The sequence below is a fragment of the Ambystoma mexicanum genome, chromosome 7q (assembly GCF_040938575.1).
Source record: "Ambystoma mexicanum isolate Mex_15411 chromosome 7q, UKY_AmexF1_1, whole genome shotgun sequence".
Taxonomy (NCBI): Eukaryota; Metazoa; Chordata; class Amphibia; order Caudata; family Ambystomatidae; genus Ambystoma; species Ambystoma mexicanum.
In genome coordinates this window covers 185,475,030-185,619,208 of record NC_090941.1, presented here as the reverse complement: position 1 = coordinate 185,619,208, position 144,179 = coordinate 185,475,030, and positions in this window count along the sequence as shown.

Sequence of the window (144,179 nt, the reverse complement as noted above, 5' to 3'; positions counted from 1 at the left end):
GCGGGCATCTTTGGCTGTGTTATTCCCATCCCGGCACGCCACTTCCTAAGGAAAAGGGAAAAGAACAGAAAAAAGGCATTAGTAAGCATTCTGCAAATCTTCGCTTATTTTTTAAATACTGTACAAGCTTCAAACGCTTACCTGAATCCCAGCCGCTCTGGGTAAACTCTGTCTCCAGAACTTCTCATCCATCTGCAAGAGGGAAAAGACACTCCAGGTTAGCGTGGAAACATCTAGAGGTGTCGCCTACCGCGTTTACCCACCGCATTTGTTCTTCATAACCGGCATCCACGCTGAAAACGTTGCGGCACCTAAAAGACACAAAAAAAGAACTCAGTTCAATGCAAATACGAAAGTGGTGCATCAGGCTCTCACTCACCTTCAGCGCTACCCATCTCAGCAGCACGCCGCCATCCCTGGACGCCGGCCATCATCTAAGGAAGGAAAGGAACGAAGTTAGAGAACTGTTCAAAAGACTCATTATACTTACCTGTCGGACTCTTGCCAGTGAAGTAACTAGGCAGCAACGAGCCTGCATCAATCAACGCACCCCTTTGCTGAAAGCAGGACAGAGAGCACACTATACCTCGAATCTAGGCGCCACACCGTATATAGTAATATTCCAGTGCTGCATTTGGCCAAACACCCAGCTGCATGCTGGCTAGTATTTGTTCGATGCAGGAAACTCCAAGCCCCAGATTGACTAGTAAACACATTATGTACCCTTACATGCCCAACCCAGCCAACCGATCATTTCTAACCATTCTGATAGTCATACTTAGTACTACTGTACACCATGCCTACAACCCTGCCCCTAGAGGGCCCAGATGCCTATACACAACCTATTTCCAAATCCCACTGCAATCTTGCACAGAGAAACCACAGACTCCGGGCACGTCTACCCAAAATATTTGAACCTCTCAATAAATATAACATTAATCTGGGTCACCTTCGACCTAAACTAATCCCACCTTTAGAAACTACTGCTCCTCCGAGCTACAAACCTTATCCTAAAAGAAATAAGCCCTCCGCCAACCCGCCTCCCACGGTACAGCCAGAGCCTGACGTAAAAGCGGCCTTAATTAATGCCAGATCACTAGTCGCTCATGCTATAGACATAGCAGATGTGATCCTAGAAAATGACCTGGACTTCATCGCCATTACTGAACCATGACTCCACGAAGCAGCAGGTCCTGCACTGACCTTAGCAGTCCCTTTCAACTATACTATTTTTAGAGCCGACAGACCTGACGCACAAGGTGGAGGAATAGCGATTATCGTCAAAACTAATCTCTCCATGAGAATCATCTCCACACCCAACCTTAACTCCTGCGAGTCCCTCTCGATCAAACTACCTACTGCTAATTCTCAAACCCTAAATATGCACCTCCTTTACAGACCCCCAGGCCCCATCAGTACCTTCAAAGAAGATATTACCACTATTATCTTCGAGAAATTAAAAAACTCTTCACAAACCCTTGTGCTAGGAGATTTTAACCTAGGGTACAATGATATCAATGACCCTCAAGCCACTACTGTAGCCAACACCTTAAAAGAACTAAGCTTCACGCAGAAGGTGATTGAATCCACCCATACCAAAGGGAGAACTTTGGACTGGATTGCCAGCCACAATTGCAATCTATCCATCACAACTATTGCCCCCAAATCTGGACAGACCACTACCTTATCTCCTTCACAATTAATACCAAAAGATCTATAGCTCTAACTACCTTCGCCACAGCCACATTAACTAGAAATAAGAAAAATATCACGGTGGATAAAATTCTGCCACATATCTTACCCAAACTTAACCATCTACCTAACTATGCTGATCCAGGCCTACTAGTGGAGGAATTCAATAATGCTATGACCTTTGCTCTCGACAGCATTGCCCCGTTCAAACCTAGGAATAGTAAACCAAAAAAGCACCTGAACTCCTGGTTCACACCCCACCTAAAAAACCTAAGACTTCAAAAAAGAAAATACGAAACAGCATGGAATTACATCCTACTGCGGAAAACAAAACCAACCTAATAAATATCTCTACGCTATACAAAAAAGATATCATCCTGGCCAAACAAGAAACTTATAATAACAGGATCACCCAAGCCAACTCCAGTATGAAGCAGCTCTTCTCCATCCTAAAAGAACTGGAAACTCCTATCGTAGCACATGATGACTCGATCAAAGATAAAACTTGGTTCACAGACATACAATTGGTATTAACCAACAAAGTGTCCAACCTCCAAACTAAAATTGCTCTAAAGAAAGCTTCACTATCAGCCCAAAACTTGAACAAAAATACCACACCCATACCTAAAGAGACTACCCTATTCAATTTCTCTAAGGTTTCAGTGATTGAGGTAGAGAAAACTATTCTGAGCCTTAAACCGTCCAATTGCAAAGGTGACCAATTCCCAGCACAACGGATCAAGGACGCTGCCAGAGATCTAGCTCCCTTCATCACAAAACTCATCAATGCCTGCTTTACTACGGGTACTATTCCATGTAACTTAAAGGAATACTGGGTACTCCCCCTTCTGAAAAAACAAACATTGGACCCCAACATTCCTACAAACTACAGGCCCATTACCACGCTGCCTTTCTTAATAAAAATACTAGACAAGGTCGCCTATACCCAAATTCAGAACTTCCTTGAGGCGAACCAACTCCTTGGCGTCCGCCAATATGGTTTCCGACCTCAACATGGTACAGAGACTGCCCTTATCGACTTAAAGGCCCAAATTGACGCACTCAGAAACGAGGGCAAATTGGCCCTACTCCTCCTACTAGACCTCTCAGCCGCCTTTGACCTGGTGGACCATAGAGTACTGTGCAACCACTTGGACTCTGCGGCTCACTTCTCTGGGGAGGCCATAGCCTGGATACAGTCATTCCTTAGTGACAGGACTATGAGGGTGTTCTCCCCCTCAGCGGCAGCAGATCCTATACCCATCACCTGTGGAGTGCCCCAAGGAACCTGTGTCTTGCCAACACTCTACAATATTTTCACAAAGCTACTCTTTGACGATCTTGACAATCTGGGTGTCACCTACACTAACTATGTAGACGATACCCAGATTCTCCTACCACTTATTGGGGATTACGGAGAAGATCTGGCTTTGGTGAATAGAATCTACAGCATCGTGCAGGCATGGATGGCCAACCACGGCCTATGTTTAAACGATGACAAAACAGAGCTCATCATCATGGGTACGGCAGGTTGCATTTCTAAACTTAACCAAAATTATTCAGCATTCATCATTGATGGGAAAACCATTAGGGTTCCAAAGAAGTAAAAACCCTAGGTTTCTACCTCGACTCGACCCTCTCCCTTACTAAACAGATGAATTCACTGGCCTCATCCACGGCCTATACATGTAAATTAATACGAGCCGGGAAACCATTCCTATCAGTTGACAGCTGTCTTATTCTTGCCAGAGCCCTCATTTTATCAAAGTTAGATTACTGTAATTCCCTTTACATAGGGTCTACCAAACAAATAATCAACATAATACAAGTGCTCCAAAATAATGCACTTAGAGCGGACCTAAGCATTCCCAGAAGAGCACATATTTCCGAAATAAGACAGAAATAGAAATGGCTATCTACCCAAGAAAACATTTACCTCAAAACTGCATCCCTCATCCATAAATGCCTAAATAACAAAGCTCCCCGCTACATAACAGAACGATTCAATAGAAAAAATCCTACTAGACCCACTAGAACAGTTAGCCCCAATAGCCTACTAGTGCCCAAATTATAACTTACCACCATTGGAGGCTCAAGCTTCCCAGTTAAGGCAGCACAATTGTGGAATTCACTGCCCCAGGCACTTAGGTCTGATCAAACGTTCAACAAATTCAGACATGACACAATAAAATGGCTCACTGAGAATACTATGTAACATGCACTTGCCCAGGCACCCACTACATGTCAGTACCTGATGGTGTCTGACTGGCTCCTTGCTGCTACTTTGTAAAGCTAGCCTTGTGATGATTGTTTGGCCACACATCGTATGTACGTGTTATTATCTCACCCTGTGGTGCCTTGCTCGGCAAATGTATAACCTCTGTAAATTTGTAAATTCGTAAATGTGGCACCTTGCTCTGTAAATGTATAACATCTGTAAATTTGTAAATTCTGTAACTAAGCTGTAAACCTACTTGTCTCATGCACCCTGCTACCTCAGGGTCTGGTGCGCACAACAAATAAACAAACAAACAAACAAACAAACAAACAAACAAACTATTCAAGAAAACAAGGTGAGCTGTGGATCAAAGGGAAGGGTTGGACCCCTGGGAAGAAGGGGTTCAAGCACACAGAGACAATAGAGAGTTAAACTCTACCAATCCTGTGTTTCAGGCCCAGTCTCCAGTCGAATAGCCTCCAGGGAAGGGTTTGAGGTCGTAAGAGGTCAGAACAGGCTGAGGACGTCCCCGTGGATACCAGGTGAGCGTTACAATTAGGTAATCCTAGGACGGGTCTCCTGAGCTTCCCTTCAAGTTGATCTAATTTACTCAAATATTTACTCTCCACTGTTTCCAAGGCATACATAATACCGGGTATAATACAACTGTTATACCTCAAGAAAGCCTTCAATAGAGTGGCCTCCTTTACTGGCCATATATTTCCTTATGACATTCCACTTTTTAAATATTTTTATGTCTACCGCCTCTTGAAAGAAATGTATACTGGGGTTACTCAGAATGGGCATCCGCAGGTAAGGATAAGCATCGACAACTTCAAATTTAATGGAATGCATATGCCATCTAGAGGCTAATTTTTTCCTCTCTTGCTTTGCTACTCCAAATACCATAATCTTGGTCATATTGATATTTAAGGTTGTTTGCCTCTGAATAAGAATACAAGCCATTCAACATTCTTTGCAGTCCTACTGGAGTTTTATCCATAAGGATAGTATCATCTGCGTACATAAAACCAAATATTGCTTTACCCCCCACAATCGCTGGGAAGCTATTTATACCAGTAAAACTATCCCACATATCTGAAACGTACAAATTGTACAGTATTGGTGATGTAACACATCCCTGCTTAGGACCGGTATTAGTGCTAATCTCGGGAGATAACATCCCTCCTTTACCCAGACAGATGGACATCGTGGTTTCCCTATACATTTCTTCCAAAAAGTGAAGAATATTGATCAGATCTTTTTACCCCGCAGTTTTTCCCACAAGTCCCTATTGACACAGTCAAAAGCTTTCGAATAGTCTATGAAACACACATATCATTTTTACCCTTTGTCCTTAGAGCCAGCTTTTAATATGTTTCAGCATAGTCAGATTATCCAGGGTGCTGTATCCTTTTCCGAAACCTGTTTGTTGGGCGGAAAGGAGACCCTTCTCCTTTATCCAGTTGTTCAAGCTGTCTACTAGCAGGGAACAAAAAATCTTACAGCTGCTGTCAGATATTGCCAGTAGTCTGTAATTATCAGGCAGTTTTCTATCCCCTTTTTTAAAAATAGGAATAACTATAGCTTTCCTCCAGCTATCTGGAATAATACCTGTTTCCCATATACCAGTAAAAAGGTGGAGGAAGAGCACTGCCCATTTTATAGGGTTTTGTTTGATAACAATGTTAGCCAGCCCGTTCGGGCCAGGGGCTCGCGAAGATTTCATTTTTTAAATGACTTTAAGGATATCCAAAATACCAAAGGGGAACTTATGAGTACCATATGCATTTTTATTCATTGTTTTCCCTATTATCCTCAACCATCAAAAATTGGAGATATAAATACCAGAATTTTTTTGAATCGTGGGTTTTACATATCTTATATATGCACCTCCAATTTGCATTGTTGGTATTATATTTATAATCCCTTAACCAATTTTTATAGTGTGTTTTAATATTGCTAAATCTCTTACTTCTCTGTTCGTCATCTAAGTCACATAACTGCTTAAGTTCCGGAATGTCTCGCTTCATTTCTTTTTTCCTATCCTGTATCAATTGGTCAAATTTGTGTGTACGGTTTTTACCATTTTTGTTTTTCAAGATAATATTGCTGTTTGTTCTCCGTATTAAGCCCAATAAATGTGTGATCGTATTGAGGCCGTTGAGGGCAATGTCCTGACAATCAATGATAAGGCGGTCAAACAAACCATTGAATGAGGCTAAATTTTTGTCAGACCAAGTGATCCTGTTTCCACCTGCTGTAAATTGTATATTCATCACCTTTCCTACTTCCCAACTCTGTGTTTTAGGGCCATTAATAAATTTTCCCCTGAGGGGTGTATGGTCACTCAGAGGGGTGACCATATGTTCGAACAAAATAATAGATTGACTTAGATTTTTGTTCACAAACATGTAGTCAAGTCGATACCCAACCTTCCCATTTGTCCAGGTTACCCCAGTACCTGACCCTATGTTAGGTTCCAAATAATTTAGCCCCCAACTAGACAACAATTTCATCCATTGGTTTCCCTGTAAGGTTTGAGGATTATTCCCCCGAACCAGGCAGTAATCCTGTTTTTCCATTGGTGCCATAATGAGCGTTTCATCCCACAATTTTATACATCTATCCATCTCCCTTTTGTCAATGTCGCAGTAGGCATTAAAATCCCCTACTATACAAATTTCAGAGTCAGAGGATTCCAATAGCCATACTTCAAGGGTTAGTTTTAGAATCTCTCCTATCTCCAACATGTCCCCCCCCCAGATGGGAGTAAATGTTAATAAAAAGGAGATTCACAAATAGGCTTCCCCTATCAATAGCTGCACACATAACATGAGGAGAATTCCCCCATTTCTCATAATGTTTATAAGAAATGTGGTTGTTCACCCCAATACATAAGCCTCCAATCGGTCAACCCCCTATCACCTTTAGTGGCTACTTTATTCCATATATTATAACCATCCAGTAACATTTCCCCAGTGACCCAAGTTTCTTGGAGGGCAAATATATCACTATCCAACAGCAGTTGGATACTGTCCATATGAAGTAGGGAATTAAAGCCCCTACTATTCTAACATAGTAGGGTAAATTCTTTATTACATGCCTCATCTCAGTCTATTGTAGGTATATTACCCGCCAAAGATCGTGCTTCAATTAAGTTACGTCCTGATTCAATATTAGTAGAAGAAATCACTCCCGACTCCATATTTTTATCATTCAGATCTTGGTGAATTGAGGAATGGCATATCACAATCTCATAATTGTTACCCCATACTCCTTTAGAGTTTTCCCGTATGAGGTCAACAAAAACAGCAGATCTAAATTGGACAATTACCCAATTTTCCCAACTTCCACTTTCCAGCAAAATGATGGAATCAATCTCCCCCGTGTTAATGTTTTGTAGCTGTGGAATGTGTGACAATTTATTCAATATCCAAGCCCGATTTAAAAAGGGGCTTTCATCAGTGGTGGATTTTTCAATGATCTTAATACTTTTCCCCACTATAAATTGAGTTTCCGACAGAATTACTCATTCTAGCTTTAGAATTACTATACATGGCCAGTCGTTCCATCTCCTTGATATATATCTCCCTCTCCTTTATGGTAAGAGACACGGCATTGTTGTTGGTAGGGATTGTAACATATTTAAAACTATTTCCCATAAGCGCTTCATCCTCTGGTTCTATTTCATCGGTCATATGTTCATTTCCCCTTAACCAATTATCTAGACCCTTCTTTTTGGTTACCACTGATTTCATAGTGGTTCCCCACTTCTATGCATTCGGAGTCTAAAGGGGCTGTGGTGGCTAAAGCCAAGGGATTCTTTTTAACATTCTTGTTGGATTTAACCTTGGCCATTGCCACCCTATTTCGAGTAGGTCTCTTATTTTTTATTTTTCGTCTAGTACGTCTCTTCAAACCCTGGGAAACAATTATTTCACCATTGATATCACTTGAATTTATTACTTCAGCCAAATTTCCCTTAGAGACAGATGCCTCACTAAGGTGTATTTTTAACTGAGAGTCACCTTTCTCATTTTCTTTTTGGGCAGCCAAAACCAATTCACTCAGATCTCCTAAAGCGACATTTGCTTCGTTGGAGTCATTTTTATTTCCCCTTATACAATTAATTTCCCCAATATTCTTCTACCATAATCCCAAGGGATCTGTTATTATCGTTAGTCTGTTGTACCGATGACTTGATATCAATCTGTTCCTTTAACAACTTGGTGCAAATGGTCAGAAGAACATCCCTCATGGTAGTCAGAGCATTGAATTTCTCTCCAACTGTGAGTGAGTTTTCACTTACACCACTCCTTGCTCTATTAGGTGTGTTTTTAAAGGAGTTACCAGTTGCATTCCAGGACACATCACCCTCATTAGGTTCAACTTCTATTTGTGCAAATGTATCCAAATCTGGAGTAGCGGACAGATTTATTCCAATAACATTATTCATATCTGTTTCATCTACTGCAGAAATATCCAATTCTATGCCCGTTCCCATAGATTGCCGCCTGAAATTTGGAACTAATTTCAGCAGAGAATTGTTGTCAATCATCGAACTATTGGAAGGGGGAGGTTGTAATTGTACTGTGTCAGGTACATTCACTTTTTCCTTTACAGTTAAAAAGCTAAGTATCTTAGGTTGCTCTAATACACGTTTAATCGCGCTAGTATGCTCATTATTTCCTCCTTTCTTTGTATTTTTTCCTTTAGCCAACTTCAGGGTACCCGATTTTAAAGTAAGTATGGGTATACTTTTTTTTCCCTTCTTTGACCTGAGGTTGTGTGAGTATGGACTCGGGCCCATGGTACTAGAGAAAGGAAGATAAACCAGTCGCTTATAAATAAGCAAGGAGGATACAAAAACTCTATGAACCCCTGAGGAGAGGAACCACCTCGCAGACTACAGGGGTTAAGAATAAACAATACACCGTTCATAAAACCAAAAGTTACCACCCACCTAGCAAAAGGGGGACAAAAGCTAAAGTGCAGAAGTGATTTGTGCAAATAAATACTTATAACCAACAAAAAATAACATTCATAAAAAACACACCATTACTTAAGAATTATCAGGGAGAAGGAATTGTCGCAACCCCAAAATGAAATAAAATAAAGTCAAGGGATCTTCTAACAGTTTCACCATAAAAGGAGCTATCTATAAAAGGAGGGGCACTAATTATAAGACGATAAAAACTATTCCTATCGAAACTTTAAAAAAGCAGCAAAGTCACTATTTCATAAATCACACTAGTAACAATATTCAATTGAGTCTGTAATTAAATACATTAATGTCCTAGAGCTGAAATAATCAGTTTGTTAATTAGAAATGGCACCGATAATGTTGAAAGATGCAATTCTGAGTGACCACCTGAGTTGGGTACGCCCGACAGCTTAAGGAGCGGTCTTAGTCCGACTCTCCCCCCAACCAGGAAGGCCTTAATATGAAAATTAGAGAAGTTGCTTACTTCTGGGCCATTCCGCTTGCACAGAATTTCACCAGTCGCAAATTACTGGGCACAATGGCAGGCACTTAAAGATTTCAGGATGCCACAACACGCCCAACAGGCTAACAGCACTGGGCCCTTGTCTCCACTGCGGATTTACGCTACAAGGGTGCCGGCAATAGTTTTTATGTCCTGCAATTCCGGTGTGGGCGTGGCCTGGCGGCAAGGTCCGCAAACAAGAATTTCAGGCACAGTTTAGGGGAAAGGAAGCAGCGTTTCTGGTTAGCGCCTTGTCTTTTTTAATCATACCTCTAGCTTTACCATAAACTTGTCTTGTTTTTACTATTTAGATGTCGTAAACTGTATGTGGTTTTACCCCAATATCATTGTGTACTGTACTTCCAACCTTTGCCTTTGATATTACCCCCACATATATTTGAACCATATTATTTAGGTCCCAATTTGCATTAGAGAGAGCACTTTCAATTCAATACTTTTCATGATGAATGGCCTCTTCAAGAACCATGATCCTGTTAGCTGTCCAGCTCCTACAATTTCCCCTTATGTTAGGACCCACATTGATGGCCATGTGATTGTATGCAGATATTGATGGAGTACTAAGATTCCATTTGAGGACAGTGTGGTTGTTCAGATCATTAAATACGATCACCACATCGCTGGGCATAGCTCTAAACTCTGGGTCCACCGTGACGTAGTCGATATGGGACCAAGCTTTACCATTTAACAATGTATAGGTCTTCCCACTATCTCGAGTCTCAGAAAATGACAGTATACACATCTCATGTCTACTCAAAAAGGTCCTCCAATTGTTTTAACTGTTAGTCTTGCTAGCAGTGGCCAGATGCAGGTCCTTGGTGTTAAGGTCACCTGCAATAATCACTGGTCCTCTGCCCGTATGGCTAACTCACCTCGGCATAATGTCCTCGACAGCAGCTGTGATAGTTTTAGTGTGGAACCCTCCAGGAGGGTTGTACACGTTCATTATCAGCATTGGTGCAACAGGATCCCCAAAACGGCGCGAAACAGCAGACAGAACAAAAGGCGACAGCTCTTCACTAGTAAAGATTTGCGAAGAATGTAACAATTTCGTGCGAATTACCAATCCGCCTCGAGGGTGTCACTGCTCAGAGGCAGTAGCAAGGTTATGTACCATCTGGTAATCGTCCATAAAAAACACAGCAGTGCTCCAAGTTTCCTGTAACATAAAAACTTCACTAGTAGCTATAAGAGCCACACCCTCGGGTGGGAAAGAAAAGACCTCTATCCTCGAGTATTCCATGACATCCACAACCCCAGTTTCTTTTGTGCACTGCTTCAGAGCGCTGTGTTTGAAATCCTCGTGGGAAGCCAGCATTCTTTATCTCAACTTTTTCCCATTTCTGCTTTGTTGCGAGTTTGGAATGCTCGTAGTATCTCTCTCTGTGGTATGGTGCACTATCCCAGCCAATGGATATATTTCAGTTAATGAAAGGGAAGTGCAGGGGGTGCTTTCCTCCTTTTTCTATAGAGGATAAGGAAGAGGCCAAATGGAGTCAGATTCTCTGCATGTGACTTGAGCAAAGCAATCGCCAACACAGAGGAAAATCCTATAGGTTCCCAATTGGAGGGATTACCAAACCTCAGCAGTTCAAAACTCTTGATATCAGCAGTTCCAATGAGAATGAATTGAGGTATTTCCTGAAATATAGAGAGCAGTTCAGTTTGATTTAAGAAAGGACTGCTTGCAGTTGGGTTTGTTTCCGCTATGACTGCCCGGGTCCCCAGGTCTCTGCAGTGTTTTCCTTCCAATATAGAAGTCAAAGGTGGACAGGTTTCATCACCCCTAACTTGCTGTGTCCCGCCACTGCATTGATATTTTTGGAAGCACCACTTCGATGCTCATGCCTATTATACAATAGGTCATTTTCATTTATAAATTTAAAATTCAATAAACAACTACAAACATCAGAACTATTGGCATTGTCAGTGCTCGTTTAAGGTAATTCTTGTTAACCCGTTGTTAGTGTCCCCAGGAACCTTACTAGTCTGTACACGGGACTTTCGTTCAAGTTATTTCCTATTTACCCTTTCTCTTCTCCAGTGGCCCATCTTCTGTTGACCTCCATAGGCCTTGTTAGTTGTTTTCTTTATTTGCAAAAGTGAGATAAAACGTGATTGTTCAAAGAAAAATTGTCTAGCATTTCTGCACTGGGTTATCCATGTGGGAGGGGCCACACTGATATTAAAATGGATATTTCTCCTCCGTGAAAGGAGAAGTGAGATAAAACATGGTCGTAGACCCTCCTGAATAGAAACTATCCCAGCGAACAGGCTATTTTATCCTGTTCATTCTCAGCAGAGGGGCTCACACAATTTTTTAAATTGGGAATGGTTGGGCTTTCATGATAAGTTAGAAGAGTAATCTAGAGGAAGGCCCCTGCCTGCTGTACTGTAGAGAGACACAGCTTCACCTCACTGATGATGTCCAATAGGGCAGACACAAACGCTGGAGGCTGCTTTTGGTACTTGTTTTCAAAGGACAATTCCCTAGCATTTCTCTGCTGCAGTGTACTTGTGGCCAGAACAAGCCTGATATGCAGAGCGATAATTCCTTCTCTCTGAAATGTCTAGCAAGCTATAATGTGGTTTTAGACTATCCTGGGTGTGAATCATCCCTGAAAACAGTATTGTCTAGAAGGGCTCCCACAATTCTGAAAATGTTTTATTTACATGAAAATCATTGTGTGTACTTATTCTTAACAACCAGGAACACACTGATATCTATGTTTCATTTTAAAAGGGTCTCTCTCTCTCTTGTCCTTTAAGAACCAGAGAGTACGACACTCAATTTCATGTTTATGGAGAAGACAACAAGTTCCTTCCTTTACTAAATTAACCTGTCTTGTGAGTGATTGTTTGCTCTATGCACAGGTGATCTTTAGCTTGGGTCCATAGAGGCCCTGTTTTTATGTTGACATTTTAAATATCTTTGCTGATTAATGGGGAATTCCAAGTGTGCTTTTATAGCAATTGCCTTATAACACAAACAAATATGCCAACGCATCTGGTTCCAAGATGAAAAATGAGTTATCCTAAAACAGATATTATTACCAATCAATTAGGATTTAGCAGGGCCCCAACGACAGACGGTTTATCAAGTTGTTTGGCTAGAAAGGCATTCCCAAAGGTGAGCAAAGGCGTTAGCAGCCCTATTTATTTCAATCATCACAATTCATTCTAGAGGCAATTGTTACTGCTTTTAAATGGGACAACAAAGACAACCCAACTCTGTATAAGTTAATCTGTTTGCTGGATTTAATAGGTAAAGAGTTTGTCAAATGGCTACTACGTTCATTAACAACACAGAGAGGCCCAGTACTGCATCTCAGTCAATCACAAAGGCTTCATGAGAGGTGTAGGGACCATATATTATCTTTTTACAATGGCTTTCCTGGCAAACTAAAGGCATGCTTTCCATTTATTTATGTATTTTCCCTTGTATAAAGTGCCTAAACCAAGGGCATCAAGGCGCTTTTACATATCCAGCTAAGCACAGTACAAAACCACAAAACGAGTTCATGTACTTAGGGAGTCCCAAGCAGCTATATGTTCTTTGACTTTGGGTCAGAGTTTGGAGGAGATGATTTTCCATTAATTTGGTTTCATAATAATCAATTAGGTATGGCACCTTAGATGTTCCACCTATATGGACTCCATTCCTCGGGACCAGGCAATCTGGTTTCCGAAAAGGACACAGCACTGAAACTGCCCTGGTGGATTTAAAGAATCAGATCACCCAAATCATGGACAAAGGCAAGCCAGCCCTTTTGTTACTCCTAGACCTCTCGGCTGCCTTCGATTTGGTGGCCCACACGACCCTCACATCTCACCTTACACACTCAGCTAACTTCTCTAAAGAAGCAGCTCTCTGGGTCACCTCCTTCCTTGAAGGCAGAGCAATGAAGGTATTCTCAAACATAGCAAACGCTACCTCCACCACCATCCACTGCAAAGTCCCACTAGGATCATGCACAGCACCCACACTATACAAATTGTTCACAAAGCCTCTCTTCGACAAGCTCGGCTCACTTGGTTTCGCGTACACAAATTACGCTGATGATAGGCAGGTACTCTTACCTCCCTCTAGCTCAGACCTCAAAAACGCTGAGGCACCTCACTCAATTTATTCCACTTTCTCGGCCTGGATGGCTGTCAATGGCCTCTGCCTCAATGGGGACAAGACAGAAATAATTATAATAGGTCAAAAGAATACTCTAGCCAAACTTGATAAACTGTACGCCAACTTTGCCATTGATAACCCTATCATCCCTGTGTCCACAGCTGTCAAGACCTTGGGGTCTACTTAGACTCCACTTTATACATGACTAGACAGGTTAGCACTATTGCATCCTCTTCCGCACACACCACCAAGCTCATAAACGTCATAAAACCTTACCTATCCAAACCTAATTGTCTATCAATAGCTAGAGCAACTATTGGTGCCAAACTTGACTATTGCAATGCTCTACTAGCAGGCACATCCGAAAAAAACTTAAACAGATTACAAGTCACGCAGAACAATGCACTTTGTTCACCCTTAAGCATCCCAAAAAGGGAGCAAATTGCTCAGGCCAGACAATCAGCTCAATGGCTCCTGGTCAAAAAGCGAATCACTTTTAAGATCCTCACCCTCAAACATAAATGCCCCACTCTCTCTGCATCATCATATCTATCAGAGACAATCTCCAAATCCTCCTCTACACGAACCACTAGGACACACTACACCAACCAACTTCACGCCCCACGAATCAATAATGCCAAAGCTGGTAGCCTAGGCTTCCCATACATTGCAGCCAAATCCTGAAACGCACTACCCACGGACATCAGAGCAGAAAACTCGCCCCTTTCCTTCTGAAGAAAACTCAAAACCTCATTTTCTGTTCTGTAAATTGCAACTGTTTTTTATGTTAACTGTCAACTGTTTAAAAAAAAATGTTATGCTAACTGTCACTTTATTCTGTCTGTAACAGCAACCATGCTGTAAATTGCCTTTTTGTTTTTTATGTTAACTGTCAAATGACCTGTTATGCTGTCACTTTAATATGTCTGTAACAACAGCAACCATACTGTAAATTGCAAATGTCCAGTTATCTGTAATTAAGATTTGTCTGTAACAAGCGCCACAATGCCCCTGGGCTGTTGCGTGCTCTACAAATCCGAATAAATAATTAAATAAATAAATAAATAAATAAATAAATAAATAGAGCTTCTATACAAATAATTGGGTCTGGGACTCTTTGGTCAATATGGAGGTGATAATCGAAAGAATTCCTGTTTAAAATACGCTAAATTATGGATGTGTTGTAGCACCCATGATATTCAATCTGTGTTGGTGTCTTTACCAGTTGCTCTGCTTAACCTGCAATGTTTTCCCCCAAGATCAGACATCATTAATACCTTGTGCCGTGTGTAGACTGACGACAACATCATATTTGATCCAACCCAAATTGGCTGCAACCCCAAACTGATATACTAGGTGTATGCTGTAAAGAAGATGTGCTGTTGACAACCACAGAAAGAAACAAGAAAAAGGTTGTTTGCTTAAATTTCCTCTGTCTGTCCATCACAAATTAACTCAGCCTTCCCCGACGTGGTTCTAACATCCCCAGACTTCTACCAATCACATTACAAGGGCCTGCATGTAACCATACACTTTGTACGAGAACAATGGGATCTTCAGTTATGCGAGAAACTGTTACCCTTCTAGTTTCCTACTGTGCATATTTTCTCTTCTACATAGAAGAACACTAAAACCGAATGAATGAAAACTCTTGCTGAGTATTTTAAAAATGAACATCCATTTTACTGGCTGCATCTGAGAAAAGCTGCCATTTGCACCCATTACGAAATGGCTACTTTTAAACACTGCCAATAAAACACCCATTTTGCTTTCCTTAGAATCTGTATACATATGCTGTTATTTGCATGAATTAGCACCCAAATATCCTTATATAAACCCCCCCCTTTTTCGGACAAATATGACTGCTAGCAAAGCCATCATTGGAGGAAACACATATCAATATTTAAAATGTTCACGATAAATAACTGTTTAACTGTAAAACAGAAATGAAGCAGAACCCAAATTGGGCATATCAGTCCTCACATGCATATGCATGTGTGATGGAATAACATACGTGCATACTGAAGCGCACATCTCCATGTGTCAATACCTGTTCACCCTCCATAATATTTTTGAATTATAGTCTTTGTCTATGTATTTTATGTAGTAAATATTTCTCATCAATGCGCATGCACAACAATAACATAATAAAATAATTAAATAAAATAACAAAATGAATTAAAATTAAAATAAACAATTTCCACTGCCCCAAGTTCAAGTTTTCGTCAGTAAATCACAACACAGTACTATGCTCCACAGCAATATCTGTGAAATTAAAATTAATTGAACAGTGTTCCATTGCCAGCATCCACAATCATCAGGACCACACCTCTGAGAGGTCCTGGTCAGCAGACTTCCATCACAGCATCCTTCCCAGCGGAATCCCTCCGGCCTGGCGCTCATGGACTTTTCTCCACAGAAGTCATTTCTTTTGGCATCCCGGCCTGTTTATCTTCACCTCCATATTTCGGTCCGGAGGCTTTCCTGTGGTCCCTCCCGTGGACTCCAATCCTGTGGACTCCGATCCATCGTCTTCGGGACTCGGCCCTGCCAGGACAATAGGTTAATGAATAGAAAAGAAACAGATTAAGTATGTAGCATAGAACAATTGTCTATCCCTTTTCCCTACTTGGTTAAAAAATAAATTGCAGTCCAAACATCGTATCTTCCAGAACTTGCCACTTTTTGACACCTGCAATTAAACATATATCATAGAGAAACAAACAACATTTTATACCCTGCATTATCATACATCATATTAATTCTCCATGCAAAAGAATTTTACCAGGTTGTACTAGAACAGGTTCATCTGATTCAGCGCCTTCTATGAATGCATTACCCCACATTTTTGTCACAGGCTATATCTGGCCTTTTCTGATTGCTTTCACTTACTCACCAAACCATGTTTCTGATTATTCATAGAGTGAAATATACGCCACCTTGTACTTGCCCTTATTCATTATGAAATAGCCAACAGTTCTTCAATACATCCACCGACATATAAACATACTATACTTCTATTATTATTTTTGCTGTCAGTTTTCTTTTGCATGCACTCAGTACATTTAACCTGACTCCACCTGCTCCAGTCTCTTGATCTCATGTTTTGGGTGGCAGGACTTAATTTGGCTGACATGGACACATTTCTCTGTCACCATCTCACCATCTGTCCTCAATATTTTATACACCACAGGAGATATTTTATCTACAATCTCAAATGGCCCTTGCCATGCTGCGATACATTTTGAAGTTTTATGTCTACCCTTTCCAAAATTATATTTATACACCTGATCACCTATTTTGTACTCTTTCCCAGATGTCTTTTTATCCTAATAGGTCTTTGCGCTTTCAGCAGCTCTTTCCAGATTCCGCTGTGCAAACGCAAATGATGTTGTAAGTGCTTCCTCAATTCTTCCACATATTCGTGAACTGTGAATGCACTCACAAGTGTCTATTCATTTGTCATGTAGAATAAATGTTGTGGCAGCACCATTTTTCTTCCTGTCAATACTTCATGAGGACTAATACCTGTTGCTTTAGCAGGAGTCGATCTCATGGCCATTAACACTAAAGGTAGCTGTAGATCCCAACTAGAACCTGCCTCTGCTGCAAACTTCTTTAGTATCTCCACAATAGACCTATTGCTTCGTTCAACATTTCCAGAAGAGGCAGGTCCGTAGTAAATGTGCAATTTCCTTTTTACCCCCCAATACTTGCCATGCCTTGCTCATCAAAGCGCTTGTGAAATGACTTCCTCCATCTGATTCTATCCTTTGGCGTAACCCGAATTTTGAAAATATATGATTTACCAACAATGTGGCTGCTGTTTGAGCCCTACAGTCTGGCGCAAGAATGCCCTCCACCCATTTCGACATTAAACATACTACTGTCAATAAATATCTATTTCCTCCGGCTGATCTTTTTACAGGCCCAACATAGTCGATTTTGCAAATATGACCATGAAGAGTTAAAACTCTTTTCATTAATGGAGCCCTATGTATTGGTGAAGCAGGTTTAAATTGTGCACATACCAGACATCCCCTAGTGTATAATTCCACATCCTGGGACATATGTGGCCAGTAAGCATAGTCCTTCAGCATTTCCAACATTTTTTGTGAACCCCTGTGTCCTGCAGTTATTGCATCATGCGCATGGTGTAACATTAGTCCTCAGAATGAAAGAGGCACTACCCACTATATCTTCCCTCTTACAGACTCCCTAACCATCAAACCTTCCTGTATTTTGATCCTCTTTTTGTTCTTTAACAATACTCTCACCTCTTCCTTTCCTGCATAACAATTTTCAGTTAAGGAATTCTGTTCGCGTCTATTAAGTGATTATAAAAAACACCCAATACTGGGTCCTCTTTTTGTGCCTTAACCAGATCCTGATCTGGCATATGGGCAGCAGGTGCAAGTGGATCTAGGTCACCTGGCCTAAGCCCCGCCCACCTGGTGCCTTCCTGCCTACTGCTCTTTTTCACCACTTAGCAAGCCACACCCATCTGGTGCCTTCCTGCTTGCCATTCTGTTTCCCTACTTAAGGAGCCCTCCAGCTTCTTTTCCTTTGCAGATGGGGAGCAGGTGCAAGTGAATCTAGGTCACCTGGCCTAAGCCCCTCCCCACTTGGTGCCTTCCTGCCTGCCGCTCTTTTTCACCACTTAGCAAGCCCGCCCACCTGGTGCCTTCCTGCTTCCCGCTCTTTTTCACCACTTAGCAAGCCCCGCCTACCTGGTGCCTTCCTGCTTGCCTCTCTGTTTCCCTACTTAAGGAGCGCTCCAGCTTCTTTTCCTTTGCAGATGGGGAGCAGGTGCAAGTGGATCTAGGTCACCTGGCCTAAGTCCCGCCCACCTGGTACCTTCCTGCCTGCTGCTCTTTTTCACCACTTAGCAAGCCCCGCCCACCTGGTGCCTTCCTTCACCATCACCGTCTTGTGGCCAATGCTGGATTTGACTTTTATGGACTTCATTCATTCACGGTGTGTCACTCTTTCTCAACTCTCATGCTGGACTTCCTTTGCATCTTGTACTCATGGTGGCCCTGAATCATGCTGTTCCTATCTTCATCTTGTATCCTGGCTTGCAACATTATGGGTTACTACTGACTTCTGCAATTGTATTCGCTCTCCACTCTTGCTTCTCTACTCTTTTTGACTGCTTACTCTCTTTTCTCTCCTCCTTTCCCTTCTCCCTTTTCCTATCTCCTCCCTTTACTTTCTTCTATGCACTTACTCTATCAGAATTGTCCCTGGACCTGGGGCGCTGTTGCGCACGACTAAGATGGCCGCCTAGTCCAGGAGCTCCGGCTCGCATGAATCCTTTTTTACTTATATCCTCCATCAGGGCCGCCCATGGTGAAAGGAAAATGCAGCGTTGAGTAGCACCAGATAGCGGGCACAGACTGTGTGACTCTGAGGCCGTGGCGTCATACTATCCCGGAGCAAAGCCGTCCAGAGGATCCTGCGGGCTGAGGCCGGGAAGCGAGCCACCCACGAGCTCGGGAGGATTCTCTTCTGAGTCGCAGGGGGAGGAGCCACGACACGGTGTGTGCCGCGCTTCGGCTGACTCCTGCGGAGGGAATTGGACGCTCCCGCCCTCGAGTCGCTGGCACGCTTGAGCCCCAGAAGACCTGAGTGAGTGGCGGAGCCACGGGACAGGCCGTCTCGTTCGTGGAAACACTTTGCAGGTGCAGCGCACCTGCGATGGCCCCGTCGGCGGCGGAGTGGAGTCAAGGCAGGCCTCTCACCCGCCAGCGGCAGTCAGACACACACTGACCGCTGGCCCTGCTGTGCATCTTGGGCCGCTGGCTGCTGCAGGAATACAAGTAAGGACATGAGGGGCAACGCGCACGGTGTGGGAGATTTATAACCAATGCTGCCGGCGGAAAGGAGGTCTTCGGCTGTGTGTCAGATCTAACTACAGCAAGTGGGGGTGGCGCCTGGGGGCACTGTGCGGGGGTGGTGACCCCATACCACATCCTTCAGAGACACATCTGTGGCGCGGGCGGATACCCCGCATAGTCGACACAACGGGCGGATTCTGTGTCCCTTGGCCATTTTGATGCGACCAGTGTTGCACTCTGCTGGTGACTGCACACGGCAACGTATTCCTTAACACGAAGGTGGGGACGCCCCCCCGGACAGTCGGCAGAGGACCCCTGACTGCTGCACTGATCCACGTGGGCGTCCTGCAACGCGAGCTGAAGCGCCTCTCGCGGCACGCCATTGAAATCCGACACCAGACACCCTTTGCTGGGGAGGCCACTGAAATACCGCTGAAATTGTGTACCTGCACAACCTCTGTTCCCTCATCATGCTTTGTATACCCTTGTCCCTCGTGCTGTGCCACAGGGACGCTTTCTGATGGGACCCATCCACAATATAAACCCTATATAAGGGAATCCTAAAGATTGCTACAGGTGTGTTGGGATACATGGGAGGACATAGGCCCCTCGACTTGCCATATGGGCCGCCACTAGCAGAAGGGAGTACGCTAAAAAAAAATGGGCCCAATGGACTCCTACGCCAGTACCCAGCCTAGCGGATCTGCAACGCCTCCGCTGAAGCTGCCCGATAGTCAATCGGAGCTCCCGATGGATGAGAGAGTGGACCGACTGATGTCAATGGTTCAAAATGGCTTCCTGGCAGTAGACACCAAACTAGATGATATTGGGGCAACCATCAGCTCCCTGAAGGCGAGGGTGGACAAAGAAAGCACACATATCACTGAAGCCGAAAATAGGATTGGCCTTAATGAAGATTCGATAATGCAGCATGGTCGCAACATTGCTCAGCTGAAGGATGACCTCCGGAAAACCCTTGATGAGTGCGAGGACCTTGAATCTCGTTCCAGGAGCAACAACATCCGTCTGGTTGGGGTGGCTGAGACATTTGGTAAAGGGTCCACGGAAAACCCTTGATAAGTGCGAGGACCTTGAATCTCGTTCCAGGAGCAACAACATCCGTCTGGTTGGGGTGGCTGAGACATTTGGTAAAGGGTCCATCGAACGCCAAGTGGAAGCCCTCCTGAAAGACCTACTTGGCTCAGACTCCTTCTCGGACCACTTCCTTGTGGAGCATGCTCACCGCACGTCGGCACCTCTGCCTAAACCTGGAGCACCACCTCGCACGATAATAGCCCGCCTCCTCAACTATAGGGACAGAGACGCTATCCTGCGGATCTCCAGGTAAAAGGGCACTTTGCTTTACGATAATAATAGGATACACATATATCCGCACCTTTCTACTAATGTACAGACACTGAGAAGATCCTATGAACCTGTTAAAAAACAACTGAGACTCCGTCAGGTCCCTTATTCCCTCGTCTTCCCGGCGAAAATGAGGATACAACATGGAGGTCGGGCCCACTTCTTTGAGACTCCCACTGAGGCCATGTCGTATGTTGAGGCCTCTATTCCTCTACTGGCCCGAAATCGGGCCATGAACCGGAACCTACCGCCTGAGGGCACAGGAGAACCGGATGATCCCGCTGGTTGACCATTTTTTGCTCTGGCTGTGCTGATATTATGTTTTAAACAGAATTGACCCTGGACCAAATATGATAGCAACCTCCCCACTACCCCTCCAGCACTATCTCAAATGTCGTCAGGCCTAGTATGATAGTCGCTTTTTTTGTTCCCCCCCTCCCTTTCTGCACCCCTCTCCCTCACCTTTAGTTTTTTTCCGGCTCTACCAGAAATGTCGTGAAGCCTAGCACGGTAGTCGCCTGTCTGTTTCCATTTCCTTCCCACTCTCCTCCTCCCTTCCTTATCTATGTCTTAGCTCTTGCACTATCTGAAATGTCCTATATCAACAGATAACCACACACTTGTGGATTTCTCCCGTCCCCTGCACACCCAAAAGATATTGTAAACACAATCAATTAGTGAATGATTCCTATATGTTCAATTCTGTAATTCAAAAATAACACTTTGCTAATAACTCTTGTCTTATAAAAAATTCTTTACTCAAAGAAATGTATATATACACACGCTTATTCGTTTATGTTAGACCATACATAATACCAAACTGTTGAATTTCAAATTTTACTTTGTTGATCATTTCACAATTCGAAATAGACAATATACAGTATGACGTTTGATTATTCAATAATAACCCCTCTGGGCAATGTTTTCTAGAATAACAATACGTTAACTTGTGTCTCTACGCATTTCAGGGTTTGAATCTCCCCTTCTTCAGGAGTTGTCTATTCCCTTCAAAGTTCTTGTAGTTCCATCTATAATAAACAATTTAGATTGATAAGTTTTAAATTCCATTATTCTTTTGTTTTTTCACTGTCACTGTCACTTTAATTATGATCTCATAATTAACTAAGTGATTTTGACTAATTCAGTATGGTTTCTCACTCATTATCAGATTTGCCTGTTCAACTTAATGCCAACAATACCAGATAAATAAGAATAGTTCAATCCTTTTACACTAATCCAGTTAAAAATATATACCCTGATGGGTGTCTAGATTTTAGCATGTTAACTTCTTTAGTTAGATCCATTAAAATATTCACCTGTGTAATACTTCCAATGGTGTCTCCCACTTCTGTTTGGAATCTCACCACTGCTTGTGCAGTAAGCGGCCCTTGGTGATGCAATTAGGTCCCTCCTAGTGCCAATGATGCCCTTTTGATTATCTCAATGTGTGGACCGTTCTGTGAATAAAAGTTCACAATTTGTGGTAAACTGTCTCCCCAATTAATACAAAGATTGTAGAGACTGCATTGCTTACCTATCTACCTGGTTGTTGATGGATTAATGTTGGCTGAATATTGCACTTCGTGATCACTATTCGGAATTTGGTTAATCTGAAAACTCTCCTTTAGTTCTAAGGGAAAAAAATTCAGGAGAGATACTTTGGACTGTTTACAGGACATTGTATATACCTGGCAGGAACACTACGCTCAAAGAAGACCCATACCAGAGAAGAGACAACCACCCAACCCGAGGAATACTGAAGACAACACTAGTGATCTGAGTAGTGAAGCACCCAATAGTGGAGAAGACCGTACCAACGCAGAGAACATCCCGAGACAAGCTCCGAATCTACACACATCACAAGAAGCGACAACTTCAAACACCAAACCTTCTTCTTCTTTTTTAGAAAGAAGACAGCAAGAAGAGGCAAAAAGAAATCTAAGACCCAAAAAGAAACCGAACAACTAGTGATTAATATTTCTAGCAAACCATTAACCAAAGAACAACTGGACATTCTCAATCTAGGATTGTCCTTTATACCTACACAGAATTCCAATTTATTAGAAGACAAGGTCACTTTACACAGATTAACTAGAAAAATGAGATTGAAAGTATTTTTCGATACTAACACGACCACGGGGGAACCAACTGCACCACATGAATACCTAGAAATAAAACCGAAGAGTACCTTCGACCCACAGGTGAATAGCATTGGAATAAGAATGTTCGAGGAACAAATGCAAAAGGACCTCAAGAGCGTCAGCTTCAATAAAATTAGGAATTACAACATCAGAAGACACCAAAGCCAACTAATTAAAGAATTAGCAGATGACGCGAGTCTGACTCTGAAACCAGCTGACAAGGGAGGGGCAATAGTCATAATGGATACAACATATTATGATAATGGAATTAAAGAATTACTAAATGACGAAGGAACCTATATTAAGGTTACACAAGACCCCACTAAACAAATAAAGGACATTATCGAAACAACATTGGAGAGAGCTACAGAGCAGGGATGGATCTCTGAGAAGACCAAGACATTTCTCACCAAAGTATTTCCAATAACACCGGTATTCTACGGATTGCCTAAAATACACAAGAACCAACAAACACCACCACTACGTCCAATAGTAGCAGGAACTGACAGTATCTTTAACCCCTTGGCAGTCTATGTAGATAAGGCCTTACAACCATTAGTCCAGACCACTACGACATATTTGAAAGATACCACGGATTTTCTAAACATACTGAAGAACTTACCAGAAATCAGGGAAGATGATACACTATTATCATTTGATGTACAAAGTCTATACACCTCGATTCCCCACCAAGATGGACTGGGGGCCTTAGAATGGATGCTAGTTAACACCAACGAATGCACAGCGAATAAACTCTTCCTATTGGAATTAAGTAAGATCATACTTGTCAACAATTACTTCAGATATGGTAATCAATTTTACATACAAGCAGCAGGCACCTCCATGGGGTCATCAATGGCGGCCGCATATGCGAACTTATTCATGTACGTCTTGGAGAGCATGCGAATATTAACCGAACAACGATGGATGTCCAACCTGGTAATTTGGAAGAGATTTATAGACGACATTTTTGTGGTCTGGAGAGGAACAAGGACAGATGTCGACTTATTTTTAGACTTCCTGAACTCAATTCACGATAGAATAAAATTTACCATGGAAGTGGGTACACCCAAATTACATTTTTTGGACGTTGAATTGGAGATAGGACCACAAGGCATAACAACAAACATATACCATAAGAAAACAGATGTAAACAATTCATTACATTATCTGAGTCACCACCCAGAACACCTACGAGACAATCTACCATACAGCCAATTTCTACGTTTGAAGCGTATAATCTCGACACCTACAACATTGGAAGAAGCAAATCTCACCATGACTGAGAAATACAGAAAACGGGGATACCCAAACAATATCATAGAGAGAGTCAGAGAGAAAACAGAGAGATTAACAAGAGAAGAATTACTCATTCCAAGACTGAAATCAAGTGAAACACCATTCATATATGCCCTAAGATATTCGGGACAAAGCCATCATGTCGCCAGGATGATCAAGAAGAATTGGAGAATTATTGAAATGGACCAACAGTTGAATAAATTGTTCCCTAAACTACCAATCATAGCATACAAAAGAGGCCGGAATTTTAAAGATCAGCTAGTACATGCTGAAAGACCACCAAAAGAGAAACAGATGTCTCTACAATCAAGAAAAACAGGAACCTTCGCGTGTTTAAACTGTGGACATTGCAACAACATAATCAAAGGCACCCATGTACGACATCCATACAATGGTATGAGGATCAAACTTAGGGATTATGCCACATGCGACACGAAATTTGTCCATGTGGAATATTTTACATTGGTCAAACGAACAGAAAAGCTAAGGAACGTTGGCATGAACATAAGAGCAACATTAGAACTAAGAATATAAGATCACCAGTTGCACGCCACTTTAATGAGAACAAACACAACATTTCACAACTAAAGGTTATCATTTTGGAAGTAGTAAAAAGATCTCCACGTGGGGGAAATCATACTAAAAAATTAAATCAGAGAGAGATATATTGGATTGAGAAACTGGACTCCATGTCACCTAGGGGTATGAATGAAGAATACAACCTTGGGGTATTTCCGTGAACATAAGGAAAGTGAATCTACATGTAGAATACGTGCAATATAGATTACCATAAAACCCAATAGATCTGGAATATGGGTGGATCATAGATAGAAAGCATTATAAACAACTCAGATTACAGTACAAATTGATAAATATATGGTCTGTAAAGTAACTGGTGAGTCCAAGAAAGTATCAAGTACTAAAATGTATATCTATTCTTACTGCATATAATATCTATGGTGGTAAAATATAGTTCAAATGAAAAAATGGACACAAATTATATTGAAATGTGGTAACATCATGTAGAGGAACGGGAATACATTATATATACAATTCAGAATGTACAGAAGAGAACGAACAATACATTGTAACTAATGCCAATGGTTGGATGTACTTTCATCTTCATTACCAAGTAATGGTAAAACAATTTGTGAGCACGTTCAGAATTAACTTGGGACACCCTTGGTGAAAAAACACAGGATTACCGATTGTATAGAAATTTGCCTAATGACATCACAAGGGCTTTTTTATTAAACCATCATGGCCCTGTCTTTAAAGGACAAAGCCACAATTAATAGCAGCGGCATGTGATGATTTCATCCATGCAGGTTGACAAACCATGAGAGATTAACATAAACAACAAACACATCGAACTAATACAGAACGGTGGTGCGTATGACGTCATCGCGTTATCACATGATGACATCACACATAGAACGTAAATAAATAAAACGGCAGCCATTTTGCGGCCGTTCGCACGCGAGGCTGCAGAATTTGGCGCTTGGGAGTTAGAGATACAGAGACTTCTGTCTGACAAGGTAAATGCTGGAGATAGAAAATAGAGTTTTACATGTATGAGGACATTGAATTTAAGTTCAACCCCCCCATTTTTAAGAGGATAATATAGTGATAAAGGATTTTTTTCCCTTAGAACTAAAGGAGAGTTTGCAGATGAACCAAATTCCGAATAGTGATCACGAAGGGCAATACTCAGCCAACATTAATCCATCAACAACCAAGTAGATAGGTAAGCAATGAAGTCTCTACAATCTTTGTATTACAATAATTGGGGAGACAGTTTACCACAAATTGTGAACTTTTATTCACAGAACGGTCCACACATTGAGATAATCAAAAGGGCATCATTGGCACTAGGAGGGACCTAATTGCATCACCAAGGGCCGCTTACTGCACAAGCAGTGGTGAGATTCCAAAAAGAAGTGGGAGACACCATTGGAAGTATCACACAGGTGAATATTTTAATGGATCTAACTAAAGAAGTTCACATGCTTAAATCTGGACACCCATCAGGGTATATATTTTTATCTGGATTAGTGTAAAAGGATTGAACTATTCTTATTTATCTGGTATTGTTGCATTAAGTTGAACAGGCAAATCTGATAATGAGTGAGAAACCGTACTGAATTAGTCAAAATCACTTAGTTAATTATGAGATCAAAATTAAAGTGACAGTGACAGTGAAAAAACAAAAGAATAATGGAATTTAAAACTTATCAATCTAAATTGTTTATTATAGATGGAACTACAAGACCTTTGAAGGGAATAGACAACTCCTGAAGAAGGGGAGCATCAAACCCCGAAACGCGTAGAGACACAAGTTAACGTATTGTTATTCTAGAAAACATTGCCCAGAGGGGTTATTATTGAATAATCAAACGTCATACTGTATATTGTCTATTTCGAATTGTGAAATGATCAACAAAGTAAAATTTGAAATTCAACAGTTTGGTATTATGTATGGTCTAACATAAACGAATAAGTGTGTATATATACATTTCTTTGAGTAAAGAATTTTTTATAAGACAAGAGTTATTAGCAAAGTGTTATTTTTGAAGTACAGAATTGAACATATAGGAATCATTCACTAATTTGTTGTGTTTACAATGGCCCTCATTACAAGTCAGGCGGTGGACCATGGTGCTATTAGCACCATGGTCCATGCCGGATTCTGCCATGGTGGATGGCGGAATTACCGCCCCATTCCAAGGTGAGTGGGGCGGTAATTCCCCATTCACCATTTGCCCTTCCCCATTCCCATTTTTGCCCCATAGGGCACAATGAGGATGGGGAAGGCGCTAATTATGGCACCGTAATTTACGGTGCCGTAATTAGCACCAAGGTCGCTTAGCGCCTTGGACTTTAACGCCTGCAAAAAGCAGGCGTTAAAGTGTGAATCAGGCGTTAAGGGTTGACGGCGCCGACGGGGCCGTTAAAACCTTAACGCCTGACTTGTAATGAGGGCCAATATCTTTTGGGTGTGCAGGGGACGGGAGAAATCCACAAGTGTGTGGTTATCTGTTGTCTATAGTATAGATTATATACAACATAGTGTCAGGGTTGGTTTCCTCCCCGCCACCCCACTACTAAATGTATACTTTATCAAATTTTAAGGAATAAGAGGAGTGCACTGTGATAAATTGGCTAGAGACTATCTGAAATGACGTCAGGCCGAGTATGATAGTTAATTTCACATCCTTACTGTTCATGGCCTGTAAGAATGTGGTTGTATTTTCCCTTGTTCCCTCCCTTGCCTTGAAGCGCTTTGAAACACATTGTGTATAGGCGCTATATAAATAAATGATCATATCATATCATAACTCCATTGCACTACAGGTGGTTCAACTTCTTTTGGAGATTTGGAGTGTGTGACAGCATCCACTTGTATTTTACCAATTAGGTGTTCAATGGGCAACAATTCTCCCGTGACAGCCCCAATCTCGGCCAATTAATCTGCTTTATCATTTCCCTCCTTATCTTCACCTGGTACTTTTAAATGTCCACGAATTTTCCTCCAGTGTATTGTTAAATAATTCTCTGACACTAACCTGTCTATAGCTTGGATCATTTTCCCATGTTTGAGGGGCTTTTCACTATATGTGAGCATACCCTTTGCCGGTAAATACTCTACAAAGCTAATTCAGACAGAATCAGTTACCAGGTCAATTTCTTTGAATCTTTTGTCAACTGCGGTATTAATTGCTTTATAAATGGCAGCTAGCTCTGCTACTTGGCTACTCCTGGCGCCAATTCTCATCCCCATGTCAGAAATGCCTTCACAGTTTCTCCAGACATGTTCTATCCCTATTACCAGCTGTTTATCACTGTCATTTTCAATATAAGCACACCCATCTACATACACGGTTGTCAAATCCTTGCACGTATTTTCATTAAAAGCTTTGTGTGGTGATTGTTCAAATTCATCTAAACTGGGCTCCACTTCTATCTCATCTGAGGCACACTCAGCTGCACAGTCATGTAGATCTGCTATCCCTTGAACAATCAGGCACTTTTTGTTCTGTCCATATCTTGATTCTACAGGAAATCCCTGCAACGCCAATGTCCAGGAAGTAATTCTGGGCCACGCTAGGTTACCTGATCTAATCCTTTTACTTTGTAAGAATTGCAACAGTTGATGATTTGTTTCAATAATTACGTTTTCTCCCTGAATAATGGGATGAAAATGTTGTAACGCCCACACAGTGGCCAGAAGGGCCTTTTCACATTCACTGAATTTAGTTTCAACCTGAGATAATGCCTTGCTTGCATAGGCGATAGTTTTATGATTCAAATCATGTTTTTGAGATAACACCGCTGACATACACTGCTCAGTGAATCCTATTTCTACAAAGAAATCTTTATTCTATATGGGATAGGCCAAGCATGGTGCCTTCATAAGACTTTGCTTCAATTTAGCAACTGCCTCAGACTGTTCTTTTTCCCATTTCCAGGGTAAATTCTGCTTCAACAATTTAGTCAAGGGTTGAGGGATTTCAGTGTAATTTTTAATACATTTCCTGTTATATCCTGCCATCCCTAATAGACTTTTCAAACCTTTCATATTTTTGGAATTTTTTAATTTCTGTATCGCTTCCACCTTTTTCTTTTGTGGATTTAACCTGTGTTCAGTTACTTCATAGCCTAAGAAATTCACTCTCTATTTGCACCATTGAGCCTTCTGCAAGGATACCTTAGCACCCGCCTTCTGCAATTGACTAAGCACATGTCTAATTTCATCAAAACGACTTCTTAGGCTTTCACTTTTATCAGGACATCATCTACATAAACTATGGTCCCTCTTCCTGCTGCATCTGGAAGTGCCTTTCTCAGAAATATGCCAAACTCACTCCCACTGTTGACATACCCAAACGGTGTTCTGGACCAATCATATTGTATTTTATGAAATGAGAATGGGAATACATTTTGAATATCCTCAGCCAATGGTACACACCAGTACCCAGATCTAAGGTCTAATGTGATAAATACTTTCGATCCATGAACCTGAGCGAGGCCTTGATCAAAAAATGGAAGTGGCCATCTAGACACTGGCACCCTTTTATTTAGTTCTCTCAAGTCTTAGCACAAACGCCATTGACCATTTGGCTTGAATACCCCTAAAATGGGAGTGTTGGGGGTGCTATGAATGGGTCTGATAATTCCTCTGGATTCTAAATTCTTAATGATCTCTGCTAGTGACTCCAAGCATGCCAATGGCAACCGATATTGGCGCACAAATACTGGATTTCTACCACATCCCTCTGGTAACGTGGCAACATGTAGATCAGTTAGGCCGCAATCATATGCATCCTTGACAAACACCTCCTTAAATTCCATAAATATTTTTCTCAATTCATTCCTGTCCTCTTCACTATCACATGCATCTGCTGCCAGAATCTGCTCCTCTACCATTTTTGAAAAGTCTGGAAAATCCTCTAATGGAGGAACCTCTGTGCTCTCTTCTAACTGTGTGGCTTTATCTCGTTGCAGAGTTGCCCCTTTAAGTCTGGAAAATCCTCTAATGGAGGAACATCTGTGCTCTCTTCTAACTGTGTGGCTGTATCTCGTTGCAGAGTTGCCCCTTTAAAATATTTTGGTACATCAGCCTCCACTTCAATAGTCTGATTTTCTGTTTCACCTTCATTTAAATCAAACAATATGCAATTCTCCTGGTGACAGCATACTGTCTCATTAGAATTATAGGGATACACAGACTGAACTATGAATATCCCTTTAGGTTGGGAGGCCATTGACTCTTGCAACACACCCTCCATATACCTCTCAGGGATGTTCCCTATTATTGCACTGCTGAAATCTGCAGTGTAATGTGATTTTTGTGTTGCCATTCCCAACACAGAATTTTTCTCAAAATAATTATCTCGTCACCCTTTATTATCCACCACAAGTTTGAATGGCCCTTCCCCAATATCTACCAATGAGGTATATTCACAGTCCAGCCCTTGCTGCTTCTTGGACTCACTTATGCATACAAAGGCATCAGAATCCTTCTTCTGTTGCGCACTTTTGCACTTTAATGTTATAGCAACCTGTCTAGTGAATGCAGGAATGGTAATATCCTTCTTCGCCTGTAGCTCAGTTGCATATGGCACTAGCTGTGCGCAATGATACGCCTTTCTTTTGTCTTCAAATTCGGGTGCAGGCCCGCCTAGCCGGGACCATACTTTTTGGTTAAGGAAATCTAACACCAGGCACATCCTCTGCATGATGTCATTGCCCAGGTAAAAATCGTTTTGTGTACCACTCACTCTCCACACATTGTGGTAGATAGTTTTTTGTCCAACAGTGATTTTTAACATACACCTTCCTGCAATTCTATTTTCAAAATCTGGATTGTCCAATCTAGTGATGTGTTGGTTTTTAATTCTGAATTTTGTGATCTCCTTCCTTTCCATTATTTTCTGAAGTAACTTCTCACTAATAAAACACCTTTCTTGTTCAAGCGCTAACGTGGCTTTTATCATTTTAGAATGGCTATTTACACCAATATGGATCCATGGCTGCTCTTCTTCCATGTGTATTTCAGCAAGGATTGTGATATGTTTTCTGTGGTTGCCTCAGCAATAATATTCTGCTTGCACTTCTCCTCCTTTAGATAAAATCGCAATGTATTTTCATCTATTTCAGTTTGCCATTCTTTCCTAGGATCCAAATAAATCTGCATAGATTGTTTTTCCTTTTCACTTTGCTTTTCGCACTGACACATCAGGATGACGGTGACACTAGGTACACAGCCATTTTGAAGATATACCTCCACTGCATCATTTGATTTGGCAACAGTATGGCATTCGTTTACACTGCTGTTGTGTGACTTTATTTTCTTAGGCCTTAATGGTTTCTTTGTCAGAGACCACAGGACACCATTCACTCCATCTCCGAGGGGTGACAACCTTTTCAGGCAATCTGCTCCCTTTAGCAATGGCATTTCACAGATAGATGTAATCAATACCTCCTGTCTCATTCTGTGTTTTCCTATCTTTATGTCAACCTCAGTGACACCTTCGATAGGTACTTCCTCGCCGTTAAAATTATGTACTGGATCTTCCTTTTGTCTCACTCTGATCTGGTTTTGTGGGGATCTCCCTTCATTGATACTTTTTACCAACTCTTTGGACATAATCGTGGCCTGTGCACCTGTGTCAATCACTGCAAATGTATTGCACTTTTCTTCCTCAGTAATGGGAGCATAATACCTGTCTTCAACTTCCTCAAATACACACAGAAAGTATGAATTTCTGCTGATTTCAGGACTTACTTTTCTCAGGCCCTTCTCACTTTTCGCCAAACACAGGGGTAAATGAAAGGATACATTTCCCTCCTTTTTGCCCATCTCCTCTCAAGAAAGTAGCCACTGTTTGCCCCTCTGCCCGGGGATCATCAGCGTTTACACTGCAGTTCTTCAACTCAACATGCTCATAAACATCACATGCTAAGTTGTCACTTTCTAATTCTGAGCACCTATTGGTGTTTGGCACAGTATCACCCTTTTTGATTTCTTCAAAAATATGTGGCTCAAAGAACTCTTCAGGTGTCTGAACTGTACCCTCCTTTTTAGTACCTATTTTTCCTGTTTGCATTTTATAGGCATTTGATCGTCCAGGGAGGATGTTTTAGCCATCACACTTACTCCTCCATCAGTTATTTTATCAGTGCATATGATGTCTTTCCTGAATCTGTCTCTTTGATCTTTTGGAACTTCATGTTTATTTTCTCCTTTCTCTTTTCTATTTGCACAGACTTCCATAGTCTGATTCAACGCTAGGTTAAACCAAACCTCTTTTTTAGGTATGGTTGCAATCCCTGCCTCATTCTCATTTGCGGGCATCTTCATGTTTAAATCAGCAAGTAACTCATGGCCGTTACACAATATTGGTTTATGTGGTTCTGGATTTTTATCATTACAGGTGCCATTAGCATTTAGTCACTTATTATCAGAGGCCCCCAGATCGCTTCTGTGACTTTCTCCACCTTCATTTGATGACTGCTTTTGAACTGCACAGAGCTTCTCTATCTGTTCAGACAACATTTTTACTTGGGCCTGAAGACATTGAAATCTGTCCATTTCTCTAGAATCTTCTCTTTGTTGCCTAGACCGGTATTGGTTATTTTCACCCTGGTTAAATCTGTTCTGGTATCTCTCCGGAGATTGATTTCTATTTGGATTGTTTCTGAACTCTTGATTCATGGAGGGTGGGGAACATGGTGTGCTCATTCTTTGGTTTTGATCCATTGGTGGTGGTGATTGATTATAGTGGCGTAGTTCACATTTTTTCTTTCATTTTGTGGGTACTGTCCCCTATGCTGGTTTCTATTTTCAATGAACCTATCCACATATCATGGTCTGTCCTGGTTGCCATACACCATATTATTGATGTCAAATCTGCTCTGTGCTCCCAATGTCTGGTAGGGACTATTATTTCTTTGATCCTGATTTTGTCTCCGATTGTTATTTACATCTGACATATTGGGCCGATATCCCACTCTGGGTCTATCTCCCATTTACCTGGGACTAATGTAACTCTCTCTATTGCTTGGATCGTGTGATTGAAACATCGGCGCCTGGGGTGGCAGCCTTTGTGGTGCACCCTTCTGATCGGATGCCACATTATTTCTGCCTGGAGTTTGTGCTGCCTCAAGTGACATTTTAGCAGATCTTATCTCCATTACTGTTGCTGAGGATTCTTTGGATGTTGACCTTGTTTCTTTTATCTTATCTCCCTCTCCACTCTGGCAAGAGAGTACCTCATATAATTTAGTACCTTGTTCTACAATCCATTCCAGGGACTTCTCACAATCAAACTCGCAAATTAACTGTGATGTAATATCTTTTTGTAAGCCATAGACGTAAGCAGTCTTAAACTCAGTGGAGTTGGGACTAAAGGATACATCAAAATGAGAGAATGCTCTCTTCAACTCTTGGAGAAATTGTCGAGGTGACACATTTGTCCGAGCTATCATTGTATATGCAGCTTTCTTTGCATCCTGCAATGATTGATATGGAGAAAAATAGTACCTAACTCATTTTCAAATTCTGCCCATTACATGTTTTCCTGTTCATTCAAACCTCTGATAATGCTTGCTGTGGCCGCATCAAGAGTTAAATGAAAGTATTGTCTATATTGTTCCTTGGGTATATTTAAGGTTTTAAATATATCATGCACTGCTTCCGGGTGGTCCTCTATACAGCAATCACCCCCCTGTTTGATGGGTCTAATAAGGGCCTTGATTGATTTCATTATTTTGATAGGGTTACTTGGCGCTATGTTTGGAGTGGCATTATTCTGTTGTACATTCCTCTATTCAGGTGGGTGGGATTGGTGGCAACCACTAGTGGGTAAATCAAACCCCCCAAGGGTGTTACAACCAGGCCCGGCCACTGGTACAGCCCCCGGGGTATTATTCCCCTGTGTAGACATGGGGCTAACCTGAATCCCATTGAATGTGGTGCCTTGTCGCATGTCCTGAGACCTTAAATTGCATTTCTGCTGTTCCAAATATTTGCACTCTTTATGGAGCCGGTCTGCCTCCTGACGTAGGTAAGTATTTTCGTCACCCATTTTATTAATCACATCCTGCATCTGTCTTATTTTCATTTGGCATTGATTAAACTCTTTGTCCCGCTTGTCCTTTTCTTGAAACATTTTAGCTATTTCTTGTTCAATAGCTTGGAGTTAATCTTCTTTGTCTATATTATCTCTCTGGAGAGTTTGCATCTCCAAGATAACCTCCTCTTTGTCTTGTCTAATGTTGCTTACCAACCCTTTTAGGTGTTTTAATTCTTGTTCACTGTCCTCAAACTGCTTCCTTCTCTGAGACAGTTGGGTATCAAATTCACTGCATTTTGATTGCATTTCTTTTTGATATAACTCTGTCATGCCTGCTGGACATATCTCTGGACCAGGAACGACCTCTCCATACAAATTGAGTTATGCCCATAGAACCACTAGACCATTCTATTCGAAATGGAGGTTGTTCGATGCATTGCCCGGAAAACGACGTCTGCATTTTTCACGTCGTTAAAATTCACGTGACTTAGTTCCGTCACATGTATCACGGCAATTCGTACATAAGCAGCGTGGAAATGTCGATCGCTGCTTCTGATTAATTCATTTTTGGTGTTCTGTAGCTGAACTCCGGACCTGCGTCCTCGCATTCCCTTCAGCAACTTCTTTGGCCTTTTTTTAGCGTGTTTTCCTCCACATGCTAATTCCTGGAGCCGTGTATCCTGTTCGCGTGTCAAATCTCCACGCGGACGCTGTCTGCAAGCGCGGCTGTCCTGAGCTACGTGTATCCTGGTTGCGTGTAAAATCTCCACTCGGACGCTGTCTGCAAGCGCGGCTGTCCTGAGCTGCGTGTATCCTGGTTGCGTAACAAATCTCCACGCGGACGCTGTCTGCAAGCGCGGCTGTCCTGAGCTGCGTGTATCCTGGTTGCGTACCAAATCTCCATGCCGACGCTGTCTGCAAGCACGGCTGTCCTGAGCTGCGTGTATCCTGTTCACGTGCCAAATCTCCATGCCGACGCTGTCTGCAAGCGCGGCTGTCCTGAGCTGCGTGTATCCTGTTCGCGTGCCAAATCTCCACGCGGACGATGTATGCAAGCGCGGCTGTCCTGAGCTGCGTGTATCCTGTTTGCGTGCCAAATCTTTACACGCGGATGCTGTCTGCTAGCGCGGCTGTCCTGAGCTGCGTGTATCCTGTTCGCGTACCAAATCTCTACACGCGGACGCTGTTTTCAAGCGCGGCTGTCCTGGGCTGCGTGTATCCTGTTCGCGTGCCAAATCTCCACTAGCAGACGCTGTTTTCAAGCGCGGCTGTCCTGGGCTGCGTGTATCCTGTTCACTTGCTAAATCTCCACGCAGAAACGCTGTCTCCAAGCACGGCTGGCCTGGCTGCGTGTACGCTGTCGCGTGCAATCCTGCACGTGGTTTTCTGAACTACTATGAACCTTTGGTGCCTGTGACAGTTAACAGGTGAACATCTAATTTTGTTCTTCGTGGGAAAGGAAGTATTTCATGAACTATTGGAAGGTGATTGTGCACAGTACTTTGGACGCTATCCTGTGGTGCACCAACCCGTTATCTAGCGTGAGCCTTGTGCCGTTCGGGATAAGTCTCCCTTACTAATCTTCCCTCCTTTTTCGTTGTTTCAACTCCTGGTTTTCTTCAAGAGACTTTCGTTGAATTCTTCAGTTTTACCATAAGGTCAGTGTTTTGAATTAATGCTAATACTGTGCTATCATAGTGATTTGAGTTTGGGACAGTTTCTTATGATACTTTATCTATCCTAGGCATACTTACGATACAATACCCACGCCCTTTCCAGTGATCCATCTCTCTGCCTGTTTTATCAGTCAGAGAGTTGTATCATTTGGAAGGTCTAATTTGACCTACCTACAATCAAGTCGTGTGAAAAAGGATCCGGAAGAGCCCTACCAATTGTATCCTTTTTTGGTTACTGTATCCTTTTCAATTGATACATTGGTGATTTATGACAAACTCTAGTTCTGATTTTAATTTTTTCTCATGCTCATTAGCTCCATCTAATTCAATTTTTAGTCTGCTAATCAGTTCAGTATCATTTTCTTGCATTTGCAAAGACCTATTTAAAATTAACCAGATCTTGGCACATAGCCGTATCAAGCAGTTTTTCTCAGAACTTTTATCAGCTCTAAATAATCTCAAAAGACACACCTGAATTATGCTACCCTCCTCAAAAATGCAGTGTATCGGTTCTTTCTGAACTTCCCCACACAGGCGGTCGTGCCACTGTATGGCATTATCTGATGACCATATTCCATGTGCATATAATTTTGCCTCTAAGTACTTCACCAATTCTGGGAATGTGGCTTCCATTTGAGACATCATGGAATTCAATTTCCAGCGTAACACTAATCTCACAAAACGAGTTCCCTTTAATGCACGTATGGCGGTGTGGGACACACATGCCACGCCCAGTAATTGCTCTACCGTCTGTTCCCACAGGTCCAACGCACCATGTTATTTTGGAGATTTTGTCTTTGGGGTTAATTCCTGATTTGGCGGTATTTTAGTCTTGTGGTATTTTGGCAGTATGTTGGTGGTTAATTGGCCTAACTGTTGGTGGTAGTTCAGTATCACCCTATTTTGATAATAGTTCAGAACTATCTTATTCTGGTGGTAATTTAGTGTTAGTTTACTTTGGTGGTAATTTTTTGTGGTATCTTATTTTTATGGTATAGTGGTAATTTTAGTGGTGAGCATACCTTCCATCATACAGCCCTATGATAAAACAAACATTTCCTCTTTATAATTATGACCCACCTTTGGCTGACAATAAAGAACCATTGGACCGTTCACACTTTCAGGGAACCCAGTAAGATTATACAGAATGCAACTTATTGCATGTAGCTCATGTTACTGATTTATTTACATCAGTAACCTACGTGCCTTGGAGGGCACCACTTTCTCTTCAGCATGCAGAGAAAACCCATTCACACACACACACAACCTTCTATCTTGCATATGTATATTCTTCCTTGTTTCCTAAATTTACATTTGGTGGTAACAAAAGTGGTAAATGTTTTACCACCGTGGTGTAAACATCAAAACCTCCCAACCACTCCTTCCCCTTGAAACAGTAATCATTAGTGGCATGAAATGAAACCAGAAAATGCACCAGCTTTGCTTTAGTTATGATATTTGCTCTTATTGTACACAAACAAGAGAAAAATGTTACATCTCATAATATTACAGTTACATATATTCTTACTAACAGCAATCACAATTTCGACCCTCTAAAAAGATTTCTTTTAAAAAGAAAACAAGCACAGGGGAACATGGAAGAGTCTGCAAATATGTGTGCAAATTTTCTTTTAAACAAATGCAGGCAGAAACAACAAAAATAAATCATTTAGTTTTATAACCTGCCACCCTAACCTAATTGATCACATGTCACCGATCCCTCAATTAACTTGACTTACAATTATTTTGAAGTCTGCTTCTATGTTTCGCCTGCGTCTCTTGCTGCCGGAGCTTATCTGCACGACCTCACACAGCCCACGAACACAGCCCCTGCAATTCCAGTCACTCCAAAGCCAGGACGACACTCCCTCTGCCCTGTCTGCAAGCTGTCTTCAAGCTGCAGCCCCCAGAGCCCAGCATCCCAGGGAGGCAGTGGTAGGAATCGAATCTCAGGAAGCTCTGCCTACACCCCCCAGCTCAGCTGCTTAAATGTCTTCTGTCTGTCCATCACAAAATAACTGAGCCTTCCCTGAAGTGGTTCTAACACCCCCAGACTTCTTCCAATCACATTAAAAGAGCCTGCATGTAACCATTCACTTCATACGAGAACAATGGGATCTTCATTTATGCGAGACACTGTTATCTTCTAGTTTCCTACTGTGCATATTTTCTCTTCTCCATAGAAGACCACCAAAACCAAATGAATTTTCATCTAAGTTTACCAACTGCATTACAATGTTAATTTGGGACAATTAATTGGTTAATGGGCTTTTGGTTAGTATATTCTGTTATATAGGTTATTTCCTCAATGCAGTTTGTCACAGATAGAAATACTTAATTTGTACATATGCACATTGAAACCCTGTCTTTTACTGCATTCTGTTTTTTTTTTTATGTAACCCTAATGTGACATTTCGCCTGCTCTATGTAATTTCCCAAGTCTTCTCTACCTCCAAGCTAATCCCATTACCATGCTGAAGTGTACCCTTAATTTGCACCCACTTTAAAATGACTGCCTGTTTCATTTAGTATTTCTACAAATGAACATCCATTTTACTGGCTGCATCTGATAAAAGCTGTCATTTGCACCCATTACGAAATGGCTGGTTTTAAACACTGCCAATAAAACACCCATTTTGCTTCCCTTAGAATCTGTATGCATATGCTGTTATTTGCATGAATTAGCACCCAAATATCCCTACATATACTCCCTAACTTCTTACACTACTTGCACCACAAGCAATGCATGTGTTGTATTGGCAGCAACTTACTCCTCCCAATACCAGAGACCATCATTTTACCCAGTGCCATTCAACAAACCATATGTGAATCTACACACCCATGGCAAAACACTATGAGACTAACACATTCACTCACCATGCCAAACGCAGGACTCTAAACCCGCAAGCACTGAGTGCTCAACCCGGGCACCCAGCCTCTGCCCATGTCACCTTGCAAGGCCCGCCTAACTCCCCACCCCACAGGCAGCACACCATGAAACACTTATCAGAGACCACCTCCTCCACCCTATTTTTTACCACAATGGTACCTAACCACAGAACATTTATGTATACCCCACAGGTTACTCAACAAGAGCCCTTACTCAAGAGATCACACTCACAACAACATTACCACATATAGTATGAACCATATTAATCAGCTAACTTCTTTCCTAAGCCACACATGGCCAGGTCCCCAAACCCGCAACAACTAACGCAAACTATCTCCCTCTCTTTTCTCCTCTTCTTCTTTGGTGCTGCATACCAATCTGACATAGCCTTTTACATGTTTTCAACAATGTAACTTAAACTCTCAAATGTATATTACCGTACTCATAATGCATTGTTCAAATTCTTGTTCACTCACAACTACCACCAAGACACTCATGCAATATGTTCATTCCTTACGTCATGAGTTTTCTTGTCACTATCAGATCTCATCTGTGCACCAATTTGTCACAACACAACCAAATGCAACACTGTACAACATGAAACAATTCACCTTGGTTTTTCTATTATGAATACGTTTGTACATTATGTAAACTCACAACAAGCTTGAAAAAAAACATGTTGGGTCAAAACACGTGTTGGCTTTAAGTGTGTAATAACTCACTTTTATACCCCAGAAACAAGTGATAAGACTCCTTATTGATTGCTTGACAATTTAAGTTAAGTCACAATCAACATATTTGGACAGGTTTGAGGGTGCCTCCTATAAAAAAAGTTATTTACTTACCAATATGAATGCAATGAGGGCCTATTTGGTATACGATGTGGGCCTACATACACTTGTATTTTCTTAAAGAAGAAAGAGCAACATTTGTAGTAGGTGTTAAGAGGTATTTCTGAACTCTGACCTGGTGGGCAGAGGTTCAAAAGGCCAGCCTACTTTCTTGGAACAGGGTAGCCTTCTGGACAAGCCAGACCAACCAAGGTAGCATTGGCGGCGGTTTAGACTAGGTCTCAGGAGGGGTGAGCGTGATCGAAAGCACACAATGAGTACACACAGTAAACAACACCCTAAATTACTCTCAGTCAGGTGTGTATATCAAAAATGCATATACATTTATTAAAGGCCTTTTAACTCAAACACAAGATGAAACCATAGCAATATTAACAATACTAACATAACACTATACCAGGGAACATACATACAGTAACTTCACATGGGAAGCTGCATGGCGCTAGAGCCCTGCCTCACTCCCTCACTCCCACTGCCACCAGGAGATGTAACGCTGCACCGAATATCATCTGGATGCAAGGTAAGCCACACGGCTTACAGAAACAAAATCTGCGCTAGTGCGCGATTTTAACTATAATGTCCTGCATATTTTACCAATGCCTGAAGCCTGCTCTGTACAGCGGATCCGCACTGTTAAGGAATATCTGTTGCTGGATTTAAAACACCTTTGTGCTTTTCCTGATGATCTTGGGGTCCCGCATTGCCATTCCAAGATGGCCGACCCGCAGGCACCGGAGTGCTTGGGCTGCTCTCTGCTGCTACTTTGCCCTGATTGGGCTATGCCTTCTATGACCTGGCCTATGGGAAAGCCGGCAGGCTTGGCCGGCCCTTCCTCCAAGGCCCACTCCTGGCCCTGTCTACCCCTGTCCACCATGGTACGCCACTGCACCATCTTTCTATGCCCCCAATGGTCACCTGTGTGTGAATGCGCCATGCTCCCCCCTGATCTCCTGTGTGTGAATGTGCCATGCTCCCCCCGATCGCATGTGTGTGAATGTGCCATGCTTCCCCCCCCGCCTGGTCGCCTGTGTGTGAATGTGCCATGCTACTCCCCCGGTCACCTGTGAGTGAATGCCCCATGCCCCCCCTGGTCGCCTGTGTGTGAATGCGCCATGCTCCCCCCACTGGTCGCCTGTGTGTGAATGCGCCATGCTCCCCCCACCCTGGTCGCCTGTGTGTGAATGCACCACGCTCCCCCCCCCTGGTCGCCTGTGTGTGAATGCGCCATGCTCCCCCCTGGTCGCCTGTGTGTGAATGCGCCATGCTCCCCCCCTGGTCGCCTGTGTGTGAATGTGCCATGCTCCCCCCCGGTCGCCTGTGTGTGAATGTGCCATGCCCCCACTGGTCACCTGTGTGTGAATGCGCTTTGCTCTCAAACCCTGGTCGCCTGTCTGTGAATGCGCCACGCTCCCCCGCTGGTCACCTGTGTGTGAATGTGCCATGCCCCCCCTGTAGCCTGTGTGTGAAATCGCCATGCCCCCCCGGTCGCCTTTGTGTGAATGCGCTATGCTCCCCCCCGGTCGCCTGTGTGTGAATGCGCCATGCTCCCCCCCCAGTCATGCTTTGCCACCTACTTTGACACTATTCATTATATGCTGCCACCACCCTTTTCAAGTTGGGGATGGCCTTCATGTTGCAATGCCACCTATTTGACTTTTGCACTGCCTGTCGTTGCCGCCTCAAAAGGGGTTGGCCCTCATGTCTTGCCACCTACTTTGACACTATGCATTATATGCCGCCGTCACACCTTTCAAGTTGGGCTGGCCTTCATGTTTCAAGGCCACCTATTTGACTTTTGCACTGCCTGTCGTTGCCGCCTCTATAGGGGTTGGCCCTCATGTTTTCCCACCTACTTTGACACTATGCATTATATGCTGCCGCCACCCCTCTCAAGTTGGGGCTGGCCTTCGTGTTTCAACGCCACTTATTTGACTTTTTCACTGCCTGTCGCTGCCGCCTCAATAAGGGGTTGGCCCTCATGCCTTGCCACCTACTTTGACACTATGCATTATATGCTGCCGCCACCCCTTTCAAGTTAGGGCTGGCCTTCATGTTTCAATGCCACCTATTCTGTCTTCATGAACTTATGTAACCAAGCAAGCTTTCTTTACAGCGCCACGATGCCCAAGGGCATTTGTGCGCTCTACAAATGCAAATACATAAAATAAACAAATAAATAAATAAATACATATTGGCCTAAAGGAATATTCAACAAGTAGGATCCACAAACTGTAACAGAAGAGGGTCAGAAAGTGCAAATTTACTTTAGACAATTCTTCGAGAGTCTCAACCCTCACTAATAGGCAGTCCAAGCCCTAAGAAGTGTGGTGCCTTGTGCTCAAAAGTACATTGAGTGTGCCAGCACTCAATTGTGCATTAAGTACAACAATGGGTCTCTTCAAGGGACTGTAGTGTCTCAGGAAGGGGGGTAAGGCAATGAAGAATAGAGTTAGACTGTTCGAGTAGGGTCTCCACAAGGACGCAGCGCTATTTCCAGAAATCGGGAATAGGATGGTAGTTCAGACTATCCCTACAAAGGTGAATGGCCCATGGGGGACAATCATGTGTAAACGTCTATGGATGCACCAGGGGCCACCAGTAAGTGTTGCAAGTACTCACCAACCCTCGACGTAGTCCAGACAAAACTTCACCAGTCAAGTCCAGTAGAAGACTGGTTGGTTGATTTACGCACCTTATCGAATTTTGAAAAGCTCTCATTTAAAGTAAAAGACAAAGAAGAGGTGTACAATGCCTTGTATGATTGACTACATAGGCTGTGGATAAATGTGAGGAGTGGGTAGAAATATATATCAATTATAAAATTGTATTATTCATTTATTTTTTTATTTTTTTCTTCCTTTCACTGTTATACTTTTGGGGTGTTAGGTCTGGTGTTGTTTGTGTGGTGTTGGTGATTGTGTGTGTGTGTCCTATATTGGATGTTTTTATTGACTATTGTATTTTGCTCTTTTGTTTTCTGTAAATATTGAAGGTTTCTTAGTATGTCGGGGAGGTTACTTGATTGTGATGTTTGTTTATTCACATGTAATTTAGTTGAATGATTTGGAATTGTATTATTTGGTTTACTATTAATTTCTGTATTGGACTGTTCTGTACTTTATTTGTTGACATACTAATAAAAAGATGTTAAAAAATAAAATTTAAAAAAAGTCCAGTTCGCTTGCAGGTTTGAGTCCAGCAGTTGCACGTCTCTCCGGCTTTCAGGGGCTGCATTCCGGATCCTCTGTCCATGGCGGGACAGTGGTGTTTTCTCTGCTTCTGGGGAAGGGAGCGGGCCAGTTCCACTGCAGCTCTCCTTAGGGCACAGGGGGGCACAACAGCAAGGCACCCACTAAGCTTGTCACCACAGCGGGGCAACACGGGTACCACGTAGGTTCAGGTTCAGGCAGACTCTCCTAATTCCAGACCTAGAAATGCTAGGTGCATGAAACTCGGCGGGAGAGTGCCTTCTACCAAGAGCTTATGGTTCCAAAAATCTCTGCCGAAGAGGCTCATTTGCAGGTTAACGGGAGGTGCCAAGTAGTTAGTCCCACTACTCAAACTGGTCGAAGCACCCTTGCAGGCCTTCTTTGATCGATGAGAAACAGGGGCTCCAACGGGACAACACCGGGTCTGGATGCCAAACCTTCAAGCGGGTCACCAGCGATTCCACAGATCTGCTTCTTCTGTTCAAGATACTTGGCTCCTTTACTAGGTTTGGTGTGAACTCAGAAGATCGACCTTGAATAGGTCTAGAGTGAACTCATGGCATGGGCATTTGAGGAACTGCCCATTGTCGTGGGCCAAATGCGGTAAATACGGTTTGGACCATTGAAAAGAGTAAAAAATGCATTAAAAGTAACTGCTGCCACCAGCTCCGTCCTTGACACACTTGTACATTCACTAAAAATCCTTTGAGGGTGTCTAGGGCCTTAAAAATGAAAAAGAGACCCCAGCACACTATACTGGAAGGTACATTGTGCGCTGATAAAATGTCGCCAAGAAATGGCAACACAGTGAAAGACTAAGGGAAACAAAGGGCCTCATTACGAGATGGGTGGTAGCCATGGAGCTATTAGCTCCATGACTGCCTCCCATACTGTGCCCGTGTCCGGTGTAGTTCAATGGGGATTTACCGGTGTAAATCCCCATTGAAGTAACCATTACCCATTCCCATTTGAGCCCCTATAGGGCTCAATGGGGAGGGCGCTAATAACGGGCTCGCGACTTGCAAGCCCGTTATTAGTGCCTTGGTCCCTTAGTGGGACCCATAAGGGACGTGTGGTCGGACCACACGTTGCTTACGGTTCCCTCCAAGGGACCTCGGAATAGGGCGGTACAGTATTACCGGCACCGGTCTCCTTACCGGTGCCCGGTATCCCTTACCGCCCACCTTGTAATGACCCCCAAAGTCTTCCAGTACTGACAGTCTGAAGGGCATGTCAGTTTCCCCTTAACTAGATGAGCAAACACCCAGCTCTATGTTGGACACCTGGTATATGCTCAATGGTGAAGTCAAACCCTTGCAGGCTTATGGACACCCTGAGCAACTTTGGATTCTCTCCCTTCATGTTCATGAGCCACTTTAAGGGCTTATGGTCAGTTTGCACAGTGAAGTGGGTCCCATAAAGGTAGAGCCTCAGCTAAGGGAAACAAAGTCTCCCAGCACTGACCGTCTGAACGGCATGTCAGTTTCCCCTTAACAAGATGAGCAAAAGTCCAGCGGAGTACAGCAGAAGGCAGGGCTCCACTGGTAAAAGCCAGGCTAGGATGGTCAGGCAAAATAGTAGGTTAACAAATTCCCCTTCCGACTCTTTAGTGAAATGTTGTTTGTTAACATGTGTAAATTAGCCAATGGCTGGCACTAAAAATTGATTGCGGGAGAAGAGGTGGGGGTTATGGAAGATGTTTTTGCAAAAGTACATTTACACAGACACCAATTGATGTCACAGTTGAGTTTTTTATTAATAAGAAACGGGGTTAGTATAAAATACAAATGCTCACTGCATGCTTCAACTCAATTAATCCCTCCACCAGGTTGCTAGAAGTATGTTCGTTTTCACCCATCTCATAGTCTATGGGGACTATGTTGCAAGTCGAGATTAGGACCGATACATGAAATGGTGATGGTTGGTGCATACAACGGGCTATCATGAACTGAAATTCAAATGTATCTTTGGAAATATTGCCATCGAAACAATGGATCATTTGCTGTATTAATGTCCTGAATTGATGTACCATGATCAAAAGTTTCAGAAAAAAAGATGTAATGTACTCGGAATCAGGTACAAAGTCAATGCCGTATTTGGGCTATTAGGGTGGGGAAAATCAGACCTTTATGTTCTTTAGGGCAAGTGGAGAAATTAAAGAAACAGGAAATGAGGAAAGCTCAAAACACTATTTCCGATATTTTGATGAGGAAGGAGGTTACAGAGGAGTGAACCCAGACTATCAACTTAAGCATTCAGGCCAGTTCTTATGGATTTTTGAACTTTTATGCAGCAGGTAGATAATGGCATGAAAAATAAGTCGGGCCCCATTTCCCAGGGCATTATGCCCCCCGGCAGAAAACGCATTAAATTCATCACCATGAACACGATGGTGATCAGTAATGGACGCCACCATTTATAAACATTATGGTCATCATTACAGGGGTTCCCTATGGAGTCCAACTGCTCTTAGCATATGAAAACAGGCAGATAGAATCCACGGAAATCAGAGTCTCTACACCTACATCATAGTAGGAATCATACAAAAATGTCGACCTGGGAACTGCGACAGCCAAAAATGCCGACTTTTTTTTCTTCTTTTTAACCCCTCCCTTACACCATATATATATGTGGTGTAAAGGGTTAAAAAAAAGTTGCCATTTTCGGCTGTCGGCTGTCGCAGTGATCATGGGCCATGATACTGGCAGATTCCCCGCATAAAGTGGGGAAATGCATGAAGTTTCCTGCTCCGTGACACCCTCCTCCTAGGGGATGTGGATGACAATGACCACACCAGTGAACACATTGAGAATTTGTCACCATGCATTTCACTACACCTGCGCCATTGAAAGGCCTCATCAAAATAAGGCTTTACCTGTATGGAGCTCATATACAAGTCTTCTGTAATTTAACAGCAGGGACTGTTAACTGCACACTTTCACATACAAGAGTTTCCACCGCGGAGTGCAAAAGGGGAGGGTGAAAAGGCAGTGTGCACACATGTATGCCGCCCTTTTGCAATCCGCTGTGCATATTGAGAAAACGCTGCCTGCCATGTACACATGGCAGGCACCGCTTACAAGAGATTCCTATGAAGTCTGACTGCTTTTTGCTGGTGCCAGAAATAAGCAGGCAGACTATATAGGAAACCCTAGCATTTGCGCTGACATGAAAATTCATGAAAATTCATGTTGGGGCAAATGCTGGAGTACTTGTATGGTGGAGAGGAAAAGAGCAGCGGAAACAAGTTACCTTTGACTGCTATTCTTCGCCATACAAATCAATGAAAATGGGGTGTGACGTGAAGGGAATGCGTAAAAGCCTAACACAAGTTTGTCATGTCTTTTGTTTACATTACGTCCCCATGCAAAATGACCTCTTATTTTTACTAATGTTAAAGCTAGTTCAGTGTATTTGTGATTATTATGATCATTGTATTTATTTGCATCAACATTTTGCGTCTCGTGAGATGTACCTTTTGGGATAGCTTTTTATGTTTACTAAGTAAATACATTTTAATTTCATACATGTAGACCTAATCCTTCACAGAATATGAAGATGTTAGCATTGACTTCAAATAGTTTTCAAAAATAATAGGAACAACAATGAAATGGTCTGCCCCAAGTGGGAATTGGACTACATGTTTTGAAAACTTCCCCATGTAATGATGTTAAGACATCTTTTTATTTTCAAACAAAATACTGATTATTTTTGTGTTTGCATATTGATTTGCCCAGTACCACAGTTAGAGCTCATGACTTAGAACTGGGCAACCCTGCCTCTTTCATTCTTCTTCAAATGTTAAAGTGCATATTCCCACAAAAACATCACTAGGACTGTTTATGAATTTATGCTTCAATAAATTACTAAAATAGACATGTAAACATCTAAAAAAAAAATGTAGTGAAACATATGCCTTTCTCTCTGTATGTTTGTTCACTTTGGTAGTTTTGACACAGGAAATCAGTGTGGTTACAGTGTTTCCAGTTTGGCAATCAAGACTTAAGCCTCTTAAGCAACCATATGGTGATGCTCACACACATAATGTGACCAGATGTGTGAGACCTGCCATAGATTTCTGAGGGTGGTCCTCTTTAGATTTGCCCTGCCATGTCTTTGAACACATGAGTTACAGATGCGAGAGACGCAACAGGGTGCATGGTGGGTGGCCGTGTTAGCACATTATGCATGTCAACTGCAGATCGCAAATGTCTGGTTAACAAATTCAGTTTTGTTGATAAAATGTTCACACAGTAAGTTTAAAAAAAAGATACAAAAATAAAACTGTTTTCACGCCTTCCATTATTTACACAAATAATATCTTTTTAATGATTGAAACCACGTCATGCGTCAATTATGTTGAGTGCTACCAGTCATGTCATTTCATCTGACTCTCACCCTGCTGTCGTGGGATCTCTAACAATTTCAACTTTTCTAAGACTTTGAGGGACAATCCTGACAGTTTGTGAGTTTTAAAAACTTTTCTCATCAAAGCAAGCTGGTTAACTTTAAAATGTGTGTATCATAAAAACCCACCCTAGAATGCAATGCCAGTGTCTTTCTAGAATGTGCATCCATTGGAAAGGACAGGTATTATGACATTCAAGGTGGAGAGCAATGCAGGGAGCTGCTCCTATAAAACTGTACTTATGTATGAGTACATACTGTGGTGACAAATGACAACAAACACAGTGGGCCTCATCACGAGTTGGGCGGTATCCCGGAGGTATTACTGCGGGATTCTGCCGGGACTAAAAGCATTACCGCCAAACACCCCGGCGCTATTAGCGCAGGTTCACAGGTTTGGCGCAACAGGAATTCCCCATTGGGCCCAATGGGGAATTTTCGGCATGACTACCGTCGGCAGTATTACAGTGCTGTAATTGCACCGAAAATTGGCAATATCGTGGTGGATTTACCGCCAGCTCAGAGCAGGGGGAAAATCCTGCCAAACCTGTGATTTGGCAGACCCTTAAATGCGGCAGTAATAGCGTTACCAGTGCATGTAAAGGTTACCGCCCAACTCGTGATGACCCCGGGTGTTTTATAGGTCCCCACGCAGTGTGATCCTGCACTGTGCCTGCACTTTTCCCTCTCCCGATTGTTTTTCCTGCCTCCAGAGCGCTGACCCTGCCCTAGAGGTGGGGTGAGGGATTTGAGGGCTCCAGTTTCTGTCTCCCTCTCATGTTCCTGGTTGCATGTACCACTTTTAATCATCCCATGCCTGCCATACAACATGCTGGCCAATGTTTCCTCTCTTCCATATAGGAACTACTAAGGCCAGAAATCCTTATGGCAAAGGATAGAACATTTAACCCACTGGTGAGAGATGCAGCAGCAAACATAGAACCAGCAAAACATTTCTCGCTATCGACCAGCCATTAGGATGCTCAATTACACTGAAAGACAAACTGTGAAATTGACATTTGCTGTACAGAACCACCATAGCAAAATACTGGCAGACCAGGGTTTGAAAAGGGAGCTGAGTTTAAAGGGCACTGTATGGCTTCACACCTGTGTAACCTGCCCAAGGGGGGAGCCAGGAAGAGACTGTCCTGTATAATCAGGCGAGCAGGAGAGCCAATGAAATGGGGAGGAGGCGAATAAAAAAAGAACAGGCAGAATGGGAGAGTGTAGGTTTTTCAGGTCAGGTCGAGCGGCGAGCAGGTAGACCAAGAGACCAAGCAGTGCAAGGACAGTACAGCATAGCATAAAGGAAACTAGCAGAGAGAGTGTTGAAGGTGGAGTATTGGTTGCCGAGAGAAAGTGGTACTTGGGTGTGAGTGTGTGTGTATGATGAGTAAGGTGAGTAAGAGAGTAGGGAAGTGAGAATGAGTCAAAAGGTGACTCAGAGAGTGAATGGAAGGTCAGTGTGAGAGAAGGTGTGCAGGAGTGGACTGTTGAATGGAGAATATTGGGAGTGGAGAGTACTGGTGAGTATTGGGAGTGGAGAGTAGTGGGAGTGGAGATTAGAGGAGACTAGTGGGTGTGGAGGTTAGTGGAGAGTAGAGTGGAGGGTAGGAGTAAGGAGTAGACGTGACATAGAATAACATTGGAGGGACAGACAAGAGAGAGAGAAGGAGAAACAATTGAGAGTGGGAGGAAGAGAAGGCAGATAGTAGAAGGAAGGAAGAGGAAGGAAAGATCATTAGGGTGAGAAATATGAGAGCATGAGAGAGATAAGAGCAAGTGAGACCTGGACGGTTGGAATGCACCAATTCCTGTATTGAAGACCATTGTAGGTCATGGAGGACACCAGGCAATCCCAGAGGGAGTCAGATAGATAAGGCTGTTGCCTTTGGGCCCTAACTATTGGCTAGTAAGATTTTAGATAGTTGGCCTTACTAGGGGTTACCAATCTCTAGTGACCATTTTGGGGATTAGGATAATCTGAGTTAGGGTGGAGAAAGCGCATGGGAAAATGAGAGAGATAGATGGCCCTGGGTGGACCCCATTTAAATAAAAAAAAAATCCTTGAAATTTGCTTGAGAGTTGGTGTATTTTTGATGCCATCTGTAACTTAAATAATACATCTGTTTCCTCTTTTAGGAAAGAAAGTTACACAATTGCAGACGTTAGTTAAGAGGTTCTCTACCTGTCACCCATTCACTGTGTGGCATGGCCCTGTACTATAGTTGAGAACAATAATGCTTCCCAAACCTAAGCCCTGTACACTATGGCCAAGAACCAGTGACTGGGAGATTGAGGAGGCTCTTGTTCAAGGGACCCTGAGCAATAATGGAAAACAAAATCACAGTCATAAGCTTGGTTCCAGCTGATGTGCTGAATCAGGGCATTGTAATAAAGCATCAGTCCTCCTCCTCATCCCATTCCAAACCTGGGGATGTTGTTCTCGGTATCAGTGTCACAGAGAAAAAGGTGAGAAACAACATTGCCCATCATCAGCCTGGGAGAGATTGCATTGTGATGGTGGCAAACAAGAGCAGTTGTTCAAGTGTTGCAGAAACATTGTTCCTTTGTCTGTGGCTGTAGCCTTGAGCAACAGTGTACAAGCCATGTTGAGATTTGTGTGTGTGTGTGTGTGTGTGTGTGAGTGTGTGTGTGTGTTTGTGTGTGTGTGTGTTTGTGTGTGTGGTGTCTTTAATTACTGGACATCTATGATTACTGGATAGATCTATGATAGGCTGTGTGTGTGTGTGTGTGTGTGTGTGTGTGTGTGTGTGTGTGTGTGTGTGTGTGTGTGTGTGTGTGTGTGTGTGTGTGTGTGTGTGTGTGTGTGTGTGTGTGTAGCTTGGGACCCAGGGGACAGGTGTGTCATTTATTTTTAACTGGCCATCTATGATTGATGTCCAGTAAAATGAAAACATGCCTTTCCCTAGTGCCCCCCAGCGCCTCACATACACACAATCACATCCATTGTGTGTTTGTGTGTGAGGCACTTGGCCCCAGGGGGCAGATATGGAATTCTTTACTGGGCATGTCCGGTAAAGAATGCCACCCCAGTCCACTGTGATTCCTAAAGCCTCACATGCAATGTCAAGCCTAACACCTAAGCCCCCTAGCACCTTGCATGTACACACAATTGATTATCTGTACATGTGAGGCTCTGGAGAGCAATGAGGAAGGAATGCCATTTTGTAATAGGCATCTGACAGATGACCATTAAAAAATACCATGATTGGGCCCTCCAGCACCTCGCATGCACACAATTAATTTGTGCCTGTGAGGCAGTCAGGGCTTCAGGGGACGGGCATGGCAGTTTGTCCTTCGCATTTCTGCCCAATAAAACATTTCTTACTTAGGCCCAACATTTTGTATTGGGCATCGTTGATAAGGAAAGCAGGATCAGTGGTATTATTCTTACTGTGGCATGACATTTTGTATTAGGCATCTTTGGTAAAACAAGCATAAGTGTTATTATGTAGCTAAACTGGCATTTCTTATTGTGATATGACATTTTGTATTGGGCATCTTTGATAAAGCAAGCATGATAAGTGTTATTATGTAGCTCGACTGGCATTTTAGTACAGGCCTTTTTTACATGTTTTCCTACTTAGGCCTGCATTTTTAATAGTAAAGACAACTGGAGTATGTTCTTACGTGGGGATACTGCCACATATTGGCTGAACAAACATGGAAACGTTTTCTTATAGTATCATTACTGGCATTATGCACAATGCAAACATGAGTATGTTCTTATATGGGAATAATAAGGTATAATGGTGCAGTCAGCATGGAAATGTATGGGCACAGACAGTGTGAAAATGTTTTATACAGGCACATATTGTGGGAAAGGGCATCATGAAAATGTGTTGGAGCAATGCTCCTATGCACTGTTGGAGACTTGCATCTATTGGATATGTTTGAGTTACCCTGCACAACCCAATTGCAAACTGTTTGACTTTCTACCCAATTCTTGTAAAAAGTGCACTCTAAAATGCACCATTTCCACCCATTATTAAAAGAATTCTCAAACCGCCCTGCCCCCACCTCCCCCTCGGGTCCCCCTTGAGTGGTGTGATCTCCCCAGCTACGATCAGTCACTCTGGCATATCTGGGACAAATATATATGCCCCTGCAGTTAAAAAAATATAACCAGCCACCACAGTCTTAGTAGATATTGTGGAGAATATGACAGCCATTGAGGCTGGCCAGGTACAGGTGGAGAGGGGAAGCAGACTGGTGGATTTATTACCCATGCTGGGGCCTGTCTGATGGTATTCTGTCGATGGAGATGATGTTGCCAGAGATGGGGGCAGTCAATAAGCTCAGGACAGAAATGCAAGAGGCAAGGAAGGATACCTGCCCTGCCTTTGAGCAGCTGCTCATGTCACAAAGGATGCCTGATTAGCCAAGAACAGGAAACTAATGATGCTTCTGCAGCAGTAGAGGTCTGTGCTCAGGGCAGGAAGTATGTTCAACTGGACTGGGAGCAGGGTGCTTCTGATGAAGCAGCAACAGCAGAAACCTGTAATCAGGCCAGAATGGATGCTATATGGTCAAAGAACAGGCCTCTGTCACAATGCTTGGCATGTTGCCGTGGTCCACCACTTCGACAGCAGTAATACTGCCATCTGCCAGCCTTTGTCATGCTGGGTCACAAGTAGTACTGACTTTGCTACTGACCCACGTGGAGCTGTCCCTTGCCCAAATGCAGGAAAACATGGTGGGGAATCAACCCCACCTCTTCATCGACCCTCCCATCCTTGGAGCCTAGATTGGTACAGCTGTACACTGCCTATTCTAGCCACCACCACTGATACCACCATCAACAGATTGAGTGACCGACAATACCCATAAAACAGGGCCTAGTTCCCAAGCAGCCATGGCAGGTGAAGCCAATGCATCTCCCATCTCACTCCTGTATCCTCCTTTCTACCCCAGAAAGACAGCAACATTATTTGTCTGTATTCTCCAAAATCCTGGATTATGTTCATCACCCCCTGTACTGCAGTGTCTTTGGAAACTCCCCGACCCTGATACTTATGACATGGCCCTGGGTTTTTGTTTAATTTGACTCTCCCTGGATGCTTATCGGGACAAAATTAATACTGCCCAGCAGGAGTACAAGGATGAGCAGTGGCAACACCTTACCATTTCAACAAAACAACAGTGATCCCAATCATAGTGATGGCACAGACACAGTCAAGAGAACTAAAATGTCTGCCTTTTGTGGTAATGTGGGCTGAGAGCAGGCTATACTCCTAAGAGCTTTGTACATGTGAGACAGTAGCAACCTAAACAGCAATAGTACAATATCCTCAAATTAAGGAATGCCCAATCAAGGTTCTAAAAAATATAGATACTTTAATTCATCACAACAATATGCAATAACATATGTACTAGAAAATATGAATATAACCCACCCCTGTAAATGAAGACAGAGAATTGCAGAATGTTAAGATGCAAGCAATCTGCATACTTAGAAGGAAGGAAGGGAAAACATCATTATAATGTCATCAAAATGTATTTGTCTATGGGGAAAAGGTATGCCGGGGGGGGGCTTAACCAGTCCCTAGAGTTCCAAGAAATGGACATGGGGGCTTGGGCCTTCCAACAGTACCTTCATCAGTTCTTGGCGGTTCGACACATCAAACAAGGCTTCTTGGACCTTGGGCAAGTGTGTCGTACTGGATTTGAATGTGGCAAATTGTAATGCTGCAGACAGGAAGCCGGCATCAAGTGGGTTCAAGATGAAGCTCACTGAGGTTAAATGTTGCATTCAAAGTATGTGGGTCAATTAGACCATCAGGGTTAGTTCTGCATTGAGCAGGGGCCAATGGCAAAGATGCTGGTGGTTCAATGTGTGATTTGAGATGTGGAATTTCGAAGTCTTCTGCAATGGCAAGATTCTTGATTGAGCCAGGGAAAAGGATAAGCTCATCTTGTGCGTTACGGCAGCTAACTGGCTTGAGGAGCAGCAACAGAAGTTGGAAGAGTTTCAAAGAAGTACCAGAGGTAGCACTGTGTGTCCTATTTGTTTGAATGCATTGAAAGGGTACAACGTTCATTCATCGACAGTGTTTTTTTCAATGGGATTTTTGCCAAATGTATGTTTCTCTCTAAAGAACGAATTGAAAAATATACAGGGTTGTCGGTAAGGGTAAATATGTGGGGGGAGGGTCAGAAATACTGTCAAATTAATAGGGGTGGGAGAGTTGCGGGGGGCGGGAGGGTGTCCCTGCCCAAAAGAATGATGATTCTTTTTTTCGAGAAATTTATTTTGGCCAGCTACTTTGTTTCTTCTAGTGCCGTGAGTCCAACTCCAGGGTCTCAGGGACAAGATGAGTCGTGGTTCCCATTCTCCCAATCTGGTGGAAACTGGCTAACTCCTGCAGCAATCCTTCATGTCCAATGAGATTCTGGGTACCAGTGTATCTGGCAGCGTGGCATGTCTTGCTACACCATCAGTTCACCACCAAAGTGCCCTAGGGATTTACGTAGAGAGCAGAGCGTGTCTGCGCTTTGTAACACTCTTGCATCACCTCACTGCTGGAGGATTTCTGAGAGGTATGCTTTCCCAAACGGGATCCAAATTGAATTCCTCTTCAAGTACAAAAACACATCAAAGAAAGAATGTGGGACGCCTTCCTGATAAAGGCAATAAGCCACAGTGGATTGGTGACAAGCAAGCCTGTTGTAAGAGGTCCAATCCTTGTTAATATAACAAATCACTTGTGTCTTTTTACTTCATACCCAAAGCGCTCGGCTGTGCATGATATACAGGAGACAAGAAGTAAGGAGAAGCCAACAGAAAACAAAGATGGAGGGACCCTTTCTTCCTTGTGCTCTTCTCTTCCTGGCTGCCTAAACGGACCCCTTCCCTAGCCCTGCACTTCAAAGGACCTTAGGTGTGCAGCCCCCTATTTTGAAGTAGACCTTAAGTTTGGAATTGCCTCTTTAAAGCAAGGTACCCAGGAGATCTCCTTTGCTTTGGAAGGGACTGGGCCTGTCAGAAAGTAGTTGCCAAAACTCCCCGAGTACCGACAGAGGCAGGCATTTTGCCCATTGTCCCATTCACTTGAATTCAAACAGGCAGGTGCTTGGAATCCACATTGCCTCTCATAGCTGGTCTGAGCTCACAGGGTTGACATTGATATTTTAAAAATTAGATGTGCCGTTTAATATTTATGTGAACCATTAGACACAAGTCCAAGGTATAACTTATATTTCCAGATGTTCCTGCCACCATGCTTATAATTAACATTAGTTATGTGGTTTTGGAACAGAGGTGCAGATTGAAATTGGAAGACAATTGATGAAGAGGGGGTGCGGTTAGCAGCACACACTTTTTGGGGTGGATTACCCACATCATATTATTATTTATAAAAATCACAAGTTAGGGCTTCTCTACCCTGGCAAGATGGGAATCCTTACCACAGTGTGTGTTGGATTCTGCACTGGACATTGTTAAATTGTGAACGTTTACTCATATCAAAATGAGACAGCAGTGAACTTGCAACCCTTCACGTTGCAATAGAGTTTTTGTTCTGGCACAGAGCACAGGGAGGGGAACTTGCAAGCTCGGCTATTGTTTTATCTGTAGTGATTCACGAATTCTGCTGAAAACGTTGGTAATGATTTCCTTCCACAGTACCAGGCCATCAATGTTGTTTTCTTGTTGCTGAGGACCTGGTTCCTCTCTGTTATGGCCATGGCCACCGTCATCAAATTCAAAATCGTCATTTTTCACATTTTACCTAAGTATATTGTCTTTGATGTCTATGTTTTGCAACATGCAGTACATGGCCTTGATAAAGCATATCTTCTCAGGGCCACGTGTGCAGGCATCAAAAGCTGTTTTGAGAACCCCAAACGACTGCTCAATGAGTTGTGGGTGTGGGCAGCATTACAGTGGTGTTGCCTGGACTTCATAGGATTACTCAGATGTGTCGTCAACCTCAGATGCATGAGGTTTGCAGGATCCCCTGTAGAGCAGATAGTATGGTATTGATGGCAAACGTAATTATGTGTATGGTGTAATGCCAGAAACATAATATTTAGTGGTTGTGATCATGCAATTTGCATGTGCTCAGCATACAGAGTGCCGCAAGGAAGACCGGTGAGAGTCATGTATGTGTGTGGGAGGAGGCCAGGATTTCAATGAGAATACCGGTGACATCGAAGAAGTGTGGTGTGAGAGCCCATGTGGTACCTGCAGGTTCCTGTGTCATTCCTGATTGATAATGTAAGTCCTCTGTCTTGCAATCAGTGACATTTAATGCTGGCTTTGTGATGACTAAGGGGTACAACTGGACACAGAGTGCAGAATATTGTACCTGCACTGGATGGCCCACTCATTCATGGCATGGGAAATACAATGGAGGCCTGCCATCACAAGATAAGGCACTGTTCAGAGGATCAGCAGAGTCTCAAGCTCCCTATCATCTGAGTTGGTGCTCTCCATGTTATTTTCTTCTTCTGTTCCTTCTTGCCTTATCTCCTGTCTATCTTAGTAATGCTGTTGATCAATTGCCGGTCATCAGATCTCATGACAGGCCATCCTGCTCACGTGCCATCAACATAGACTCTGCACCAAGTCATCCCGGTATCTGCAACTACAACAAAGAGAAGATAAGCTAAGAGCAATGTGGGTTTGTCCATTTATTGGAGAGTACCTGGTAGGTCATTGTGCGTCCTTTAATTGCCATGACCTCCACCATTCAGCTCATCTGCACACTTCTGAGAAGTATGTTTGCATCTTCAATGCATGTGTATACCTTGTCTTTTCACATGGTCCTTTCTGTTCCCCACCTGGGTGTCTTCAGTGTGTTTTGCATCAAACATCTTTATCTTTTAGTAGCCTAATGTCACGACTCGCTCCCTTCGCTCCCGTTCCCACCACTTGGGGGCATGTTTTGGGGCTTATTCCTTGCTGGACATTTCCTCCGAACCTAATGCCACAGTGCTGTAATGAATTGGGAGCGCTAAATCCCTATTTTCCAAACTACTTCCCTTCCGGATCCATTCCAGGTTTTTGGCAGCCAGCATGCTTCTTTAACCAAATGACTGTGCTTCCCAGAATGCCTGGCCCACTGCTCCACCTCCACCCTTGCAGGACAAGGTTGGGTGGAGGATAGGCAACACCTGTGGCTGCAGGTGCAGCAGTCAGCACACCTGAGGCGTGTGCTCGTTAAACAGCTTTAAAAGCCTCAGTCTCACTTCAGTCCAGCGCTGGTCATCGTTTGCAGTGTTCCTGTTTTTTTACTAGTCCCTGGTTCCTGGTTCCTTGCCTTTGTACCTACTTCCTTGTTCCTGTTTTCTTGTTTCCTCCGCCCTGAATTTCGGATTCATGAGCTAATTGATTTCTGCTCCCTTGATTTCCCTTTTTGTCTTCCTCTGTTTGCAGGCAGCAATTCTCAGTGCTTTCCCCTTTTAGATGCAGCCCAGTTTGTCTGTGTTCCATATTTCTTTGACTCTGTCCTTTGCTGCTGTTACCCATTTGCCTTAGCCTTCCTCTTAGTTTAGTTTCCTGTCTTTTCCTTGGAGGGGTAGGGAGAAGTTTGCATAGGTTATTTCGTTTTTCCCTGCTCCTGATCCTTACTTTCTAGAGGATCCATTCCATGTTTTCCACTGCACTTCTGCATTTATTTTCCCTTTGATTATTAGGTGTGGTGTGCGGTAGTAGCTAGCTCCTGTGTGAATGCTTATGTTTTCCTCACTATTTTGTAGACACTATTCCCACTTAGGTATTTAGTTTTCCTTCCATTTGCTGTTCTAGCCTTTCGGGGTCCCAGTTTCTTCAACAGGATTCGTGGGCTAGCTGACATTCAAGAGGTTTATCTCGTCCTCGTGAGTACAGTTCTTAAGTTCCCTTCTGTAATACCATCAAGAGTGTTAGTACACAGATCCTGTCATTGCTTGCCCTCCACGTGGGTTTAGCGCTGTCAGTACCTGTAACAGCAATTGGGGGTAAGGCGCTTGCCGACTTTCCTCGCGGTCAGGTGCTTACCCCACATCCCTTTTCACATATTGGTTTTGATGTCACACTCTATTTGCACTCCTGGGTTCTAGCATACCTGAGTCGTAGTTCCTGGGTGCACATTTCCCTTGCCATATTCGCTGCCTTTGTACTCGCCTGACTAAACCTGACAGTATGACCAGCCAAAAATTCCCATTGAATATGGCAAGTTTAAGAAAGAAAGGCAGCAAGGCCTCTAACAAGTTAGTACAGAAAGCTTCCCCTACATTTACCTGTGACAATCAAATCACTAGTCTTGGCTTAAATGAACTCCTTGTCACGAATGGGCATTTACGAGCAAAGTATTTTTCCCATAGGATGGCACATCCTACATTGCCTGATCCTAGTTCGATCTTTTGTTCTGATCCCGATTCTATCACAGCGCAAGCCTTAGCCGCAGAAAACAACACACTGTTAGACTTATTATACAAGAGTACCTCTGTTGTTGAACCCCATGATTCCAGTTGTGCTTCACCTCAGATAGAACAGTTTCATGGTACAAACATAACGAATGGAGGGGTTCCTTGCATAACTTCAGTTTTCTACCCTCAGTCCAAATACTTCTTTGCACAAGTACATACGGTAGTCCCTAATGTCAAGAGGTCTAAGGTCAATAGATTGCTTAAGGGTAATACAGACCAAGTTAGTATGAGAAAGTATAAATCTCAGAACCTGAAAGCAGTTGAGGACAATGCACAATCGGTGTACATCCAGATTGCTAGTGCAGGATCCAGCCCTGATGCCACTATGCCTCCCCCTGTGCCTACTGATAGTGATGTACAGTTAATGCAGGGCATGCTAAGAGCTAAGCTTGAGGAGTTAACACAAGAATTCATTTCTTTACAAGAGGAGAATAAGATCTTGCACGCATTCCTGAATACACCTCAGACTTTATCCATTGATGTTGATGAAGTGAACACAGTTCAGCCCCTGAGTGCAGAGACTTTGGTAAACCATGATAATTGCCAATATGTTAGATCTATTGGAAGTGAAAGTCTTTCTTCTAGCACAGCGCTCAATCTGGGCACAGTTTCTAACAATTGTTCTGCTGATTGTCAGGGATTGCAGTTAGCTGAAGATTTACAAGCCACTCCTTTACCTAAAGTTTCCTGTGTAGCAGTCTGTCATAATTCTGAGCTAGCACACATACAAGCTTCTGATCTCCAAACACAATACACAAAGGTGGCATACACAGATTCAGTCACTACAGTAGGCTTAGGTCCTGCTCTTGATACAGCTGCTGAGACTGAAGTAGATGTTAAAGCTGATGTGGAAGACGATCTTACCTCTGGGTTCACTCTTCCTTCTGCCAATTCTGATCGATACGAACAGTCAGAGACAGTACAGATTTCATGTTCTGATGAACTGTTGATTGTTAATCTGCCTCTTTCAGAAGCTAAGACAGAGGAATGGACAATTGACGAAATCCTGATTAACAGAGACTTTACTATGGTGATTCCACTGGTTGATTTTGACTTCCACAAAGAAAGAGACTCTGTGTCACCCACTAAAGAAAAGGACTGCAAGGGTACAGTTCAGTCCTTGGTTACTGGAGCCAAGGAGTCTAATGCCCTAAAGGTGCCCTCCATTCCTGAGCCACTAATGTGTCTATCAACTTCTGAGACTTCTGTGTGTCCTCCTACAACCATTGACTCTTCTATGATCCAATCCACAGCCCTGCAGTCATCTTTGGTACACGTGTCTTCAATCAATGAACCGCTACCATGTCTGCCATTTAATCAAGAGCCTCCACCATGCACGGGGTTAGTCCCAAAGACCCTGACATGTTTGGATTCAGCTACCGAGATGGCTCCAACTCGCATGCCTTCAGCTTCAAAGTTTCCTCTAGCCTGCCTGTCTTCAGCTACAGTGACTCATCCAGAAGATCATCCTTCAGCCAGAGAGCCTCCGGTAGTCCATCATATGTGCATGTCTTCAGTTCCAGAGTTTATTGCTTGTTTGCCTTCAGTTCATGATACACCGGTATCCTGCTTAGCTTCGCTTCCAACATCAGAGGTATACCTGTCTACACCATCAGATCCTGCTATATTTTCTACTGCTCCAGACAGTCCTCCTGAATCCCAAACATTTACTGTCGATGAACGTTTAGATTGCCTTTCTTTTGCTTCAGGAGGAGCACCAGAATGCCTGCCTTTTCCACAAGACGATTCTCCCAACTGCTTCACTTTAGCATCAGAGCCTCCTAAAAATGCAGCATCAGAGTTTGAGACTTTTGCCAGCTCCCGCTTCAGAGTCATCAAGCTGGACCAAGTGGTGAGTCAGAACCACTCACCTGGGTGTGCACAGGGGGTGGTGCAGACCGGCGTATTACCTACAGAACTTGTGCAACAGAATTCCGCCAAGAAGCACCAGTTGGGTGCTAGTAGCCAAAGGAAGGGAATGACTGCTGCAGTTCAAGATGTGTCTGTTATTGCTCCTTCTGCGAGTGTGCCTGAAATACCAAGTACTGTGTCTATCACTCCTATCGGTATGCCAAACGTCCCTGCTGTTGTATTCAACGTGCAACAAAGTGGCTACACGACTGTCACCAGGAGTACCAGCCTCGTACAACCCATGGGACTTCCAGGCATCCAAGGCGTAGAATATGTGCAGTCAAACCTTAATCATTTTCAACCACAAGCCTTTTCCCAGATGGATGACAGAAAAAGATCTGAACCTCTACCTCAGCCGCCACCTTCTCTAATGGCTGAACATGAACATTTCCTGAAGCCAGCAACTTCCTCACCTCCCGCAGGTCCGCTCTCGGCAGAAAGGCTAACAGAACTTCTACCATCGTCTAAGGCAAGTTGCACCAGCCTGCCTCCCTCCTCAAAGACTTACAAGGGTCCACTCCCAGTGACTGAGCTTTCTGGACCTTCCAACTCTGCTCCAGGTCCTGCAAGTTCTTCATGCCTTTCTTCGAACCATGAGTCTCTTCCTCACCAGAAGTCACCGTTTCCATCAGTATCACCTCCAAAGACAACACACTCCTATCATGGAAGCCCATCTGCCTTTGCCCACAAGCCACCATTTCCATCAGTGCCACCTCCAAAGAAAAAGCACTCCCATCATGGAAAGAAGAAGTCTCGTACGGGTGGCGGGCACCCGAAGAGGGCCGTAGGAGGGGGTATACTGTCACGACTCGCTCCCTTCGCTCCCGTTCCCACCACTTGGGGGCATGTTTTGGGGCTTATTCCTTGCTGGACATTTCCTCCGAACCTAATGCCACAGTGCTGTAATGAATTGGGAGCGCTAAATCCCTATTTTCCAAACTACTTCCCTTCCGGATCCATTCCAGGTTTTTGGCAGCCAGCATGCTTCTTTAACCAAATGACTGTGCTTCCCAGAATGCCTGGCCCACTGCTCCACCTCCACCCTTGCAGGACAAGGTTGGGTGGAGGATAAGCAACACCTGTGGCTGCAGGTGCAGCAGTCAGCACACCTGAGGCGTGTGCTCGTTAAACAGCTTTAAAAGCCTCAGTCTCACTTCAGTCCAGCGCTGGTCATCGTTTGCAGTGTTCCTGTTTTTTACTAGTCCCTGGTTCCTGGTTCCTTGCCTTTGTACCTACTTCCTTGTTCCTGTTTTCTTGTTTCCTCCGCCCTGAATTTCGGATTCATGAGCTAATTGATTTCTGCTCCCTTGATTTCCCTTTTTGTCTTCCTCTGTTTGCAGGCAGCAATTCTCAGTGCTTTCCCCTTTTAGATGCAGCCCAGTTTGTCTGTGTTCCATATTTCTTTGACTCTGTCCTTTGCTGCTGTTACCCATTTGCCTTGGCCTTCCTCTTAGTTTAGTTTCCTGTCTTTTCCTTGGAGGGGTAGGGAGAAGTTTGCATAGGTTATTTCGTTTTTCCCTGCTCCTGATCCTTACTTTCTAGAGGATCCATTCCATGTTTTCCACTGCACTTCTGCATTTATTTTCCCTTTGATTATTAGGTGTGGTGTGCGGTAGTAGCTAGCTCCTGTGTGAATGCTTATGTTTTCCTCACTATTTTGTAGACACTATTCCCACTTAGGTATTTAGTTTTCCTTCCATTTGCTGTTCTAGCCTTTCGGGGTCCCAGTTTCTTCAACAGGATTCGTGGGCTAGCTGACATTCAAGAGGTTTATCTCGTCCTCGTGAGTACAGTTCTTAAGTTCCCTTCTGTAATACCATCAAGAGTGTTAGTACACAGATCCTGTCATTGCTTGCCCTCCACGTGGGTTTAGCGCTGTCAGTACCTGTAACAGCAATTGGGGGTAAGGCGCTTGCCGACTTTCCTCGCGGTCAGGTGCTTACCCCACATCCCTTTTCACATATTGGTTTTGATGTCACACTCTATTTGCACTCCTGGGTTCTAGCATACCTGAGTCGTAGTTCCTGGGTGCACATTTCCCTTGCCATATTCGCTGCCTTTGTACTCGCCTGACTAAACCTGACACCTAAGTACCTCTGCCTCACCGCATCCTTTCATTGCCACTACATTCCCTTACAATGTATTGTTCTCACTGCTCTCTGGCAACCTTTGAGTGATCTTGAATGTCCTCACTGATACACCAGTTCTCACGATTTCATCCTTCGAGCCCGTTACTGGTAGCATTTGCTCACTCTTTAGAATCCTCTTACTCTGTATGTAGCAGCACCCGCGTGCCTATCTTTCTCTTCTCTTCCTCCATGTTTTCCTCCTTTTCCTATCTGCGCATTGCCTCCAGACTGACCTACTCTCTCAAGACATATCTATCCATCTCAACCTCCCTACCCTCCTTCCTTCACCCTCTCCAAATACTGTCACAATCAGTAACTGCATATTTATTTATATGACACCTCCGTCCTTCCATATCAGTTGGACTCTCAATAGCCCTCTCTGACAGCCAGCCTGAGGGTTATTTATTCCATGTGTCATGTTAGGCCCCATACTACATTCCTCTACAACGCATGTTCTCCACAGACTTCAAAATGCCATATGAGGTTGGTTCAACCACAGTGTCAACAAGTGATTTCATGCCTTTGGGATGATGTAGACTTGTATGTACATACCAAGCAGCCATGCCAAGCACTGCTGTAATTCCTCCACGGTACATTGCAGTTTGCTGTGAGGCAAGATCATCGAGTCATGTGGAGAGCCAGAAAATATGGCACACATATGCATGAAGAGGAGGTCAGCACTTCAGACCAACTGCATATTGATGGTGTTGGCATATTTATGTTTCAGAATAACTACTCTCTTAGCCAGGGTGGTACAGGGGCCACGTTTGTGCAGTCCATGGCCCCTACCACATTGAGGAAGCCCGTCATGGTACTGAATTGGGCTTTGATGTGGCATAGTGCACCTGAACTGGTGGGGAAGGAAATATGGCAGGGCATCAGTCTCATCATGGCATTCAACGCCTGCGAGTGGAAGCGGGAGAAGCATGACTCAACCATGCCATGCACCAGTGACACAGTATGACGAAAAGGGCCTGAGGCAAAGAAATTTAGCACTGCAAGGGACTCTATAGGAGATAATGGACATTTCAGTCTGTCTGCCTAAGTATAGCACTCACTTTCTGCCAGGAGGTTGTAGCTGTGGGTAAATCCAGGCAATATATTTTAGTGTGGTTTTGGTGGGACAACTGAGACCTGTACATCCTTGCTGTGTAGAACCTTCTTGTCTACTACCAATCTTCATGTCTTCGTTCTGCTGGTGAGGTGATAGGGTTCAGGCTGATGGATGCCCAATAGGAGGGGATAGGTTAGAGGGCAGGCTGATTCTCTGCCTGATTGTGGCCTGGATCTAGACTAAAGCGTAGCATGTGGTGGGACAGGATCACATGCTAATGGGCTACGCGAGGGGAAAGTTGGAGTGCAGAATGATGGTCTGACTGTGAGGCAGCTGAGATGTAGGCTGATGGCTGCTGAGAGTATCTGGGTTGCAGGTTTATGGACTGCCTGTGGGGTTGGATGCAGGCTGATGGGGCTGCTTGGCGGGGGGCTACATTGAGGCTGATGCAACTGCTTGAAGGGGTGCTTGAGTGTGTGCTGCTGAGCATCGTAAAGTTTGGCTGGGGTGCAGGATTGTGGGCAGCATGTGGGAGTTGCAAAACAGGCTGATGGGCTGGATGCTGTTGGCTGCCTTCCCAGCTGTGTCTGTCACATGATACTTTATAGCTGACTGAGTTGTAGCTAAAGTGTTGAACAAGTGAGGCAGAGTTATGTTTTTTATGTGCTGTTCCCACCCCTTAATTTGTGTTTTGTCCCATGTGTGGCTTCTTGCAGGTGTTGGGAGGGAATGTTGAGGGGATTTGGCCCACTTTTGCACATTAAAATAGCAACTGCTCTTCAGCAGGTGTAATTTTAAGGTGTGAAAGTGGGTGTTGAATAAGGGGGTATGAAGCAAGAACATTGGATGAGGCATTTTCCTAAAGTGTTATTTTCAGTCCTTAACAAAGCGCAAATCAAAACATGAACACAAGGGGGCTCATTTTAATCAAATTCATGATTTGGCGACGGGGATCTGTTAAGTCTTGACATACACTTAGGCTGTTAGCCTCACCCAAATTCTAACCATTTGCACAGCAGAGTGCAAAAAGTGACATACACATGTGTATGCTGCCTTTTGCCTGCACTTTTGCACTCCTCCATGCAAAGTGAGTAAACAATGCTGCTGGCTTGCTAGCATGCTAGGCAGCATTTACTGTTAATTGTGAGCACCGCTTGCCATGATTGCATGGCAAGCGGCGCTCGCATTCACAATTAAATCCTGTTTGACATACAACACTGCTTATCATGCTTTTGAGCATGTTGGGGAGAGGGGGGTGTACAATGAATCGCTATAGGGATCACCTGCTTTATGCTGATGCATAAAACTGGTGGACCCCATGGGGATCTCCACCATTTGCGTTGGCATATAAACCCATACCATGCAAGAGCATTTGTATGGCATAGAGGATGGAAGGCTGCGGAAATGCAAGTTCCGTTCCACCACTCCTCTCCACAATTCTAATGCATGAAAATGTGGCGTGGTGGAAAGCCTTACTTTTACAACTTTCAATCATGTTATGATATTGACCAACTTGAGCGGCAAGGTGGTCAAATTGCCTTGTACTTACAGTTTGTTTTTCTGACGTTAAGGGTATCTGTAAAGACCGCACCGAAAAGTATACGACAGAGTGTAAAACCAAGATGGAAACCATTCATGACCCAGTTTAATGCCTGGGTTTTATGCTTTGAGGACTTATAAACCGATCTCGTTGAATGTTTGAAGAAATTTGTCCTTAGCATCACTGGATAAAAGAGATGAGAGGCAACAAAGAGAGTTGCCAAATCTTCAACCTGGCTGCTTACATAATAGTTTACATTTTGGCATTATAAGAGATTTTCCCCTGAAACATCTTCTTCCAGTAGGACGTATTCATGGAATAATGAGGGAATACATTTTTGGTGTTTGTGCTTCCCGCAGCAGAAACTTTGCTGTGTCGACATGACAATATATTGTGAGAAGATCTGGGGGTCTGACTGTGTTGATGGAGAAAAGTAATGCAAGGAACAAGAGTGTCAGTTTTTCTGTTTGTATCACACTGTAGGTTTCGGTGATTGTATGGTTCATATGTATATTGCACTAAAATCATCAGATGTAAATTTTTCATGCTCCAGCACAATTAATTATGTAATGGTGGCTGGTGTCATTGACCTATTTTGACCTCATGTGAAAGGTGGAGGTGTTATTATATGTAGGAGCGGTTCAAGGTTGGGGAGCAAGGGGAATGCTGGAGCAGAGGAATGTTTCTGGCCCCTATTTCCTTAAATTGTGTGGTGTGGACCCTAGTGTAGCATCGCAAAATGCCGCCGTCATCCGGTCGGCCCAATAGAAAGAAGGGTCATGGACAGAGAAATGCTGCGCACCCCACCTTCTTATAAGACCTCACACTGACGACGAAGAAATGAACCTGGACCGCGGATGAGGAGCGGTTCACAGCGGCATCTGCAACATTCCAAAATGACATTTCCCCAGGGTGACTGAGAGGGACACCAAAGCAAGGGAGCACCAATGCAGAACAGGCACAACTGCCATAAGAAAGTGCACCAGCCTGTCAGCACCATAGGAGGGCAATTTTTGATATAGGCCCACAGGCATAGTGACGCAGGCCAAAAGGTGTGATGACAGACCTTGACCTGAATGCAGTCGCACCAGCGCACAGGAACAAAAAGGGAGAGATGCTTTTCCTGCCCCATCAATCCTGCCTTTTGCCACAGTAGACACCACCAGCCTGGGACCACGATGGACTAGGTGGATGAAAGAGTTTGATGCGTACCTGGATGCAGTAGGCCTGTAAAAGGACAAATGGATCATTGGCCTACTCGCGGTCATGGCAGGGTGTGCGTGACATCATTATTGAATTACCTGAAGATGTGGAGTAAAAGTATGAGGACCTCAAAAATATATTAAAGAAAACTTTGGCATGCACCACAATGTGGACTATGAAAGGCACATCTTCCACACTACCACACCACTAAATAAATATTCCAAGTGATACCAGGGTGTGAGTTGCTGGTATTAAAACAGAAGTTGTTGCAAATACCACTTTCCTTGGCGGAAATACTTGTGTTTTGGTGAGAACCTCATCAGCCCTAGACCTCCAAATCTCCACATTAACCAAGACACACATCACAGTACCCATCATCAAAGAAGAGGGAATTAATAAAATAACATCGCAAGTGACAGCGCCTAAAGAAATCAGGCAAGAAAAAAGGCTGTGTTTTCGATGCGCATACGACCTTCCACTTGATGGATCGTGCCCAGCCATCGGTCAGACGTGTGTTGTCTGCGGAAAAGATCACTATCGTGCAATTTACCAAAATCCAAAGGTGATGAGGACCTTTTTGACAGATAAGGGCCTGCACAGACAGATGTCCCCACCCCGCTACCACAGGGAATATGGAACAAGAGACCCTGAAAGAAAATACCACAAGGAGACACGACACACGAGAGAAAAGCACTCAAAGTCACCGGAGGGTCACTGAAAAGGGAGACAAAGATTTTACACGTCCACTCCCTCCACCAGTGAGTCGGAGACACAATTCAGCATGGACCGACGCAAAAAGGGGTATCTGTATGCTTTAGGGAATCCCACTGCATCAGAACATAGTCCCAACCTGACATTGACAATACAAAACCAGGAGTTTGAATTCCTTGTGGACTAAGGAGCAACCATTAACGCCATGACAGAGTCAGAGTACCTGAAACTGAAGAGCAAACCAAGGCTACGCAAGGCTCAAGTAGATATTTATGCGTATGAAGTCAAGAAGCCACTGCCCTGTCTGGGGCATTCAGAACATCGTGCCACCACAAAGAAAAGAAGGACAATTTTCGGATTCACGTCCTGGCCACGGAAGTCCCTAGCGGCTGCATATTAAGTTTTAAATCTGCAATTAAAATGGGCCTCATAAACATTTTTTATCGACTCATGGCAGGGAAATACATGTCTCCAGCTGCAAAAGTGGCAGCAGGCTTCCCCAGTCTGTTCAAAGGCATTGGAAAGTTCAAAGGAAGAAGAATATCTCTACACATCGGCCCCACAGCGAACCCCGTCACACAACATTTTAGGGGGATTTATTTCAACATTCAACACCAGGTTGAGAAGCAACTTCTGTCGCTCTTAGAAGGGGACATCAAAGAGCCGGAACCACCCCATGGGTCTCACTGGTTGTCCCGGTGCTGAAGAAAAGTGCAGATGGTCAGATCAGATTGTGCATCGACATGAGGGCGCCAAATCAAGCAATCCTTCGAGAACACCTCCATGCACCTCGCATCACCAACCTGATGCACCTTCTCAATGGCACCACCGTGTTTTCCCGTCTCGACTTGAACAAGGGCTATCACCAGATAGAGATCAATGAGGAGTCGCGTTACAGTACAACATGCATTACGCACCTGGGACTCTTTAGATATAAAAGCCTGAGCTATGGAATCTCATCAGCGGGCAAGATATTTCAAGAAGAAATATGCAGACTCATCACACACATACCGTATTGCATCAACTATAGCAATGACATTGTGGTGTTCGGATAGTCGCAACAAAGACATGATTCCACCCTCCAGAAGATATGCGTGGCCCTGAGTGACCCCAATCTCACGTTAAACTGAGAAAGTGTGTTTTTAACAAAAGCACACTAAAATTCTTCAGACACAGAAGGGAATCCAACCTGACCCGGACAAAATTAAAGTGCTGACGGAGACTCCGAGACCTGGAAACATAGCGCAAGTGCGATCCTTCCTGGGCGTAGCCAGTTATTGCACCAGATACCTCCCAGACTTCGCCGCCACCAGCGCATCCCTGAGAGTGCTCACGAAACAAGATGCAAAATTTGAATGGGGACCAGCATAGCAGGAACGTTTCGACACCATTCGGAAGGACATGGCTGCGGCCGTATGTATGTCGTATTTTTATCGAAACCTACAGACGGAGCTCACGTCGATGCTAGCCCTGTGGGGCTGGGAGCAGTACTAGCCCAGCACTCTTGAAGTGAGCCCGCTAAAAGGCAGATACTGTCCTACGCCAGCAGGAGCCTAACGGAGACAAGCTGAAAGGGAGGCCCTAGCGGTGGTGTGGGCCTGCAAAAATGTCCACTTATTTGTGTATGGAAAGCTATTCATGTTAATCACAGACCCCAAGGCTCTTTTCACGATATACAGCAAACCAACTGCGCAAATACCAGCAAGGATCGCAAGATGGGGACTCTGTCTCCAGGAATACAAATACACAAACCTGGTAAAGAAGAAAATCCAGAGGACTTCTCTTGACATCCGCTCGGTATGCCCTCACGTGCGTGACTGGGCGGATGGTTATATCAACGACATCATTCACCATGCCATTTCATCCGTGTTAGCAACAATGGAGCTCGTGAAACACGTGGCCGCAGATTCCACACTGGCATTATTGATGGCATGCATTGGGAATGGATGATGACAGTGAGGGGAAGAGGCGCTTCAGGCAAGTCCAGCGCTGGATGAGCGGCTGTTCAAGACACTGGTGAAAATCTCCAGGCGGAATGAGCAACATAGGAGGGTGAGACTGGGAATTGACTTTGATCCTAAAGAAAAGGCATTTGAAGAAGGAGTGTTTGCACATGGACAACCAACCAACATACAAGGAGTACATGCAGGAGGGTAAGGATTTGAAGAAGCAAAAAGAGGGTGAAATTGGCAAAGTTCAGTACCTTGTGAAGAGTTGTTAAGGAGCACGGTTGGAGTCCTGTAATGATGATGGAGCAGTGACACAGGTTACTGATGGCTATGTGAGTAGATGAGACTCTTAACAGAGTGAAAGGTACAATAGGCTGTTCCATGGGGATCATACCCATTCTCCACCCTTTCTCCCTGGCAGGGCCAGAGGAGAAGGAACAACACCATCTCATTTCCAAATGGTTGCTCATAATAGAAGAAACATTTTAGCATTGGTATTAAAGGTCAGAAAGACTATAGCAAAAGCAAATAGTATCCTATATTGTATATCCAGACAGGATATATTATATTATCGTTAAGTATAGGTAAGAAAAGATAGTAGTGTAATACATGCCTCAGGGCAGTGCAGACTGCAATACTTAAACCATAAACTGTAGTGCTTAACCAGGCAACACCATACTCAAGCACTTTAGTGCTCAAATAGGCTACTAGAGCCCTATATTAGCTTTGTAGTAGAAAGCAGCGCTATATACCAATGGAGTGCTAGAAGTAATGATGCAGATACTGAGAGAAGTGTGTTTAGAGTTTGTATTCATTCATTCATTCATTCATGTATCCATATAGCATAGCAAGGCGCTAGCCGCTTGACCAGACCATATAATACATGCATGCATAACATATGTTGTGTAGATGGATTAAGCAGTCCAGTACATTCACCCCCAGGGACACTTACAGCTATTGTAAGTAGGTCAGGGAAGCAGGTCCTACTCCATTGTCTATTCAGTGAGACTCTCTCAGCTTGGAAGTTAGAGCGCCACATCATGATACTGAGGCCTTGAGCAGGGACATCAGGGCATTTTAGATGGATAAATCCTCTCAGAGCCTTTACTGCTAATTCGACTTTGGGATTCTTCTGATTAATAAGTCGAAGGCATATGGGTGGTACCAACTTAAGTTGTTTGCAATAGTCCTGAAGAATATGGGAGGAGCTCAGAAGCCTAAAGCCAGAAACTGGGGGATTCGTCTGACAGTGGACGCTTTTAGATAAGAAGGGGATTTCCAAGGTGAGGAGCCCTATCAATATACTGGCCGTCCACAGACCCAGCAGCTGCTGCTGCTGATCCCAGGCAGGGACAGGGATTGTGAGCTTTGATCCTCACCTAAATGTCATGGTTACATGTATTCTTCGCAGTGCAATTTAAATGCTGATGTTGTATTTGCTTGACTGAACCGTGTGCAATTCTGTCCCTGTGGCATTGTGCTTTGCGTCATATACTTTTGATGCCCATGTTGACTAATTGAATTATGCATCTTGGTTTGTTTTAGAAGTAATAGAAACGGCGGTATTAGAACCTTTGGAGGTGTTTCACCTTCCTACATGGAAAGGGCTTTAGTATTCGGAAGGTGCCTTAAGGGTTCCAAGATATTTTTTCTAAAGTTAAGTGATTTAAGACCCAGTGTGGTCATTGTGATGTTGCAAATTGAGTGATATTGGTTTGAACACGGCTCATGGAAGTCATGTTGATTTAGAGAGAAGCAAATGAGGCACTTTGTGACTGTAAATAAAAACTTATTTTTGTACATTGGCATTGGTCGTTCTTGTCTGTTGTACGTTACTGGCACATTGAGTATTGTGGGGACAGCCTATCAGAAGCATTGCATTGTTGGTTCTGTTTGCCTCTCTCCATGTGTTTATCTATCTGTGCATTAGAATACGTCAAAGAGCTGATGGAACGATTGCTGTACCTGTGAGTAAAATGTCAGGTTCTAAAGGTTTGGTTGTATCGATGCTATGAATGCTATGCGAGCGGCGGGAGGGGAATCATACCTTGAGCCCACACATCTAAACAGAGATCAGCTCTGGGCAGGCATAGAGGGAGACATTTCTCTTTCAGGTGGCCCAGTGACCAATTGCTCCTTACGTTCGTGACAGAAACATGGTAGCCGCCCTAGTTGAGCTGAGCTGAAATTGCAGGGGGCAGACTTTTTACCTTTGAGGGGATCATAAATATGATACGTGCCATGGTGCCCTTAACACGGGTCTATTAAGGTTTTCTCTCTCATCATAAGATAGCAGATTAGCACTTTTTTGTTTAGTCTTTTCCCTTTCTCTGTGGAGAGCTCTGTGGTGTTTGTAAAGTTAATAAACCAAAGGCCTTCTGACTGTAGAAGACTGAGACAGTTACCTATCAGCTAGTGACAAGTGCCACTATTATACATCACCAACTATGCGTACAACACAGGTGCTGTGTTGTGAAGTCCTAGCTTCTTGCAACAGTAAGCAGGAACAGCGCCTGTTTTATCTGTTAACTATGAGTGCTTCCATGGGACACACACATACAGATTTGCCTTCTGAAGTTGTGGAAGAAGAATTTGAAATAATGACTGGTGGGGTAGACTCATCTTCCCCAAATGGCATGTTCATTCCTCTGCAGTACATCAACCGCGGGACTGACTGGTTTTGCAGATACAATGTGTTCCAGATTGATCAATATTTCCTAATAAAGGTGCAACAACCTCAGACAGGTATGTCTCCACCTACAGAATTGCTATATGCCTTTGTAATGATGTCCTCAGTGAGAATTAGGGGTATATTTAGATGCCCCATTTACCGGACATACATTCTCTGCAATCTCAGGAAAGGAGATAACATGTGATTCTTTACAAACTGATCTTCGCATATAGGCCCTATCTTATGTGGGATGGAGAGACCCCCAAGATTGTTTCTATGCAAGCTGGGGAGAGACCAAGGTGCGGGCTCCAGAATTGTCAAGTTGATGTCTAAAGAAGAGGAGTCAAATAAATGCCAGAGAAAGGTACCGCCTGGTTTCTCTTCTGAGGAACCCGGGCAGTTGACCAAGCTAGCGGCCGTGGCTGCCTCAGAGGCACAGCATCCTAGTTCTCACTTCAAAAGATTCACTCGATATTTGCCCACAAAGACATTTGACAGCAGGACAAACATTCAGCCAACAGCTGCCAAACAGAACAGTGAAGGCACTTCCTCTGAATTAGACTAAAGTGGTACTGTGTTAACTGCCCTACGTAACATAAACTCAAATAATGCTAGCAAGTACCATCAAAATGGTATTTACAATTAAAGACATCCTGTTAGTGTGTGCATTTTAGTGTAGCAGTCTTAAAACCAAGAAGAAATGAGTGTTTGAAGAACTGGTGTAGCACACGCATGTGCAGGGCTGAAAGATAGTAACTGTAAATATATAATAATACATAGAATAATAAACTTCTGTGGGAAGACAAACAATCTCACTGTGTATAACACTCCCCTGTATAGTCTTAAACACATGATGTGTGCACAAACAGCTGTAAGGTATATTTTACCTTTTAAACGGTCTGACAGTGTGCATGCCATCCAATATAGCGTGCATTTATGGTATAGTTAGTACAGTACATATGTACATATAACATTCATAGGTAGCATGTGCAGGGCTGACTTACATAGCGCGCCCGCTGCTGGAGATCAGCTGATATGAGGAAGTATACTGTGAAGTGTAATCAAGCGTCATAAAGAGAAAAGGTACGTTTAGCCCATATGACACAATAGTGTGTGCACAGTGCATTGAAAACCACTCAAACTGGTGATGAAACAAAGAGATTGCCTGCTCCTATGCGTGATGCGATCTCAGTGTGCTTTATTACTGCGTTCGTATTTCACTGACAATGTAAAGTCGAACGTCTGTAAACAATGACGTTAACAGATGGATAGTTGGCAGAGGCCTGTCAATTCACGAAGTACGTAGAAAATTATACACGAGGGTGTGGTGGCCCGCCTCTGGTCACCGGAGCGGGCCACTGATGGTGTCGAGATCACCCGACAAGTCAGCCACGCTGGGGCCACCCAGCAGACTGAGAGCAGGAGACACCCTGCAACGTCCGTATCAATGGACCAGATACCAGCTGCTTGGGGATCACCTCAAGCTGGGCAGTCTCAGCACTGGGGTCACCCTGGGCTGAGCTGCTCCCACAGGCCGCGATCACGGGCCAACAGGCATTCCAACAAAGAAAACACAGGCATGAGTTGCCGCTTCCTGGGGCTCTGCTGCACTGCCTTGTGCGTGCCAGCAGAGCTCCTTTTGTTAGAGAGGCGTCGTGACGAGGTCATGGCGCTCTCTCGCAACAGAACTAGACCCACACATAACATTCCTCCTTTATAATAAACAAACAAAAATCACCCCGCTGCAAACAGGAATCCTCTACTGGGTTTCACTTGGTGCATTCTAGTCCATGCACCAATTGTGCTCTTACATCATCACAGCAAGCATTGGGTGCATTCCAGTCCTAGCACCACCTACAAACTACTCCCACACTTCAACTTTTGGCACTGCACACAAACAGGTATGTTCCAGTCCGCACACCATGGGGGACCGACAGCGGGCTGTTTGAGCTCAGAATATTCCGGGATCGAACTGGACAGTGGTGCTGGTGCAGGACAAAAAGAACACATTTTCTTCGTCCTCCTCCTCTCCCACATCATATTGTGTTCTTCTTGGATCTTCCGCCACTTGGACTGCCGCCATTCTGGGGGTCTTTCTCCCCTTTGCCTCAGTCCCCCCCGGATGTCCCCACCATGCTGGCTGGTGTCAGGGCGAGGCACACCTGTGCAAAGTGATCCACCTTCCCACACCTCCCACAGATATGTCCTTTAGCAGAGCAGTCCTGCGGGTGTGGAAGATCCCACCCACACTGATGGCATATTGTGGCAGTGGGGTCTCTCCTCGGCCAGTCTCCCCTCCTCATCGGCTTTCCTCCTTGCTACTTGCCAACAGTGGCCACCTCCTCGAGCTTGACTCGCTGCATTGGGGCCTCCAACTTCAGGTGGTGTCGGGAGGAGTCTATGACTGAGGCCCGCACCTCTGCCAATTTCTGAGCACGGCTGAGGTCTAGTATTCAGTCGAGGGTAAGCGTCAGGTCCCTCAGGACTTCTTTGCGTAACTTTGAGGAGCTGCAGCCGTAGATGATCGGCGCTCGGATCTCGTCCTCCTCGAAATTTCCCAGGTCACAGGACAGTGCTATGCCGCAAAGCTTACCATGGAACGCGTCAAGGCTCTTCCCTTCCTACTGCCTCGCACACCTCATCATGAACAGTTCATAGTCCCTATTAAGCATGGGTTGGAAATATTCGTTCAGGGCTGCGATGGTTGCATCGTAGGACTGATTTGCGGGCCTTAATGTCTTGAATAGCCTCTGAACGGCCAGTCCGGCAGAGTACAGGAGGGTTGGGTGTTTGGCCTTGTCCTTCATTTCCACTGCCTCAAAGTATAGCTCCAGGTTCTCTACCCATGCTGTCCACCGGGGTCCCAGACTGGCATGCACACCCCCCACATCAAAATGAGGTATTGGCGCAAGCTGTCCTCGACAGGCTCCTTCGTTGTCTGACATAATGGGCTCTGGGCGGGATGCCGGACTTTGACCACTGCTGGTGAGTCGTGGGGTGTTGTTCGCAGTCACTGGGCCCCAGGTGGCTTGACCCCCTTTTGTGGACTTCTTTTAAAGACGCACAAGCACTCTTTGAGGAGCCGCTAACTTCAGTTGATAGCCAACTGGCAGAGAAGACACAGCGACCATCCCCTTGAGGCTGTTGAGTTCGGGTCCCAGAGGGCGCACAAGCACTCCACAGGGAGACGCTACCCTAGGGAGTCGTGGGAGACCAGTTGGAGCAGGGATGGTAAATGACACTCTTTTGGGGAAGTTGGTGGTGGCTGGAGCTGCGGGCCTCACCCCTCTTTATACTCTCCTTCTTTGCTGCCTAGTATTGCTGTCCGACCCACACACCGCTCCTTGTGGGCACAATTGGCTGCTTTTGTTCACCGCCGCAGTCCAGACTTGCCGGCCACACCCCTATTCACTGCTGCAGCCAGGTCTGGTAGGCCACGCCCCTTGCAGGCCTCACCACGGGCGATAAGGCATACTGCTTTTTTTTTCTTTCTCCTTTATGTGCACTTCCACCCACTTTCATCCATGTGCGGCCCGGGTACTGATGGGGCGCCTCCCCCTCCGCTATCCAGGCGGGTGCTTGAATTGAAACCCCACCGTGGCGGAGGCCACGCCCCTTCGTCTCTTTCCCTGCTGGTGCTAGGGACTGGTGGGCCTTGTTACTCTGGAGGCCACGCCCCCTTTCCTATGTTCTCTGGCTGCATGATGAAACCACGCCCCTTTGCGGGCCTGCTTGCAGCGTCGATGATGATGATGGGGCCAGGGGGGGGCGCAGAGACCTGCACCACGGCGGAGATCACAGCCGCACTCTGTATGCCATCGCACCCCGCAGCCTTCACCGGCCCCTTTTATCACTGGCACAGGACGTATCACTTGGCTCCGCCCCCAAGGTACAGCGGCACTCCAGCGCCGCGGCCAGTGAATGCCTGGTCCCCCAGTGCTCCGTTCCACGTGGCCACTGCTGCGGCAGCAGTCACCTCTTCCTGAGGTGCTTCACCGCCCCAGATACACACGGCGACTTTCTCCTTCTTTGTGCCTCACCATCAGCGCCACGTGTCTCAGCACACAATGGGCTCCCGGCAGCCTACCCACCACAACGGTTTGCAGGGCCCGGACCGCCTCGTCGCCAATGTGGTGGCCCGCCTCCGGTCACTGGGGCGGGCCACTGATGGTATTGGGATCACCCGACAAGTCAGCCATGCTGAGGGAACCCAACAGACTGAGGGCAGGGGACACCCTGCAACGTCCGGATCACCGGACCAGATACCAGCTGCTTGGGGATCACCCCAAGCTGGGCAGTCTCAGCACTGGGGTCACCCGGGGCCGAGCTGCTCCCACAGGCTGCGATCACGTGGCAACAGGCACTCCAACAAAGAAAACACAGACACGAGTTGCCGCTTCCTGGGGCTCTGCTGCACTGCCTTGTGCGTGCCAGCAGAGCCCCTTTTATTAGAGTGACGTCATGACAAGGTCATGACATCTCTTGTAACAGAACACATAACAGAGGGTGCGCTGGTCTAAAGGGCACAGTGAGCCTTTCTCTCAGCCTGAAGTTGATGAAAAACCAATACACACCTACTTTTGAATTTTCGTGGCAACACGAGTGTTGAGAATGGAGAGGTTCCCCAGCTTTCCAAGTGTTTACTGCTTTCAAGTAATCCATTTTTTTTGTTACCACCACAAGTACTCACCCCTCATTATTAAAATGATCTTATAAAACAAACCTCTAATTTTTACCAGTGGTAAATCAGGGATCTGTAGATTTTTGAAAGCTTGTGGTGGTAGGGGACGGGGTTCTTCGTAGTAGTTTGAAGTTTGGTATTTGACATGCTGCATGAAAATGCATCGTTTTACAAATGTGTTTCACTACGCTTCTGCTGGAAGACTTCCCTGCAGCCAGGTCTTTTAACTGAGCTATTTTCTTTTTAACTTCTATTTTGAACAGTTCCGCTAAATGGTTGTACTCATTTTCATTTGTGACCTTTCTGTGTTCTTGCGAATGCCCTCCCCGTGCATCCATGTTTGCATTATCCAGCACATTTCAAAAGTTTTATTGTCATCTTTCTCTCGTTCATTATTAAAAATGTACACTTTGTACACTAACTACTCCCTGCCTTTCTCAGATTGGATGTATCCCAATCCATTTTTGTCTGTCCTTAAATCTGTCCAAAATATAGTTGTATTACTTCACTGTTTTGAAGGATGAAACTCAGCATTTTTTATTAAAAACAAAAAAACGGTTTCTTACCTTTTGGAAATGCGCCTCTAAAGCTCTCTCGGGCAGGCGTCCAGTGTTCGTAAATCGCACTTCACACCGCAAACTTGCCTCAGGCTGAATTGGCGAGATTATTATCTGACACAAACATTTCGACACGGTTTTCTGTTTTCTGTTACACTGCTTGTTTTGAAGTACATGAAATGTCTTCATTCCTTTCACTCACCCAAGGACTTCAAAAAAATAAACATTATTTAATGTCCCAACTTTCAGCACATCAGTAATAGATGTGCCATTTATGTTTATCAGAGCACAATATTTAAGTACTCTTTATGTTCTCAATGATATTTTTTCAAAATAATATTTTTAAAACGTTAATATCCCATGCAACCTACTAAGTCTGACTTCAGCCCTCAGATAAAGAAAACCGTTATCATAGTACAGAGTGACATAAAATAGTGCAGTCATTTAATAGCACATTTTTCTTAGCCTGGGACAAGAAATAGCCCCAGACACCCAAAAAAAAAGTGGGCCTCGCCTCAAAAAAGTGACCCACCCGTGCCTCTTAAAAAGTGGCTCTCAAACCATCATCTGTGAATCACGTCAATACACGACTTTACAGAAAATGCGACTTATGGAGGGTTCATGTGTCTGTTTCATTACAACACAACTCATAAAATAACATAACTTTGCACAGAGTTCTGTGACAGGGTCCACAGCTCTGAGGCTCAGGAGTGGCAGGAACACAACCTTACACCCCTTGACAAAACAGGAAGTGGCATCAAATAGCATTGTTCCTAAGTACACTACGAAACACATGGTTATGATTTCACTAATGTGATATACATTTCATACAAGAATGGATCACCATATGTATCATTAATATCTGTGTGTATAGGTCCATATTGTCAAATTATAGGTCCATATTGTCAAATTACTGTAAATGCAAGCAGACGTCCAAGGCCAAATGAAAATATGTTATTGTATAGCACTTATGCTTAAACTCTTTTTTATAGACCAGATATGTACACAATATCACCCAACCTGTGTTGGTACGCATTTATCGACCGCAGAAGCATGCAAGGCTGAGATGGTTCAAACCTGCAACCTGCAGATCACACTAATTGCAGCAGTGAGTGCTCAACCCACTGAGCTATCATATCGGCTATAGTAAAATGAGCAATTATTCTGTAGTGTGGATACCATTAAACTGGTAAATGAGATTTAACATCAGACCAGTTAAGTTCATTTGCACGTCTGGTGCAAATTTGGGTGCATGTCAAGCTTGCGTGCATCTACTTTTCAGGCTTCAGAGGTTGGCAAAATAGGGAAAGCAGTGCACTCACAGGATATCTAATACTCTGAGCACTCGTTAACTAATAGATGCAAACAAACATCCTGAACAGCATGCCAGGGAGATAGAAAAGACACATTGCAACAAAGCATTCATTTTGGCACAATGAAGTCAATGGTAAGCCACTTGATGTGCTATTGGGGCTCTTCGGAGATTGTGTGCTTTAAAGAATAGAGTGGCTGCAAAGAGTGAGAGTTCCATAGCGGGGCAGGGGTCTGGGAGGAAGTAGGGATGTTGGGATGGGTATACCCGAGAAATTTGTGGATGTGCCCTGTGCAACTAGGCAGAAACACTAATATACACAGAGGCACTGCCATGTATGCACGCACCCCTGTATATATTGACACACACACACAGACCAAAGACATAAGAGCAAGTGCACACACAGGTAACACCCACTTATACCCATATAAAGGCACATACACACCATATGTAGACACACACACAAGTACAAACACAGGCAACACACACACACGTGCATATACCCATATGAAGGCACATACACGGTATATGTACACACATATAAAGGCACATACACGCGATACGCACACACACGAGACACAGGGAGACACGTAAACACATTGATACTGTCACGGATATACATTGACACATAGGGTTTCACACATGAATACACACACAGGTTCACATTGAACCCACACATGCAAGTGTGTGCACAGTCACAGTGAGGCGTAGGAGCAGTGTCAGCGGTCCTGGGGGTGTGGGGGGCTTCTGGGGTCCACTCACAGCAACTGGTCACCCTGGGTATATGTGGCCCAGAACGGTGGTCGGTGGGAGGGCGGTATCTGGGAGACTCGAGCACAGGGTTCTGAGTAGGTCTAGCGTAAAACCAACATATGTCACGCCTGAGGCACTACCGGGAGCGTAGTGCCCCTGCTTGCTGCTGCCTTCCTCTCTGGCCAACAAATGCAAAGAGTACACTACAGGCAGGCTCATCATTGAACCGAGAAAATGTGGAGCAGTCCCCACCCACATGAGAAACAACCAATGGCCTCCCCGGACACCAGCACCCCTTCCCGCCAAGAAAAAGTCAAACCCACAGGCCGAAAAAAGAACCTGAGGTCAGAGACTCCCAACCGACTGACCGTCCCCAAAAGTAGCTGCAAAGGCTGGTGGTCGCCTCCTAGAGGACCTGAGAGAAGGACCGCAGGCACGTGCGCAACCCATGAGGGCACAAACTTTTCTAGTTCTGGCAAACCCTGGAATTAGGACCTAACCACATGCTTGAAGCACCTAGAAGCTGTTGAGAATTGCAGAGGGCCAAACATGTACTGCTATGGTCAAACATTTCTACACTGTACACAAGCTTTTAGGCACAAGGATTTTGTCAAGTGACCGAGGACACCGAGGTGGAATGTCTTGTGATGATCGTTACAGAGACAACGGCAAAAAAAACATGCAATTACTGCAACTTGGGAAAAGCAAAATACATAGTTACGGCAATCCCTACCGTTGGGGTCTGCAATCGGAATTTCTTACATTCACACAGAAATCCTGGCCCATGCGGCAGACGAAAGCAGCTCACTGCTGCAACTTGTGGCGGCACTGGTGGCTGAGAGCAGGGTCTGTAATACAAATAAATGAGAGGGAGCAGGCCAGGCTGAGGCAGCTCTGGCCTGCCCAGCCCTGCCGCTCCCTCGAAGTGTTTTGTAATACTGACTGCTGCTGGTGCCATGGTGTTGTAGGCTGTGGCAGTTGGCCGCCGGCCCGCCACAATTATCAAAGAAAGGTAACACTTCAGTGTTACCTTTCTCTGCATCCACGGGGGGTCGGCGGGGCTGCAATTGCAAAGGATCTGTAAATTACTTACAGCTCCTTTGCAACTTGCGCCTGGCGAGGCCCTGGGGGCCGGTTCCTTATTTGAAGGCCACCCCTGGGCCGCAGTCTGGCCCAGGCGTGGGATTCAGAACCGTCCCGGATAGCCACTTCATGATTTCGACCCGGCTACGTTCCAAATGGCTGATGGGCCAATCCAACCCTGGACAGGACACACTGTCCAAAGATTAAGCTACGTCCACGGGAACGCGACAAAGCTTGGAGCTTGAAAAGCTTAATAAGGGAACACAACACATATCACACACGCTTCACTTTAAGCTAAGAAGCTTTACAGCGAGATAAATCTGAAAAATTGACTTTTCTTGAAACACATATAAGAGGTTAGTAAAATCTACCTAGAATCTAAAGATGTAAAAATTGGTGCAATCAGCCCTTGCTCATAGAAATGGCCATTTTGTCAAAGCAGAACATCTAGTCCCAGGGATCTGTCATCCAGGTGGCCATGGCACGGTCATCGCTATTGGAACCAGTTTCTGGGGGTGGACTAGTGCTGGAGGATCACCTGAATGGGGGGGCCTTCGGCGAGTGGAAGTGGGACACTGAAGGGTATGACGCGGTATCCCCTTCCTTATAATACCTTTTCCCCATCCTACCAGATAGGATACCTAGAAATCCAATCCCCCCACCCCCTTTTCTGACACAAACACTTTCTCACGGACAATTAATCGTGAGCGACAATGGACTAACATCAGAGCTGTAGAGCTGACATGACCCAACACAAGGGTCAGGCAGAGTCAGCCAATTACTGATCACTACACATAGCTGACTCCCATTACACTTCCCCACACCGATAAAAGGTGGAGCAAGAAAGCAAAATGCACGAGGAAGCAGCAATTCCGAGATGGCAGTTCAAACCGAGTGGATAGGTGGTGAGATCAGAGAGGATGAGAAGGAGGGAATTACCCTTCTCCTTTTCAACACAGAACTGTAATTTTCAAGAAGCCTCATGGAAAAGAAACATCTGACCAGGGATTTCAGCTGATTAACGGTGTAGCGTGTGTCAAAGGTACACAGGGCCCTCCCACGTTGATAGCCAAGGCAGGGAGAAGCGATTGCTACTGTGGTACTGTCCTTGACCCCGACAGCAAAGTAACGCCAACGAGTTTAGCACAGCTGGTGAGTTGGAGAAACTGATGGCAGATCAGACTGTGTTATGCTCAAGGTTGCAAGTGGCAACATTGTATGAATGAAGAGAACTTGTGTACAATTGAACTTTGTGAAACCAAGATAGGAACTAGATATAGAGTGGTCTGGCACCACGTGGGTGCTTACTCAAAGGTCTCTGTTTGGTGCCCCCCCTCCTTCTGAGCTGGGAAGAATTGTTCAACTGTAAAATTGAAGTGGTCCTCCAACAGGTTACATTGAATCTTGTGCACATTCGAAAATCTACGGTTCTCTGTAAACTGAAGTTGGCCTGAGACCGGCTGAGGGGGACTAATTGTAGAAAAGGGCTCTGAGCAGGGAAGAGGGAGATCCTGGCTGAAGAGTAACACACCCGAGAAGATTGTTGTGGCAAATGTGAACCCAACTGAAGGATTTTTGGTACATCAGGTCCTCTGAGGCAAGAGAGATTGCACAAAAGAGACTTGGGCACAAAAGGCCCTGATGTTGGAAAAACAAACTGTGACATAGTGCCAAAGAAGCCCAGGAGTGTGCTGTGCTTGAGTGACACACCTTGTCCCATGCTATAAATGTGGGGAAGGGAGGCCCTGTCACGGATTTCCCCCTTTCTCACCTGAGTTAGATCCTTACAGGAATTCTTGGAAGGAGCCTTCTTGCGTACGGATCGAGTTTTGTACAAGCCCGCGCAAGCCTCTTCTGGTTCCAGTGTACATTCAGCGTTCAGCGTCCAGGGGTACTCGGAGTCTCCGGGAAGTCCAGGAAATGAGGGCGGTGTACTCGGAGGCGGTATACGAGATCCGGGAATCAAGGCAGAGTAAGGAGGGAGGAAGGGAAGAGGGGGAAGTCGAGGGTCCAGGAACCAGGAAACAAGAGATTAGTTACAGCGAACTACGGAGCACATGTCTAGCCACTGCAAGCAGTAGCGTTGAGACGCGCGGGGCCGCAGGGGCGTGGTCTCTTTGTAGAATGAGCTATGTCTGACGTGGAGGCTGGTGGCGAGCGTACCACGTTAGACGGCCATGTTGGAAGTACCAAGGAGTGAAAGCCCCGTTGTGACAGAGACTAGAAAGTCCAAAAGGCACGCGTTCTATGGATCATGACAGGCCCACAGCCTAACATCCAGACTTATTATTTTATGAACACTTCTTTCTTTTTGTGAACATTATCGCACACTATTTTGTAGCATAGCAGTAAGGATTGGCAATAGTTGTAGTTTAGCATAGGCCCTTTTTACTTGAATAGACTCCACCAGGACTGTATTATTATTATTTGATGTTTGTAGCTTGCTCCCATCTTAGATTTAGGTTTAGATAGTCATTTATCACACCCCTGATAAAGTTCAATAAACACCCTTGGACTGTGATCACTTGTGTGAGTCTTACTTCAATACCATGCCTTCCTTACAGATGGGATACACGTTCCAAAATTGCATTGGTGATGAGCCATGACCCACTAGGTTACCTTTATAGCATCCAGAATGCGTATGTCTTGCAGGATGCTAATTTGCTTGACCTTCCTAGGACTGCCCAGTTCAAGGGCCTCTCTGAGTTCATATGCTTGAGATATAATGACAGATATTCCTTTGCACAAGCAAGAGTAAAGCTGACAGGGTAGTAATTTGACCAGAAGAAGCATGCACACAACCAAATCACACCTTCAGGACAGCTTTCCATCAGCAGGCTGTCGACCATATAAAAACACATTGGTACAATAACATATGCATTTTTTAAATTTGAATTCAAACCCTGCTTAGTCAAAACTGTTCTTCCAGTGAATATCAGGACCAGCAAGCCTATAAAATGACATCACATCAAAATAGCTCCTAAATCCTCCCAAATAGGTTTAGCGATACAAATTTTTCATTTTTTCTCAGTTCATTTTTCATTTTTACCTTCTGTGATCTATCCGATGGTGTCCTTTCTCCTTTCCGAGCAGTGACCTCTCCCCATGCAGCCAGAGGATGGCAGCTGCTACCTGATCCTGACCTTGGGAGTGGCTGTATGAGGGAGGATAACATTGGGAGAGGTAACTCTCAAAGGAGTGACATGACATCATTGGATGACCCTTGGTACTCCCCTTTTTCTTTTAGGGATACTCCCTCCATTCGCCATGCGAGGATGCCACAAGAGGAAGAGATGGGAAGACTTCTCAGCGTATACAATTACCAGAAAGCAGCATCAATGCTGCTCGGGCACAGAGACACCCATATCAAGCAAGTGAGAGCCCGAAGAGATGTGGAAGCTGCAAAGCAGGGGCAGTGAACACAGGCAGAAGGAACGGGACGCCGAACAGCTGCTGCATGCTTACCGTGGAAGAACTGAAAGACACCACAGGGAGACGGTGAGTCCACATAAGGGAAGCTAGGACATTGGGGCACTTCCGCAGCCCTACCAAATGCAAATAAGGATAAATGAAGCATATAACAAGGAATGTGAGACTCGATATTTCCAAAAGAGACGTAACATAAGGAATATAACATATTGTCAAGTTTGCAAGTGTGCCCAATGAAACATATGAGAATGCCCTTGCAGGAGAGTATACCAGTCAGATTCAAGTTACAATTATATTAAGTGAAGCACATGACAAAACCTTGGCAAGAGTGCATACCTCACCTTGCATATTCAAGTTTGCAAGTGTATCGAATGAAGTCTATGAGAACGTCCTGGCAGGAGAGTATACCAGACAAAGACAGGTTGGACAGTGTGTAAAGTAAATCACATGAGGAAGTTCTGATAAGGATACATCAGGTATAGCCAAAGACTGTGTTAAGATTATACTAAAGAGGAGAAGAAGCCTGGCAGGAGAGTACACAAGTACCCTGCCCAAAATTAAGACTAACAGTCAAGTTGCTTTGCTGACCAAAGAAGCCCAAGAAAAACATATGGCCCTAAAAGTGTTTAAAGTGCACTGAAGAGAAGTCTATGGGAAGGGAGCCATGCTCTGGAACTGTGAACTTTATCCATTCAGAACTTTTATGTTATAGACACACCTTACCTTTTTGTGAACATTTATGTACTTTCAAGGCCAAAGACATTTCCCTTTTCACCTTAGAGTTAATTTTTAGAATGTGAGAGCCAAAAGATCTGGCTTGTGTTGCATTTGTTGACAATTTGTGGGTGTAAGTAGTCAAATTAGGGTTTCACTCCCAACTGGTAAACATCTGGTACTGTCTGAATTATCATATTTGAGAGATATAATAATAATTAGGCATTTATATAGCGCTACAAACCCTCAGGTATCTGTGCGCGGCTTATTATTACCCACGGTGTGTGGTGCTCATTTATCGACCTCGGAAGGATGAAAGGCTGAGTTTGGCCCCGGGATTCGAACCTGCGTTAACAGGCTCTGCACGGATGTCAAAGCGAGCGCTCTACTCGCTGTGCCACTTGACCGGCTAATATGGGTACATGACTGATGTAATGGATGATGTTGTCCCCAGTGAGCCTAAGGAAATGAGGGGCAGCAAACCTGTTCCTATTCCATGTGAACCATTGTTGATCAATGTTAAATCAGACTCTTTAGTTAATATAGGAACTGTGCCGACTAAATCTTCAGAATGCACAGTATCTTACGACTGGTCTTACATAATCAATTCACTTCACGAACAAGGGTCAGCAACAGGGGTTCAAATTGAAATAGGATCAACAGGGTTGTTTAATGGAATAAGCAGGGTTTCAATCATTTCTACTCACAGTTGGAAATCTGGGGAACGGCTGATTTAATTTGTCTTCAGGAGACCTTAATGTTAGACACCCCAGTGCTGGATGGTTTTACCATTATTCAGGGGCCTGCGGGAAGGGGGCTCAGAGGAAAACCTTTTATGTGCCTGGTGTTTGACACTGGGGTTGACACTGGAAAACTTGCATCTGGGGAGATCACATATACTGGAGGTAACATGTAATTGGTGGGATTAGTCCCTTGACAATTGGAGGTGGTTTATAGTTCTGAATGTATATTACAACCCATCTTTGACTAATCTTTTGAATTTGTTGGCCTTGATTTTAAATGTCCTTGAGACCTATAGGCTGGTCGAAGAAATGGGGATGATAATACTGGGCAACTTTAATAAGGAGTGTTTGGATAATCCTCACTATGGTTTGAAGAGTGGCAGGACCATCTCAGCTACAGCTACAAATAGAGGGGTGATGGACCACTCAGTCATAGATCCATGGGACTTGAAACTCCTGAACAGCAACATTCAGGATGATGTGCCACCCAAATGTACTTGGTCTAATCGTTTGCTGCATTCAACTCTCTAACACATATTTGTTTCAACTATTGCCAAGAGCAGATGTGTTTCCCTGGAAATTATAGTCAATATGAGCAGTGACCCTTGTCAGCAGCTACTGACAAGGTAAGTGCAGTTTGGCAGGGGATGCAGCCATTACTGCTCCCCACTAAACTCACCAACCCAATCTAATCCTATCTTATTATCTATTAGCTGGTTTTCTGATGCATCCAGACCACAGTTTGTATAGTAATCTTATCTTGCATTTAGCCTGATTGTGTTAGTCAGCCATATCAGACAATACTGTACTCCATTAGCTACTCCACTCATCTCATTACCCAATATCCTATTCCCCAGGCACTCAGCCTACTTATTGCTTATCAGCCATAGTCAGCATTTACCCAACTTTTATAAGGTAGCCTTTCTGATTCTAGCCTCAATGTGTAAAGTTAAAATACGTTGTATCAAGCCAATTGGGTTAGTTGGTCCCAGTTTACATTTTTGGCAGCTATGGATGGGATAGAATTTTGAATATTGGCTTGCGTCACATCTAGACAGAACTGTGAAGATTAGCCTCTGTCACATCCAAACAGAATTGTGAATATTAGCTTGCAGCACATCTAAACAGAATTGTGAATATTAGATTGCGTCACATCAAGACAGAATTGTGAACATTAGCTTGCGTCACATCTAGACAGAACTGTGAAGATTAGCCTGCGTCACATCTAGACAGATTTGTGAATATTAGCTTGCATCACATCTAGACAGATTTGTAAATATTAGCTTGCGTCACATCTAGACAGAACTGTGAATGTTAGCTTGTGTCACATCCAGACAGAATAGCACATATTAGCTTGAGTCACATCCAGACAGAACTGTGAAGATTAGTCTGTGTCACATCTAGTCGAATTGTGAATATAAGCTTACGTCACATCCAGACAGAACTGTGACTGTTATTTTGCGCCTCATCTAGACAATACTGTGAAGATTAGTTTGCGTCAAATCCAGACAGAATTGTGAATATTAGTTTGTGTCACATCTAGGCAGAACTGTGAAGATTAGCCTGTGTCACATCTAGACAGATTTGTGAATATAAGCTTGCATCGCATCTAAATGGAATTATGGATACGATTATGCATCCCATCTACATAGTGGTGCCATTAACCAACACTGCTAATAAAAAAAACTCACCCTGCTGCATACACCTCTCAAATGCTGAACTAAACACAACCATACCTCTAAAGCATAACAAACAGCATTCACTTCACTACACCTGGGGCGCAGTGGGAATCATACTTTACTAACCTCTATTCTTTGTCAAATTCTTATCCTTGTGTTAGTTCACAAGGAAGGGATGCCTTAGAAGTGAAGAGAGGGTCCCAGGAATGCTCCTCCTCGCCCCTAAGAGCATGACAGGCTGACGAGTCAAGAACACTCAAAGTCACTCATTTCTTGGACAATCCCCGAGTGCACCACTGACTGACATGTGGGCAGATAGGTATCCCCTCAGACAGCCATTCCAACCATATCCAGTGCATATCCTTCCAGATCCAGGGAACCCGATGGAGATCGTGGTTCTGAACACTATAATGGACTGCATTGATTAATTAACAAGAAGCCACTGTCTGACATCACTAGTGACACCATGATGTAGCAGTGTTAGCCACAAAGAACACTTGCAGCCATGCACAGCTTAAACAAACACACACTCGCATACACGAAGAACATGCTTACACAGTTCTGTAGATAGAGGATGGATACATATACATACTGTCAAAGCTTTTATTATTTTTCTCATTAGCCAAATGCAGTAACGCTGAAACACAAGGCAACAAGAGATCCAGTGCAAGCTTGCAGATGCTCATGGAAATTAACCCTATGGGACTACAGGACTATTTATGGAGCCTTTTAGGACCATCTATGACTAATCTATAAAAAACATAGCACAGTATAAGTATTAAAAAATCACACATTATGCATTTAAGGAACATTACAGAAGGCCTCAGGCTACAGGACACCAGAAAAGGGAAGCAGGCTCAGGCTGCACCAAGCAGGGAGGCCGAGTTCACAGCCAAGGTCAAAGATAAAACAAGTGCATTCCAAGCTCCAGACTACAAGGGGCCAGCTGCAGGAAAATGGAATACATTCTCATAAATGCAGACCCAAAGAGCTCAATTGTGTGGTCCACAACCACGCGATGCAGCCGAACTAGATGATGGACATTCACCCGTGGTGGAAAGATGAGCCGTTCTCAGCAACCCAGAAATGAAGTGAAACAAATGTTGCAACAGAGAGCGTACTCTCATAGGCAAAGGTAGTCTACTACCTGATACAATTGAGAAACATAGTCATTTCACATCACCTTGAAGAGGTGCTCAGAGGGCTGAGAACCAAACTGGGTCCCAGGCCTTGGGAGACCAGATCCAGCCAATCAAGAGGCAGAAATCCAGGGGTGGATGGCAACGGGTAAGGGCCAATCCTAAGTCTATGAACCTGCAACAATGTAATACATAGTTTCTTGGGAACGGGCAGGTTGACATGACATGCAAGGGCCAGATAATAACCTCTATATGGGCTAGCTATAGGTGTCACTACTCTCAGCACCCTATTAGAAACAGGAATGGGTTTTTGGGGGAGGGCACAGGTGATGACGACATGTGGCATCAAAACTGGGAAACGCACCTTGGTAAATTGAGATGTACTGGAAAATCGTGATTGCGCTGTATGATCCATGGAGTCCTCTGTTATTCTGGGGAGAGGGTTGTTGGGCCCTCTGGAGCAATCCCCAAGACCTTTGGCATACCTGGTAGTCTCACCAACAGAAGTCTGGAACTCATGGACCTTTCTTAATGTGGATTTGGATGTGATTTTGAGTGCTATTGGTAGGGCGAAAACATTGAACGCTCTGGACAGCGATGGCATTACCAATGTAACTCTAAAATCAGCACCATTAATTTGGGCCAGGATGTTATTGCAAAATGTTCAAGATATAATTAGCCCCCACCAATTTCCTTCTTCTTGGAAGAATGCTGTTGGAGTTTTGATTTTTGAAAAGGGACATAGGTCGGATTCTGTGAATTACTGTCCTATCTCCCTTTTGGATGCATCCTGAAAGATCTTTTCTGAATGAATTTTTCGGTCTCTTGAAAGTTGGGCAAATTATTCAGGCAAGTTAGATATAAACCAGTCTAGTTCAGGAGAGGAACAAATACATCCCTGACTTGCCTGCTTATCCATCTCTTAGCCAAACAGGTGATTACATCAAAGAAACAACTTTACTTGGCATTTTTAGATGTCAGTAGGCATTGGATTGTTTACATCGCCTACGACTGTGGAATAAGTTGAGTGCATATGCTTGAGCTGTTGCATACAGACATTAGACTAAAGGTTGGGCTTGATCAAAGGAGTTCTTATTCAGGTTCCATTTACTGAAAGCAGGATGTGTGCCCATGCTGCGTTCTGGCCCATGTTTGTTTAATATGTATATCACTGATATATGGAATTGCCTGTGTCGTATTGGAACTAACCTGCCAAAACCGGGCTCCTTCAAAGTGCATTACCTCTAGATGCCGACGATTTGGTCTTGATAGACCATACTCCAGTTGGTTTACCACTGTCTTTGAAAGCGGTTGGCAAGTATTTGAATGATATTCATCTAAACATTAAGGTACCTAAGTCCAAAATACTGATTTTGAACACCTCAGGGGGTAAGAGCTGTAGAACAAAGTTTGTTTGGCATCTTAATGAACCACAAATGGAGGTAGTGGACAATTGTAGATATCTGGATGTCTTAGTTAAGACCAATATAAGGAAACCAGACTCTATAAATGTTGTCTTCTAGATACACATGGTGGTGTCAACAAAGGGCTTCTCCATGAACCCAAAAAACAACATATTTTCAACAATGGATCATACTAAGTACATTAGAAATACACAATTTCATACAATAACCTTCTTTTTTTGTAAATATAAAAAGATTTTTATAACCCAAAAACCAGGTCAGAAAAAGCGATCACACATAACACATAAATGCAAAAATACAACACAGCATTGCACATTAGATTGAAAAAACCAACAACACTAAACATCAAGAACCTTTAAAACGTGTGTTGCGTTTTACATGTAACCCAACATATTTCTGTCACATGACTTTTTAATGTCTGACATTCATCAGGGGATTCTGTTTTTTAGTTTCAGTTCTGTGAAAAAAAACGACCACTTGTATCCTATTGAGGGTCATTCTTGTTGGAGATTCTTATTCACGATCTTTAAAAGATCATGTTCCAAAAATCCATTACTTGACTTCCAAAAGATGTGATGTATTATATACTGAGACTCACAGAGGAGGTAAGATGCCCAGTCAGGCAACTCTAGTTTGCACATTGTAACGTAATGTATGAAGGCAACCAGGGAGTTGCTTGTTTTAAGAGAAAGGCCCGTAGCAAGCACAGTACATAGATCATTGTTTGGTAGCTGAAAGCTTCCTTAGCGAACAGGATCCATCCTTAAGCAAGTTGCTTAGCACATGAACAGGATGCAGAGTTTTGAATTTTGATACAGAAATTAACGTACAAATGTTTTGTCTATTAGGGAAATACCTATCTGCAACCAGAGTTTTTGTGTTAGGTCACACAAGCACCATTTAGCTGTACAGAAAACGTGTTTTAATGCATGCATTAAATACTTCCAAGGTGTTTATCCAAGCAATATTTAAAAAGTTTAAAGGCCATGATAAACGGGAATGCCAGATCCCTACACGTTTAGAAGGTTATTCTAAAACGCACTAGAAAGTGCAACAGCACCACAAGGAAAAGCTGGAGACTGTACATGCACTACATGATTTAATCTGTGATATTATAACAGCAAGATGTATCGAGTAAACTTACAGTTGCTCTTTTGCACTAGTCTCATAGGCTACAACATTTGCGCGTCCAGACCTGCCGCTGAAAAGCATGCCGTCCTGTGAACTCAATATTCAGGAGGTTTCGACTAGGATTCATCGAAGTCAATATAATTAACTATTGCAGTTTATGCTCATTGTTAACTCTCAGGTTGTGCTGCGCGTTAGAGGGCCAGGGCAGGAGTGTCTGGCAATGGCTAATTGTGAGGGGAAGAGGCATCATATGTTGTAAGAGTGGAGATCATCTATGTTATGGAGGAGTAAGCAACTGTCAGCATAGTGCCATCCATCCAGTGGAGAATAGTGGAGAGGCGGTGGCGGTTAAAGGAAGGAAGATCACTCTGATGTGATGAAGAGAAGGGAGAAGATGTGTGTGTGTGTCATCGGCAAAGGGTTGATACTAAAAAGCCAAAGGATCAGAGCGTTTGGCCAAAACCCAAGGTGTAGTGAGTGCAGAGTGGAGAGCGTGGGACAAACCATTGAGTGATCGCCCACTAGGAGGGGAGTCACATAAGATGTTCTTCAATTCCAAGATATGGAAAACTAGCAGCTGTCCAGTAAATAATGTATCAAACCAAGGGCGCTGTGCTGGAAGACTGGATACGAGTGGAAAAGAGAAGACATGGGTGGCTGATAGGGCCAAAGGATTCAGAGAGATAAAGGAGGATGTGGACGGAGAGAAGGGAGTCAGGAACATTGGTAAGGAAGTAAAATACATGGGTAAGCAATATTCCTGTGTAGTGATGAATGTTGAACTCCTTTTTTAGGTATGTGGAGACATGGTTGAAGATCACTCACACTAAGATTTTGCATTAAAGATGATGACAGGAGTGAGGGTGCTGAAGAGCAGGGTTATTGGGGTCAGGTGAAGGTTGCTTTGAAATGGGTCCTGGACAACATGTAGGGAGGAGAGCAAGAGAACCTATGAGGTTGGTGTAATTCCATGACATGGGGTAATCAACGGCAGGGAAACGATTGTCAAAGGATTCCTTTTAGGAGAATTAGTTTTGTGCCAGCAGTATGGATGGAGCTGCATATTTTCCTAGACTACAGGATGGGTGAGGAGGGTCCGGGTTAAGGTCATGGACCCAATGAATTGAAATAATGAGCTAGATAGCAGTGTTTGGAGGGAGCAGAAAGTATTTGATTGAAGTATTTGGTGCCCTTTTCAATTGTGTCAGAGATGGGTAGAGAGCACCAGGAGGTTAGACATAATAATAATAATAATTTGTCATTTATATAGCGCTACAAACCCTCAGGTATCTGAGCGCTGCTTATTATTACCCACGGTGTGTGGTGCTCATTTATCGACCTCTGAAGGATGAAAGGCTGAGTTTGGCCCCGCCGGGATTCAAACCTGCATCAGCAGGCTCTGCACGGATGTCAAGCGGGCGCTCTACTCGCTGTGCCACCTGACCGGCTTGACCGGCAAATAGTGAACCATTGAGTCAGGTCAGTATGTACGTTTTGCAATCAAGGAGAAAGGGAGTGGGCAGATTGCAAGAAGGATAGGACTAGTGAAGGACAATAGGAAGTGGTCAGATGGAGATGGGTTCATGGAGGGGGGAACATGCCTGAAGAAGGAGGAGATAATGATGAGGCCCAGTGAGTTTCCTCCAGAGTAGATTGACTGGCAGTGGAAGGTGACCAGGAAGTGGTCAGAGAGGGAAGAATATAGTTAAAGACATTGGGATTTAGTCATGATCGGAATGTTGAAGTAGCCCCCTACCATCTCAGTGTGGCTTCAATATACAATATTGTATATAGTTCCCATTTTGTTCACTTCCTTTATTTGCTCTAAACCCATGGTATTTTCTTTTTTGTGCATTTATAAGGCACTTATACAGCAAGAAATTGTATTCAAAGTACCCACAGGGCAAAGGAAGGGAACATGGGACAAATGCAATAGAATACAATAAAAGGATAGAGGTGGTCCTACTAGGCCTTGTGAGCATTCGGATCAAGCAAGTTCAAGCCAAGTGTAACTCCTGTTATGACTCTGACCTAACTACACTTAAACGTAAGGGTAGGGCGGCTGAGAGGAAATGGAGGGCTTCTTGTTCATCCTCTGACAAACTGGCCTGTCGCCTTCTACTTTATCTCAAAAACCCAGGACATCTTTTCCACCCTCTCCTCCCCTCTCCCTCCTATTCCCCCTCAGTCTGGGCTTTCTAACCCCCCTTTAACCACCTCCCTCCCTCCTTCTCTTCTTTTCCTCTCTTCTCCCCCGACAAGGTCGCTAGACAAGTCCGATCTATGAAAGCCTTGTCAAAACAAGTTCATCCCCGTTCCTCTAAAACCATCAAGGACCACATTGACACCCTCGCTACGGCCCTTGCCGATTTTTGCAACCATTTCTTTGCCTCAAATTCCTTCCCCTCTCCTCAGAAACACTCCCTTGTGCATCCTGTTATCAAGAAACCCACGGTTGATCCTTCCTGTCCAGCTAACTATCACCCAATCTCCATTACTCCATTTCTGGGCAAACTCCTGGAAAAGCTGGCCATCTCTCAGCTTAACCTTCATTCTGATTCTGTTTGCTGTCTCCATGACCACCAGTCTGGTTTCAGAGCAGCCAGAAGCACGAAAACTGCTCTCCTGAACATCCATGAAGATCTGCTCTCCAACCTTGACAATAACATTCCCTCTGTCCTCATCCTACTTAATATCTCTTCTGCCTTCGACACGGTCAACCATAACATCCTGCTCAATCATCTCTGTGAGAACCTGGGTATCACTGATCAGGCTCTGGCCTGGCTGACCTCTTTCCTCTCTGATCGACCCTCCCAGGTCCAACTGGGGTCCTTCCTATCCTCTATCTTCCTCTCTACCTGTGGTGTTCCCCAGGGGTCTAACCTCTCGCCCTGGCTTTACAACCAATACCTGGCATCTCTTGCCCACTGCATTGCCATTCTATGCTCAAACTTCCAGTGCTACGCTGATGACACTCAACTCATTTTCAGTCTGCCCACGGCCACCTCCTCCTCCTCTCTCATCTCTGATTGCCTAACTACCATTCAAGATTGGTGTGCCGCCAATGATCTTTGTCTGAATGCCAGCAAGACGGAGATCCTCTTCATCGGCACACCTTCTCCATCCTTTCCCCTCTCTCTCTGGCTGCCTCGCTTGGCCCTCCTCCTATCCTCACCTGTGTGGCTAAGAACCTAAGGGTCATCTCTGACACCACACTTTCCTTCTCCGCCCACATCTCTGAGGTCTCTAAAAAGTTAAACTTCCTACTGCACCTCCTCAGAGGTACTCTTCCTTTCCTCTCCTTCCCCCAGAAACTCAGTGTCTCCCAAGCTCTGGCTCTCTCTAGGATGGACTATTGTAACAGCCTCTTTCTAAATCTACCTGCCTCTACTCTTTGCCCTCTGCAACCAATCCAGAACCGGACTGCAAGACTTGTCCTTGGCCTCAAGCCCTGGGATCATATCTTTCCAGCTCTTAATCTCACCATTGGCTCCCAGTGGATGCAAGGATTAAATTTAAAACCCTCTTCATTGTCCACAAGGCTTTCGGGGGCCTGGGCCCAACATACCTTCAGCTATCCCTCTGCAAATACCTCCCCTCTCGAGCTCTTCACTCCTCTACCTCTAACTCCCTCAGGGTCAGTCGTTTTTCAAGAAAACGAGCTGGGGGTAGATGTTTGTCTTTGGCTGGGGCCTCCCTCTGGAACAGACTCCCTGCCACTCTAAAACTTGAGGAGATCCATCTCCGGTTCCGGATCACCTCAAGATCTTCCTCTTTGCATCTGCCTTTGCTCCCCCTCTCCCTTGCTGATCTGCTCTCTCTTGGCACTGTGCACCTGGCCACCCTTTGTCCCCTGGGCCCAGGCATCTGCTCACCCTGCCACCCTTCTGCACTGCCTCCCGGCCACCCCTTGCATTGGGGACTGTATCTGTATCCCTACAGTCCCCCACCCCCTAGTTTCTTCTTTTTATGCACTTATCAGACTTACCCAGTTCTGTTGACGTAATCACAGCACTTGCCACTTGCTGGCTGCACTACCCCCTGTTTATTGCTCCATTATCTATTTTATGTATTATTTATCTGTTTCTCCTCTGCTCTGCACTTTCCACTCTCCCCCTTCCATGCACTTTTTCCCCTTTCCCTTTCCCATGCACTTGCACGTTCTCAATGTCACTGGGCCTAGTAAGATCGTTGTTTTGTTCTCCCCTGTTCCCCTCCCTTGCCTTGTCTCGCTCTGAAACACTTGTGTAGGAGCGTGATACAAATAAAATATCATATCGTATCATATCATAGAGAAGGAAGGTGGATATGTTATCATGTAAATCTGCCCATATTGGTGAACAGGGGTTCTGGGTCAGTTAGTTGTGTCCTGTGTCCTGCACTCCACAGGCTGAATAAAGAGACTCACTTGACCCAGCGGCCTCAACTTATTTCACACGGCCAGTACTTCAGAGGCAGAGATCCAAGAAGGGGGACTAGGTGTTGAAAAAAAGATTCAGAGGATCATGAGGCTGGTACCTGCGATTTATGCAGGGAATAATTGGAGCAAGTAGATGAACATCAAAATGGTCAAAGAAATTGGAGATGAAGATGAGTTGGACAGAGGGATGGATTACAGGTTGTAGGCTGACCATGTTTCTTGGTTGAGTGAAGTGGGCGAGGGTAGAAAACTGAGAGTGTAAGCATGCAACTGTGTCAGGGTCTTGCAGTGCATTCTGTGTTTTAGTGAATGTAATGCTTAGGGGAGGTGAGAGCCAAGTGGAAGTATAGGAAGGAAATATTGCAGAGAGATTATGCTTGGCAAAGCTACACCACAAGTGGAGGAGAGGATGACGCTGAGAGGGGTAGATAGGGTTAGGATAGTTATGAATAGAGCAACTCAATCGTTGCTAGCAGAAGGAGGATATGGATGAAGTGTAACTGCCGAGGAGGGCAATTATGCACATCAGGGCTTTAATTCCCCTGGTGAAAGTCAGGGATAGAGCTATTAGGAGGGGAATGGGCAGGATAATATTACGGCTGCGTACTGGCAGATATCAAGACAAAGGATCAAGTGGCAGCTCTGCAGGCAACTAATGACCAAAATACAGCTGAACATTGCACTAGGAACCAAAATACAGTTACTTGTGCCACTAGCATCCAAAGTGCAGATTCTCAAGACAATAATGAGCAAAATACAATTGTACATGCCACCAATGTAAGAGAGTGCTTTCTGGACAGGGGGCTACATAATGTAAGTCTTCGGCTCATAAGGGAGGAGGACAATTATTCAGTCATTACAATAAACTTGATATTTTAATAGTTGCATCATTTGGTTATAAGCTCCTGTTAGTCTTGTAAAATGAAAGTGTTTGCTAGATTTAGTTTTGCTAGTGTCTACATGGCATGAAAGAAATTCATGATGGTAATCCCATTACAATATATGTACTGATGACTGGCAGGCTGAACATGGCTCACAAGGTCATCCAGACAGAGAGGTTCTCCACAGTTTCCAGGTATATGAGAGGTTAGCAGACCCAACCGGAATTACAAAGGTGATTAGTCACAATTATATTTTACGGGACGTTTTTCAACTTTGTTAGTAGACATAGTTTTGCCTTGACTCTACCTGGCCACCAAGATATTCAGTATAGTCGGACTATTTACAAAAATGTGCTTGTTATTGGTAGGTGTAAGGATCTGGAGTTTGCCTTCATGTCAGTAACTCATTCATGCAGCTAAGGTGATGTCATATGAATGAATCTTGGAGGGGAGTGGAATGTTGCGTGTGTTTGGGTTCGAAGTTTGACAGTTAGAGAGTAGAGTGTGGCTAACCATGGGGGCTGGTGGATGTTTATGTCTCCATCCTGAAATGTGGCTATGAACCTAATGTTAGCACTATAAAAAATAAAAGTGCTCTATAACAAAGGACTCTACGAGGTTTCTTACGAACAGCCTACTTCGTTTCATTGGCGACGAGGATGCCAGTTTCAGGATCGCCGCAATGAAAAATAAAAATAAAACGGAACTGTCGGTGCACCAGCGGCGATCATTGAAGGGGACAGAGAGGGCACAGGGCTCTGTTGTTTGAGAGCAGTGTCCCAAATTGATTGCCGCTCGCCAACACACGGGGCAGCCCTGAAGAAAAAGGAATGAAATTGAAGGCTCTCACTTTGACAGTGGCTGCAGGGACTACATAGGATGATGATGCCGTCTGTAGATCAGGTAACCTGCAGGAAATTCATGTGATCTGCAGGCTGGAGTGTACAGTGTTCTAGGAGACATCCACCAGCCCCCTCCTCCCTCTTTCGGGGCCCCAGGTGAGAGCAGTAACAGTGTGCACGAGCGGCCGCAAAAGGGTTAATATTGTAAATCAGTGGTTGGGGCAAGCGGTGACAAGCTCTGCGAGGAAGGCAAGATTAGAGAGGTCAGCCACTCAAAGTATGCGCTGTGATGTTGATATGCGCTTGAAGTGACTGGGATAGAACTGCATGTTTCTTTCCCAAGGTTAACAGAAGGGCTGGAGTTTTCTCCGGTCAGTACATATGGCGTGTACATGAAATGGGATACGTTTTGGCAACCATGAAATCTCACTGAAGTGTTCGGGGATTGGGACATATTTTGTTTATGGAAGTGCACAAGGCGTGCACAGGACATACACAAGGCGTGTAATTTTGAAAGTGCACAGGGCGTGCACGGGACATACACAAGGCGTGTAATATTGCAGTGCACAGGGCGCACGCAGGATTTACACAAGGCGTGTAATTTTGAAAGTGCAAAGGGCGTGCACAGGACATACACAAGGCGTGTATAGGTGTAAAGTGACAGTTGGAAGGGAGCTCCGAGAGGCTCGCTAGTCAAGGCTAGAATGATGATGTCACAGGGTGTGACACAGTCTTCCGGGCTTTCAGAGGACGATGCAAGGGTTCTTTCTTCTACAGAAGGAACTGTCACAGTGCTGGGCAAGCGGAAATATGGATGAGAAGGAGTTTCCTACGGATTTGATTTATGCTGGTGCTGGGACCCAGGCAGGTGAAGTGACATTATGGGGAGGAGCAGCAGCGGTAGCTTATGAAAGTAAGTATCAGGGAGAAACAAAGTACGGGAAAAGGAGCAAACTGTCCACGAGTGAAAAGGAAGTTTTCACTGTTCAAGAGGAGGCAGTTTGTGAGCAGCAAGGAACTTCGAGTTTTCAGCATGCTGATGGTCTGAAAACGTGTTCACATTTTCCGGCAGAAGAAGTAGGGACTGTTCAAGGTCCCAGGAGAGGTTGCCATTATGGAAGTTGTGGGGATTATCATGACAGAGGGGTAGCACTCTGTAACAGTTGTTTGGGTGCATTCAATGAGTTAAAAGCTCATTGGGAGGAGAAATGGGGTCATTGTAGGTCTTACGGGGAGCTTACAGGGGAAGCTGTAGGCACCTCCATTTTTGTGCTGTAGGAATTAGATCCAGATTTTTGAGATTTTTTAAGGACCTTTCTTGTTATGACAGAGAGTATTGAGGGGATTTAGTGGGGCCATGCAAGGCCTTTTTATTGGCAATTCTATTTTGAATGAGTATGTGGGAGCAGATTGAATGGTATGTGTAACATTGACGTGGCCTTCGTTTAGGTAGGGTATTGTAAATGAGTTGAGACTGTTAAGGGGCATTATTATTGGTAGTATTACTGTGAGATCTTGCTTTATTATTCACGTACTGTTTAGGTTTATTTCTTTTGATATTCAAACCTATGAGCAATTTAAGGACATTTGTGTGAGGAATTGTGAATGGGGTATATGTATTCTAATCCTTTTCCAGTGGTGTGCAGAGGATCACATGGTTAAGTGCTGTACAAGAGTGTACGTGCACTGTGTGCTTTAATTAGGGATACAGTAGGTATTTTGGTTAAGTGTTGTACAAGTCTGTATGTGCACTATGTGTTTCTATTTGAGATATGGTAGGTATCTTGAGGTGTTGAATACTTCAACATTTGCCTAGGCGTTTGTTGAATGTTATTGTCATTGAATTGGTGCCTAGAGAATGGAAAACTCTAGTGTTGCTGTTATGAGATTGTTGAATTTTACAAATTCTGTAAAGTTTGTAAGCTTCATTGGAGTATTTAGGTTGAGCGGTTTTCACACGGGGTAAATGTTGGGCACTGGGGGTAGCCTGCTTTCATTTTGGTCGTGGAGTTTAGAACTCTTCAGGCTCTTTTGCGTGAGTAATGAGAGAGTAAGTGTAACAGTAAGTATTCTAGTGTGGGAAGTGGAGTTAAGAATAAGTTGTAGAAGTTTTGGAAGTTTGGTGTTGGTTTTGTGTGATGATGGAAGTTGGAGCTGGTCTCTTTGTTAGGTGTACTGCGGGGCCTGCAGTAAGTGAAGGTTTGGATGTTGGGAGTGCATTTTGTTGTGCTTGTTATAGGAGGGTCAGTATGGTCAGTAACTTCAGGTTGTTGCGATTAGTGGGTTTATTTGAATTGTTCTTTCTGTAAAGGAGGGAGATATTTAAGGATATGGAGGTTGCCTTCATGTCAGTAACTCATTCATGCAGCTAAGGTGATGTCATATGAATGAATCTTGGAGGGGAGTGGAATGTTGCGTGTGTTTGGATTTGCAGTTTGACAGTTAGAGAGTAGAGTGTGGCTGACCATGGGGGCTGGTGGATGTTATGTCTCCATCCTGAAATGTGGCTATGAACCTAATGTTAGCACTATAACAAATAAAAGTGCTCTTATAACAAAGGACTGTACGAGGTTTCTTACGAACAGCCTACTTTGTTTCAGTAGGCCAAATGATGGAAAGGAAGGAGGAAGCTACTGCATAGGAATGTCCCAGTCTCCCATCTGTCATTTACTATTTCTTGATTGTCTGATGGCCGAAGGAAATGATGGATGGGTGAAAATTCAGGCTCCTTGTTCAGGTTAGAACTGAAGATTGTTTTGTCACTTGCTCCTTAACATGCAATCATCATTTAAATGACCACTTTTAAGTAACAGTGGGGCTCATTCTGAGTTGGGCGGTCTGGTAAAAAAGTGCTGGTATCTGAGGATGCCGGCACTTTTCCGGACTGCCCGACTACAGGAGTGCCGGTGGGGCATGTGGGTTACCTCCAAATAAATGCTGGCAGTAAGCCAGGCACCCTACTGGACAAAGAGCCCGTGTTACCATCACTGGCATTGCCGGTGGCGCTAACAAATGCAAATCCACTCATGGAGTCCTATGACACTCCATGAATGGGGATCAACACCGCTCCGCTGGCATTCGTAGCCGCCGGACAGGGTGACGGAAACGGTATCCACATTTGCTGTTATCCTAGCGGCTCTACCTCCAGGATACTGGCAGGGTCAGAATGAGGCCCAGTGTCATTAACTATTTACCATGCTGGGGTATGATTGAAGTTGCTCCATTGGGCAAGGTCAAGTAGTCACTCAGCCAGTCAGCAGTTGATTCAAGTAAAGCAAGTCTGGCATGGCCACAACTACTGTTGCATTTTGCCCCCACGCTCATCATTGTCAATATCATCTGGATGGTCTTCAGATTTCCCTTAAACCTGTAAGTCTGCATTGATATTTCTGGTCTTATCAACATGTGTATGTGTCGCTGGCCGCGAGAGCAGACAAAATGGACAGCTATAACTATTAAAGGTACTGCTACGGATAATGGTAATGACAATCTTATGTTTATTTCTCCTCTTGCCCTTTATTTTTGCACTCTACCATTACTGCTGTCAATTGATCCAACATATTTAGAATGTCTTGTATTTTTGTTGTTTTGTTTCTTGCTCTTTTCACTTGTTGTTTGTTTATATGTGCCCATGCTACTTATTGATGTTGTACTCTTGCTGTTTTTTGATGAACCTATTGATGAATCTATTGGTGTTTTTTATAGGGTTGCCTGTCCCATTTGATTTTTGTCTTTCTACAAGTCATCGTTTGTACAGAGATCATTTTTAGAATCATGTCCCAAAATGATATGTCCACACGTTAATTCAATGGTAAAGCCTTGATTTAACTATAGAGGGTTACCTGGTATGTGCTGGAGACAGAATGAAGTATTTTTCTCTTTTGACTGACCTTCTGGGTTAACTTCTGTGAAAGGATCCACGCCTGTATTCTTATTTGACTCAAGGCATATTTCAGTTTCCCCAACCATACCTCTAATTTCCTTGATGCAATATGGCTGGGTCTTTCTCTTACCCTGCGGATTTATGGTCTGCCATCTTACAAACACCAGTGTTATGCATCATTACATTAAAACTCAATTATAAGAGCTGTTGTGGTTTGGACATTAGTGCGGATGCTTCCAAGCATGCCCATCACCTAGAGGTGTCTGAGGGTTTCATTGACAGGCACAGCAACCATTTGGCAGGGTTTATGCCTACTCTTCATTCGTGATTACCCTGAATCATATTGCTGTAATTGGAGTCACGTTTTAACGGAAGGGACAGCCCCTACTGTGGATGGACAAGGGCTCTAAAAAAGTGGAGAACAAAAAGGGCTCCAACCAAAGATGTAACTCTTAACACTATCCTAATGTCGGAGTGTCTGCATGACTCTATTGTGAATTATTTCAAAGTGGGGTTTCAAATAGTAAACCAAGTATCCTTTACATGCATAATCAGACCACCATATATGGCAGAAAGCGGCACAAATCCCTCATTCTTAGTCATTATTCAATTTGAGTTAACCATTGTTCATGTTATTCTTCTTTATTTATTTTAACCAAAAAGTCATAAGCCATAACTGGCTGGTTGGTAAGTAGAAAAAACAGACAAAAATACAATATGGGGAACAATATTTTCACAGTGAATATTTTTGCTTTTCAATAGTCACATAGTGAGTGGGTTAGTATTGATTAGGTGCACAAAAGACATGTGTTTGTAGTAAGAAAACAAAAAAGATGTTTAACCAGTCAGGTATAGAGGGTCGACTTGAATTTAGTCAAATCAGAGCCGAGTTAAATTGACCCAAATATGCGTATTAGCAGTACACAACGAAAACAGGGGAAACAGATAGTAGCGAAACACCTGATTTGTCAGTCCACAAACAGTCCATTTGACCGATGGTTTTGGTCCTCTGTATGTGAAATTTAATTCATACCCTGATTTGACCTGTCAGTACCTCTAAGTTTAGCGGGCGATTTATGCACCTTGCATTACTTGTGGACTGACAAATCAGGTGTTTCGCTACTATCTGTTTCCCCTGTTTTCATTGTGTACTGCTAATACGCATTTTTGGGTCAATTTAACTCGGCTCTGATTTGACTAAATTCAAGTCGACCCTCTATACCTGACTGGTTAGACACCCAGCCCTAAACAGGGGCTCTAGCCAGCCCTCGTTGAAACTGGGGGACCAAACAATTGGCCAGTATGCTCCCTCTATTGGTTCTGTATCAATAGTGAACAATCCCTAGTTATAAATGCAAACATCTTTTTTGTTTTCTTACTACAAACACATGTCTTTTGTGCACCTAATCAATACTAACCCACTCACTATGTGACTATTGAAAAGTGAAAATATCCACTGTGAAAATATTGTTCCCCATATTGTATTTTTGTCTGTTTTTTCTACTTACCAACCAGCCAGTTATGGCTTATGACTTTTTGGTTAAAATAAATAAAGAAGAATAACATGAACAATGGTTAACTCAAATTGAATAATGACTAAGAATGAGGGATTTGTGCCTCTTTCTGCCATATATGGCGATCTGATTATGCATGTAAAGGATACTTGGTTTACTACTTGAAACCCCACTTTGAAATAATTCACAATAGAATCATGCAGACACTCCGACATTAGGATTGTGTTAAGAGTTACATCTGTGGTAGGAGCCCTTTTTGTTCTCCACCGTAATTGGAGTCACCACTTGCTAATAGGGAGAAGGATGGTGGACAGCAAATAGGTCCTTGCTACTTTTTCCCAAGTTGTTTTTAAATGGTACGTATATGAAGAATGTACATGTTTGGGCTCCACTTCTCCACTCACAAAGTGATGGAAATAGTGGCAGGCTGTAATCTGGATCCATACACTTACAAACCAGTGACAAGTTCAAATGAACTCACATAAGTGAAATAAAATGTGTGTTGTCCACTCACTTAAAGAGATGACACTGACTGTGGTGCGTAGGAGAGGGTGTAGAATAGGTTCCTTTGCCTATGGAAGGGAGATATTTTGTCAGAAAATGGTAAACATGCGATGATTTCTTGGTGCATGATCCATAACAGAAGAAATGGGAAGGTACTTGATGATGGATCGCCCTAAGAAGGCAAGGACGTTTTTTATGCAATATTTGGTTGGGTAATCTTCCTGTGTGGCATTTAACATCAAAACAGAGCAAATCACGATGGAAAGGGGTGTGGCCGCGTGGACCTGTGATAATAAGACTAACACAACATTGGATTATTTCTTTCTCTTATGCCCTTTGTATAAATGTTTTTGAAGATAGGACATTCTTCCACTTTTTAGGGCAAGATGTATTATAACCAGTTCTAATGCAATTACCCTCTGGGTGAGGTTGTTAAAGGTGCAGCCCATTATTTGTCAGCATGGAGGAGTATACGAACATGTTGGTACACGGGAAAGGATATCATTGTTGCTAAAGTATGGTCTCATGTAATAGGTGATCCAGAAGATATGAGGTTCTTGATACTACATTATTTAATTATTTTATGATGAGTTTTTAACGTGGTTAATGATAAGTGATTTTTATGTATACTTGTTTATTATGCTCATGTTTTAAAATTGTAATTGTAATAACTATATCCATACAATGATATTATTTAATTTGACGGGTGTCTCACATGCCTCACCAAATCCCAGATGCTTCTCCCACCAAAGCCATTTGATGGTGACTTTCCCACAAACTGCACCCACGTATTCCCTTATCCTTCTACTCCTCCTCCCAGGTGTTGACCTGACAAATGACAAATGTCTCATCCACTCAATTAAAGGGACTAACACTGAGAGGTGTGTCACCCACCTCCTCTAATCTCTGCTATCCCTCCCACCAACATCAAGCAAACCTGCCTCAGGAAATTTAAATCACATGTGTGTTTCTTTTGTAGTTGCCCAAGCTACACTCACTTCCAGGGTTGCTTTCTCCCTAAACTCACACCAGAGGGCCCTTGTGTTTACAACCACTTCAAATCACAGAACGTGTCACACAGTGGTGGACAAACAAACCCTGCTGCAAATATAACCTTCTGAGTCCCCAGAAACTCACAACATCCCTCCACCTTCCTTCCTACTAAACTACTCTAATCCCACTCCAGTCTAGTCCCTATTGACTACATGCTCTACATCTAACTACAAAAACTCTTGCCTCTCTGAAAGTTGCTGAAGATTGAAAAAGAGCTTGAACCATGTATCCCCAAATAGGCCATGTGGTCAGACTTCGCACAAACACTTTACTTTTTTTCTGGGGAAGTTTGACCTGGTCGAATCCCATTTTCAAGACTGTTGGCCTCATTACGGGTTTGGCGGTAAGCGATAAAATTGGAGGTATTTCTGTTACCGTCAACTTTACCACTACGCCAAATTCTGAGTCGCACAAAATTGGCGTTAATTGCACCGGCCAATATTCCTCCTGTGGAATTAGCTCCAGTGGTAAATCCTCCAACAAATGGCGGAATTAGCCCCGTGGCCAAGGCCATCAGCGGATTGATCTCAACAAAAAAAATCAACCTATTTCCATTGAATTACAAGTTGGGAATCACTGGAATAGCCTCCACAAATTGGAAGAATTACAGGAATTAGAGGTCATTGAAATAAAGGCGCGGGTGCAGCAGATCACCTCAGGAGGAGTACATAAGGGCCACACCCTCCCCCATTATGCGTACCACTACCCCCTATACCACATACAGCTACAGCAGCATGCAAGACCCCATCAGGGAAGGAGACAGGCACCACAAAGTCAGAGTAGATGCATGGTGTGGGGGTCACCCATACCATATGTTTGCCCAGCAAAATGGACAACAGTTAGCCCATCAGTGACCCACTACCGTTTGAACCGCCTGATCATCACAGACCTGCTCACTCTGATCCAGGCCGATCTCCAGATTGCCATTGGAATCATAACTGCCACCCCCACCACTGCTGAAGTTGGCGTTGGTCCTACATATCTGTGCCATGGGTGAATCCCAGCACACCGTGGGTACACTGCATGGGATGACACAGCCTGCATTTGCTAAGGTGCTGGACCAAGGCATGGATGTGTTAATGAAGCATGCACATCACCCAGGCACAGTTGCATGCATCAAAGTCATGTTTCAACTACATTGACCATTTGACCAATACCATAGTGGCATTGGATTTCACCCATGTGGCATTGGTACCCCCAAGGCAACTGAGCAGGCATCCAGGAACAGGAAACAGTAGCAATCAATTAATGTGCAAATGCCCTGTTACACTGACCTCACAATCACCCACTGCTGTGCACGATACCCTGCGCCACACATGATGCCATGATACTGAGGAAAAGCACCCTGCCAGCGTTCATGCAGAGACACAGAGGACAGTGTAATGGTCATGAAGTCAGGGGCACAGGCATGCAGGGGTCGCATGCACAGGAGACCTGAGTGGGCACTGTCCTGGTGTCTTTGGCGCCAGGCTCATGAACAAAAGTAAACAAGAACATCCATTTAGTACCAAAAAGCTTTTATTATGGACATAGTACTTCAGATGCATTAACCTTGAACATTCCATCCATTAAGCAGGATGCATTAACCTTGAACATTCCATCCATTCAGCAGCCCCAAGTGTATTCTTGGGTGTGGCTACTAATGGATTGCCTTCGCACGTGCTCACTCTCTAGGAGTGGCAGGGTGTGGCTGGTAAGCCGGCCCTAATGGGTGTGCCCACGATCTGAGCTATATAAGCTGCCCTGATCCTCAAGACAGACCCTTCGCGTTATTCTGCACTTGCAAGCAGCGTAACACTCACCGTCACCTGAGGCCAGACTTACCTTTGAAGATCCTGCTTCCTGGACATCCTGCTTCCTGCCAGCATACTTACCAATTAGGGGAAGCTGTTCTTACCTTTACATCTCTTCGGCGAACCAAGTATTCATCTTTACACTTTCCGGAACGCCGAAATCTTCATATAGGCACGCACCGCAGCACGACACGCTCCATCGTCAACAGCAGCGCCTGCAAGGAAAAACAGAAGACAAGGTTAGAAATCGAAAAAACAGTCAGTTTAAGGTTGTGCTTCGCCGTACTTCACACTTTTCCTTAAACCATCACTTACCTACTGTAGAATGTTGCGGTAGCATCCATCTTCCATCCGGCTGCGTCTTGCATCTCACAGCTGGATTGAGGCTGCATTTCCATCTAAGGGAAGAACACAGAAGAGAGACATTATTGAGGGCATAAATAGGAGCAACATATAAAGACATTAAACAGAACGAACAGCATCACAAGAGCTCAAGAAAGACTTACCAATCATAAGGAGATGCATAGTCGCAGCTGGACTGGACTAATCCTTATCAGGGATCAGTGAAGGAACTAGATCCCATTCGACGTGCCCCTGCCAGAAGTAGCAGGACGGAGAGCTTATCTTCCATAATTTACAGGTGAGCTTTATGGGCCGGCGTATGCTCACAGCAACCGTACTTTGGGGTGAAGGGTTCGAGAGGTACAACAATCACAGATTGGTGCACTCACACCCTCTTACCTCCACGCACGAGTAGTATCACCACGTACCACCGCTCACAGCGTTTCCACTGAGGGAGAGGCCTGAAGGGGGTGATTCACGTTCAGGGAGGGCTGCAACCGTGCCCCAACGCCTCCGCAGAGACCAGGTGAGTGTAACAGACAGCTCACCTGGCTCGTGGGGAAGAAATAGACATACCTGATGCACAGGACCACCTGGGGTACATAATGTTCAGCAAAGTGTAACTACTACAAGTCCCATGATGCAACGACAGAAGTGCACAGAACAGACCTAGTACACTGACTGACCCACCCCGGTATACATCAATACTCATGTGATGACACCGGGTATCCTGACATGCAAGGCAGCACAACGCATTCAGGCTACCCGCCACCACCCTAGTAAAAATGTACTGCAATACCATAACTCAATATTTGTTTGCAGATGACATGACACTGACAAATCCTTCATTACTGCTGAATCCTGCAATGTGACTGAATGCAATTGTACCATGTTTGAAGAATCACATCAACCTCACATAGTCCATGCATGTCTTGCATGGGAAGCTGGCCACCCACAGTCACCATGGCTGAGGACGCATGTGAGGAACCATGCCAAACCACAGTACGAAGCCTACGGTGATTCACAGAGGAGGACACGGCCATGCATTGAGTGCACATTTGGATCTCTGAAAGCAAGATTTTGGTGCCTATGCCCCACAGGTAATGCACTCATGTACAAACCGGATGAAGTAGGCAAGAAAGTATTCATCACTGCAAAGATGCACTACTTGTGCACTTGAAGGCACTTTTAAATGCCACCAGATGAGGCCCAATTACCCCCTTGCTCGGATGAGGATGTTTCTGAAGGTGTAAAGAGGTCAGTCCAGGGCATGTTTTGGGATGTGATGGAAGGACCCATGGTCTGCAAGGACCTCGGGGACAATTGGGCTTGACTATGTACCTATGTAACACTGATGGTATCGATGAACATTGAATACACAACTTACTCAACCATAAAATAATCACCTTACATGAACACTAACCTCAAACAGCGATTTATTCAGAACCTGACATAACCTGATATGCAACTCCACCGCCCACCCCACAGGCTGATCCCCAACACCAACCCACCCCACATGCTGATCCTCAACTCAACCACTCACACCACACGCTGATCCCCAACACAAACTCCAACCCCTCAACCTAGTCCCTGAAAATGAACCCACTAGCACAAACTCGTGTCCCCCTTGTCAGCAGCCATTGTGGCATGTGCTGCATGGCACTGTGAGTGCCTTGATGGGGTGCTCTCTAATGAACCCTCAATAGGGGCAGTGGATTGTGAATTCCCCTGTGTGGCTCCATGGATATGGTCCATGGTGAAGTGGATGGCCGTGGCCTCATGGGAGGATGACAACTATTCGGCCAATTCACGCACCCCCTGGCTCATCAGACATTGGCTTGCCTTGATGCGCTCCATGCTCCTGCACAGCTTCTCCATGGATTTGGACAACCACTTGGCTGCATCCTGTATACAGTGCTGCATGGTCTGAGAATGACCCAACTGTTCCTGGGCCATGGAGGAAATCTCAGGCTGCCTCTGCTCCATCCTGTTAAAATGGTCCCAGATGGCATGCATTTTGGGGCCAGGCAAAGGCTGGGGTTAATGGCCGCTGCCATGGTTGGCCTACTGCAGTGGAGGGGGTGAATGGAGACCTGCCTCAGCCTGGCCATCAGAGGAGGACTCATGACGGTACTGGAGTGCACAGTGTGTTTCCCGATGGGAAGGCGGGGTGTGCAATGGGTATAGGTTATGCAGGGAGAGGATTCTGGGGCGAATTGGCAGGCAGAGGAATGTGGTGGACTTGAAGCGGGGAATGCACAGTCTAACAGAATGTCTGCCATGCCAGCTGTGGCCTGCTGGGATTGTGTCCTGTCATCAACACTGTGTCTCACAGGAGGGGCAACAGTCACCCCAGCTGTGGTTGTGTGTTGCCCTGTGGCATGTGGTACCGTTTCCGTCATGGTCTTCTGTGGATGCACCATGGCTGTATCCTTCCCAACGCTTGTTGGGCTTGTGGATTGCATACGCACTAGGTGCCTTTTTTGGGGTATCACTCTCCCACTCACAGGACTGGCTGGCATTGTGCACTTCCTGGCGCTTGTTGGTGCTGGTGCCCGGGAGGATCCGGCAACATCATCATGTTCCTGGGTATTTTGATTGCCTGTTGGGGTATAATTCAGATGTCCATGAACACATTGTTGCTGAGGTGCATGGTGATACGACATTGGTTTTTACTTGTACAATTTCATCGCTCTGCATTGTTCCTCTGTGGGGGCATGGTTCATGTGTCTGCCACTGTGTTGGGACCATGTATTAGGTAGGGACAACCAGGTGACAGGTGTGGGGTGCACTACTTACTATGGATGCGCATCCCTGGCATGGGTTGACCAACAGGGTGTCCTGTCCAGATGTGCATCAGGACTGTTGAGGCTTTGATCGTGATACAGCAGTAAGGTGATTGCACTGCACTGAGTTGTGGGTGAGTCAGCTAGACGTGATGACGGGTATTGAGTGTGCAATGAGTGCCTCCGTTGCGCATTGCTGCTGATGGGCCGGGTGTCTGACATTCATGCACATGCACATGAAATTCTGAGGACGGACACGACAGTAATGCTAAACCCGCTATCGGCAGTTATTCTGAGGTTGGGTCAGGTTTCTTCAGTAACTCTGCAAAACGGAATTAACCTTACCGCCACTGGCCAGTGCACATGCCCGCCAGGTTGTAATTCAGCGATAACTCTGTTGATCAACAAAGCTGTAATGGTAATTCCGGTTTTGCAAAGTTACCACCGAATTACCACCTAAGTCGTAATGAGTGCGAGTGTCTCTATACATTTTGGAGTTAGAATCTATACATTTCCTAACAGCAAGGGTAGCAGTTTGAAATGGACACCTGCTACTGTGGAATATAAATAGAAGGTATGAACTACCTAGTTTATAGCCAGTAGGTGGATACATATGTAATCACCCAAATCAGAAGAGTCTGATTTAGAGTGAAGATTCACAAACAGTTTCAATGTGACCCAGGCAGTAACTTCAGAAGCACATTGGGCCTCACTACTAGTTTGGCAGTGCAGAAAAAGTGGTGGTCATTTCGTTACTGTCACTTCTTGGCAATCGAATTAACGCAATTTTCACTGCTGAAGTCAGAGTTTGAATTGAAATTAAAGGATTAATCTCTAGCAAATTGCTAGAAGGAATTTCTCCACTTTTCCTATGTAAATTCAGCACTGTATCACCCACATCATTTACCTCTTCCGCTGTCACCGTGTGGGTTCTGACAGTCATTGGGCCTCATTAGGAGTATGGCAGTACGGTAACAACGGTGCCGGTAAAGCACCGGCACCATTGCTACCGCACCGCCATACTCCGAGTTGTGCTCGCGGATGCTCCCGCACCTTTAGAAACGGTGCCAGTGCATTCGCACTCCCCATTCCCATTCAGCCCTATGGGGCCGAATGGGGATGGGGAGTGCCTCCACACCGGCACCCGTGAATGGGCGATTACCGGCCTGCCGAACTCGGAATGGACCGGTAATTGCCCATTCACGGGTGCCGGTGTTGAATGCGAGTTTAGCGGTAGCCGTGCCTTTCTTACAGGCACAGCTTCCGCCAAACTTCTAATGAGGCCCATTGTGTTGAGGGCATGCCCATTTACTGAAATTAAAAAGTTCCTTTAACCTCACATTTTACTACCTATTCCAAAGACTTTTATTTGGTTGACACATTTGTTTGTCCAATTTTCAGTGACTTCAGTTTTCCTGAAAATGACTGCATTTACTGTATGTGATAAAGTTCGTTAAATGTTTCTTGCCCTCCCTGTGCGAGATCTCCAGCTCACACAAACCGAAGACTACCTCAAGGGTTAAATCCGATTCACGCAGCAAGGGCTCTCTCAGCTGGGAACCACTGATCCCACAATGACTCTATCCTTCCCCAGTGAGTGTTTTATCTCCACAGAATTACATTGGGCTGCAAGAGTTTCAGAATCTGTAACATAATTGCCTATTGATTTCGCTGAGCCCTGCTGCCTAGCGGAATATATGTGTCTTTCTACGGTTATGGCCACAGGACTGCTTGCCATGCACCTCTGGATTGGGGCTCACGGCGCACGCTTCAGAAGCAGGACTGAACACTCCAACTATAGAAACAGAAATCAGGCATTGACAGAGCCAATTGTTTTGCTTATTTACTGGGAAGTCGCACTTCAATCCTGACTTGCATCACTGTACTGCTTTTCCAGTATTGTGTCTGGTAGCCAGCTCTGCTGATTCCCCTCACTTATTCCAGGCAGTTGTCCCTGCTACTCTGGCAATGAAACTGTAAATGGCTCTGCCAACGCACCTCAGCTCTGTCTCAGGTTCTTAATCATTTCATAAAGGATCCTTTGCAATCGCAGTCTGCCAAATATAATTCTGGAAATGCATTTCGATAGGGCCCCGCAGCTTCCATTTTATTCTAGCAATTAAGGCTCACATAGAGCTCTTCCAAGGCACCTCAATCCTGAAATTAAAAGTATCCTTCTATTAAAATGACTGGTTCCAACGATATCCCTACATATTATCCCCACCAAAAATATCGTCGTACATATGGTCGTTTTTTTTCGCCATAGGTGATATTTTTGGGGGGGATAATTTGTGGGATAGGGGATAGCGGGGGTGTCTCCTGCACATTTAAAAATAATGCAGGGGTTGCGGCGGTGCCCCCCGCAGTGCCCATGGCACAATATCACTGCAAAAATATGGCTATATTTTTGTATCGTGATATTTCTGCGGGGATATTAACACATGGAACCGTTCCAACCACCAGTTCTGTCAATACACCTCCAGACTGACGTGCAGCAACCCAGGGACCCTATTGTATGTCTGCCAGTTCACCTTGATCCTTGACTGCAGCACATCCCACTTGCCTAATACTGACACCTGCACACAGGTCTGTCGCTGCATGTCTATCCCATCCTCCACTACCTTGTCTGATACCAGTACTACAAACCACACCTATCTCTTGAGATACAACTCGCCCTGGCCTGCAGCACCAATGTGACCCATATAAAGCTCGGCCCATTCACTCTATTCCTGCCCTGGAGCAGCCTCGGATTTTCTGATACCTAGACTGAAACACCTCTCACACCTCCTGCTGTTCCATTCTTTGACGCCAAAGCCAGATATGTTGAGCCCTGTCAATCCTTCCTGGTAGAATCTCTTACATTTCCTACACATACCACAAACCAAAGCACCTGAGCCCTGAAACCGCATTACCCATGCTATTTTACTACTTGCTCCTGCACACATCCTTACCAATACACCACAGACCTAATTGTAACTATCGTGGTAGCACCCCTGTATATCATGGGTGAACTGAGCAAGAAGACACAGAACTGCTTACGTTGTTTGTCTGATTTCTCCTCATGTTGTAAGTACATGGACTGATCTAGTTGAGGATGTCATTTATATGTATTGTGGTTTTTATGTCAGTCGCTCATGAATTCGCTCACTGAAACATGTTGCAACTATGTTGGCACCAAGTTAGTTCCAATACATGCTACATGCATTCTTCACTAGCTGTTTATCATTTCACCACTAGGTTTCAAGCACATTGCTGTTGTCATTCTTTGTAACATCGATGGACACAAGGTCTGATTGCCTGTCTGATCTGGTCCTAACAGTTTCCATACCAGGGTCCAGGCAGGGGGAACTCCTAATTAACTGGGTGAACCGCTCAATCAGCCGGGTGTCAGGTTTCAATCCATTCCACCATGGTATTCTGTCTTTGACGCTACTAAGAGTACTGCATTGTGTTCTAATGTGTTTATTTATTATTCATTGTTTTAATGGATCCCCTGATTTTTGTTGCGTTTTATCTAAGGAAATATTTTATTTCGGTGCAGGAAATAAGCACTTGCGTGAAGCAGGTGATTGTATTCAGTAGGTATTGTTACTTATATTTGAATGATCATTTTATCTCTCTTTCTTTAGGTTAACATACTGGTTTTACTCATTACAGTAAGCAAAGGATGTTACTAATGTATGATTTTATTTGGTTTTATTTATTCCCTAATTTTATTGAGGTGACAGGTTTCGAGTGAGCACTAAGAGTAAACATTGCAGTTATAACCTGAGCAGCCGAAGCGTGTGACATAGGCGTATTTTCAAGCACATAGGCATTAAAGTGTCTGTGGTTACCTGTAACGTTTGTGGGCATGTCTACCTGCTCATCATAGATTAATGAACAGGGTTTGAGCCTGGTGAACAACGCATCTTCTGGGTGAACCCATCAATAAACCTGATTGAAAGGTTTTAATTAACCCCAGCAATTTTATTTGGTTGTATACTGTGGATACAACTGAGCATAAATATGGTGCCCCGTACAGAGGCATTATAGCATCTATTCTCAGGATTATGCTTAAGCAATATAACCCGAGGATGGGGACATTACCAATCGGGCCGTAATTAGAAGCCCAAGCTAATCGAATGCTTTAACTGAGCCCCGGGGGAATTACCCAACCGGTAATGCCCCCCTCTTAGGGTTATATTGCCATTAGTACCCGAGCACGTTGTACTAGGGTACTAATTGCAATTTTTCTTGAGTCAAGAAACGGCACTGCAACCGTTTCTCGACTCAAGAAAAGAAAGCAAAATAAATGGCCTTTCGGGATCGGGTAGAAGGGACTATGTATAGTCCCTTTTCCCTTTCCATGGCGGCCATTAAAAGCAATGTAAAAAAAATAAACAAATAAAATGGCCACCATGTAACCATGGAAGGGGTGAAGGGGTAGTCCCTTCACCCTTTCCATGTAGCCTACTCGCAGAAATAACTTTTTACAAACTCATTGACCCTTGCTGGGTACTGATATCTGGTACAGTGCAAAGCAGCATATTCTTTCCCCAGTGTCACTGTAAAAACTGAATTTGTATTTATTTATTTATTGGTCACTTGTTGGGCGCTTATACAATTAGCCAAACTGTTTCAAAGCGGCCACAGAGCAAGAGGGTGGGGGAAGGGGAAGGTAGACAATGGGCCTCATTACAACCCTGGCGTTAAGGGGTTAACAGCGCCGTAAAAGGCTGCGGCGCCGTTAAACCCTTAACGCCAGATTCACACTTTAACGGCTGCTTTTTGCAGGCGTTAAAGTGCAACCCGCTAAGGGACCTTGGTGCTAATTACGGCACCGTAATTTACGGTGCCGTAATTAGCGCCTTCCCCATTCCCATTCAGCCCTATGGGCCAAAAATAGGAATGGGGAAGGGGCCATGGTGAATGGGGATTTACCGCCCTGCCAACCTTGAAATGGGGCGGTAAATCCGCCATCCACCATGGGGGAATCCGGCATGGACCATGGTGCTAATAGCACCATGGTCCAACGCCAGGGTTGTAATGAGGCCCAATGCATTAAAACAAAGATAATTAATTGAATTAATAGTACAACAATCATGAGAATAAAATGGAGGGGCGACAAACCTACTATGCCTTGTGAGTGTTCAGAATGTAAAAGTGCAGAAGAGAGGGGGGTGAGGGATAGGTGCTTTGGTGCTCATAGAGAAGTTCTTGGGGTGAAGTGCTAAGAAGGGAAATCCTAAGTGCAACCTCCCATGAAGTAAATATACAGTGGCTGGGATGAGAGATTTGGAGGGTTCAGGGCCCAGAGGATACATAAGGGCCCTGCCCATCAGTCACGCTGCTGTATGATTAGCAGGTAAGAGAGGAGGAGAACTGTTAGGGAGAATTCTCAGAAATGTGCCAATTTCCTCTACCTTAGAGACTCACAGAAAATTTGCTGGATTTTTAGGACTTTATTCTTTTGACCTGGAGAGAGTGAGACCCTTTTTCCCACTCTCTCATGTATTTTAATGTGGTTTTTTTATGCAGTGTTTCTTTTGGTTGTGGAGTCTGACAAACTCCATATGCATCATCTTTTCCATTGTGTCACACAGCACCTTTAGTGCAGTGACACAGGGAAGTCTTTTAGATTTCCCAAGGTTTAAATGCCTTCTCTGGGATAAACTACTGTTTACCAGAGCAGTAAAGCAAAATTGACTTTACTTACATTTGTAACTATTCTAGACCCAACACACACTATCTTAAAATAGGGTGCTGGAGGGGTTACCTAGTATCTCCTTTGTCTAGATACTCAAGTAACATTGTTATGTTACCCTTTCCTCACTGAATGGCTGGTGGCAGTGGTTGCGTTTTTACTACCATAGTGTGCATTTACCGCGGGCTGTGTTCGCAGCTGCAGTTAAGCACCCCAGGGTGCCATTTCTGTCAAAATGGCCCCGGTCTTCATTTTTCACCATTTCTTTGTGGGAAGATCCTTCTTGAGATTTTCTCTGCGTGCCAAACCAGAATTGGTCCCTTTGTTAATTTTACCTTTGGTGGGATTCACGAGTTAAGCCCGCCTCTGGCTCCAGGGTGTCTGGTGTAGGCAGGAAGTGAGGGAGGCGCCCGAAACTCCATGTGCTTAGTCTCCTAGGAGACCTAAATGCAATCTGTGATGATTGGCTGGCTGAGTGTCCAGCAAAGACAGCTACCCTGATGGGTGAGTGACAGCTAGGCTGGAATGAAAGGGAGAGAACTGTATAAAAGGCCAATCTTTTGGCTTGGAAGGCAGAGTCGACCACTGGATGAAGGAGCCAAAGAAGAACTTGAAGAGGACACCTGCTGCAACTCCTGGACCGTTGGTTTGCCCGGTGAAGCCCTGCTGCAGTGCTGAAATGCCAAGTTTGCATCAACAGAGAAGTCCCTGCAAGGACGACTTCTCCCCTTGAGTCGGTGGGACCAAACAACTCCAAGGAAAGCCACCTGAACATCCATCTCAGAGCTAGTTGAATTTCCACAGAGTTGCTTCTGGAAACCATAGAGCCAGGGAGAGGAACACCAGTTTGTGTGCGTTGCTTTAAGTTGGCCAAGAGCTCCAGGAAGATCCTTCGGACTCCTAGGAAGCAGGATTGACCGAGCCTGAGCTCCCTCAACAGAGTGCAGGACCCCAGAAGCAAGGAAAGTCCATCTCGACAGCCAGGAACCACTGTGTTGATATTTGCGGTAGACGTGAGGAACTGCAACACTGAAAAGCCACTGAAAGTGAAGTTTGTCGGTTGTGAGTTTTGACCATCCCAGTGCAGTGCAGTAGTACCCCGACGTCCTCCTTCATGTCCCCACGACTGAGGCCCAGGAACGGTGAGATCTGCAGAGCTGCACAGGAACAGGAATCACCTGCTGCATCTTTTCTTCATTTTAAAGGTCCTGTACAAAGTCTAATTGAACTTACCTCTTGCTGTAGAGTTGCTTGCATCTTCTACTCTCACAAGTCTAAACCGCTTGTGGCCCTACATTGATTCATCTTTTTCTTCAAAGACTTCTGAAACATTCTACAAAGACATTTCTACTTACCTTCAAAGAAGTGCTTCAGCCTATCTAGACTCTTGCCTAATGACTTTGGCTTAGCCTGTTTAACTGAATGGGCCTCATTACGAATGTGGCAGTACAGTGACAACATCGCCGGTAGTGCTACCGGCGCCGTTGTTACGTACCGCCACATTACGGGTTCTGCTCGTGGGTGCCGCTCTGCATGCCTGGTCAGAGTGGCACCCGTTGACAGAACTCGTTATTAACGGTGCCGGTGCAACCATGCTCCCCACCCCCATTCTGCCCTATGGGGAGGAACGTGGATCGGGAGCCCGCCCATACCGGCACCCACGAATGGGCAATTACTGGCCCATTCAACTCGTAATGGGCTGGTTGTGGCCAATTCATGGGTGCAGGTGCCGGTAACGAGTTTGGTGGTACCGCCAAACTGTAATGAGGCCCAATGACTCTTATTGGGGGATCTGAAAGTATTTGCCTGCTTAAGAAATATTTGTGGTAACTTGTTTGCTCTAATAACCTTTTCCTTTGTTACTTGCTCTTAACTAGCTCTGAATGGTAACAGTAATACATCAATGTCAACAACACCCTAGTAATTGAAGTCACCTGCGGATGTAGGTCTCTGCTGTATGCCATCCCAAAGGGGTATTTACGGATTCTGAACTAAGAGATTGTGTGAAGTATATTTATGCACTGTTTTACAGTACTCCCTTCTGAAGAAGGCTTATATCAACTGATTGGTAAATAATTTAATAATTGATTAACAAGAAACCCTGTGTGTAAGTGTTTACTTGGATACCTGTCACTGTGAACCCCTGTTTAACTCACCTACAGCTCACATTGACCCCTCTTGAGATATGCCTTATCTCCCTGTAGAGAGGGAGATAAGGAGGTCAGGGTTGTTGTAGTGCACACTATGGGTACTGCATACAATCTTGCCTAACAAGAAGGAAGAGGTAAACAGATAGGTCTTGAGGCTTTTTCAGAACCCGAGGATGTCCTGCTCAAGACGCAGAGTGGGAGGGAGATTATTCCACAGAAGGGAGCCTGCCGAGGAAAGGCATTGACCACCAGCTCTCTGTTTAGCAAACTGCTTTACGAGCAGGAGTTGGCGCCAGAGGAACACAGAAGTCTAAAAGGAGAGTATTTGGTCAGGAAGCGCTTACGATAGAGTGGTCCCCAGCCACAGATAGCCTTGTCGATAATACAGAGGGATTTAAATATAATTAATGATGAGACCGGGAGCCAGTGAAGGCTATGTAGGGCAGGAGAGATGCAGTCCCTGGTGTTGAGGCCAAGGATACGTCTTGCTGTCCTAATCTGGGTTAGCTGGAGGGGTTGCAGGGTGGATTAAGGAAGATTAAGGAGGAAGCTGCTGCAATAGTCTAGCCTGGAGACAACCACAGCCCGGGTAACATTGAGTCTCTAGGGGAAGTTGAGGAAGGGTAGAGTTCCTTTGAGAAGGAAAAACTGAAAGTGGGACTTCTTGACTATGTCCGGAATATGAGGGATGAAGGAAAAGGAGGAGTCGAAGATTGCTCTGAGATTCCTGGCTTCAGGGGAGGGGCCAGGGGGACAGCCCATGGAGGAAGGCCAGAGTGTGGGGAAGAAGTAGGGTGCAGGGGACCCAATAGGCAGAATCTCTGTTTTGCTGGCATTGAGACAGAGGTCATTAGCAGCGCACTAGGCATGGATGGAAGAGAGGAAGTCAGGGATGCAGGAAGGTGGAAGGGTGTCAGTAGGAAATTTGAAGAAGAGTTGTGTGTTGTGAGCGTTACACTGGAAGTTGGGGAGAAGGAGGCAATGAGGCGTGCCAGCAGAGAAAGGTAAATGTTAAAGAGCCAGGGTGACAGAATGGAGCCCTGGGGGACGCTACAGGTGGAGGAGGAAGTAGGAGAGGGGAAAGGCCCTAGAACGATTTTAGAGGAATGGTCAGTGAGGAAGGACATAAGCCAGTCCACTGCCCGCTCAGAGATACCAGGGTGTCACAGAGTCTTTTTATGGGGATGGAAAGGTTCTCTTTGTCAAATACAGAAGAGAGATCAAGGAGGATGAGGACAGCTGGGGATTTGGAATCAAGGGATGCAAGCAGTTCTTCATGGATGTTCAGAAGAGCAGTTTCCGTGCCTCTGGATGCTCGGAATCTAGACTGGTGGTCGTGTAGACCACCAACAAGTTCGGTATGAGAGATGAGTTCGGGGAGGGCCAGCTTCTTAAGCAGTTTTCCCAGGAAGGGGGTGATGGAAATGGGGTGGTAGTTGGCTGGGCAGGAAGGGTCTGCAGAGGGTTTTGCCAGGAGGGGGCATACACGGGAGTGCTTGAGGGAGGATGGAAAAAAAACAGAAGCAAAGGAGTGGTTGCAGAGATCAGCAACAGCGGGGGCGAGATAGAGTAGGGCACAATTAGTGACCAAAATGATTCCCTATCGTGGAGGCCACCTTGCTCAGTGAATCTGCCCCAAAAGGTGGAATCACAGCTCAATCCAATAGACTGTCAAGAGCTATACAGTAAAGTTTAGGCTATACAACAAGGATACCTTGCACTACCCTGCACCTTATGCTCCAGGCTGTTTTTCAATGCACTGTGCAGCGACACAAAACGGGACTCTTTGAGAATGGCACTGCAGTAAAAGTTGCAGTAAAGTGGCATACATGGATTTACTGCTCCTCTTCCCATCCGGACATTGTTCGGGCCAGCTGGATCACGTGGGTGATGACCGCAAAATTGAGTTTTTCTGTCTGCAAATAATGAGGGTTTATTCTGCAATTTTGCAGGTGGCTCCTTGTCTCTGGGGCAATGAATGTTCTGCTCATCTCTGACCTTGGCTGGGAGCACTAGCCCTGGACAGTGTGCTGCAAAATCTGTTTTCCTTTGTCCCATATTCTGAAGCTTGTGGCTTCATGTAATTATACTATAGTATGCTATGATTTCTATATGTCTATATTGTATTATTTTCTCTGTGATTTAGTCGTACTTGATTCTTACAAGTTCCTTATACAATCCTGTAGTTCCATATGGTTAGTTGCAATAAGTGGCTGCAATCTTGCTCTGCATCTCTTGCTTTTCTTGCGTTTCTGCGTTTGGCTAATGGGAGAAAATAAGAAAGCCTTTCAACAGTATGTATATGTATCTGTCCTCTATCTACAGAACTATGTAAGAAGGTTCTTTGTGTGTGCAAGTGTGTGTCCATTTAACTTCGTGCAGGGATCCAAGTTTGCTTCATGGCTAATATTACTATGTTGTGGTGTCTCTAATGACGTCAGGATATTTATCATTAGTCACTCAGGTCCAGCGAGGTACCTGCATCCAAGATCAGTTTTGAGGCACATGTATCCAGCTGGATAAGGTTTGAATGGTTGTCTGAGAGAATAACTGTTCACATATGTAGATGTCACTGCGGGCTGGTCAAACAGTGACTGGCATCTTGCATTTCTGGCTCTCCGGGCTGTCATGCTTATATGGATCCAGAGGGGCATTCCAGGGACCCTCTCCTCAGTAGCAGGGGTCCCAATGAGAAGAATATCAGTCCTCCTGGTTTTGAGGCAGAGACCGTTAGAGGTGCACCATTCCTGAATCAAGGATAGACAATCAGGACTGAGCGAGCAAAGAGAAGAGGCGGAGGAAAGCCAGAAAGAGAGCTGTGTGTCATCCTCTTAACACTGGAAGTTAGTAGAGAAGGTGGAAATTAGATGGGCCAAAGGGGCCAAGTAGACATTGAAGAACCAGGGTGAGAGGATAGAGCCCTGGAAGACACTACGAGTGGAGAGAGATGTGGTGGAGAGAAAGGACCCAAATTGGACCTGTGAGGGTCAGTTTGAGAGGAAGGTGGTCAGTCATGCCAGAGCATGATCCATGATGCCAGGTTCTTGCAGAGTCGATTAATCAGGAAGGCCTGATTGACACTATTAAAGGGAGATGAAAGGTCAAGGAGGATGAGGATAGTAGGAGAGCCAGAGTGAAGGTTAGAGAGCAGATCTTCATGGGTGTTCAGAAGAGCAGTTTCCATTCATATGGCTGCTCTGAATCCAGACTGATGGTCATGGTGACATCCAACCAATCCAGTGTGGAAGGTTAGCTGGGAGATGGTCAGCTTTTGCAGGAGTTTGGCCAAGAAAGGAGTGATAGAAATCAGGCTATAGTTTGCTGGACAGGAAGAATCGGCAGAAGGTTTATTTTAGAAGTGGGTGCACAATGGAGTGCTTGGGAAGGGAGGGGAATAATCCACTGGCGAAAGAGTGATTACAGAAATCAGCCAAGGCTGGAGTGAGGGAGGCAATGTGGCCCTTGATAGTTCTGGAAGAGCAGACAAGCACCTGTTTGGAAGACACTTTCTTAGATCGGACCTCTCTATAAACATCATCTGGTGTTATCGGAGAGAGGGAGGGAAGACGAGAGGAGGGGGAGAGGCGGCCAATGGGTGCCTGAGAGAGGTAGCAGGAGAGGGAGAGGAGGAAAGTGCAGACAGGATGCAAAGTACCTAGTGTTACACTTGGAGGTGGGCTTCAGGCAGATCCTCATGGAAGGGGCAAGGATGTCCAGAGTCTTGGCGATAGAAAGATGCAGGTTGGAGAGGGCTGTGTTAGAGTGGGTGTCAGCTGCAAGAGTAGGAGGATCAGAGAAAGTGGAGGCAAAGGAGGCCACCGACACTCGCTTCATGGCCCAAATGACCAAGAAGGAAGGTGGCAGTGATGGGGTGGGCTTTGCCTGGGGCCAAGAAGCATCAAGAAGCATCAGGTGGCAGGAGAGCTGAAAGTGCTCTGTCCAAGAGAGAGGAGTAGTGAGAAGGTTAGAGAAGGGGATGAGAACATCCATCCATTAGAATGTGTTGGACCAGAGGGTAAAATGGAACGGGAGAGAGATTTGCAGAGGTTGGAGAAGAGCCCAGAGGATGGGTCAGAGGCATCCAGGTGGATGTTGAGATCTCAGAGGATGAGAAGTTGAGAGGAAGAGACAAGGAGAGAAGAGGAGAGGTCCGCCCATTGAGAGAGAAAGATTGAGACCTTGCCAGGTGGCCTATAGATGATGACCACAGTAAAAGAGAGAAGCCAGGAGAGAGAGAGAGACCCCACAGACCAAGCATTCAAAGGAGAAATAGGCTTGTGTGTGTCGTGAACCATCGGGCACGTCCTTTCTGGACTTCCTGGTCCCTGACCCATAGGGGCTTGCACTCAGCAGTACTCCCAACATGGCCGCCGAACGTGGAATACTGTTTACCAGTTTCCGCACCGTACACATTATGTTCTATAAAGCGGACATGCCCCCGTGGCCCTGCGCGTCTCAACACTACCGCTTTCCATGGCTAGACATGTGCTGCCGTAGTTCGCTTGTGTTTTTCCTTTGATTCCTGGCTCCCGGTTCCCCTAAATTCCTCCTCCTTCATTCCCCCTCCTTTTGTCCTCCTTGCATCCTGGATCTCCGTGCACTCGTCTTCCGTGTGCACTCTTACTGTTTTCCTGGATTTCCTCGGACTTCCCGGATATCTGAACGTTCCCAGGACTCGGAACGCTGAACGCACGCTGGAACCCGAGGACCTGCACTCAGGGTTATACAAGACCCGAACTCTACGAAAGAAAACTCCATCGAAGAACTCCCACAAACAACAAAGACAGGTGAGAAGGGGGGAAACCTGTGACAGATTGAGACGCCGACAAACTGATACTGATACGGACATGGAGGCTGCAGTTCAAGACCTCATGCGCGGCATGCAACAGCTAACCAGAGAAGTTCAGAATCTCAAAGCTGAGAATGCCGCATTAAAACAACTAGTCCTGTCACGTGATTCCGCGACCAAGGAAAGTGTATTGCTGGGCGGAGTAGTGGATAAATATGATGGCTCCTCAAAGAACCTTTGTGGCTTCCTAGATTCGTGTTTAGTGCACTTTACCTTTAAGCCCTACTACTTTTCCACCCCTAGAGCAAAGGTGGGCTTTATGATTTGGCATCTCTCCGGGAATGCATTAACCTGGGCTACGCCTTAGTTAATTCTGGAGATGCCCTCCTGGATGATTATGATGGGTTCGTCCGGGCTCTAAAGACCATGTTTGACCACCCAGAACAGGTTTACAGTGCCCAAGAACGTCTATTGGATTTCCAACAAGGGTCCCAGGATATGCTTACCTATGTAACACGCTTTAAGCAATTGGCCAAGGAAGCAGATTGGTCCCTGGAGGCCTGTTTCACCCTATTCTGGAGAGGACTAAACAAAGAAATAAAGGACAAGCTAGCCAGGGTAGCTCGCCCATGTTCCTTCCAGGCCCTTATGGACCTCTCTTTACAAATAGACTTTCGAATCCAGGAAAGGAAGGCAGAAAAGACGAAAGCAAAGATGCCTTACCAAAAGACCTCTATAGAATCTCCCTCTAAACCCGGGCCCACTCCTACCCCGACCACAGACCCTGAATCCATGCAATTGGGGGCCTTCTACGGACCTATATCCCCGCAAGAAAGATTGCGACGGATTCACACCGAGCTGTGTATGTACTGTGCCTCAGATAAACATCTTGTGAGAGAATGTCCTTTGGCCCCTCCACGGCATTCGGGAAACACCAGCTCCCGATCCTAGACGGAGCACAGCTTCGGGAGAGAGATGTTTGCTCCACATCTATTCCATCCTTGAACTCTCCTGGACAAAACAACCTTGTGATCTTGCAGGCCTTTCTATCGCCGTCCAAGAAAGAAACTTACTCCATTCTGGCATTAGTAGATTGTGGAGCCATGGAGATTTTTATAGATCAGGATTGGGTCATTACCCACCACAATCCATATGAAACTCGAGACATCATGAAACCAGTAGAGGCCATCGATGGACAACCTCTCTCTTCAGGACCAATCACCCTGAAAACCAAAGAGATCCAGCTCTCGATAAACCATCATCAAGAGATGATCAAGTTTGACATCATAAAGTCTGGCCTTTATCCCATGGTACTGGGTATGCCCTGGTTACAGAAGCACAACACATACATCAACTGGGCAGCAGGATCCTTGTTTCTTGGCTCCGAACATTGCATTTCTCGCTGCCTATCCCTGGATTCCTCGTCAAGATCCTCTGAAGGAACGCTGACAGACCAGCAAGGCCCACTCACAGTTTCAAATATTATCCAGGTCCCCAGAGTCTATCAGGATTACACTGATGTGTTTTCAACTGCCATAGTTCAAGCCCTACCCCCTCACAGACCTGAAGACTCCGCTATCGATACTGAACCCTCGGCAGTGATTCCCTTTGGAAGGATGTTCATCCTATCACAACCAGAGAAAAGGGCCCTCCGAGAATACTTGGATACAAACCTAGAAAAGGGCACCATACGACCATCCAAATCCCCAGCGGGAGCTTTGTTGTTTTTCATTCCCAAGAAAGATACTAAGGACCTTAGGCCTTGCCTTGATTATCGTGGTCTTAATCAATGCACCCTCAAGGACCGCTATCCATTGCCCTTAATCTCGGATATCCTGGAAGCGGTGAGAGGAGCCGTAATCTTCACGAAATTGGATCTCAAAGTTGCCTACCATCTGATCCGTATAAAGGAAGGTGACGAATGAACAACAGCCTTTAGAACACCCTTTGGTCACTTTGAATACCTGGTCATGCCTTTCGGACTCGCCAATGCCCCAGCGCTCTTCCAACGTTTTATGGACTGGGTGTTCTCCGATATGCTGTTCCTCTTCATCATAGTTTACCTGGACGACATACTGATATACTCCAAGGACCATCTCAAGCATGGAGAACATGTCAAGGCAGTCTTACAACGGCTACGTGAACATAAACTCCTGGGTAAACCCGAGAAATGCCTTTTTCATGTCTCTACTGTTCACTATCTCGGATTTGTCCTCAGTCCAGAAGGAATTGGAATGGACCACTCAAAAGTAAATTCCATCCTATCCTGGCCTGTTCCAAGTACTGTGAAACGGATTCAATCCTTCCTGGGGCTTGCCAACTTCTACCGGAAATGTATACCTTCCTTTTCAGAGATAGTTCAACGGATCATTACGTTGTTGAAGAAGGATACTCCCTTCCTCTGGACCGCAGCCCAAGACGAAGCGTTCCAACGTTTGAAATCGGAATTTACGCAAGCCCCCATCTTGGCTCAACCTGACATTGATCGACCTTTCCTAGTGGAGACTGATGCCTCTAACTACGCCATCGGAGCAGTCTTAAAGCAGGAATTCGAGGACAAGTTGGAACACCCCATCGCTTATCTCTCGCGAACCCTAACTCCTAGCGAGACCCATTATTCTGTTCTGGAAAAGGAATTGTTGGACATCCATCAAGCCTTCACAGAGTGGCGTCATCTACTCCTGGGAGCTAAACATCCTGTTCAGGTCCGTACGGATCATCGGAATCTCCAAGTCCTACAATCCATGGAATGTAGGAATAGTCATCAAGCCCTTTGGGCTTTCTTCTTTGCCCAGTACCAGTTCCAGATCCATCATGTACCTGGAACACACAACATAATTGCTGACGCCTTATCCCGATGTCCCGACTACGAAACTCTGGAAGATCGATCCTTCCCAAAGATGTTTCACCATACAATTTTCGTAGCTCAAGCAATCACTCTCCTGGAAGACATTCAGATTCAAACCCAGTCCTCTGAGATCTGGAAGGAATTTACTGGGAAGAATCGATGGAATCTTAAAACCAAGGACGGGTATTTGTTCAAGGACAATGGCCTGGTCATTCCCACACAAAGACTGCGACAAAGGATTACAAGCCTCTGTCATGATACCCTTCATTCAGGACATTGTGGCATCACCAACACTCTCTGTTTAATACAAAGACAATTTTAGTGGCCAAAAATGAAAGTTGACATCCAGCAGTACATCCAAGCCTGTGCAGTCTGCAATCAAAACAAGCATGATAACAAGAGGCCGGCCGGTCTTCTACTCCAACCAACGCTACCAACAAGGCCCTGGGAATTTATTGCTACAGACTTTATTGTTGAACTACCACCTTCCAGGGGATACACAACTATCATGGTTACCATTGATTTATTCACTCACATGGCTCATTTTACACCCTTGTATAAATTACCATCTTCCTCAGAACTCGCTGGAATCTTCCTGGAACACATATTCCGACTTCATGGACTCCCTTCCAAGATCATATCAGACAGAGGTCCTCAATATGTATCTCAATTCTGGAAACACTTATTGCGTATACTAGGAATCCAACGTGCCCTCTCCTCAGGTTACCATCCACAGAGCAACGGAGCTACAGAACGTGTGAACCAAACCCCGGAGCAGTATCTTCATTGTTTCACCACCAAGTTCAGGACGATTGGTCTCTTTTAATACCTGTGGCTGAATTCGCCTGCAACAATTCGGATCACTCGGCTGTCAGACCAGCCCCTTCTTCTGCAGCCAAGGATTCCACCCTTTGGTTATACCATCCCTTCTCCCACATCCTACACCAGTTCCTACAGTCGACTCCTGGATTGAATCCCTCATCAAAGTTCACAAGGAAGCCAAAGAACACCTCAAAAGAGCCCGAGCTAACACCAAGCACTATGCGGACTCCAAAAGAAGACCAGGACCTTCCTATGCAGTGGGTGATAAGGTCTGGCTATCCTCGAAACTATTGCCTCGAAACTTGCGACCTAATAAGTTGGCTCCTCGGTACTATGGCCCTTTTTCCATAAAGGAAATCATTAACCCAGTGGCCTTCCGACTCAAATTATCAGACTCCTGGAAGAGGATCCATCCAGTATTTTACACATCTCTAATGAAACCATACGTCCGGACCTCCCGGTCTGCTCCAAGATCTACCCCTGTGGTTGTTGACGACCAGCTAGAATACGAAGTGTCCCATATATGTGACTCCAGGTACAGACCTGGTCAGCTACAGTATCTGGTGGAGTGGAAATGCTATCCACCCAGTGTACGCACCTGAGAACCGGTCTCAAACCTAAACACACCCAGGCTACTTCAAAGGTACCACATTATACACCCGGCAAACCCGGAGGAACAGGCCTTCGGAGGAGGCATGCTGTCATGAACTTTCGGACGCGTCCTTTCTGGACTTGGTCCCTGACCCAAAGGGGCTTGCACTCAGCAGTACTCCCAACATGCCCGCCGAACGCAGAATACTGTTTACCGTTTTCCGCGCCGTACCCATTACGTTCTATACAGCAGACTCGCCCCCCGCGGCCCTGTGCGTCTCAACGCAACTGCTTGCCATGGCAAGACGTGTGCTGCCGTAGTTCTCTTGTGTTTTTCCTTTGATTCCTGGTTCCCGGTTCCCCTAAATTCCTCCTCCTTCATTCCCCCTCCTTTTGTCCTCCTTGCATCCTGGATCTCTGTGCACTCGTCTTCTGTGTGCACTCTTACTGTTTTCCTGGATTTCCTCGGACTTCCCGGACATCTGAATGTTCCCAGGACACGGAACGCTGAACGCACGCTGGAACCCGAGGACATGCACTCAGGGTTATACAAGACCCGAACTCTACGAAAGAAAACACCATCGAAGAACTCCCACAAACAACAAAGACAGGTGAGAAGGGGGGAAACCTGTGACAGTGTGGGAATGACAGATGCAGGAACCCATTCAGGAAAGATCAGCACCACTCCACCTCCGGGCCAACTGGTTCTTGGCTCGGAGAGGATTTTAGCCTGCAGGGAGGAGAGTGTCAAACTTGTGACAGAGCTGGCTGTGAACCATGTCTTGGTAAGAGCGAGGACATCAAGGTCAAGATCTTTGAAGAGGTGGCAGATGTCCTAGATGTGTTTGAAAGCAGAGCGAGAATTGAGCAGGTTGCCATTTTGAAAGACATACGGGGTGGGATACAGAACTGAGGTGCACCCAGTGGAAGTGGCATAGGGGTCAGAGAGTGGGCAGAAGCAGCAGATGGAGGTGGCATAGTGGCCATAGATGAGAAGAAGTGGTGGGCAGAGAGGAGGCAAGATGTGGCAGAGGAGCTGGAGAGGAGGTAGGAGTAGCAGGAAAAGGGAGGAAGTTGATAAGATGCAGGAGATGCCTGTCAAGAAGGAGGAGATTGAGCTGAGAGCCCTGTACCACAATGGTACCATTTTGATTGACATCAGTGATGGCTATGGGGGAGTGGAAGGAGGTCAAGAGTACCTCCCATCGGTAACCACCATGAATGGGAGAGGAGGAGAAAGTAGAAAGAAGAGAGACTGTATGAGGGGTCCATAGGTCTGGAGAGGGAACAGCAAAGAGGATGTTGGTGAGAGTCTGTCTCGAGAAAGTGCTGATGTGGGTATCAGCAATTCGCAGGCCTGAGTTTTCGACTATGATATCCTTCTTGAACTTTTTCCTTCCACATTTAATGAGAGGGATAGGATAGGGGATAGAGTAGCAGTTAGAGCTGATGTGAGAATTTGAGAGCACCAGAGTGTGTGAGGAGGAAGAAGGAGAGGGTGAGAGGGAGAAGAGAGAGGAAAAAGAAACACAACCCAAAGCTGTGGAACACAAGATGCACAGGAGGGGAGGGTTCACACAGTTGGAAGCACACCAGAAGCACAAGCAGCTAACATACCACAAGGGTATTGCAGGATACAGCGTGTAGGGAGGACGGGGGGGGGGTCAACAGACATCGGCAGCCAAATGGGGGGCTAGTTTTTAAATGCAAAATAGGACAACAAATGTGACTGAGTCCATTCAGACTGGATCACCCTTGCTTAAGTGGGCAATCGTAGACTTACAACTTGTGGATGTATGGAGGCACCAGCACCCTCACAATAGGGATTATATACACTATTCCCATGTTCATCGTAGCTTTTCCCAGATTGATTATTTTCTGCTGTTACGAACTCCTCCATCGAATTGGTTGTTGTCTCAGATCATGCCCCCATTACACTGCACCTAAATGTATATGCCCTGCCCCCACAGACTTTTACATTATGGAGGGTAAACATTTCTCTTTTGGCAGATGTGGCTTATGATTCCTCAATTGCAGAACACATTTCTTTATATTTTCAAGAGAATAGGACAGATGATGTCCCAATAGCGACTGTATCCAGGGATGTCATTTCACCAAAATGCCAGGGGTAGCGGAAGTGACATCAAACAACCCTTGACGTCTGATGACATCACAGGATGTGATGTCATTTGACCCAACCCTGAAGAAAGCAGAAGTCCAAAGCCAAATGATAATGATGTGTTATTATAAAGCACTTACGCTTAAGCGCTTTATATAGAACAAATATGCATACAATATCACCAAACCTGTGTTGGTACTCATTTATCGACCTCAGCATGATGAAAGGCTGAGTTGGGGTGTTCAAGAACAGACTACATCAGTGACTGACCCCCTGAAGTGTGCCTGAAATAAACCTTTCATGAGTCTAGCAATTATTGTATAGAATTCCAGAAAGACAAATAATTTGTTATTCCTGTTCTTTCTTATTTATGGTCACTGCTCAGAGTGTTACACTTGTGCAACCCCCTGTTATTTGTTTTTTTTAAGAGGCCTGAACAAGAAAATCAGCTGCTCCAGAAACAAAGAGCCACATGGTGCTGGCCACAGCCAGCCCAGGAGCTTACATTTAAAATAAATATGTTTTTTTCTTTTATTAGGCATAACAAGGGAGACCACAGGTGTAGCAATGGAGACCTCAAGGGTCATAGTTGCGACCCCCAAATGACGTCCCTGACTGTATCGGAAACATTTAAGCCTCCTCTGCGAGGAGAGCTCATTAGCTTGGTTTGGCGAGGAAACGTATATTGGTAGCCAAATGGCTGGAGAAAGAGGATGAGTTGAGGCCCCTTGATATGCAATATAAGAGGGACTGTTCACATCGAATATATAGGCAATTACAAGTGGCCAGGGTGGAAATGAAGGTGTTATGGACTGCAGATATTTCCCACAAAATGTTACTGAGAAAACAATTTTATTTTAATACCTCTAATAGGGCCACACACATTTTGGCTTGAATGTTACAGGTTCAACAAGCAGCCAACAGAATAGTAAAATTGAGGGATGAGAGGAGCAGTATGCAAAAAGATGAAACAACTAAATTAGATATTTTGTCTCAGTACTACTCTACCCTGTTTCGAGCTGAGGATCTAGATGAAACTCGACAGAAATAAGTTGTTTAAACGGCATCCCTCCCTATAATTTCGGAAGCGGATTAAGCAAGAATAGAAGGTCTGATTATGGCAGATGAGTTTTCTCAGGTTATCCATTCCCTTCCTAATAACAAAGCACCTGGGCCAGATTGTTTCTCTGCCCTTTTTTTATACACATTTTTCTGGGATGTTAGGCCCGCATTTAGTAGCACTATTAAATAGCTTTGAAGAATCGGGCTTGGTTACGCCAACAAAGGAATATTCATTACTAACCTTGGTAGGTAAACCAGGGAAAGATAACGTAGATTGCGCCTCCTACTGGCCTATTGCAGTCCTTAATTATGAAGCTGTACTTTCTACCACTAGGTTGGCAGGCATTCTCTCTGGAATTATACATAAAGACCAGACAGGTTTCATTCTGGGTTGGCAAGCTCAAGATAATATTAGAAGAGCTGTAGATGTGATTGAACAGGTGGGACTGGGTAATCGGGAGCTGGCGATATTGTTGGTCAAAGCAGAAAAGGCTTTTGACAGAATTAATTGGACCTATCTCTGAAAGGTACTAAGGAGGTTTGAATTTGGCCTGGTCTTTATTAAGAGAGTATAGGTTAATATTGTGCATCCAACCACCAAAATTAAAATGAATGAAGCACTTTTGGCATCTATCTTGATATCCAGAGGACCCGTCAAGGATGCCCATTACCCCCTCTCCTATTTGCTCTTTCTATGGAGCCTTTCACATGTAAATTTAGGGTCTCATATACTATTGAAGGTACATGAACAGCGGGAACCTAAAACAAAGTCGTGTTACATGCAGATGACCTTTTCTTTTGTGTCCATGTTTTGGTGACTAGTCTTCGGCATATTGTTTCCTTAATAACTGAATTTTATCAATCAGTTGGTTTTGAGCTCCATTTTACTAAGGTAGTTATTATGCATGTTTCAGAGCGACCTGAAACAGAATGGAGGTTGAAGGATACCTTAGTGTTTCAATGGAACCCCAATAGCCTTAAATATTTGGGAGTTTACCTCACTCCTAGTTAGGATAAACTATACGCTCTCAATATCCCTGGGTTGCTTTCAGCACTTAAATCAGATCTTGACAGATGTGGGAAGAGCACAATCTAATGGATGCAGAGGGTTGCAGCATTCAAATTATTGTCATAGCTGTTGTATATTTTTATGGGTCTCCCACTTTTGATTCCTAATAAGGTACTGCAAGATTTTCAATTGCAGGATTTCCAATTCATTTGGGCAAATTGGCTTCCTAGGGTTCCCAGGCATATGTTGATGGTGGCTAAAGAAAGGGAGGTGTTAGGGTTGCCTGATCTAGAAAGGTATTTATATGCATAGCAATTTGCTCCCCTTTTGGATAGCCCCAACATAGACCATCTAAACACTGGGTGGCTATTGAGAATTAATGATTGGTACCCCATTACATACCTGGTGTTGGCACTCTCCCAATGCAAGGAAAGAAAAGTCTCATCTTCTCTCATCTACCAAGGTGACAATACTTATTGGGATAAGGCAGTGTGGAAATATACAGTAACCACCTTGGCCTCTTCGCTTACTCAAATTTGGCAATCTTTAGACTTTCCCCAGGGTTTGATAGGGAGGTTATTCACCCAGTGGAGGGAAGGCAGGCTGGTAACAGGGGGTCAACTGTTTGACGTAGGACAACCGGTTTCTTTTGATAAATGTACTCAACTGTTTATGCTTGAAGAGGCGGGCAAGTATGGTTATAGTCAATTGAGGATTTCTGCTGCTAAAGTGGCAAAGCAGCCTAAGAGGAATACCACCCAGTGTAAAGATCTGTTCTTAGGAGACCATATGGCCCGGCAAGTGTCTTCCATATATGCAATTTTGAATGTGAAGTCGTATTAAACCTCCACATCCTTATATGGCACGATGGGAGACAGATATGGGAGCCCTGATTGTCGAATTGGCATGGTATAATACATGGTTGAGGGCAGCCAGATGATCTAGATGTGTACTACTAAAAGTAAATAGTTTGAAAATATAATAAAATATTGTATAGATGGTATGTCACCCCCTAGAGGCTCCACAGGATGAATCCTGCACTACCACCCAGCTGCTGGAGATGCACTTGGGCTCTAGGCTTGATGTTTCCTATTTAGTGGGCATGTGATCTTATCAAGCCATACTGAGAAGAAGTGCTTGTTCAGGTTAAACGGATCACTGAGCTGGATCTACCTGGCAAGCCCTTAGTAATATTATTGGGAGAAGAAGAACCAGAAAGATCGTATAAGGTGGGAGAAATGTCTACTTACTTGATTTTTGTTTTCAGCACGGTGGTAGGAGTGCATAATTGGAAATCTTTGCATATCTCTGATATAAGAGAGCAGTGGCCCAACATTTGGTTTGTAGCAGCAATGTGCAAAATTGAGGCCTATTGTAAGGTTAAAATGCCCACATTTTTTGTTGAATGCGGCACCTTTATTACCTTTGTTGCCCAGAATGATTTGCCAGACGTGCACCATAGAACCCAAAATATGTCCTTTTTTACATTAATATAGACAATGGAATTGCAGCGAGTGATTTACATTATTGAATAGATGCCTGTTTGAATATTATAATGAAGAATACAGATTGTTTTGGAAACCAAGAAATGTTTGTTCTTTTCAGTTTTGTTGCTGGATCATTTTGATGTCTTGATCTGTATGTCTATCACGTTTAATAAAAAGTGAATGACATAAAAGAAAGGGAGATCCAGCCTGCAAGCTGAGACCAAAGCAGTCCATTGTGATTGTTGGATAGCTGCAAAAGTAGGCATAGTCGGTCTGGGCATCTTAGCAGATGACGTCCCAGTAGGCCAGGGAAGTGGCCAAAAATTCCCTATGTCAGAGTGGGAATGGTACTGGGTCCCTTGAGGGGGCTCCAGTTCTCCTCAATTCTAGGATATTTCAAGACCAGGTGCCTATAAATGGGGAAACATCTCCCTCTTTGCATGATACTGTTGTTCGCATCACAGCTGATAGGCCACAATGCATTAGGGAAGGGCAGTATATTCCAGGCCCAAACCAGCTGGTAAGTGGTTTGATGGTTTGTCATACTGCCCTCACAATGGTAGCGCTTAGCAGGAGTGGTTCCACCTTCCTGCACCATCTAGCAGTCAAATACTCCATTCCATTAGGGTGTTTGTTGGCTATTGACCTTCCTGACCCAGGTATAATCAACTATAGTGCGAGCTCTGAGAAGAGCACAGGAGGAAGCAATTGAGGGTGCAGGCCCGGATGCCTTCTCAGCTGTAGAGAGAGAGAAACCAGTCTCACCAGTAGCTCCATTGCGGCCTTATGAGCTGCCCGTTCTTGCAATAGAGGGTTGCCGCCCACAGAGGTGGTGGCGGAGATAGAATGTGAGTTCTCAGGGTTCCTACTGGCATAGCAAAGGAACCTGAGATGGTGAACAGGAATGTTTCAAAACTCAAGGGCCTGCCAGAACTAAAATAATTATCTTCAGCTGGAGTCTCAGGCCAGGTTAACTTTTCGCAAGTACAGAGGATGTGTTCCACTCTGGTGACGCTGGTGAGGCAGGCAGAAGAACAGGCACAGAGCGGAGGCCATTAACCACTCCAAAAAGTGGAGCAGGCAAAGAACAAAAGTCATAGCCGCTTTCAAAAAAGTAAACCTGTGCAGGGCAAATGTCCTGACTAGTTCAAAGAAATGGAGGCCAATAAATGAGTCAAGACACAGCCAGGAGTTGGTCGTTCACCCAGTCCTCAGGGGTTTCCTATGAGACTTGACTGCTGACATACTTGCTTGTCAACTTAGACATGATTGGGACAACTGAAAGCTTGTCAGATCATTTTTACAATCCTTAGGTGGATTTAAAAATAAAAACGTTGCCCTCCACCCAGCCTTGCCTAAGCACAAGGGAGGCACACCAGACACCCTTAAATCCACTACCTGCAGTTCGGTGGTCTTGTGAGAAGAAAGATAACCACTCTCAAGTGGGATCCATCAAGAAGTCTCAGCTGACAGAGGAATCCATGTCGTAGCAGTAGCTGTGCAGACACCAGAAAAAAACAGCAGCCCTCTGCCTGCCAAACCCCTTTTCAGTTTTGGAAGGCTTGCCTGAGTGGGGCATCACTTCTAGCACTCCCAGATTATGTGTAGGGGAACAAAATCCAGATAGGCAACTGGAAAACTAGTCTTGGAGAAGATGCAGTGCAGCTGAGCCGAGAAGTTGTTAAACAGCCCATTGTCTAACTTCACAGGCAGCTGATGGGATAAGAAAAAAAGTGGGCCATAGTAAAGAAGAATCCAGAGCTTGGTAATTGGACATTGGGACATATCTCGATGGAGATTTAAAATGGACATGCTTCCTAAGTCTGGATTTCAACATGCTAATTAAGATGGCAATCAGATATCTACTCACCTGAGGATGAGCCTGACCCTTGAAAGGGTGGTTCACAGCCTTTATGGCTGGGGGCCCTTGTGAGCAATTGCGATCTGGTAAGGGTGTCAACCTCTTGGCTTTTTTTAATTAGTATTAATTATTACAATGATACGGGTAATTCCATCTCAAAAAGGATGATCTGCTAACTGGATTTTTGTAACGCTCACCTGATTCCCACGGAGGCGCTGATCCCGGCTGGGCTGCTATCGTTTCTTCAATTGAGAAGTGTAGAGCTCGGACGACTCTCAGGACTGGGCTTCCTCTTATCGAATGTCTGACTTGCAGGGTAAGTTTTCTGCAGGTGGAAGAAAAAGGGTTAATCACCGTTTGATGGGATTTCTTCTCCCACCAATCGCCAGTTTCTCCCACAGCCTAGCTTTCTACTTGTCTCGGCGAGCTCTCACCTTAGGCGTATAAATGCTGAGCTCTCCATCCTGAGTCTGGTGCAGGGGTGCGTGGATTCCAGTTACGTCACTGGATGAGTTCAGAGTTGAGGCTCAAGTCTTTTGCGGCCTTAGTTGTGGCACTGGTGCTGGGATGCCGAAGAGCGATGCCGCCGTTACTGCACGAGCGGATGCCTGTAAGTATACTGTAGTCTTTAGGCTTTAAAAGATGGGCACCTCAATAATGTCCCTTTTCCTTTGTTTCAGGCCTCGGGATTCTGTGGGCGTAGTTTTCCATTGCCGCTGCACGTGCCGATGCACGTAAGTATAATGTTCGTTGGCCACTTTTAATGGCACCTCTAATAATGTCCTTTTTCTAGTTTTCAGGTGCCGGGATGCTGCGGGCTTTATATCCGTTGCCACTGCACGTGCCGATGCACGTAAGTATAATGATCGTTGGCCGCTTTTAATGGCACCTCTAATAATGTCCTTTTTCTAGTTTTCAGGTGCCGGGATGCTGCGGTTGATGCGGCTGCTCCTGCGCGTGCAAAAACTGGTAAGTTAAGATGAATGCGACTGCCTTCACCCGAACCCCTTTTTAATTATGTCCTTTGCCTTTCAGGTGCAGAGAAGCTGCCGAAGAGAAGGCCGCGGTTAGCTCCGTTGCAATCACGGATGGATCAGGTAAGCGGGCGCGGCTGCGAGCGAGTTGCACTTTTCTAACCTTATGTTTATTCTTTGCAGGTTTTGCCGGTGACTGGATTCCGGGATCTGGTAAGTATTGTCCTGTGTCTTTCTTCATCCACAGGTTGCTGCGCGGAAGCTGAAGATGACTCTGGACCTGGAATGCAGGAGCCGACTCGGTGAGCGTCCTGATGCTGCTGCAGAATAACGCGAAGCACGTGTTTTCCATCGGGCGTGGTTTAAATAGCAGAGAAGTGCTTCCAGTGTGTGTTCTTCCACCGGTTCCACCCAGGTAAGAAAAGAGTTCCTGAATGGAGGGAATAGTTCCTCCCAGGCCCTGATGGCTGGGGACTTCAACCAGACTGGATTGTTCTGGGTAAATATGCAGCATGGTCTGCCTCAGGTAAGTCCACCCAAGCATTATTACACTGTTTATCAATATGAGCCCGGCGCCTATGGCGCCGGGACTGAAACCCTTCATGAGCCTGGTGCCAAAGGCGCCAGGACACGGTCCAAAGGGCCCCTGTAGGGGTCTGCTGGGTCTGGAGTAGTGGAAGACGGGTCTGCTTCCGAGGGCGCTGGGCCAGTCCTGGCCCCTCGGGAGTAGCGCCCATGACAATTTTCCTTTCATAAGCTTCATGCCAAAAGCATAGTGTACACCTCCGCCCTAGTGGATCAGTATCCTGATCTGAAGCACCTGCTTTCCAGTGGCATAGAGGTTATTGGGAACGCACGTGCCCAATTCACAGCTGCTGTGACCGCCAAGTCAAATCAGCACAGAGGAAGTATTTAAAGTCTACATAGTCATGAGGAGTTACTTTGCTGATGGCAGTTTAATCATTCAACATAAAGCCATACATGAGTTTAGGGTATGGAGGATAGTAATTCACCTAACTATAAGCAGCAACATCATATTTAAATCATACAAGTGCCAGCACTGTGAGTCCAGGCCAGCTGGGGAAGGATTGTGTATATTCCAATGAGGAAGCCTGGCTCTGTCAGCTTGCAGTACAGGAGACTGCATGGTTGTGTCTCTGGTTTGATCGTTTGTGAGGTGTGGTAACAGCGCTATACAGCAGGATAGCCTCCCATCAGGACAGTAAACAAACAGTAATCAAAGGGCACACACATCCCAAAATGACCAGCCTCACAACCTGGTGCTACATAACAATAGGTCCTATGATGCTAATGACAAGGGAAGGGCACAGATTTAGAGTAGACAAGTGGTATTCAAACTTTCATAAGCTTAGCCCCCTTGAGTAAAATAATGTTTTTGCCCCCTCCAAGTTAGAACTGCTTAGATTTCCTATGAAATGCTTCTATTTTCTATTACTAACAGTCACAGTAATCCCTTTATAAGGAGTCATATGCCCCCCTAGACACCCTTTGAGCACTCTAAGGAAATAACTCCACAATTTGAAGACCACTGGTGTGGACAGTGGGAGCTCAGCATCTTGTTTTTCTTGATGTTCACTCTTCCTTCAGGAACCCTTCACTTCCCTTAGCACAAATAACTTTGGCTATGCTGTGTGAAGACATCATGAATGAGACATAGACAACAGTATAGAAGTTTAACATATACACTTTTATTAACTAAAAATGAGGTTTGAGAAATTGCCTAAATTGCCCTTAGCTAAGGTGGGATTTGCCTACCTAAATTAAACTAATGATAGTCCATATCAGGAAGTCCAAATCAAGTGTCTTTCTGTGTCCAACCCCTATGCTTGCCCTCGCATCTAACTGAATACAATGTGTAGGGATGTCTGCATCAAATAATACGTATTCCAAAAAAATAGTTCAGAGCCTCTTCCAGCTGTTATGTGGAAAAGGATTTTCCCTTCCCCATGATTCAAATAGCTCAGTTTGCAACAAAGGGGTTCTCTTCCCCTGGCTTTCAAGTCTTGCAATGTTTCAAAACAATACATTTCTTTGGGGTAATTCGGGTTCCAACATAACGCAGTTCTTTGGGATATTTCATAGTTCCAACATAACACAGTTCCTTGGGATATATCCCCTGTTCTTCGAGTTTGGTTACTTGTCACCAAGTTATACAATTCAGCTAATAAATCTCAGTTCACATAGGCTTTGTTTATGTATTCACAGTGTGGTATTTCCTTAAGTGGGTCAACTCGGTTTATGTACAGTTGGCAGACCACACGGTCCACCCATTACAGGTCATGCAACCGACACACCTTGCATGGATCTGGACCATAGGTTTCTAGCCACTGTTTTAGCTTCCTAATGAGGCTTTACCCAATGTCCTTTTAACTGCCTTTGAAGCTTTATTCTAACAGATGTGTATTAGCATTCACCTTTCCAGTAGCATTCACTTGCTAAAAACCAACTGAGGCTTCCCAGTACACTCTTCTGCCAGGAAATGTATTCTCTTACATGCCGGCATGACACTATTTCAGTTCTTGTGCTTAAGTGTCCTTGATTCTTGGCAGTGCTTAATCATTGAACTCCTGAAAATATTAGCTTACTTGACTCTTATTAATGCTGGCTTATTTGATTCTTAGTACTGGTTATTTTCCATTTACTTTGTCCTTATATTCAATTCAGATATTCAATCAAATGTCTCTAAATGTCCATTCATGTTTCCTTATATTCAATTCAGCTGTTCAAAACCAAACCTCTTGATTTCCATTCACATGTTCCTTATTATCAATTCGGAAATCAAATGCCGCTTAATTTCCTTTCACTTTTTCTTATTTTCAATTAGGATATTAAAAATCAAATTTCTCTTAATTTCCATTCACTTTTCCTTATATTCAATTCAAATATTCAAAACCAAATGTCTCTGGCTTCACAACCACCCATCCACCATGTCCAGGGCCCTCTTTTCACCCAGGCGGACTCACTGGCTTCCTGATGGTTGGATTTCCCTATTCGTCGGCTCTGCAGAGACTTGTCTTCGTTCATGGTCTGCTCGTGCAGGTTCCTTCTAGTATTTGGCATCCTCTATGGCTTCCTCGCTTCCAAGTTGCTTACTGCGGAGCTCCGATCAGTGGCAGTCAGAGATCCTTCCCCAGTGAGCATTCAGGAGCCTCTCCAACACTCCTAGAACCATGGCTCTGCACGGAAGTACTTTTTCTACTCTGCCTCAGACGGCCAACAAGTGCCCCTCGCTCGTTGCACCAGATCACACTCCATACATTTCCCAGCATCTCGGGAAGGTGCCTGCTCGCTGCCGCAGCTTCTGCCCTGGAACTCTCCTTCATGCTTGCCATGCTTCTCCTGATATCTCTCAGCTGAGCCTGTCTTAAAGTTCCCACCTCCATGCAAATGAGCCCAACAGCTAAACTGCTCACATTTCTTCACCCAGTCTTTCCTCTGATACAAGGGTGTAATTCTATGTCTCAGTACTCAAGTGGTGTGTGTTGGGAAGGTACGACGTCCTTTCAACAGGGGGTGTTTTTTCACTGGGTTTTTTGACGTGAATCATTTTTCAAAAAAAAACATTGCATTTTTTAGAAGGGTTAGTAAATTATATGTATGGGTTGTGGGTGTTGGGAATAAATACAAATTAAAGATTTTTTTAAATTCTCAAATGAAAGAAGATGGGCGGGTTGGGGAGGGCCCCCCACCCCAAAAATAATGTAAAAAAAAATGTGATGTTTTTTCATAAGAAAAATCGCGATATAAAACCTGTGAAAAAACATCCCGCGATGAAATGGACCGTTGGGAGTAGGTTGTCTAGGAAAATAGGAAAGGGATTGATAATACCCTACAAAGACTTGTGGAATAATAGGTTCTTTGGAAAAGGGAAATGTGGATACCATGTCTCACCCAAGGGTGCCTCATCCCCATTCCCCAAGTCTCCTCACCCAGGTTATCCTCCCTCGCATCTCCACCCCCAGGATCCGAAAGAAACAGCCTTTCCCTGGCCACCTAGGGGGAGGATACGAACAGGGAAAGAAGTGAGGACGCCCTCAGTTTCCTCACAGCTTCCAGAAGGCAAAGACCACTTACCTCAAGGACAGTAACTGGACACCTTGAAGAAGGCATTATCAAATCCAATCACAGTCTTTCCTCCTTCATTTATTCACTCTTGAGCAAAAACCTTAGGAAGAATTCCTTGGACCTCGTTTGGGAGAGTTGACTTTCCAAACCATTCAGCGTATGGTGGTGAAGACTGAGTGTCCATGGCAGAGGCAAACTCTGCTCCATAAACATCCCCAAGGCACAATGGCAGTGAAGTGCTGCTGGAGCAATACATGCCTCTCTGCCAGCCACACTGCTACCTGTGACCTCACTGCATTGAAGGACCCCTCCAGGTGTGTGTTATCCTTCCCTGTCTTGGGAGTCAGAGAACAAAAACAAATCTTATCCATGAGTCCCAGGACTGATATTCACAGCATCCTGAAAGCCAGCTTCACTGTTTCTCACTACCCCAAACTGATCAAATGGCCTTTGAACTGGGTTCACCTCATTCGCACCAGAGAACCCGCTGCTGTTGCCATTGGCACGTAACCAAACCCTTTGAACCAGCGTGCTTGCAACTTTGAACCAGCTCAATGCTGCATCATAACCTTGAAATGCCTGTAACCTGCGTGGCTCGAATCAACTGCTCATATCATATCATATCATAGCTGGACCTCAATTTGTGTATATGATTGGGATCACACTTGCATTTGTGAGGTGTGAATGCTGAATATGCGGTTTAGCCTCTACTGATCCTTGTACTCCTATGGGCAGAAGTATTTTTGTCACATAGTTGCAGTTTCACATTTGACCACTAGTTAGCGCTGTGTGCCTGTAAATGGGCATCATGCACACCACTTTTTTCTCATTGTCGACATGGTAGATATTTGTCAAATGCATCATCTATTCTCTATCTCTCCGGCCTTTGGGACATACATCTTTATCCTCAGATGATGATTTCTCAATGTTTATAGCTGGCTTTTGTCCCACTTAACTGACCACCCCGCCCTCATGTCCCTAAATGAGATAGGGCCATCTATAGGTTTTTTTAAGGCCTGGAATTTTCTCCATCTTAACATGAACGACTTGTAAGTTTAGCTATTGATTTATACAAATCATTTAGAGGAATGTGCCTGGATTGAGTCATATTCACTGTGCAGCAACTAAAACTCTTCACAATGTGGTTGTTATCTTCCTTAACCTTTCCTATGTTTGAACTCAATCATTATATGCCTGGTGCTGTTCAACTTCCATAGATAATTGAGTGCACCTGATTTCAATTTGTACCTGGTTATTCAATAGCTCTTGGTATTTCTCTGAACAATCGTGACTTTCTTTTTGAAATGGTCTCTCTCTAATGCACAGATCATTTTGTTTGTGTTTTAATTCAATAATCTGATGAAAATATGGTTTAGACCATTGCAATACACTGTTCTTTGGAGTTCACGTTGTTATGGGGAACATTGAAAGGACAGTTTTTTTGGCCAATCTGGGATGCTTCTTTTTATAAATGGATGAAATCCAAATTTTCATTGTTTCTTTCATGCTCACATTGTGTCCCTTGGTCTTTTAAAATGTTTTTGGGATTATCTTTATCTGTGAGCAACCAGGTAATTTTATCCTGCAGTTGCTCCTGGTCCCCAAAATATATCTCTTTGATAAAGTTAAGTTTCACTGCTAATTTTATGACATTATTTTCCACACTTTCCCTGGCTGCGATCTGAGTTTTTGAAAATATTCATTCAGCAGTTGATCAGCAAAGTATCAATAACCCACACATTATTATTATTTATTTATTATTGTATAATGGTTAAAACCTGTTTAGCCTTAACCATATCATGCATAAAAGACAATAAAAGTCATAAACCAGCAATAGAAAAAACAGACATAATAAATGTTATGCATTACATTAAACAATTCCTTCCATGCACACGAAAGGAACAGCAACAAAAAAACACACAATCCCTTAGTAAACAACAAATCGAGGTAAAAAGTAAATAGGAAGAAAAAAAAGAAAGAAGAGAAAGAAAAATAAGCTATATTTCCAGTCACATGCTAAAAGCATTTCTTGATAGGTGCCTGAAAGTGGCTCTAAATCGAGAATGACTCCCCAAATTTAAACTAGTAAGAAAACCACTGACAGCCAAAACCATGGGGGTTGCCTCACCCGCAAGAAACTTCAACCAAATGTGCTTCGGGTTCAAGATACAAGACAAATTATTCCAAATTCGTCTAAAGTATAATGTACAAGACCCTTGGAGATCAGGGAAGTAGATTATCAGATGCTTCAATGTCTCATAAAAGTTGATATTGTTACAGAATCTACATAGACTATGTTCCTTTGAGAAAATATTTCTATGTATCTGTATTTCTTTAATTAGATTCAAATTCCACCTGAACCGCATGAAATCAAACATTACAGTAGAACTAGGACTCAACTGAAAGTAGGGTGCCAGGACTCACAGTTTTTTGTTCTTCTGTACTAAATGGTGCATGGACTTAAAGCTGTGGAATTTATCTACGGTGAAACACCAGTCACTCCTGTACAATTGCTTTTTCACTTTACATGCATCACATATAAAGTCTTCCACTTTGATACCGGAAGCCAACTGTATTTCATGGCATCAGTTCACAAATCTATTCACTGCAGGGTTATAACCTCACTGGACCACAGTTCCCAAGTCCTCATACAGGGAGATCTCTACAGGAGTCAAATGTTTATAATAGAGGTGGCTGTAGTCCCACCTAGCTAGTGCCACCATAGAAATCAATCCCAGTTCAAACCGAATGGCTAGGTGGGCACTGTGTTAGGAAAGTGTAAAACATTTTGCCATAAGAGCCCTACCAGCTGATCCAAAAAATCCAGTACCCTCAACTGCAGGGTTTCCAGACCATATAACAATTTAAAAAAGGTAGCAGGCGCTCCTCTCCTGAAAGATCATGGCATGATAACCTGTTGTGAGATGAGAGTTTGCAGCACACGCTTTTTGTTCCTGCTACCTTTTTTGACATATAACATTTTAGGTGGGACTTTGCCCTCATAGTGCTTTACGAGGGGTATGATAGAGAACTTGCAGAATGTTCCTTTTATCTTTGGCATCTGTATGGTTAGAGGCCACAGCTTACATAGTAGGTGATCCTTTATGATTTATTTATTGGGGTATGAGATGAACAGGCATTCCAAGTAAATCTTATTATCCACCACCTCCAATTTATCCTGCCCCAGTTTCCAAATAAAGGGAGACTCCCTATATGTTTTCCCGATGTGGAGAACTCTTGTCTTGGAGTGGTTAATGATCAACGATGTTCCCTTCTGCATAGGAAGAACATTCCCGAATAAGGCGTTTTAAGCCTACAAGGGACTAATCAAACACTAGCAAATCGTCCGAGTGGGCTAACCAAATGAACCTGATCTGAGACATCTTAGGGGGACAAAAGCCTGTGGTTCTATAATTAAATCATTATCTGATAGAGATTGAAGAGACAGGGGGAAAATGCACCCCTGTCTCAGACACCTTTCAGTTTGTATCGCCCTGGAGAGCATGCCCACAGTGTCCAACCTTACCTAATTCTTGAATGTTTATAGAGGCCTATTATGAGTCGAATCAGACCTTCAGGAAACCCCCACTTGCAGAGGTTAGATTATGAAGACCTATATTGTTACTTCACTTTGTGTCGTTTCTCTCCAAATAGACACATTTTGTGACATACATTCAACGTGCACAAATGATTTGCCCTCGAGCTACTCTCTTAACTCTGAAATAGTTACTTCAGTCTATTTTGAATTACTTAAGAAATAAAAATAAGGAAACACGTATTGTTTTCTAATGAATCCTCTGCTGCTTATTTAAAATTCTGGAATTGATTTTGCTATTGTATTCCCTTATTTGGAATATTTAGTAAAAATTCCCATCAACATTGCCATGATTAATTATGTTGTGCAAAGTAGAACAATAAATAAAACAATCTCATATTCATTTGGCAGCCTTATTCATGTGTTTGTCATGTCCACTTAATTTTTTCACACCTGCTGTGGTGCAAAACAAATACCATGTGTCTCACAATGATGAGGAAATAAAACAAATCCCAAATGTTTAAAATGTATTGTAATACTCATTATCTGCTGTAGTGAAAGAAGAAACGTGCAGACATATTTCCAATCAATAACTATACTATCCTGAAAGAAAATGTTACATTACGCACATTTCCGCTAATTATTGTTATTTTATTTTTTTATAATTACTTCATAAAGAGTCTGGGTGTGCTTGCATAACTTTGTTCACAATTGCATTTTCCCTTCACTGAGTTCCCCATATGGTCACCAATTAGCCTATATTTCAGGATTGTTTAAGTATACTGGTTTATTTTCATGTCATAATATTACTTTTTGTAGCTCTACATTAATGTTTCTCTCAATACCATAGGAATTTTTCAGCCCAGTAAAACACATCAAAAAATTAGATCTTATCTCCACCTGTATGGATCTGAAAGTATGACTGAATGGTAATATTAATGAAATTACACAGCTATGACTGTGCTTATGAACCCATCTCCCTTTATTATGAAAAGCCAAGAGAATTACACTTCATCATGCTTCCTTTTTATTGAAATGGAAATGTTATTTTATGTTATGTTAATTGGCTTTTATACTGCACAGATCACCATCGTAGTGGTCTTAAAGCACCAAGACCATGGGGGTCATTACGAGGTTGGAGGTAAGCGGTTAACGGCGCCGGTAAAGGTGCTGGTGCCATTAACCCCTTATCACCGCATTACGAGGTCCTTTAGCGCGTCCCGCTAAGGGCGGCTGGTTTTACCAGGCGCCCTTAGTGGAGCCGTTAAAGGACCAGCATGCTAATAACGTGCCCGTTACTAACGGGCCCGTTATTAGCATGCTCCCCATTCCCTATGGGGGCTTGAATGGGAATGGGGATGGGTTCCCTGAATGGGGAAATACCGGGTCTTCCAAGGTTGGAATGGCCCAGTAATTCCCCATTTAGGGAACCCGGACCCAATATGTGGTAAGGGGGTAGCCATGGCGCTAATAGCACCATGGCTACCTCCAACCTCGTAACGACCCCCCTTGTCTGAAAGAGTGAACTGTGACCCCACCAAGGGTGTAAACCAGATCTAGGTCTGCTGTGTAAACAAGAAGCAGGAAATAGGTAAGCGGGAAATAGAAACATGGGGGAAAGTCAGAACAAAAAACAGACAAACATAAGTTACAACATAGAAGGGGGAGGTAATACAGGGTTGAGTGTTGGTGAATGTTGGGATGCATGAATGGTAATGTGGGTTGGGACCATAAAAGTTAACGAAACGAATCAAGAATTGCCCATGATGCTCAATTTGGTTATCTTGTAAATTAGCAGTGCAATGTGTTGTATATAGAGTTTAAAATGAATTATGGATCAGTAATGCCCTGCAAGCTGAGGGTGCATTAATACCAGGTACCCATTTTGAAGAGTAATTGAGAGGCCTGGTAATGCCAATACCTCTGACAGAGGTGTCAAAGCCAAATGTAGACTGTGTTGCGAAAGAAAACTGGGAGAAACAAAAGGGCAATAAAACAAAGAGTGAAAACAACTAGGATAGCATCCAGTGGAGGGTAGAGGATGAGTTTGACGACTATATAATAGAATGCACTGAACCTTCCTGAGATAAAGGGGGCCAGAGGATGTAGTAATGCTCATAGGACTTCTGTGTAGTGTTCTGGCTGGATGCAATGGTTGATCCCGCAAGTAAACCATGTGACCATATATCTGACTGTCAGATCAAGTGACGCGGGCACTGATCAAGCAGTTCCGCGTGATAGAATCAGGATTACGAGCATGCATGAGGGTTCACCATTTGTCCATCGCTCTTTCATTTAGTGTGAAATTACTCACTCACATGGACTCCAACTTGTGCGACCAAGTCATAAAGAGATCAAACCGCAGGCCAGGAGCAGACAGCCTGGACAGACAATAAGGCTTTATTAATTTATTTCTTTTAATTGTGTGTACATTTTTTTGAGGGACACATGATGGAGAGTGCACATCTCACACCACTACTACGTTAACATGAATACTGCATTTCCCATTTGGAAAAAAGATATATAGCCTTGCAGCACATTAATTCCAAGGTACAAGCAGCCAGAGAATCACCAATAATGTTCACATATATTTGTGATTCTATGTCAAGACGGAGGCCAGCATTAAGCTTCTTCTTCTCTCCAGCAGTTTCAACAAATAAATAACATTTTTTCAAAATAACATTCTTTTTCTAAAAAACTTCAAGTCCCATCATTCCTTGTAGTCTCAGTCTCTTGTCCATGTGACCTAGTCCTTCCTGTTCCCGTGATCCTCCTCTTCTTTTCCTGCTCTCCAGAGATAAGTACAGATTTATATTTGTTCCGAAATGTTGTGTCTTTAGACTGGGATTGAGCACACTACAGGTTAATAACAGGTTGTCTTGAGGATATAGGAATGATTGATAGGCCCCATGGGAGCGGAGCGCAGCAGCGTTAAGTTTCTTAAACATTTCATTTAATCGATAGGATTCTGCGGCCCCGTGGCACACTACTCGGCACGGCAGGGGCCAGCCGATCTCCTCACAAAGACCCGCGGTGCTCTGCTCGCGCCTAGGAGCGAGGCAGCCCCACCCTTGCAGGGGCGGAGCTAGCAGCGCAAGCGGGAAATCCCTTTTTTCCTGACCGCGTCCGTGACATGATAACAGCCCCCACCCTCGCGGGGGAGGAGCTGAGCACGAGCGTGTGGTGGAAGCTTGCGCTCATAATAAGCGAGTAACCCCCTCCCTTGCGAGGAAGGGGTTGTGCTTGTGAACAAGAGGCCTATCAAAGAGCGTGATTGCTCGCCTCTACGAGCCCCCACCCTTGGGGGGCGGAGCCAAACAGAAGGCTCAGTGCAAAGCTTCGTATCAGAAGCAAAATCGCGGCATTGAAAGATACGAAGCAGTAATAAGCTTGTTCATCATCCCACTTCATTTAAGAAATCACAAAAGAAAGTTTATACATTACACGAGGGACATAAAGACTGGCCCTGAGAAGACCTGCACATCACTGTATTCAGTGCAGACAGGTGCAGCCTCACTAGAGTGGATCAGTGGACGTGCCACTACACCTGAAAAGGTACTAAGAAGGCACCTAAACAGCACTGTCATGGCTAATTTTGAGTAGAGTGAGGAAGAACAGGAGGCAGTCTATCAAGAAGACTTAGCCTACAGCTTTAAAGAAGTGCTTGGGGATTCACTCACGGAGGCTGGAAGAACGTTGGGGACCAATTCACACAGATCTGTTTTCGTCCAGACTGAACGCACAGAAAGAAAGGTTCTTCAGCTGGAGATTGGACCCAGCAGCAGCCGGAGTGGATGCTTTCCTTCAGGACTGGAGAGAGCAAACACTCTACGCTTTCCCTCCATTCATAAGGATGAGCAGGGTACTGGCGAAAGTGCGCAGAGAAGCAGCGAGCCTGATAGTAGTAGTTCCGATATGGAAATCACAAGTATTGTTTCCAGTGCTCATGGAGCAGATAACAGACTACCCGAGACTGCTACCCCAGGGAGTGAACCTGCTCACTTACCCATTTGGGTCCTATCACCCTCTGAGAGTGAAGGGGACGCTGCTGTTGATGGCGTGCAAGATAGCAGGAGGCGCTGGAATCTCCGAGGGA